Source organism: Oncorhynchus gorbuscha, linkage group LG13 (genome assembly GCF_021184085.1).
Source record: "Oncorhynchus gorbuscha isolate QuinsamMale2020 ecotype Even-year linkage group LG13, OgorEven_v1.0, whole genome shotgun sequence".
Classification (NCBI taxonomy): Eukaryota; Metazoa; Chordata; class Actinopteri; order Salmoniformes; family Salmonidae; genus Oncorhynchus; species Oncorhynchus gorbuscha.
Window position 1 is genome coordinate 76,697,232 of NC_060185.1, and position 144,179 is coordinate 76,841,410.

Genomic DNA, 144,179 nt, shown 5'->3' on the forward strand with positions numbered 1-144,179 from the left:
GATGGGTCTGGCCTGCTGTGTGTGTGTTCATCTCCAGTGCTTCATAACGGCAGTAAATTGGAGAGTTTTGTGGGATGACGGTGAGTGGAGGGGAGGTGGGATATAAAAGGCTAAGAGAATTTAAAGCTTTGGCAAGCTTTGTGCTAGGTAGTCAGTGTCTGTGTGAGTGCATGAGTGTGTTTGTTTTAGAGTTAATGAATACAATACATCGACAGTGCACTCACTGATTATTATGTCCTGTTAGGAAACCGATTAGCAACCCCATCTAAAATCCCACTCTGGCTCAATCTATGGAAGCGAGGATAAGCTTAAGCCTGTAACTTCTCAGAGTGTGAATTTAATGTGAAAAGTCAGGTAAGGGAATGGGGTGTTGTATGTATATGGCCAAGCAGACAGCTAGAATACCCACCAGGGCCCAGGACTAGCTACATGTAGCCTGAGACACTGTAGTCGTCCATACAAGCAGTTCAGCAGGTCACTCCAAATAAGACAAAAAGCCAAACTAAAAGGATTCGAAGAAACACCAGGAACACTATGCTGAGTAGGAAACACCAGGAACACTGTGCTGAGTAGGAAACACCAGGAACACTGTGCTGAGTAGGGTACACCAGGAACACTGTGCTGAGTAGGGTACACCAGGAACATTATGCTGGGTAGAGGAAAACCAGGAACACAATGCCAGGTAGGAAACATCAGGAACACTATGCTGGGTAGGAAACACCAGGAACACTATGCTAGGTAGGAAACACCAGGAACAATATGCTGAGTAGGAAACACCAGGAACACTGTGCTGACTAGGGTACACCAGGAACACTATGCTGAGTAGGAAACACTAGGAACACTGTGCTGAGTAGGAAACACCAGGAACACTATGCTGGGTAGGAAACACCAGGAACACTATGCTGGGTAGGAAACACCAGGAACTCTATTCTGGGTAGGAAATACCAGGAACACTATGCTGGGTAGGAAACACCAGGAACACTATGCTGGGTAGGAAACACCAGGAACACTATGCTGGGTAGGAAACACCAGGAACACTATGCTGGGTAGGAAACACCAGGAACACTATGCTGGGTAGGGAACACCAGGAACACTATGCTGGGAAGGGAACACCAGGAAAGCTATGCTGGGTAAGAAACACCAGGAACACTATGCTGGGTAGGAAACACCAGGAACACTATGCTGGGTAGGAAACACCAGGAACACTATACTGGGTAGGAAACACCAGGAACACTATGCTGGGTAGGAAACACCAGGAACACTATGCCGGGTAGGATAACCAGGAACACTATGCTGGGTAGGATAACCAGGAACACTATGCTGGGTAGGAAACACCAGGAACACTATGCTGGGTAGGAAACACCATGAACACTATGCTGGGTAAGAAACACCGGGAACACTATGCTGGGTAGGAAACACCAGGAACACTATGCTGTGTAGGAAACACCAGGAACACTATGCTGGGTAGGGAACACCAGGAACACTATGCTGGGTAAGAAACACCAGGAACACTATGCTGGGTAGGAAACACCAGGAACACTATGCTGCGTAGGAAACACCAGGAACACTATGCTGGGTAGGAAACACCAGGAACACTATGCTGGGTAAGTAACACCAGGAACACTATGCTGAGTAAGAAACACCAGGAACACTATGCTGGGTAAGAAACACCAGGAACACTATGCTGAGTAAGAAACACCAGGAACACTATGCTGAGTAAGAAACACCAGGAACACTATGCTGAGTAAGAAACACCAGGAACACTATGCTGAGTAAGAAACACCAGGAACACTATGCTGGGTAAGAAACACCAGGAACACTATGCTGGGTAGGAAACACCAGGAACACTATGCTGAGTAAGAAACACCAGGAACACTATGCTGGGTAGGAAACACCAGGAACACTATGCTGAGTAAGAAACACCAGGAACACTATGCTGGGTAGGAAACACCAGGAACACTATGCTGAGTAAGAAACACCAGGAACACTATGCTGGGTAGGAAACACCAGGAACACTATGCTGGGTAAGAAACACCAGGAACACTATGCTGAGTAAGAAACACCAGGAACACTATGCTGGGTAGTAAACACCAGGAACACTATGCTGGGTAAGAAACACCAGGAACACTATGCTGGGTAAGAAACACCAGGAACACTATGCTGGGTAAGAAACACCAGGAACACTAGGTACAGTGCCTTCAGAAAGTATTCACACCCCTTAACTTATTCCACATTTTGTTGTGTTACAGCCTGAATTAAACATTTATTAAATATATTTATTTCCGCATCCATCTACACCTAATTCTCCAGAATGTCAAAGTGAAAATGTTTTGACATTTTTGGAAATGTATTGAAAATGAATTACAGAAATATGTCACACACCTGGCCATTTAGGCTCTTTGTGGATGGGATGTGTATAGTGTCTTACAACTAAAATATCTATATACCTACCACTGTAGGCTATATTGAATGAGGTCTAATCTATGATTGATGACAAAGCCCATCACCTGTCACACGACACCTGCTCCAATGGTTTCCCTTCTCTATTTTATCAGAATGGCTTGATAGATGGCTGTGAGCATTTAATCACTATAATCTTACCTTAATTAGATCCATCTTTAGCAGCCAGTAAAGGAGTTTGCTGACTGTAGATGTCATGTTTGTCATTTATTATCATGTCTTGTCCCTGTGCTCCCCATTCTATTCGTTTCCCTCTGCTGGTCTTATTAGGTTCTTTCCCTCTTTCTATCCCTCTCTCTCCCCCTCCCTCTCTCACTCTCTCGCTCTCTCTTCTCTCTATCGTTCCGTTCCTGCTCCCAGCTGTTCCTATTCCCCTAATCATCATTTAGTCTTCCCACACCTGTTCCCGATCCTTTCCCCTGATTGGAGTCCCTATTTATTCCTTTGTGTTCCGTTCCTGTCCTGTCGGTTCCTTGTTTAGAATTCACCGTGCTGTGATTGTGTATCGCCCTGTCCTGTCGTGTTTTTTGCCTTCATCAGATGCTGCGTGTGAGCAGGTGTCTCTGTCAACTACGGCCTGCGCCTACCCGAAGCGACCTGCAGTCTGTGGCCGCTTCTCCTGTTATTCCCCTCTACAGACTAGAGGATTTCTGTTATTCCCTGTTTGGACATTTCCTGTTAAGGATTCAGGATTTGTCGTTTTCTGTTTGGACTTGAATAAACTCTGTTTCTGTTAAGTCGCTTTTGGGTCCTCTTTCACCTGCATGACAGAAGGAACCGACCAAGGAATGGACCCAGCGACTTCAGACGCTCGTTACACTGCCGTCGAGATCCAAGGAGCCATGCTCGGCAGACACGAGCAGGAATTGTCTGCTGCTCGCCATGCCGTGGAGAACCTGGCCGCTCAGGTTTCCGACCTCTCTGGACAGTTCCAGAGTCTACGTCTCGTGCCACCTGTTACTTCCTGGCCTGCCGAGCCTCCAGAACCTAGGGTTAATAACCCACCTTGCTACTCCGGGCAGCCCACTGAGTGCCGCTCCTTTCTCACGCAGTGTGAGATTGTGTTCTCTCTCCAACCCAACACATACTCTAGAGAGAGAGCTCGGGTTGCTTACGTCATTTCACTCCTTACTGGCCGGGCTCGAGAATGGGGCACAGCTATCTGGGAGGCAAGGGCTGATTGCTCTAACAAGTTCCAGAACTTTAAAGAGGAGATGATTCGGGTTTTTGACCGTTCAGTTTTTGGTGGGGAGGCTTCTAGGGCCCTGGCTTCCTTATGCCAAGGTGAACGGTCCATAACGGATTATTCTATTGAGTTTCGCACTCTTGCTGCCTCTAGTGAGTGGAACGAGCCGGCGCTGCTCGCTCGTTTTCTGGAGGGACTCCACGCAGTGGTTAAGGATGAGATTCTCTCCCGGGAGGTTCCTTCAGATGTGGACTCTTTGATTGCTCTCGCCATCCGCATAGAACGACGGGTAGATCTTCGTCACCGGGCTCGTGGAAGAGAGCTCGCATCAACGGTGTTTCCCTGCTCCGCATCGCAACCATCTCCCTCCTCTGGCTTTGAGACTGAGCCCATGCAGCTGGGAGGGATTCGCATCTCGACTAAGGAGAGGGAACGGAGGATCACCAACCGCCTGTGCCTCTATTGCGGAGTTGCTGGACATTTTGTTAATTCATGTCCAGTAAAGCCAGAGCTCATCTGTAAGCGGAGGGCTACAGGTGAGCGCAACTACTCAAGTCTCTCCATCAAAATCCTGTACTACTTTGTCGGTCCATCTACGCTGGACCGGTTCGGGTGCTACATGTAGTGCCTTGATAGACTCTGGGGCTGAGGGTTGTTTCATGGACGAAGCATGGGTTCGGAAACATGACATTCCTTTCAGAGAGTTAGAGAAGCCTACGCCCATGTTCGCCTTAGATGGTAGTCATCTTCCCAGTATCAGATTTGAGACACTACCTTTAACCCTCACAGTATCTGGTAACCACAGTGAGACTATTTCTTTTTTGATTTTCCGTTCACCGTTTACACCTGTTGTTTTGGGTCATCCCTGGCTAGTATGTCATAATCCTTCTATTAATTGGTCTAGTAATTCTATCCTATCCTGGAACGTTTCTTGTCATGTGAAGTGTTTAATGTCTGCCATCCCTCCCGTTTCTTCTGTCCCTACTTCTCAGGAGGAACCTGGCGATTTGACAGGAGTGCCGGAGGAATATCATGATCTGCGCACGGTCTTCAGTCGGTCCCGAGCCAACTCCCTTCCTCCTCACCGGTCGTATGATTGTAGTATTGATCTCCTTCCGGGGACCACTCCTCCTCGAGGTAGACTATACTCTCTGTCGGCTCCCGAACGTAAGGCTCTCGAGGATTATTTGTCTGTGTCTCTTGACGCCGGTACCATAGTGCCTTCTTCCTCTCCGGCCGGGGCGGGGTTCTTTTTGTTAAGAAGAAGGACGGTACTCTGCGCCCTGCGTGATTATCGAGGGCTGAATGACATAACGGTTAAGAATCGTTATCCGCTTCCCCTTATGTCATCAGCCTTCGAGATTCTGCAGGGAGCCAGGTGCTTTACTAAGTTGGACCTTCGTAACGCTTACCATCTCGTGCGCATCAGAGAGGGGGACGAGTGGAAAACGGCGTTTAACACTCCGTTAGGGCATTTTGAGTACCGGGTTCTGCCGTTCGGTCTCGCCAATGCGCCAGCTGTTTTTCAGGCATTAGTTAATGATGTTCTGAGAGACATGCTGAACATCTTTGTTTTTGTCTATCTTGACGATATCCTGATTTTTTCTCCGTCACTCGAGATTCATGTTCAGCACGTTCGACGTGTTCTACAGCGCCTTTTAGAGAATTGTCTCTACGTAAAGGCTGAGAAGTGCTCTTTTCATGTCTCCTCCGTTACTTTTCTCGGTTCCGTTATTTCCGCTGAAGGCATTGAGATGGATTCCGCTAAGGTCCAAGCTGTCAGTGATTGGCCCGTTCCAAGGTCACGTGTCGAGTTGCAGCGCTTTTTAGGTTTCGCTAATTTCTATCGGCGTTTCATTCGTAATTTCGGTCAAGTTGCTGCCCCTCTCACAGCTCTTACTTCTGTCAAGACGTGTTTTAAGTGGTCCGGTTCCGCCCAGGGAGCTTTTGATCTTCTAAAAGAACGTTTTACGTCCGCTCCTATCCTCGTTACTCCTGACGTCACTAGACAATTCATTGTCGAGGTTGACGCTTCAGAGGTAGGCGTGGGAGCCATTCTATCCCAGCGCTTCCAGTCTGACGATAAGGTTCATCCTTGCGCTTATTTTTCTCATCGCCTGTCGCCATCTGAGCGCAACTATGATGTGGGTAACCGTGAACTGCTCGCCATCCGCTTAGCCCTAGGCGAATGGCGACAGTGGTTGGAGGGGGCGACCGTTCCTTTTGTCGTTTGGACAGACCATAAGAACCTTGAGTACATCCGTTCTGCCAAACGACTTAATGCCCGTCAAGCTCGTTGGGCGTTGTTTTTCGCTCGTTTCGAGTTTGTGATTTCTTACCGTCTGGGTAGCAAGAACACCAAGCCTGATGCCTTATCCCGTCTGTTTAGTTCTTCTGTGGCTTCTACTGATCCCGAGGGGATTCTTCCTTATGGGCGTGTTGTCGGGTTAACAGTCTGGGGAATTGAAAGACAGGTTAAGCAAGCACTCACGCACACTGCGTCGCCGCGCGCTTGTCCTAGTAACCTCCTTTTCGTTCCTGTTTCCACTCGTCTGGCTGTTCTTCAGTGGGCTCACTCTGCCAAGTTAGCTGGTCATCCCGGTGTTCGAGGCACTCTTGCGTCTATTCGCCAGCGCTTTTGGTGGCCGACTCAGGAGCGTGACACGCGCCGTTTCGTGGCTGCTTGTTCGGACTGCGCGCAGACCAAGTCGGGTAACTCTCCTCCTGCCGGTCGTCTCAGACCGCTCCCCATTCCTTCTCGACCATGGTCTCACATCGCCTTAGACTTCATTACCGGTCTGCCTTTGTCTGCGGGGAAGACTGTGATTCTTACGGTTGTCGATAGGTTCTCTAAGGCGGCACATTTCATTCCCCTCGCTAAACTTCCTTCCGCTAAGGAGACGGCACAAATCATTATTGAGAATGTATTCAGAATTCATGGCCTCCCGTTAGACGCCGTTTCAGACAGAGGCCCGCAATTCACGTCACAGTTTTGGAGGGAGTTCTGTCGTTTGATTGGTGCGTCCGTCAGTCTCTCTTCCGGGTTTCATCCCCAGTCTAACGGTCAAGCAGAGAGGGCCAATCAGACGATTGGTCGCATACTACGCAGCCTTTCTTTCAGAAACCCTGCGTCTTGGGCAGAACAGCTCCCCTGGGCAGAATACGCTCACAATTCGCTTCCTTCGTCTGCTACCGGGTTATCTCCGTTTCAGAGTAGTCTGGGTTACCAGCCTCCTCTGTTCTCATCCCAGCTTGCCGAGTCCAGCGTTCCCTCCGCTCAGCGTTTGTCCAACGTTGTGAGCGCACCTGGAGGAGGGTGAGGTCTGCTCTTTGCCGTTACAGGGCACAGACGGTGAGAGCCGCCAATAAACGCAGGATTAAGAGTCCAAGGTATTGTTGCGGCCAGAGAGTGTGGCTTTCCACTCGCAACCTTCCTCTTACGACAGCTTCTCGTAAGTTGACTCCGCGGTTCATTGGTCCGTTCCGTGTCTCCCAGGTCGTCAATCCTGTCGCTGTGCGACTGCTTCTTCCGCGACATCTTCGTCGCGTCCATCCTGTCTTCCATGTCTCCTGTGTTAAGCCCTTTCTTCGCACCCCGTTCGTCTTCTTCCCTCCCCCTCCCGTCCTTGTCGAGAGCGCACCTATTTACAAGGTACATAAGATCATGGACATGCGTTCTCGGGGACGGGGTCACCAATACTTAGTGGATTGGGAGGGTTACGGTCCTGAGGAGAGGAGTTGGGTTCCGTCTCGGGACGTGCTGGACCGTTCACTCATCGATGATTTCCTCCGTTGCCGCCAGGATTCCTCCTCGAGTGCGCCAGGAGGCGCTCGGTGAGTGGGGGGGTACTGTCATGTTTGTCATTTATTATCATGTCTTGTCCCTGTGCTCCCCATTCTATTCGTTTCCCTCTGCTGGTCTTATTAGGTTCTTTCCCTCTTTCTATCCCTCTCTCTCCCCCCCTCTCTCACTCTCTCGCTCTCTCTTCTCTCTATCGTTCCGTTCCTGCTCCCAGCTGTTCCTATTCCCCTAATCATCATTTAGTCTTCCCACACCTGTTCCCGATCCTTTCCCCTGATTGGAGTCCCTATTTATTCCTTTGTGTTCCGTTCCTGTCCTGTCGGTTCCTTGTTTAGAATTCACCGTGCTGTGATTGTGTATCGCCCTGTCCTGTCGTGTTTTTTGCCTTCATCAGATGCTGCGTGTGAGCAGGTGTCTCTGTCAACTACGGCCTGCGCCTACCCGGAGCGACCTGCAGTCTGTGGCCGCTTCTCCTGTTATTCCCCTCTACAGACTAGAGGATTTCTGTTATTCCCTGTTTGGACATTTCCTGTTAAGGATTCAGGATTTGTCGTTTTCTGTTTGGACTTGAATAAACTCTGTTTCTGTTAAGTCGCTTTTGGGTCCTCTTTCACCTGCATGACAGTAGACAGGGAGGTCTCTGATCTTCTACATTTACATGTATATTTTAGTAATTTAGCAGACGCTCTTATCCAGAGTGATTTACTGGAGCAATTAGGATAATGAGTCTTCCAGAATTAAGACACCTGAATGCTAATGAAGAGAAGTGCTTCTCCTAGCACCAAAAAATGACCTTCCATGTCCAGGATATCTCTAGGATGTAGGTTCAATTCTCACATGTTTTTTATTTTACTCCTGATGACATTTATTAAAGATTGAAATATTTCCCCCTGTTTCAATTCATGATTGTTTACTGAATGTGATCAAGGGTCTTGTAACCCAACTCCACATTACATGTCTTTCCTTACTTTTCCTCCATGGCACCTGCAGTGTGTTTAGTGTCAGTATGTTAGTACTCATCTGATGGGGTGTTCCGTATCTCCTATTTGAGAAGTCTCAGCTCCTGGATGTCTGGTTTAAAAACATTTGTGTGAGCCTTCAGCCAGCGTACCCAAAGTATTATTCAATGTTTTTACCTGGGCTCATAAAATGCATTTTCAATTTGGGTCCCCACTCTGATGCTAAGATGACAGATGCTTCAATATCCTGAGAGGGTTGCAAACAAGGCTGAATGTAGCTCGAGGTCACACAACAGCATCACATTCACAACAGATATAGATAACCATCATTATAGGACAGTGTGTGTGTGTATGTGTGTGTGTGTGTGTGTGTGTGTGTGTGTGTGTGTGTGTGTGTGTGTGTGTGTGTGTGTGTGTGTGTGTGTGTGTGTGTGTGTGTGTGTGTGTGTGTGTGTGTGTGTGTGTGTGTGTGTGTGTGTGTGTGTGTGTGTGTGTGTGTGTGTGTGTGTGTGTGTGTGTGTGTGTGTGTGTGTGTGTGTGTGTCTGTGTTTCTCTCTCTGCGTCACATCATTTATGCTGCGGCCTGACACAATGATACCTGAATAGCAAGCAGCATCCTTTATGTCTGAGTTGTGGAGGGAAACATGTCATTAAGATCAAGGCGTCTTGTCAAGCCTCTTAGCGTGTCTCAGATATTTTCCATAAAGCACAAGCCAGGTGTGTGTTATACAGTGTGTCTGACATTGTTTCTGACATTCCGTACTTCTGTACTTTGGATGATGAGCCTCCTCTTTCCTTGAGTTATTGTAGTCGCCCGAGTGTAGAAAGGGCTCGAGAAATAGAGAAAGAGTTGTTGAACGTTTATAGCTATGATATCGAGCTTTTGAAAGTATTATTCAGAGAACTAGGGTGGAAGGGGGTGACTTACTGTAATTAGTCGGGTGTCCAGGTTGTCCACCATGACTCCTCCTGGGAGTACAGGGTGTCCACTATGGCTCCTCTTGGGAGTACAGGGTGTCCACCATGACTCCTCCTGGGAGAAGAGGGTGTTCACCATGACTCCTCTTGGGAGTACAGGGTGTCCACCATGACTCCTCTTGGGAGTACAGGGTGTCCACCATGACTCCTCTTGGGAGTACAGGGTGTCCACCATGACTCCTCTTGGGAGTACAGGGTGTCCACCATGACTCCTCTTGGGAGTACAGGGTGTCCACCATGACTCCTCTTGGGAGTACAGGGTGTCCACCATGACTCCTCTTGGGAGTACAGGGTGTCCACCATGGCTTCTCCTGGGATTACAGGGTGTTCACCATGGCTTCTTCTGGGAGTACAGGGTGTCCACTATGGCTCCTCTTGGGAGGACAGGGTGTCCACCATGGCTCCTCTTGGGAGTACAGGGTGTCCACCATGACTCCCCTTGGGAGTACAGGGTGTCCACTATGACTCCTCTTGGGAGTACAGGGTGTCCACCATGGCTTCTCCTGGGATTACAGGGTGTTCACCATGGCTTCTCCTGGGAGTACAGGGTGTCCACTATGGCTCCTCTTGGGAGGACAGGGTGTCCACCATGGCTCCTCTTGGGAGTACAGGGTGTCCACCATGACTCCTCTTGGGAGTACAGGGTGTCCACTATGGCTCCTCTTGGGAGGACAGGGTGTCCACCATGGCTCCACTTGGGATTACAGGGTGTCCACCATGACTCCTCTTGGGAGAAGAGGGTGTTCACCATGGTTTCTCCTGGGAGTACAGGGTGTCCACCATGGCTTATCCTGGGAGTAGAGGGTGTCCATGGCTCTCCACCTCACCCTCTTCTATGAGAGGACTTTGCCTCTTGCCAGGAAATCCCCAACGTTTTGTATTTTGGTATTTCTATTTCATCTTTATTTAACCAGGTAGGCCAGTTGAGAACAAGTTCTCATTTACAACTGCGACCTGGCCAAGATAAAGCAAAGAAGTGAGACACAAATACAACACAGGGTTACACATGGAATAAACAAAAGTACAGTCAATAACACATTAGAAAAAGTCTATATACAGTGTGTGCAAATGAGGTAAGATTAGGGAGGTAAGGCAATAAATAGGCCGTAGTGGCGAAGTAATTACAATTTAGCAATTTAACACTGGAGTGCTAGATGTGCAGAAGATGAATGTGCAAGTAGAGATACTGAGGTGCAAAGGAGCATAAAAAGAATAATAACAATATGGGGATGAGGTAGTTGGATGGGCTATTTACAGGTGGGCTATGTACAGGTGCAATGATCTGTATGCTGCTCTGACAGGTGATGCTTAAAGTTAATGAGGGAGATATCAGTGATTATTGCAATTCCTTCCAGTCATTGACAGCAGAGAACTGGAAGGAAAGACGGCCAAAAGAGGAATTGACTTTGGGGGTGACCAGTGAAATATACCTGCTGGAGCGCGTGCTACGAGTGGGTGCTGATATAGTAACCAATGAGCTGAGATAAAGTGGGGCTTTACCTAGCAAAGACTTATAGATGACCTAGAGCCAGTGGGTTTGGCAACGAATATGAAGCGAGGGCCAGTCAACGAGAGCATACAGGTCACAGTGGTGGGTGGTATATGGCGCTTTGTTGACAAAACAGATGGCACTGTGATAGACTACATCCAATTTGCTGAGTAGTGTTGGAGGCTATTTTGTAAATGACATCGCCGTAGTCAAGGCTCGGTAGGATGGTAAATTTTACGAGGGTATGTTTGGCAGCATGAGTGAAGGATGCTTTGTTTTGCGAAATAGGAATCCAATTCTAGATTTAATTTTGGATTGGAGATGCTTAATGTGAGTCTGGAAGGAGAGTTTACAGTCTAACCAGACACCTAGGTATTTGTAGTTGTCCACACATTCTAAGTCAGAACCATCCAGAGTAGTAATGCTAGACGGGCGGGCAGGTGCAGGCAGCAATCAGTTGAAGAGCATGCATTTAGTTTTACTTGCATTTAAGAGCAATCAGACAAGGCAGTCATTTGAGAAACCAATGCTGTTGAGTCTGCCGATAAGCATGTGGTGATTGACAGAGTTGAAAGCCTTGGCCAGGTCGATGAATACGGCTGCACAGTATTGTCTTTTATCGATGGCGGTTATGATATCGTTTAGGGCCTTGAGCGTGGCTGAAGTGCACCCATGACCAGCTCGGAAACCAGATTGCATAGCGGAGAAGGTACGGTGTGATTCGAAATGGTCGGTGATCTGTTCGTTAACTTGGCTGTCGAAGACCTTAGAAAGGCAGGGTAGGATGGATATAGGTCGGTAACAGTTGGGGTCTAGAGTGTCTCACCCTTTGAAGAGGGGGATGACCGCGCCAGCTTTCCATTCTTTGGGGATCTCAGACGATACAAAAGAGAGGTTGAACAGGCTAGTAATAGGGGTTGCAACAATGGCGGCAGTTCATTTTAGAAAGAGAGATTCCAGATTGTCTAGCCCAGCTGATTTGTCGGGGTCCAGATTTTGCAGCTCTTTCAGAACATCAGCTATCTGGATTTGGGTGAAGGAGAAATGGGGGAGGATTGGGAAAGTTGCTGTGGGGATGCAGAGCTGTTGACCAGGGTAGGGGTAGCCAGGTGGAAAGCACGGCCAGCCGTAGAAAAATGCTTATTGAAATTCTCAATTATCGTGGATTTATCGGTGGTGACCGTGTTTCCTATCCTCAGTGCAGTGGACAGCTGGGAGGAGGTGCTCTTATTCTCCATGGACTTTACAATGTCCCAGAACTTTTTGGAGTTTGTGCTACAGGAAACAAATTTCTGTTTGAAAAAGCTAGCCTTTGCTTTCCTAACTGCCTGTGTATATTGGTTCCTAACTTCCCTGAAAAATGAACCGAGGGCTATATCTGTTCCTGGTTCTAAATTTTTGGAATGGGGCATGCTTGTTTAAGATTGTGAGGAAAGCACTTTTAAAGAATAACCACGCATCCTCTACTGACGGAATGAGATCAATGTCCTTCCAGGATACCAGGGCCAGGCTGATTAGAAAGGCCTGCTCACTGAAGTATTTTAGGGGGCATTTGACAGTGATGAGGGGTGGTCGTTTGACCGCAGACCCATTACGTACGCAGGCAATGAAGTAGTGATTGCTGAGATCCTGGTTGAAGACAGCAGAGGTGTATTTAGAGGGCAGGTTGGTCAGGATGATATCTTTGAGGGTGCCTGTGTTTACGGATTTGGGGTTGTACCTGCTGGGTTCATTGATAATTTGTATTAGATTGAGGGCATCTAGCTTAGATTGTAGGACGGCCAGGGTGTTAAGCATGTCCCAGTTTAGGTCACCTAACAGTACAAGTCCTGGAGATAGATGGGGGTAAATAAATTCACACATGGTATCCAGGGCACAGCTGGGGGCTGAAGGTGGTCTTTTACAAGTGGCAACAGTGAGAGACTTGTTTCTGGAAAAGTGGATTTTTAAAAAGTAGTAGAAGCTTGAATTGTTTGGGCACAGACCTGGATAGTATGACAGAACTCTGCAGGCTATCTCTGCAGTAGATTGCAACTCCGCCCCCTTTGGCAGTTCTATCTTTTCGGAAAATGTTATAGACAGGTGATGGAAATTTCAGTATTTTTGGTGGCCTTCCTAAGCCAGGATTCAGACACAGCTAGGACATCTGGGTTGACAGAGTGTGCAAAAGCAGTGAATAAAACAAACTTAGGGAGGAGGCTTCTAATGTTAACATGCATGAAACCAAGGCTTTTACGGTTACAGAAGTCGACAAATGAGAGCGCCTGGGGAATGGGAATGGAGCACGGTGCTAGAGGGCCTGGATTAACCTCTACATCACCAGAGGAACAGGGGAGGAGTAGGATAAGGGCATGGCTAAAGGCTATAAGAACTGATCGTCTTGTGCGTTTGGAACAGAGAGTAAAAGGAGCAGGTTTCTGGGCGCGGAAGAATAGATTCAAGGCATAATGTACAAACAAGGGCATGGTAAGATGTGAATACAGTGGAGGTAAACCTAGGTATTGAGTGACGATGAGAGAGGTTTTGTCTCTAGAGACACCATTGAAACCAGGTTAGGTCACCGCTGGTGTGGGAGGTGGAACAAAAGGGCTAGCTGAGGCATATTGAGCAGGGCTGGAGGCTCTACAGTGAAATAAGACAATAATCACTAACCAAAACAGCCATGGACAAGGCATATTGACAATAGGGAGAGGCATGCGTAGCCGAGTGATCATAGGGTCCAGTGAGTAGCCAGGCTAGCAGAAGGGCATTTAGCGGACGTCGTGGCGGAAGAGTCTGTTGAAGCCCCCTCGGACGGTTTCTTCGGCAGACCAGCCGCAATGGATCGGTATGGCTCTGTGTAGGCAGTAAAAGGGTCCAGGCCACATTGCAAAATTGGTATTATAGCCCAAGAAATTAGCTGATGGACCTCTTCAGCTAACCGGGAGGTGTGCCTAGCTCAAGGCTAGCTCCAGGCTAACTGGTGCTTGCTTCAGGACAGAGACTTTAGCCAGGAGTTGCCACTCGGATAGCAGCTAGCTAGCTGCGATGATCCGGTGTAAAGGTTCAGAGCTTGCGATAGGAATCCGAAGATGTGGGGATGTGGTAGAGAAGAAAAAAAACTGTCTGATATGCTCTAGAGGGGGACATCACAATGGAGGAGCCTGTTGAAACCCCTTCGGCCTGTTTACGTCGGTAGACCAGTTGCGATGGAACGGAGGGGCTCCGTGTTGGCAGTAAAAGGGGTCCAGGCAAATTGGCAAAATAGGTATTGTATCCCAAGAAGTGGCTGATGGAACTCTTCAGCTAGCTGGGAGATGGGCCTAGCACGAGGCTAGCTCCAGGCTAACTGGTGCTTGCATCGGGACAGAGACGTTAGCCAGGAGTAGCCAGTCGGATAGCAGCTAGCTAGCTGTGATGATCCAGGTGAAAAGGTTCAGAGCTTGCAGTAGGAATCTGGAGTTGTGGTAGAGAAAAAGCAATCCGATATGCTCTGGGTTGAATCGCGCTGTGCATACTGGCAGGAGTTGTCCGGGCTGAGGTTAGCTGATGACTGCTAGCAGTGGCTAACTGACTACTAGCTAGTAGCTAGTCAGCTGGCTAGCATCTGTTGGGGGTTGGGGGTTCCGGTTCTAAAATGTAGAAAATAGCAGATCCATACCATGTTGGGTGAGGCGGGTTGCAGGAGAGTATGTTGAAATTGAAATAAAAAAATAATAAAAATAGATACAAAATATATACGAAGAAAAAATATATATATACATGGGTCACCACAAGACAAAGACAAAGACGTCTGACTGCTACGCCATCTTGGAAGTATAAGGAGTGAAAGAAAGTGGAGTCTGGTTGTTTTTTTGCTTTCTCTGCTTTATTTTCCCTTGTGGGTTTTAGTCCAGTGCTTGTCTTGTTTGATGTCTTTCCTGAGTGTGTCCCATCCATTACGCTGCTGATTGCCTCCCATTGTATTTTCTTCCACAGGCCATGGTTTAGTTTTGTCACCAAATCCTCAGAATGTAATATGTGGAGTTGTTGATGAAGACATGTAGTTTATTGATTAGGGGTGTCATGTTTGTCATTTATTATCATGTCTTGTCCCTGTGCTCCCCATTCTATTCGTTTCCCTCTGCTGGTCTTGTTAGGTTCTTTCCCTCTTTCTATCCCTCTCTCTCCCCCTCCCTCTCTCACTCTCTCGCTCTCTCTTCTCTCTATCGTTCCGTTCCTGCTCCCAGCTGTTCCTATTCCCCTAATCATCATTTAGTCTTCCCACACCTGTTCCCGATCCCTTCCCCTGATTAGAGTCCCTATTTATTCCTTTGTGTTCCGTTCCTGTCCCGTCGGTTCCTTGTTTAGTATTCACCGTGCTGTGATTGTGTTTCGCCCTGTCCTGTCGTGTTTTTTGCCTTCATCAGATGCTGCGTGTGAGCAGGTGTCTCTGTCAACTACGGCCTGCGCCTACCCGAAGCGACCTGCAGTCTGTGGCCGCTTCTCTTGTTATTCCCCTCTACAGACTAGAGGATTTCTGTGATTCCCTGTTTGGACTTGAATAAACTCTGTTTCTGTTAAGTCGCTTTTGGGTCCTCTATCACCTGCATGACAGAAGGAACCGACCAAGGAATGGACCCAGCGACTTCAGACGCTCGTTACACTGCCGTCAAGATCCAAGGAGCCATGCTCGGCAGACACGAGCAGGAATTGTCTGCTGCTCGCCATGCCGTGGAGAACCTGGCCGCTCAGGTTTCCGACCTCTCTGGACAGTTCCAGAGTCTACGTCTCGTGCCACCTGTTACTTCCTGGCCTGCCGAGCCTCCAGAACCTAGGGTTAATAACCCACCTTGCTACTCCGGGCAGCCCACTGAGTGCCGCTCCTTTCTCACGCAGTGTGAGATTGTGTTCTCTCTCCAACCCAACACATACTCTAGAGAGAGAGCTCGGGTTGCTTACGTCATTTCACTCCTTACTGGCCGGGCTCGAGAATGGGGCACAGCTATCTGGGAGGCAAGGGCTGATTGCTCTAACAAGTTCCAGAACTTTAAAGAGGAGATGATTCGGGTTTTTGACCGTTCAGTTTTTGGTAGGGAGGCTTCTAGGGCCCTGGCTTCCTTATGCCAAGGTGAACGGTCCATAACGGATTATTCTATTGAGTTTCGCACTCTTGCTGCCTCTAGTGAGTGGAACGAGCCGGCGCTGCTCGCTCGTTTTCTGGAGGGGCTCCACGCAGTGGTTAAGGATGAGATTCTCTCCCGGGAGGTTCCTTCAGATGTGGACTCTTTGATTGCTCTCGCCATCCGCATAGAACGACGGGTAGATCTTCGTCACCGGGCTCGTGGAAGAGAGCTCGCATCAACGGTGTTTCCCTGCTCCGCATCGCAACCATCTCCCTCCTCTGGCTTTGAGACTGAGCCCATGCAGCTGGGAGGGATTCGCATCTCGACTAAGGAGAGGGAACGGAGGATCACCAACCGCCTGTGCCTCTATTGCGGAGTTGCTGGACATTTTGTTAATTCATGTCCAGTAAGAGGCCAGAGCCCATCAGTAAGCGGAGGGCTACTGGTGAGCGCTACTACTCAGGTCTCTTCATCTAGATCTTGTACTACTATGTCGGTCCATCTACGCTGGACCGGTTCGGGTGCTACATGCAGTGCCTTGATTGACTCTGGGGCTGAGGGTTGTTTCATGGACGAAGCATGGGTTCGGAAACATAACATTCCTTTCAGACCGTTAGACAAGCCTACGCCCATGTTTGCCTTAGATGGTAGTCATCTTCCCAGTATCAAATTTGAGACACTACCTTTAACTCTCACAGTATCTGGTAACCACAGTGAGACTATTTCTTTTTTGATTTTCCGTTCACCGTTTACACCTGTTGTTTTGGGTCATCCCTGGCTAGTATGTCATAATCCTTCTATTAATTGGTCTAGTAATTCTATCCTATCCTGGAACGTTTCTTGTCATGTGAAGTGTTTAATGTCTGCCATCCCTCCCGTTTCTTCTGTCCCTACTTCTCAGGAGGAACCTGGCGATTTGACAGGAGTGCCGGAGGAATATCATGATCTGCGCACGGTCTTCAGTCGGTCCCGAGCCAACTCCCTTCCTCCTCACCGGTCGTATGATTGTAGTATTGATCTCCTTCCGGGGACCACTCCTCCTCGAGGTAGACTATACTCTCTGTCGGCTCCCGAACGTAAGGCTCTCGAGGATTATTTGTCTGTGTCTCTTGACGCCGGTACCATAGTGCCTTCTTCTTCTCCGGCTGGGGCGGGGTTCTTTTTTGTTAAGAAGAAGGACGGTACTCTGCGCCCCTGCGTGGATTATCGAGGGCTGAATGACATAACGGTTAAGAATCGTTATCCGCTTCCCCTTATGTCATCAGCCTTCGAGATTCTGCAGGGAGCCAGGTGCTTTACTAAGTTGGACCTTCGTAACGCTTACCATCTCGTGCGCATCAGAGAGGGGGACGAGTGGAAAACGGCGTTTAACACCCCGTTAGGGCATTTTGAGTACCGGGTTCTGCCGTTTGGTCTCGCCAATGCGCCAGCTGTTTTTCAGGCATTAGTTAATGATGTTCTGAGAGACATGCTGAACATCTTTGTTTTTGTCTATCTTGACGATATCCTGATTTTTTCTCCGTCACTCGAGATTCATGTTCAGCACGTTCGACGTGTTCTACAGCGCCTTTTAGAGAATTGTCTCTACGTAAAGGCTGAGAAGTGCTCTTTTCATGTCTCCTCCGTTACTTTTCTCGGTTCCGTTATTTCCGCTGAAGGCATTCAGATGGATTCCGCTAAGGTCCAAGCTGTCAGTGATTGGCCCGTTCCAAAGTCACGTGTCGAGTTGCAGCGCTTTTTAGGTTTCGCTAATTTCTATCGGCGTTTCATTCGTAATTTCGGTCAAGTTGCTGCCCCTCTCACAGCTCTTACTTCTGTCAAGACGTGTTTTAAGTGGTCCGGTTCCGCCCAGGGAGCTTTTGATCTTCTAAAAGAACGTTTTACGTCCGCTCCTATCCTCGTTACTCCTGACGTCACTAGACAATTCATTGTCGAGGTTGACGCTTCAGAGGTAGGCGTGGGAGCCATTCTATCCCAGCGCTTCCAGTCTGACGATAAGGTTCATCCTTGCGCTTATTTTTCTCATCGCCTGTCGCCATCTGAGCGCAACTATGATGTGGGTAACCGTGAACTGCTCGCCATCCGCTTAGCCCTAGGCGAATGGCGACAGTGGTTGGAGGGGGCGACCGTTCCTTTTGTCGTTTGGACAGACCATAAGAACCTTGAGTACATCCGTTCTGCCAAACGACTTAATGCCCGTCAAGCTCGTTGGGCGTTGTTTTTCGCTCGTTTCGAGTTTGTGATTTCTTACCGTCCGGGTAGCAGGAACACCAAGCCTGATGCCTTATCCCGTCTGTTTAGTTCTTCTGTGGCTTCTACTGATCCCGAGGGATTCTTCCTTATGGGCGTGTTGTCGGGTTAACAGTCTGGGGAATTGAAAGACAGGTTAAGCAAGCACTCACGCACACTGCGTCGCCGCGCGCTTGTCCTAGTAACCTCCTTTTCGTTCCTGTTTCCACTCGTCTGGCTGTTCTTCAGTGGGCTCACTCTGCCAAGTTAGCTGGTCATCCCGGTGTTCGAGGCACTCTTGCGTCTATTCGCCAGCGCTTTTGGTGGCCGACTCAGGAGCGTGACACGCGCCGTTTCGTGGCTGCTTGTTCGGACTGCGCGCAGACTAAGTCGGGTAACTCTCCTCCTGCCGGTCGTCTCAGACCGCTCCCCATTCCTTCTCAACCATGGTCTCACATCGCCTTAGACTTCATTACCGGTCTGCCTTTGTCTGCGGGGAAGACTGTGAGAGCCGCCAATAAACGCAGGATTAAGAGTCCAAGGTATTGTTGCGGCCAGAGAGTGTGGCTTTCCACTGCAACCTTCCTCTTACGACAGCTTCTCGTAAGTTGACTCCGCGGTTCATTGGTCCGTTCCGTGTCTCCCAGGTCGTCAATCCTGTCGCTGTGCGACTGCTTCTTCCGCGACATCTTCGTCGCGTCCATCCTGTCTTCCATGTCTCCTGTGTTAAGCCCTTTCTTCGCACCCCGTTCGTCTTCCCTCCCCCCTCCCGTCCTTGTCGAGAGCGCACCTATTTACAAGGTACATAAGATCATGGACATGCGTTCTCGGGGACAGGGTTCACCAATACTTAGTGGATTGGGAGGGTTACGGTCCTGAGGAGAGGAGTTGGGTTCCGTCTCGGGACGTGCTGGACCGTTCACTCATCGATGATTTCCTCCGTTGCCGCCAGGATTCCTCCTCGAGTGCGCCAGGAGGCGCTCGGTGAGTGGGGGGGTACTGTCATGTTTGTCATTTATTATCATGTCTTGTCCCTGTGCTCCCCATTCTATTCGTTTCCCTCTGCTGGTCTTGTTAGGTTCTTTCCCTCTTTCTATCCCTCTCTCTCCCCCTCCCTCTCTCACTCTCTCGCTCTCTCTTCTCTCTATCGTTCCGTTCCTGCTCCCAGCTGTTCCTATTCCCCTAATCATCATTTAGTCTTCCCACACCTGTTCCCGATCCCTTCCCCTGATTAGAGTCCCTATTTATTCCTTTGTGTTCCGTTCCTGTCCCGTCGGTTCCTTGTTTAGTATTCACCGTGCTGTGATTGTGTTTCGCCCTGTCCTGTCGTGTTTTTTGCCTTCATCAGATGCTGCGTGTGAGCAGGTGTCTCTGTCAACTACGGCCTGCGCCTACCCGAAGCGACCTGCAGTCTGTGGCCGCTTCTCTTGTTATTCCCCTCTACAGACTAGAGGATTTCTGTGATTCCCTGTTTGGACTTGAATAAACTCTGTTTCTGTTAAGTCGCTTTTGGGTCCTCTATCACCTGCATGACAAGGGGTTGTGTGGATTTCCATGTTTTGCAGATACTGTATAAATAACTGAGTTTACATTTGTGTTGAAGTTCTGAAAGTGGCTAAATAGTATCAGGAAATCTTTTATAACATATTTATGTAAGAAGTGAGACAGGATTTCCCTTAAAAAACACAATTTAGAATGAAACAAGATAACCATCATGTAGAAATATGACCTCGTAGAGAATGTCACTGTATGTTAGGACTTTACAAACGTCATTTGTTTTCCGTGTCATACCTCATAAGAATTTTTGGTTCATAGGTCTTATCAAATTCTCAAATTGGTAGTGATAGTTCTAGACAATGATTAATCTCTCTCTGTGTGTGTGTGTGTGTCTCTCAGTATGGCACAGGCCAGGGGCTCTGAACACACGTCCCTTCTCTCTTTCCCTCACAGCCTTGTCAGCGATGTCATGGCTGCCAATCCAAATGCCTCTCTCCTGCATCAGAGCGGTGGGATATCACTCATCAGCATCAACGTGTTTTGGCAGACAGACTTCTTGCAAGAGACCCAGGTCACAGCAGGAAAAAGGGAGGAGGAGTGGAGAGAGGCGATGGATTGGTGGAGTAGAAGAGAGCTAAAATGAAGGGATGGAGTGGTGAAGAGGTGGAGGAGAGGGATGGAGGAGTGGAGGGAGGGATGGAGGAGTGGAGAGATGGAGGGTAGAGGGATGAGGAGTGGAGAAGTGGAGTAGAGGGATGGAGGGAAGGGTAGAGGGATGATGAGTGGAGAGTTGGAGTAGAGGGATGTAGAGGTGGAGGGGTGAAGGAAAGGGAGGAGGGGTAGAGGGATGGAGGAGTGGAGAGGTGGAATAGAGAGGTGGAGGAAAGGGATGGAGGGGTGGAGGGGTGGAGGGGTGGAGTGGTAGAGGGATGAGGAGTAGGGAGGTGGAGTAGAGAGGTGGAGGAAAGGGATGGAGAGGTGGAGTGGTAGAGGGATGAGGAGTAGGGAGGTGGAGTAGAGAGGTGGAGGAAAGGGATGGAGAGGTGGAGTGGTAGAGGGATGGAGGAGTGGAGAGGTGGAAGAAAGTGTTGGAGGAGTGGAGAGATAGAGGACAGGGTGGGAAGTGTAGAGGGATCGAGGAGTGGAGAAGTGGAGTAGAGGGATGGAGGGAAGGGATGGATGGAGGGTAGAGGGATGATGAGTGGAGAGTTGGAGTAGAGGGATGTAGAGGTGGAGGGGTGAAGGAAAGGGAGGAGGGGTAGAGGGATGGAGGAGTGGAGAGGTGGAATAGAGAGGTGGAGGAAAGGGATGGAGGGGTGGAGGGGTGGAGGAGTGGAGGGGTGGAGTGGTAGAGGGATGAGGAGTAGGGAGGTGGAGTAGAGAGGTGGAGGAAAGGGATGGAGTGGTGGAGTGGTAGAGGGATGGAGGAGTGGAGAGGTGGAAGAAAGTGTTGGAGGAGTGGAGAGATAGAGGACAGGGTTGGAAGTGTAGAGGGATGGAGGAGTGGAGAGGTGGAGTAGAGAGGTGGAGGAAAGGGATGAGGGGTAGAGGGATGGAGGAGAGGAGTGATAGAGGGGTAGAGAGGCTAATGGACTCCTGACAGGGCAGGATTATTGGAAAGTGGAGGTGGGTGACGACCTTCCACTAGGTGGGAGATCTATAGCCACGTGACCTCTTCATCTCCAGTCTTTAATTAAGCATGATTTAATCTACAGTACATATATGTGGTCCATCTTAGCTATATGCATGAATTTGCCAACTTAAAATAATTATGTAAAGCCTATTCATAGTACATACATTAGGCTACACAATTAGAGTGAGCTACTCATGAAAGTAAACTGTTTTGACCAACAGTTTAGTAACAATGGTAATTGTATTTCCTAGAATGTCAACCCTTCAAGAGGAATGGTTATGGTTACGGTTAGTAAAAGCCATGTCCCATACTACTCATTCACTTAGTATAAATATTCTACAACTTGTAAAGTTTTGGTCCCATGTTTCATAAACTGAAGTAAAAATACCAGAAATGTTCCATATGCATAAAAAGCTTATTTCTCCCCTTTAGTGAGCATTTCTCCTTTGCCAAGATAATCCATCCACTGTTTGGTCGGGCCAATTTAGGTAGTATGTACATGAATGTATAGTTAAAGTGACTATGCATATAAAATAAACAAAGAGTAGCAGCAGCGTAAAAGAGGGGTTGGGGGAGGCACACAATGCAAATAGTCCGGGTAACCATTTGGTTACCTGTTCAGGATGGCTTGGGGGTAAAAACTGTTGAGAAGCCTTTTTGTCCTAGACTTGGTACTCCGGTACCGCTTGCCATGCGGTAGTAGAGAGAACAGTCCATGACTGGGGTGGCTGGGGTCTTTGACAATTTTTAGGGCCTTCCTCTCACACCGCCTGGTGTAGAGGTCCTGGATGGCAGGCAGCTTAGCCCCAGTGATGTACTGGGCCGTATGCACTACCCTCTGTAGTGCCTTGCGGTCAGAGGCCGAGCAATTGCCGTACAGGGCAGTGATGGAACCAGTCAGGATGCTCTCGATGTTGCAGCTGTATAATCTTTTGAGGATCTCAGGACCCATGCCAAATCTTTTTAGTTTCCTGAGGGGGAATAGGCTTTGTCGTGCCATCTTCATGACTGTCTTGGTGTGTTTGGACCAATCTAGTTTGTTGTTGATGTGGACACCAAGGAATTTGAAGCTCTCAACATGCTCCACTACAGCCCAGTCGATGAGAATGGGGACGTGCTCGGTGCTCCATTTCCTCTAGTCCACAATCATCTCCTTAGTCTTGGTTACGTTGAGGGACAGGTCTCGGACCTCCTCCCTATAGACTGTCTCGCCATTGTCGGTGATCAGGCCGACCAGCAAACTTAATGATGGTGTTGGAGTCGTGCCTGGCCATGCAGTCGTGGGTGAACAGGGAGTACAGGAGTGGACTGAGCACGCACCCCTGGGGAGCTCCAGTGTTGAGGATCAGCAAGGCAGATGTGTTGCTATCTACACCCACCACCTGGGGGTGGCCTGTCAGGAAGTCCAGGATCCAGGTGCAGAGGGAAATGTTTAGTCCCAGGATCCTTAGCTTGGTGATGAGCTTTGAGGGTACTATGGTGTTGAACGTTGAGCTGTAGACAATGAACAGCATTCTCACATAGGTATTCCTTCTGTCCAGGTGGGAAAGGGCAGTGTGGAGTGCAATAGAGATTGCATCATCTGTGGATTAGTTTGGGTGGTATGCAAATTGGAGTAGGTCTAGGGTTTCTGGGATAATGGTGTTGATGTGAGTCATTATCAGCCTTTCAAAGCACTTCATGGCTACGGACGTGACTGCTACGGGTCTGTAGTCACTTAGGCAGGTTGCCTTTGTGTTCTTGGGCACAGGGACTATAGTGGTCTGCTTGAAGCATGTTGGTATTACAGACTCAATCAGGGACATATTGAAAATGTCAGTGAAGACACCTGCCAGTTGGTCAGAACATGCCCAGAGCACATGTCCTGGTAATCCGTCTGGCCCTGCAGCCTTGTGTATGTTGACCGGTTTAAAGGTCTTACTCACGTCGGCTACAGAGACCGTGATCACACAGTCGTCCAGAATGGCTGATGCTCTCATGCATGCCTCAGTGTTGCTTGCCTCGAGGCGAGCATAGAACTGATTTAGCTCATCTGGTAGGCTCGTGTCACTGGGCAGCTCGCGGCTGTGCTTCCCTTTGTAGTCTGTAATAGTTTGCAAGCCCTGCCACATCCGATGGACGTCGGAGCCGGTGTAGTATGATTCAATCTTTGCCCTGTATTGATGCTTTGCCTGTTTGATGGTTCGTCTCAGGGCATAGCGGGATTTCTTGTAAGCTTCTGGGTTAGAGTCCCGCACCTGGAAAGCGGCATCTCTACCCTTTAGCTCAGTGCGAATGTTGCCTGTAATCCATGGCTTCTGGTTAGGGTATGTACATACAGCCACTGTGGGGACGATGTCGTCAATGCACTTATTGATAAAGCCAGTGACTGATGTGGTGTATTCCTCAATGTCATCGGAAGAATCCCGGAACATGTTCCAGTCTGTGATAGCAAAGCAGTCCTGTAGCTTAGCATCTGCTTCATCTGACCATTTGACCAGAGTTACTGGTGCTTCCTGCTTTCATTTTTGATTGTAAGCAGGAATCAGGAGGATAGAGTTGTGGTCGGATTTACCAAATGGAGGGCGAGGGAGACCTTTGTATGCGTCTCTGTGTGTGGAGTACAGGTGATCTAGCATTTTGTCCTTCTGGTTGCACATTTAACATGTTGATAGAGATTTGGTAGAACTGATTTTTGTTTCCCTGCATTAAAGTCTCCAGCCACTAGGAGCGCCGCCTCTGGGTGAGTGGTTCCCTGTTTTCTTATTTCCTTATACAGCTGACTGAGTGCGGTCTTAGTGCCAGCATCTGTCTGTGGTGGTAAATAAACAGCCACGAAAAGTATAGCTGAGAACTCTCTAGGCAAGTAGTGTAGCCTGCAGTTCATCACAATATACTCTACTTCAGACGAGCAAAATCTAGAGACTTCCTTAGATTTCGTGCACCAGCTGTTGTTTACAAATATGCACAGACCGCTTCCCCTCATCTTACCGGAGTGTGCTGTTGTATCCTGCCAGTGCAGCGTGTATCCCAATGATGTCCCGTTGGTAGGATATTCGTGATCGTACCTCGTCTAGTTTATTGTCCAATGATTGCACGTTGGCGAGTAATATTGACGGTAACGGCAGCTTTCCCTGTTGCCTGCTGTGGGTCTGGACGAGGCATCCAGCTCTTCATCCTCTGAGTCGCTTCCTTTTGCGAACAATTGGGATGTCTGCCCTGTGGGGTCTTTGGAGAATAGCGTGTGAGTCCTGCTTGTTGTTGTTGTTGTTGTTGAAGAAAACTTCATCTAATCCGAGGTGAGTGACTGCTGTCCTGATATCCAGAAGCTCTTTTCTTCCGTAAGATACGGTTGCAGAAACATTATGTACAAAATAATGTACAAATATCGCGAAAACCCCCCCACATAATAGCACAATTGGTTAGGAGACCTTAAAAAGGCGGCCATCTCCTCCGACGTCATTTGGTATGTGCGGGCTTTTAAGCTACGGACAACAAACACAACTACATTAAATCGATGGGAATTTGAATGAACAGATACCGTAACGGGATCCTGAGGCCGACTGTCGGGCTATTCATCCATCGCTGTCACTTTGTGTTTCAGCACCATGTTGCAAGGATCTGTGCACACTTCCTGGAAGCTGAAAATATCCCTGTTCTTCCATGGCCTGCATACTCACCACACATGTCAACCATTGAGCATGTTTGGGATGCTCTGGATCGACATGTACAACAGCATGTTCCAGTTCCAGCCAATATCTATCAATTTCGCACACCCCATCTACAGACCACAATCAACCAGCCCGATGCAAAGGAAATGTGTCACGCTGCATGAGGCAAATGGTGGTCACACTAGATACTGACTGGTTTTCTAATCCTCTCCACTACCTTTTTTTTGTTAAGGTATCTGTGACCAACAGATGCATATCTGTATTCCCAGTCAAGTGAAATCCATAGATTAGGGCCTAATGAAAGTATTTAAATTGACTGATTTCCTTATGAGAACCGTAACTAAGTAAAATCTTTGAAATTGTTGCATGTTGCATTTATATTTTTGTTCAGTATATATATATACGTATATATATATATATATATATACACTGTCGCCAGTTTGTGTTCATCTGTTTCACACCATCTATGCCTTCCTGCCTTTATTGCAGGTCATTGAGGGATACCATTGAATTTGAACTCAATTTTTATCCACCGTGACCTAACTGCGATCTCGGCACACTGACTCAGTCATAATAAACATTCTAAAACATGGTTGTCAAACATGGCTGTTTGTTGAACGTGGTTATTAGTGTGGACAGGATGAGGCTATACAACTTTGCTGCACTGATCCAACACTTACACAAGCTGCATCGCAAATGGCACCCTATTCCATATGGCCCATGGTCAACCAAGGTATCATCATGCTGTATGGTTGTGTGCAAGGACACAATGGGTGATTTAAAATGCGTATAGCTGCGATCCAGAAACAGCGAACCATTCATCAGCAACATCAGCATTTCTCATGCTGTTTTTACATTGGGTAATTACACTATCGATCGACCTGATAACATCAAGCAGTACATTATTTCCATAAAACCTCATCAACTATAGATGGTCTTTAAATTAAATTCATTATGAGGTGATGGGAGAGACTATTTAGTGCTGGTAGTCTTTAAGATTTTTAACTCGTTGTGCTCTTTTCTTAATGAAAGTTATTTTTCAAAGCTTGTGTCTGAGCTTGTGAGGCACCTTCCTGTGTGTGGAAGCACAGGCTTGCATTCATCAGGTGAGCAGTATCAGGGATGCTTTCATTAGCCACCAAACGGACGAAAACTGACTGAGAAAAATGGAGGGACTACCTGGACTTTCCAATAAGAAATGGTCATTTTCGTTTTCCGTTGCAAAATATTTTGCTACAGTGTTCCCTCATGAACGTGACCCAGATGTGCCTCTGCATAACATAAAGAGAGTGCAGAGGGAGTAGGCACAAGCCTGTCATCTAAAATTGACAGGACAATCACACACGTTGACAAGACAATTGGAAAAATATGACTGAAGAACTAAAGCAATCGACAGGGTATGAGGCTATTAACTGCATAAGCCACAGAGATGATGCTTGTCTGTTGCTCTCACCTCTTTGCCATAAGGATACAAAAGGAGTGTCTGGAGACATCTAGTGGCCAACGTGAAGCATGTTTCCAGAATTCATTGCACTAATGCCACAGGTGTAGTAGGATGAGGAAAGGCCCTTTGCATTGTCAATACATACAAATATTACTTATGTTCTCCTACTACTACTTTGTGATCTTGAGCTGATGACTATCAACAGAGATGTTTAAAAAACACTGTCTGAAGATAGTGAGTTCTGCAGACAAGAGACAAACAGGGGAGAGCAGTACGATCGGGTTCAAGTTCACTTTTGCATGAATAGACTGTTCTCACTGCTTCCGCACGGCAAGCGGTAACGGTGCATCAAGTCTGACACGAACAGGCTCTGAACAGCTTCTATTCCCAAGGCATAAGACTGCTAAATTGCTAACCGAATGGCTACACAGACAGTGTAGCCTTGTATTTAATTATTGCGCTGTCTATATGCACACTCACAGGACTCTACACAAACACACACACTGACACTCCATCACACACAAACATTTATACTGACTCTACATACAAGTATACACTCACACTATCATCATTTATGCTGCTGCTGTGTTGTATATCCTAGTCACCTTACCGCTATACATATGTACTTCCGTCACTGCAGTATCCCTGCCCATTTTAAATATGATACTGACCATGTATATAGCTTCTGACTTACCTGTGTTTAAAAAATATATATATTTTTTGCTGTTCTAACTTGTATTTTTGTTAGTTCTACATCGATATAACGGCATTGTTGGGTCTGGAGCTGGAAATAAAGGCATTTCACTGTACTTGTGCACGTGACATTAAAATTTGAAACTTGAATTAATGATAGATTATTCCTTCATGTATTAATCTTTCCATGGATCAATGATTCAAAGAGCCATGTGCCCATTAATCAACACAATTTTTTGTCCACTGTCAGTAAACAGACATGTACAGAAAAAGCATAGCCACGTTTGTTGCAAGATATGTTTCAGAGTGATCTGTTAGCATTAGACTCCATGGAGGGCTGTAGCATTAGACTCCAGGGAGGGCTGTAGCAGTATAATTCAGGGAGGGCTGTAGCAGTATAATCCAGGGAGTGCTGTAGCAGTATAATCCAGGGAGAGCTGTAGCATTAGACTCCAGGGAGGGCTGTAGCATTAGACTCCAGGGAGTGCTGTAGCAGTAGACTCCAGGGAGGACTGTAGCATTAGACTCCAGGGAGGGCTGTAGCATTAGACTCCAGGGAGGGCTGTAGCAGTATAATCCAGGGAGGGCTGTAGCAGTAGACTCCAGGGAGGACTGTAGCATTAGACTCCAGGGAGGGCTGTAGCATTAGACTCCAGGGAGGGCTGTAGCATTAGACTCCAGGGAGGGCTGTAGCATTAGACTCCAGCGAGGACTGTAGCAGTAGACTCCAGGGAGGACTATAGCAGTAGACTCCAGTGAGGGCTGTAGCATTAGACTCCAGGGAGGGCTGTAGCATTAGACTCCAGGGAGGGCTGTAGCATTAGACTCCAGGGAGGGCTGTAGCATTAGACTCCAGGGAGGACTGTAGCATTAGACTCCAGGGAGAGCTGTAGCATTAGACTCCAGGGAGGGCTGTAGCATTAGACTCCAGGGAGGGCTGTAGCATTAGACTACAGGGAGGGCTGTAGCATTAGACTCCAGGGAGGACTGTAGCATTAGACTCCAGGGAGGGCTGTAGCATTAGACTCCAGGGAGAGCTGTAGCATTAGACTCCAGGGAGGGCTATAGCAGTAGACTCCAGGGAGGGCTGTAGCATTAGACTCCAGGGAGGGCTGTAGCATTAGACTCCAGTGAGGACTGTAGCATTAGACTCCAGGGAGGGCTATAGCATTAGACTCCAGGGAGGACTGTAGCATTAGACTCCAGGGAGGGCTGTAGCATTAGACTCCAGGGAGGACTGTAGCATTAGACTCCAGGGAGGGCTATAGCATTAGACTCCAGGGAGGGCTGTAGCAGTATAATCCAGGGAGGGCTGTAGCAGTAGACTCCAGGGAGGACTGTAGCATTAGACTCCAGGGAGGGCTGTAGCAGTAGACTCCAGGGAGGACTGTAGCATTAGACTCCAGGGAGGACTGTAGCATTAGACTCCAGGGAGGACTGTAGCATTAGACTCCAGCAAGGGCTGTAGCATTAGACTCCAGGGAGGGCTGTAGCATTAGACTCCAGGGAGGGGTGTAGCATTAGACTCCAGGGAAGGCTGTAGCAGTAGACTTTATAATTTTTTAAATTTCACCTTTATTTAACCAGGTAGGCCAGTTGAGAACAAGTTCTCATTTACAACTGCGACCTGGCCAAGATAAAGCAAAGCAGTGAGACACAAACTACAACACAGAGTTACACATGGAATAAACAAACGTACAGTCAATAACACAATAGAAAAAGTCTATATACAGTATGTACAAATGAGGTAAGATTGGGGAGGTAAGGCAATAAATAGGCCGTAGTGGTGAAGTAATTACAATTTAGCAATTAAACACTGGAGTGATAGATGTGCAGAAGATGAATGTGCAAGTAGAGGTACTGGGGTGCAAAGGAGCAAAAAATAATAATAACAATATGGCGATTAAGTAGTTGGAAGGGCTATTTACAGGTGGGCTATGTATTGGTGCAATGATCTGTAAGCTGCTCTGACAGCTGGTGCTTAAAGCTAGTGAGGGAGATATGTGTCTCCAGCTTCAGTGATTTTTGCAGTTCAATCCAGACATTGGCAGCAGAGAACTGGAAGGAAAGACGGCCAAAGGGGAATTGTCTTTGGGGGTGACCAGTGAGATATAGCTGCTGGAGCTCGTGCTACGGGTGGGTGCTGCTATGGTGACCAGTGAGTTGAGATAAGGCGGGGCTTTACCTAGCAAAGACTTGTAGATGACCTGGAGCCAGTGGGTTTGGCGACAAGTATGAAGCGAGGGTCAGTCAATGAGAGCATACAGGTCACAGTGGTGGGTAGTATATGGTGCTTTGGTGACAAAATAGATGGCACTGTGATAGACTGCATCCAATTTGTTGAGTAGAGTATTGGAGGCTATTTTGTAAATGACATTGCCGAAGTCGAGGATCAGTAGGATGGTCAATTCTACGAGGGTATGTTTGGCAGCATGAGTGAAGGATGCTTTGTTGCGAAATAGGAAGCCAATTCTAGATTTAATTTGGGATTGGAGATGCTTAATGTGAGTCTGGAAGGAGAGTTTAGAGTCTAACCAGACACCTAGGTATTTGTAGTTGCCCACATATTCTAAGTCAGAACCGTCCAGAGTTGTGATGCTGGACGGGCGGGTGGGCAGGTGCGCACAGCAATCGGTTGAAGAGCATGCATTTAGTTTTACTTGCATTTAAAAGCAGTTGGAGGCCAAGGAAGGAGAGTTGTATGACATTGAAGCTCGTCTGGAGGTTAGTTAACTCAGTGTCCAAAGAAGGGCCAGAAAAATTCAGAATGGTGTTGTCTGCGTAGAGGTGGATGAAAGAATCACCAGCAGCAAAAGTGACATCATTGATGTATACAGAGAATAGAGTCGGCCCGAGAATTGAACCCTGTGGCACCCCCATAGAGACTGCCAGAGGTTCGGACAACAGGCCCTCCGATTTGACACACTGAACTATATCAGAGAAGTAGTTGGTGGACGCAGACTCCATGCAGGGCTGTATCTGTCGACTCCATTTGAGGGCTGTAGCAGTAGACTCCATGGAGGGCTGTAGCATTAGACTCCATGGAGGGCTGCAGCTGTAGACTGCATAGAGGGCTGTAGCAGTAGACTCCTGGGAGGGCTGTAGCAGTAGTCAAAAGTTCGGACACACCTACTCATTCAAGGGTTTTTCTTTATTCTAACTATTTTCTACATTGTAGAATAATAGTGAAGACATCAAAGCTATAACAACACATATATAATCATGCAGTAACCAAAGAATTGTTAAACAAATATATATATAAATATATTTTATATTATATATTCCTCAATGTAGCCAACCTTTGCCTTGATGAAAGTTTTGCACAATCTTGCATTCTCTGAACCAGCTTCACCTGGAATGCTTTTCCAACCGTCTTAAAGGAGTTCCCACATGTGCTGTGTCATGACGTTGGCCTGGGGGGTAGGTTTATGACAGTCATAAATACCTCTTCCCCCCCCTTTTTCCTCTCTCTACCCTACAGATGTTACATTTGAAAAACCCTTGGTTAACATAGAGATTCTGGGAACATCAGAAGGTGGGGGGAAATGAACTATATTCTGGTAATCAGACCAGATTGGTACTTAATGAATATGATGTCAGTTCGGTTGTCATCTGAGACATTCTCATCAATGATAAGATGACATAAACTCTACAGTGGAAAGTCTACACATCAGAGTTATCGGATTCACATGGAATTGTTGTTCAATTTAAATGTTTGAATATGAAATTATTCGTGATGGGATGAAATGTGATTTTAGCTTCTAAAATGTGAGATTTAGATTTTCATAAGATAGGGCTCTGCTCAATCAATGGCCCGGCCCTGTGAAGGGACATGGGCTATAAAACTTATCGAACACCCCCTCCTCTCCCTTCCTATATAAGCCCTTAACGATAATATAACCTCCTGTTCCGAGGACGTGAGGACGATGGTCCTATGTCAGAATGGTTCAGATAATAACTACAGAACGAAGCCAACATCAGCGTGAGCTTTGGTTGCGAATGGTATGAACTTTGAACTCTTATTCAGTACAGAAGTGATACCTCCTAGCCATTGAGTTAGCAATAGCAGATGCAAACGCAGGTTAGGAAGGAAGAGACAGAGTATCCCGTCTACCACACAACGACGACGTTACTACAACGTATCCAAATGACAACCAGAGACATTCTTCAAAGGACTCAGTTGGGCAACACGGCCTTCCATCTACCACCAACCTACCGAAGCGCAGCACAGAGTAAATTTTTTGCATTTTCTTTTTCCAAATGGGCGGTAATCTAGAATGCATAAGATACTGTATTTACGATAGCACAGCTTCGGCCTTTGTTCCTCAGTCTTCCCGCTCCTTCACTCAAACCCAGACCCTTTTCTTTTGCGTAACAAGCTGTCATATCTGTTCTGCCCGCTAGGGACGTTTTCCTTTATGATGTAATTTGTAATCAAGTTATGATTTAATTATATGTATGTGTAATTCTGTGTGATTAGTTAGGTATTTAGTAAATAAATGATTAAACCCAATTTTGTATTGCTGATTCAACTTGTTAGCCAGGGTTCGTGCAGATAACTAAGAATTTACAACTTTCAGATGAGACTGAATTAAGATGACGATTAATATTGACTGCTATTGATGTAAAATATTACTAGGTCTTTAAGAGTTCATTTGGAAGATAACAGCTCTATAAATATTATTTTGTGGTGCCCGACTCTCTAGTTAATTACATTTACATGATTAGCTCAATCAGGTAATATTAATTAAGGAGAAATTATTTTATAGAATAGCATGTCATATCACATATCGCATAGCCAAAGACACGACAGCTGCTTTTCCTTCACTCTCAACACTCCATCACTCTCCTTCTTGTGGTCCTTCTGTAGCTCAGTTGGTAGAGCATGGCGCTTGTAATGCCAGGGTAGTGGGTTCGATCCCCCGGGACCACCCATACGTAGAATGTATGCACACACGACTGTAAGTCGCTTTGGATAAAAGCGACTGCTAAATGGCATATATTATTATTATTAAATAGCCATTACACAGCTTGAAGGTGTGTTGGGTCATTGTCCCTTTTGAAAAACAAATGATAGTCCCACTAAGCACAAACCAGATGGGATGGTGTATTACTGCAGAGTGCTGTGGTAGCCATGCTTGTTAAGCATGCCTTGAATTCTAAATAAATCACAGACAATATCACCAGCAAAGCACGCCCACACATGGGGTGGAATGACACATGCGGAGATCATGTGTTCACCTACTCTGTGTCTCACAAAGACACGTTTGGAACCAAAAATCTCAGATTTGGAATCATCAAACCAAATGACAGATTTCCACCAGTCTAATGTCCATTGCTCGTGTTTCTTGGCCCAAGGAAGTCTCTTCTTATTATTGGTGTCCTTTAGTAGTGGTTAATTTGCAGCAATTGACCATGAAGGCCTGATTCACACAGTCTCCTCTGAACAGTTGATATTGAGATGTGTCTGTTACTTGAACTCTGTGAAGCATTTATGTGGGCTGCAATTTCTGAGGCTGGTAACTCTAATGAACTTATCCTCTGCAGCAGAGGTAACTCTGGGTATTCCTTTCCTGTGGCAGTCATCATGAGAGCTAGTTTCATCATAGCGCTTGATGGTTTTTGCAACTGCACTTGAAGAAACTTTCAACGTTTTTCAAATTTTCCAGATTGACTGACCTTCATGTCTTAAAGTAATGACGGACCTGGTCTTTTACCAATTAGGGCTATCTTCTGTATACCCCTATATTCCGCCCTACCTTGTCACAACACAGCTGATCGATTCAAATGCATTAAGAAGGAAATATATTAACTTTTAACAAGGCACAACTGTTAACTGAAATTCATTCCAGGTGACGCTAGGTAGAGGATGCCTGGTTGCTCTTCAAAAGTGCTTTCCTCTCCATCTTAAATAAGCATGCCCCATTCAAAAAATGTAGAACTAAAAACAGATATAGCCCTTGGTTCACTCCAGACATGACTGTCCTTTACCAGCACAAAAACATCCTGTGGCGTTCTGCATTAGCATCGAATAGCCCCCGCGATATGCAACTCTTCAGGGAAGTCAGGAACCAATATAGTCAGTCAGTTAGGAAAGCTAAGGCTAACTTTTTCTAACAGAAATTTGCATCCTGTAGCACTAATTCCAAAAAGTTCTGGGACACTGTAAAGTCCATGGAGAATAAGAGCACCTCCTCCCAGCTGCCCACTGCACTGAGGAAAGGAAACACTGTCACCGCAGATAAATCTACGATGATCTATAATTTCAATAACCATTTTACCACGTCTGGCCATGCTTTCCACCTGGCTACCCCTACCCTGGCCGACATCTCAGCACCCCCTGCAGCATCTCCCCCCCCGCTTCTCTTTCACCCAAATCCAAACAACTGATGTTCTGAAAGAGCTGCAAAGTATGGATCGCTACAAATCAGCTGGGCTAGACAATCTGGACCCTCTCTTTCTAAAATTATCTGCCGAAATTTTTGCAACCCCTATGCAGAGGAAGATTGAAGAGGGCCTCAAAAGAGTCCGGACAACAGAAGTTTTGTGTTTTGAACTTCTCAGTGGAGCACCCTTCAAAGGAGTCATCTCAAGGGTGATGACGGGTGTTCAGGTTCAATACCTGAAGAGAATTCCTGGTGTGGGTGGTGCCCGGTGTCCTAACCTCTGGGTGAATGGAGAAGAATAAGAAAGTCTGTTGGTGCTGTTGTTTTTTGATAAAGAGCAAATACCTACGCATGTGAAGCTTGGTTATGTAAGATACTCCGTAGGAACTTTCGTCCCCAAACTACTGCAGTGTAAGAATTGTGAAGGATTTTGCCATGTTTCAAGTGTGTGCAGACGAACAGCGTATACTGAAGAATGGTGATGTAGAAGGATGACAGTGATGTAATTGTGGTGAGGATCATGATTCTGAGTTTCTGGAGTGCCCTGTAAGTGTGAAGTAGATTGAGGTGACAAAAGTTAGTGGTCAATCGAATCTCATATGCGATTTTAAAATAATTGAGAAAACAAGTGAAGCTAGTGAAGACATTGCAGTGGATACACCACAGCCTGTAGTAAATGTTTGCTGCCAGACAAAAGATACCCTGTGTGTGAAAAAGATGGATTTTGTTGCGTTCATTGCCACAGTTATAAATTGTACAGCACAAGTCTCAAAGAGGTCTAAGAAACAGGACATTATTGTAGCTGCGGCAGAAAACATTTTGGGAATTTTACTCTGACGACTTGCAAGAGGTACTGCCACCGGAAGACCAGCCCTCCCAGGTTCCCCTTGAGCCTGTGTAGGGATCAGATCTGTTTTCTTTTTTTAACAGGAAAGTTGTTTGATTTAGTTTATTTTATACATTTCTTGGTCATTTTTTGATAGTTTGTTCAGTTTTTTGGGGGAATCCTGTTTCCATCCCGCATAGTAGGTAGTGGGATGCACATTATTAAACATTCAATTATGTGATCGCCAATATTCCATAGAAGATGGGATTGACAGGAAATCAGTTGAGAGATGGATGGAATAGCCTAGCCTCCACACCTGGCAAGGTTCTTTTGGCAGACCTATTTGTGTTTTCATATTGGTATAATATTTGTCACAATCAAATTAACATAATATAACCTGCTTGGGCTGGCCGACCCAGGAGTCGAGACAGAGCTCACACCGCCTGGAACCCGGTAAGTAGCCTATCTACACTATTCCAACTTCAGAGGGTATATTAGTGGTCAGTGGTTCTGATAAAGAATGTCATTTGCGTTGCTGAGCAGTGCCCAGGAAATAAATACATCAAATTGTTAGATGCTATAGCACCCTGGGACTCCCTAAAAACACACCGCTTTGATACAGGTGACTCTTCGTAGATGGTTAGGAGAGAATTTGCTAACCTTAACCTAATTCTCCCAACCTGCTGCGTAAGTTATCCAAACCTATTACGAAAAAGTTGGAAGTGGCTTGTTTTTAAGGAATCCAATACCACCTCGACAACGAATCAAAAGCAAACATGGATGTCAATTTTTGCACATGCTCTGTTCTACTTCCGGTCTGCGGCAGAATTGATCCCGTATTGCATGGCTGATTAGCTAGGACAAACAGGTGTGAAACAGAAAGGTGTGCACACAGGAAGAAAGGAGTGAAGTTGAAGAAGTAATGGTAGTAGGAGTAGAGACACAAGATGATGTTCCTTGTCAGAGGGATCCTGACGTGCTGCAGGTTAAGAAGGTGGACTTTCTAGCATGTATTACTTTGGTTAACTGCACAGAGCAAATGAAGAAGAAATTGAGAAAATAGGCAACGTTGTGAGTGCGGCTGAGCGTTTTTTGTGACTCAGGAACTTTTCTCCAGAAGTCTTACAAGGAATCCTGTCGATGAATGCTCCGTCCTCACAGGCACCTGATCCTGTGTAGGGACGTGATTTGAACTGTGACTGAAGGAGTGGGATGTTTTATTTATTTGAGTATTTAGTATTTTCCCCCTTCCCGCAATGAAATGTATTATTTTTGTTTTGTTTCAAAAATGTTGGTCCGCTTCCATGCTAAAAACATACCTACATACCAGTTAGGCAGCCCTCGGACCCACAGGTTCATCAGTAGGCGGGACAGTTAGATTTGTATTGAACTGTGATCAAATTGAAGTCGATGTGCAGATTGATACTGTGACACAGAGATCAATCGTATTTTGGTCAGCATACCTTCACAATTTGTCTTGCTGTTAGCAATACGTCAAAACAATTCTAACCTATCATTAGGCAATTACAAAATTGCCTGAATACTCTCTGATCTACAGTAGTTGCCTATATGACGTAATATGAAGTTAATTAGAATTGATTGTCCTTATGTATAGTGCGTATTGTCATGTGTACATACAGTTAATTCGGAAAGTATTCAGACCCCTTGACCTTAACCTCATTTTGATACATTAGCCTTAATTCTAAAATGGATAAAGAAAAAAGTATCCTCATCTACACACAATACTCCATAATGATAAAGCAAAGGTTTTTCAAATTTTTTGCAAAACTATATATTTTTTTACAGAAATGTAACATTTACATATAGTACCAGTCAAACCTTGGACACCTATCAGGACACAAGGCATGATGCAGACACATGAGGCAGATGGTTGGAGTCTTAGATGTGTATTGATCCAAAAAGGAGTAGAGCGACATCATTGATATATACAAAGAAAAGAGTCGGCCCAAGAATTGAGCCCTGTTTGAGGACCCCCATAGAGACTGCCAGAGGTCCGGACAACAGGCCCTCCGATTTGAAACACTGAACGCTATCTGAGAAGTAGTTGGTGAACCAGGCGAGGCAGTCATTTGAGAATCCAAGGCTATTGAGTCTGCCGATAAGAATGGGTGATTGACAGAGTCGAAAGCCTTGGCCAGGTCGATGATGACGGCGGCACAGAAATGTATTTTATCGATGGAGGTTATGATATCGTTTAGGACCTTGAGCGTGGCTGAGGTGCACCCATGACCAGCTCGCAAACCAGATTGCATAGTGGAGAAGGTACGGTGGGATTCGAAATGGTCGGTGTTCTGTTTATTAACTTGGCTTTCGAAGAGTGTCTCCCCCTTTGAAGATGGGGGGGATGACCGCAGCAGCTTTCCAATCTTTGTGGATCTCAGACGATATAAAAGAGATGATGAACAGGCTAGATAGAGGGGAGGCCCTCTGCAATCTTCCTCTGCTTTTCAGAAATGCATTTAATCAAAATAAGATCATTCCGAGTCACTCTGACTCCACTTTTCCAAACGCATACTTCACCATTTACAACACCTCAAGCGGGTGTCCCACATTTGCATCCTTACTCAACAAACGAATCCCAACAAGAAGTGATTCAGTATCATTCACACACTTATCCTCCACTCCAATTTTAGTGGAGGATACGTCCTCTGCCCTCTCTCTCTCCCCTGTCCTCTGTGACCCAGAAACCTGTAGGTGGTCGAGTGGTCGAGGAGAGTATGGCCTTTTCTCAACTGGATTTGCTCAACTCCTGTGTACTCTCCCCTCCGTTATCTCCTAACCAACTTTTTGAAAAAGGTCAAAAGTAATCGATGAGAGAAGATGAGAAGTGGATTAAAATGCGCTTGTCTGAAATTAGGCCATTTTTTTCATCTGGGCAAAAGCATGTCCTCCGTCCTCTCTCCTCTGTCCTCCATGACCCGGAAACTGGTGGTCGAGTGGTCGAGGAGTGTGTCAATTGGTTAATAGGTAAACGAAAGACGGTCTTCCCCTCTGCCACACCCCCTTTGAATCAGATGTTGTATTGTCAGTTAAGAAAAGCACGCACACATTTAAAAACAATATGCTACTTATCCTTTTATCGATAAAATGTCTTGCACAACTAACTTAATTAAAAAAGATATATGTTTTACACATTTATTTTGGGATCCACCCCTGTAAAGGTTACCATATGCTTCCCGGTCGAAACAGTTTGCACATATATTTATGACAAAAATGTGTGACGTTTTGGTTTGTCTTGTGTTTGGCAACGTTCTGCAGTTTTTATTCCGGCTATTTGCGCACAGGACATCATTTTATTGAGACTTGTCGAAATTCAGTAGCCGAAGTCTCACGCCCCTTCATTGTGATTGGTCAACAGTAGGGATTCTTCAATTAAGTGTTTGTTGTCATTCAACAACAGACAACTAGTTTTCATGCACAGCTAGATGTAAAATAAGGCCTCCTCTGTAAAAACTTCACAAATAATTACACATTTCTTGAGTTGTCTGAGATTAATATAGACTATTTTGAGGAAGTGTACTTATCATGGCGCCGGAGAAGATGGCTGATGTTTTACGTGCTCCTAACCGAATGTGTTTTTGTTAGTTTTTTTGCTTTGTTTGTAACTTGTTTTTTTAACTTATTCTGTACATAATGTTGCTGCTACCGTCTCTAATGACCGAAAATTGCTTCTGGACATCAGAACAGCGATTACTCACCACAAACTGGCAGAAGCTTTTGTTTCCTTTAACAAATCTTACGAGCCCGACATGAAGGACATACTGCTTTCCCAGGAACAAGCCCAAATCCCCATCATTTGCGTGAAGAGAAGATGGAGAAAAAGAGGACGGAGGTCGGGCTGCATTCTGAGAATTCGAAGGCGATCCCCACCCACTGCCTTCCATTATACTATCTAACATGCAATCATTGGACAATAAAATCAACGACCAACGAGGAAGATTAAACTACCAACTGGACATTAAAAACTGCAATATCTTATGCTTCACGGAGTCGTGGCTGAACGACAACATTATCAACATACAGCTGACTGGTTATATGCTGCATCGGCAGGATAGAACAGTGGCGTCTGATAAGACAAGGGGGGCGGAATATGTATATTTGTAAACAACAGCTGGTGCACGATATGTAAGGATGTCTCGAGATTTTTCTCCCCTGAGGTAGAGTATCTCATGATAAGCTGTAGACCACACTAACTACCTAGAGAGTTTTCATCTGCATTTTTGTAGCTGTCTACATACCACCACAGACCGATGCTGCACTAAGACCACACTCAATGAGCTGTATTCCGCCATAAGCAAACAGAAAAATGTTCATCCAGAGGCGGCACTCCTAGTGGCCGGGGACTTTAATGCAAGGAAACTTAAATCTGTTTTACTACATTTCTATCAGCATGTTAAATGTGCAACCGGAGGGAAAAAAAAACTCTCGACCATCTTTACTCCACACACAGAGACGCCTACAAAGTTCTCCCTTGCCGGAAGCACAGTGACTCGGTCAATGACAAAGTGCATCGATGATGTCGTCCCCACAGTGACCGTACGCACATACCTCAACCAGAGGCCATGGATTACAGGCAACATCCTGACTGAGCTATAGGCTAGAGCTGCCACTTTTTAAGGAGCGGGACTCTAACCTGGAAGCTTATAAGAAATTGCGATATGCCCTCCGATGAACCATCAAACAGGCAAAGGGTCAATACAGGACTAAGATCGAATCCGAATCGTACTACACCGGCTTCGACACTTGTCGGATGTGGCAAGGCTTGCAAACCATTACAGACGACAAAGGGATGCACAGCCGAGAGCTGCCCAGTGACTAAGCCAGATGAGCTAAAGTACCTCTATGCTCGCTTTGAGGCAAATAACACTGAAACATGCATGAGAGCACCATCTGTTCCGGAAGACTGTGTGATCACGCTCTCCGCAGACTATGTGAGTAAGACCTTTAAATAGGTCAACATTCCCAAGGTCGCAGGGCCAGACGGATTACTAGGACGTGTACTGCAAGTATGTGATGACTAACTGGCTAGTGCCTTCACTGACATTTTCAACCTCTCCCTGTCCGAGTCTGTAACACCATCACATTTTAAGCAGACCACCATAGTCCCTGTGCCGAAGATCACTAAGGTAACCTGCCTAAATGACTACCGACCCGTAGCACTCATGTTTGTAACCATGACGTGCTTTGGAAGGCTGGTCATGGCTCACATCAACACCATTATCCCAGAAAACCTAGACCCACTCCAATTTGCATTCCGCCCAAACAGATCAACAGATGATGCAAAATCTATTGCACTCCACACGGCCCTTTCCCGCCTGGACAAAAGGAACACCTACATGAGAATGCTATTCATTGACTACAGCTCAACATTCAACACCATAGTGCCTTCAAAGCTCATCAATAAGCTAAGGACCCTGGGACTAAACACCTCCCTCTGCAACCGGATACTGGACTTCCTGATGCCCCGCCCCCAGGGGGTAAGGGTAGGCAACAACACATCCACCACACTGATCCTCAACACATGGACCCCTCAGGGGTGCGTGCTCCCTGTTCACTCATGACTGCACAGCCAGGCACGACTCCATCACCATCATTAAGTTTGCCACAACAGTGGTAGACCTGATCACCGACAATGACGAGAAAGCCTATAGGGAGGAGGTCAGAGACCTGGTCATGTGGTCCAGGACAACAACCTCTCCCTCAACGTGATCAAGACAAAGGAGATGATTGTGGACTACAGGAAAAGGAGGATCTAGTACGCCCCCATTCTCATCGACAGGGCTATAGGGTAGCAGGTTGAGAGCTTCAAGTTCCTTGGTGTCCACATCACCAACAATCTAACATGGTCCAAGCACACCAAGACAGTCGTGAAGAGGGCATGACAAAACCTATTCCCCGCAGGATACTAAAAATATTTGACATGGGTCCTCAGATCCTCAAAAGGTTCTACAGCTGCACCATCGAGAGCATCCTGGCTGGTTGCATCACTGCCTGGTATGCCAACTGCTCGGCCTCCGACCGCAAGGCACTACAGGGGGTTGTGCGTACGGCCCAGTACATCACTGGAGCCAAGCTTCCTGCCATCCAGGACCTCTATTCCAGGCGGTGTCAGAGGAAGGCCCTAAAAATTGTCAAAGACTCCAGCCACCTTAGTCATTGACTGTGCTCTCTGCTACCGCACGGCAAGCGATACCGGAGCCCCAAGTCTAGGTCCAAGAGGTTTCTAAACAGCTTCTACCCCAAAGCCATAAGACTCTTGAACATCTAATCAAATGGCTACCCAGATTATTTGCATTGCCCCCACCCCCTCTTTTACACCGCTGCTACTCTCTCTTGTTATCATCTATGCATAGTCACTTTAATAACTCTACCTACATGTGCATATTACCTCAATTACCTCAACTAACCGGTGCCCCCGCACATTGACTCTGTACCGTTACCCGCTGTTTATAGTCTCGCTATTGTTCTGTAGCTCAGTTGGTAGAGCATGGCGCTTGTAAGGCCAGGGTAGTGGGTTCGATTCTCGGGACCACCCATACGTAGAATGTATGCACACATGACTGTAAGTTGCTTTGGATAAAAGCGTCTGCTAAATGGCATATATTATTATATTATATATTATTTTATTGCTGCTCTTTAATTACTTGTTCCTTTTATTTCTTATTCTTAATCAGATTTTTTAAACTGCACTGTTGGTTATAGGGGCTTGTAAGTTAATATTTCACTGTAAGGTCTACACGTTTTGTATTTGGTGCATGTGACGAATACAATTTGATTAGATTTGATTTGTTGCTATGCCGTTTCAAGAGGCACAAACAGTTATATTGCTGTATTTTGGAGAAGAAGCTTCTCATTTCATTTGAGCGCATTTTCTGCCACAATCACTCTTCTCACTGCCTCTCTTCGATTACCTTTGACCTTTTTCAAAAGGAGGCAAGAGAGGATGGAGGAGAGGATGCAGTTAAGCAAAACTTATTGAGAAAAGAACTGAGTTGTTTGTTTTCTGAATTGTCATGATTATATCTAACCACTAGGTGGAGGCACCTGACACAGCCACACAATACTCGCTTTTAGACAAATTACCACCACTCAAGAGTTCGAAACGGGAAACCCACATCCTCAGATCCCAGTCTCACACCCACATACATAGTTAGAGACAGTACAATGGTACATCCAAGGGTGAAAGGTTCTACCTGGAACTTAAAAGGTCTCTCCTACAGGGACAGTCGAAGAACCTGTTGGTTCTAGGTTGTCTAAAGTGTAGCCTTTGATGACATCATTGTTGTTACAAGGCTCTACCCAATTAAGCATTATTACAGCCTGCTGTATCTGGTCTCAGCTATTAACTGATTAGAAACTCAGAAATTATGTAAGTCTATAAATGGTTATCAACCCCTGTCCCTGGGACTCTTTATTAGAGACATAGAGATAACAGATTATCAAACAATGAGACAATTCTTATATTTCCAGTTAAATAAAAGAACATTGGAACATCAAACATTTGCCGAGGATGTCAGGGACATGAATGCTATCAGTTGTTGACAGTTGTTATGAATTCACGAGACTTTGTTAATGGCTACATCCTGCTCTGCATCTCTTCTGTGTGTGGGCAATAACTTACGTAAGTGTCATTGATGTGGAAAAGTGAGCAAACAGGGGAACAAACATGGGTATTTGAATTTCTGTCTTTAGAACATCTGGTTTTATAATGGAGGTTTATATAACTGGAAGGATATCTTGGCATTCTATGTGATTCTGCATGTTCAAATGACAGGTTAAGGGATTCACCATGAAAATCATGTGCAACGCTATCAATAATCAACATTTATCATTGATATAGTTTTTTTTGTGCTAATTGTCATTCAGTTATCAGAAATACAATTATTTAACATACAAAGAACCTACATGGCATAACCTACAGTATTCCAGATTATGTTTTATATAAATCAAATTGGTTTGGTTTTCAATTCATATTAATCCCTGATTTTACCTCACTGTTTAGAGAGGGTAAAGCATTCTAAAAGCCTACATCCTGACATCCCAAGTGACATTATGATTCAGAAAACAACTGTGAATGATGATATCGAATTAAACAATAAACTCAAGTTTAAAACTACTCATCGATGGTAGCCTCTGACAAGTCATAAATTGTCTGATTGAAATAGACAGAATCCCTGGTGGTGATGGTGTAGACAGAATGGTTCCCGCTCTGCTTGTTTACTACCTCCTGTCCAGCCCTTCCAGAGGATCTGCCAAACCCCCTCCCTTCTCTGACTCCTCTAGTTCCTTTACGACCCTCTCCTCCTCACTGGAGGTCCTGCTGATGCTCTTTAAGCATGGGTTATGCCCTGCACAGTGGATCTCCTTATGTTCTGATAGAATTTGCTAATTTGCCTAAATTGTGAAAATGGGTACTTTAAACCAATACTGGTCAATACTAATTTCCCCCTATTTGATGACATGTAATACGACTTTTCCATAGACTCATTTTATTATGAAGGATATAGATTTTCTACCGATGCTTTTCTGTTCAGGAGTAGGCTAACATCTGTGTGCTTTGTTCTCTATGGAGAATGCATATTACAGACACAATTATGTTCTTTTTTTTTGACAATGATAATAGAGACTCTAGCCTAGACTAGAACACAATAGAATAGAACACAGTAAAATAAAACACAGAATATAACACAATAGAATAGAACACAACAGAACACGGTCAACTAAAACACAATAGAATAGATCACAGTAGAATAGAACACAATAGAATAGAACACAGTAAAATAAAACACAGAATATAACACAATAGAATAGAACACAACAGAATAGAACACTGTCAACTAAGACACAATAGAATAGATCACAGTAGAATAGAACACAGTAGAACAGAACACACTCTAAAAGGCCACTCTAAAATGTGCAGTTTTGTCACACAACACAATGTTACAGATGTCTCAAGTTTTGAAGGAGCGTGCAATTGGCATGCTGACTGCAGGAATGTCCACCAGAGCTGTTGCCAGAGAATGTAATGTTCATTTCTCTATCATAAGTCGACTCCAACATTGTTTTAGAGAATTTGGCAGTATATCCAACTGGCCTTACAACCGCAGACCACGTGTACGGCATAGCGTCAGCGACGGTTTTGCAGATGTCAACGTTGTGAACAGAGTGCCCCATGGTGGCGGTGGGGTTATGGTATGGGCAGGCATAAGCTACGGACAACGAATCCAATTGCATTTTATCATGACAATTTGATTGCACAGAGATACTGTGACGAGATCCTGAGGCCCATTGTGGTGCCAATCATCCGCCGCCATCACCTCATGTTTCAGCATTATAATGCACGGCCCCATGTCGCAAGGATCGGTACACATTTCCTGGAAGCTAAAAATGTCCCAGTTCTTCCATGGCCTGCATACTCTCCAGACATGTCACCCATTGATCATGTATGGGATGGTCTGGATCGACGCCTACGACCTTTTTTTAAGGTATCTGTGACAAACAGATGCATATCTCTATTCCCAGCCATGTGAAATCCATAGATTACGGACTAATTTATTTATTTAAATTGACTGATTTCCTTATATGAACTGTAACTCAGTAAAATCTTTGAAATGATTGTGTTTATATTTTTGATTGGTAGCGTAATATCCCAATGTTTCAAATAGAGAACACCATCTCCTTTGTTCCTTGCTTTCTGTACTGCCCCTTTAAAATAAGACATTTTAATCTAGGCGTGTTTCCTGCACCCATTGATTAGAAACGAGACAAACTCGCATCGCGTCTTGCGGGAAATCAAAACCAACACACCTTATTTAGGCAACGATTATTTAAAAAAAAAAGTGTTATTATGTCTTACTGAATAGACTAATATCAACATAAACCAAGCAATGACTGTCATGTGCGCGCATGTATTATCAGTTTTATGGATGTCACTCGGTCAAGGTCCACGCTCCTGATGCGAGTAGCAAGACTGGATTTCTTTCCTTTGGGCCAAAAAGATCTGACTCAAACAAATTCCGTTATTAAAGGGGATAATTTAAGATACTGATTACTGTTCTACTCTAGAATGGAAGCCCTCTGGCACTGGAAGGAGGTGGACGCACTGAAACGAGGAGAACTTTGATTGCCGAAAATATGGATAGATGCATGGATTTGTTAAAATGAATGACACGAACGACATGTGCTTCTCAATCATGTCATTTCAGAACAACTAACGTGGAGTGTTTATAGGAATACGCATATTTGTGAGCTGAATCGCCCGTATAAACGGCGAAGGAAAAAAACATCTCACGGATATTTCCTGTCACAGGGAAATGTACTTTACTGTATAATTTTCGTTTTGAAAGTCAAGTAAATATTGTAATTTACATACAGTGGCCTATAAACATTATATGTCACTATAGCTTACTGAGTGTGATCGAAAACTGTCAGTATGTCGGCGGTAATGATGACACGGAAGGTACGAAAATGGGAAAAGCTCCCAGGGAAAAACACTTTCTGCTGTGATGGACGCGTAATGATGGCCCGGCAGAAAGGCGTCTTCTATCTAACCTTATTTCTCATCGTTGGCACCTGCTCCTTGTTCTTCGCATTCGAGTAAGTAGATCTGTTTATCCATTGTTTATTTGGGCGATGATCAAACAACCAAGCAAGCTGTCAAAATAATTCGGCCGTGTTTTCTCAATAAATTCTGAACAAATCAATGTCCCATGACGTTTCCTTAGGTGTGTAAAATGTTTTCTAGGATGAAGTACTTTTAGGGCCGCAAGTCCGATGAAACTAATAACATGTAGTAGGGCCTAAAAATAGCCTTTATTTACCCTGTACTAAGCTATGCATTAAGTGATGAGGCATATAAAATATTGAAGAAAAATTCTCCCCACAAAAATCGTTGCCTGAGTGGTATCAGACAGAAACCATTATTGATTAATATCTAGTCTTGCATATTTAATTCCCTTACTGTCCAGTGAAAGGGGCCCTTGCTAAACATTAAGCATTGCCTTTCAGAACATAATAATAAAACATCAACCTAGCTTTACAGTCTGGTCTCAGACGATGCAACATAGTAAGTGTAAATCCGTAACACTCAAATTAGTATTATACGTTTAGGAGGGCTACATATGACAGAAGTTGGTTGTGGTGGATTAAAATCGAGGTAACAAAGGTTGCGTGTTTGAATCTCATCATGGACAACTTTAGCATTTTAGCTAAATACCAATTTTTCAACTACTTGCTACTTTGCAACTACTAGCATGTTAGCTAACCCTTCCCCTAACGGTAACCATATAACCTAACCTGTATTGGACTTGGCAGGTGGAGCTAGCTGGCCAGGTGTTTTACAACTGAGGTTTCAGAGTGAAACCGTAGCCCCCCAGAAACAGACTGGCCAAAGAGCAGTTCGGGCAATGCCTTGTCAGTGTGCCTGTCTAAATATTTTGTTTGTTTGTTGCAGATTTATCATGAATTAATTTTAAAAAATGGGGGGCCTCAAGGAAAAGTGTTCCAGTGTTCAGGCTGATGACTAGTTTTGCCCTATGAATACAAAATGTAATGCATGATACTCTAACAGCTGGAATCAAGTTTTACCAAGTAATTCTACTGGACAGGGACCGTCACTGCTAGGCTTCTTGGCCTAATGTAATCATCCAGTGGACTGCTGAGGAGCTACAGCAGTGGCTGCATACTGTAGCTCCCTGGGGCCTCTGGCCTTACAGTAAATGTGCAGCCCTTTCCATCTCTGTGTGCGCTCAATGGGAGTCTGGGTCGTGTTCATTAGGCACCAAATGTAAGAAAACGGACTGAAGCATGGGGGGCTATATCTGGACTCGTCCAATCAATAACGCTCAATTTAATTTTACGTTATTGAAACATTTTGGCATAATGAACAGAACATGTTCTCTGAATCTCCAGAGGGAACTGTTGTCTTGCCCCGGGGCCAGAGTGGAGACTGATATTGCTGATCCCACTAGTTTAGCGCCTGAGGTTGGACCAGGCCCAATGGTAACTAATGGCCAGATCGCCGTTAGCACACTACGTTCGTATTACAGTTGCCCCATAATTATCTCTCATGGGGAGGCCTGAATATTAACATAGAGATTGAGCTGGGGAACAGGGGCTGTAATTCAAAACTCTCCATTACGGAGCAATTTGAGCCATATCAGATCTAGCCCCTTGACAGGCTAATGACAATTTGCTGAAGAAAGAGGCACAGTGGTTTTCATGCTTTTCAGGAGGCATGTTTGAGAGAGTAGCTCACTACCACTAACCAACATCTAGTCACTCGTCTATCGGAAACTGAAGTGAGATCTGGAATCTTTCACTTCCACTATACTATATCTCAAAAAAATATTAAATGTCCCAACACAGTGGTTCCCAAACTGTTTATAGTCCCGTACCCCTACAAACATTTAACCTCCAGCTGCATACCCCCTCTAGCACCAGGGTCAGCACACTCTCAAATGTCGTTTTTTGCCATCATTGTTCGCCTGCCACACACACACTATACAATACATTTACAACTTAAGAACGAGTGTAAGTTCGTCACAACCCGGCTCGTGGGAAGTGAGAAGGAGGGAGTTCTTATACGTAGGACCAGGGCACAATTAATAATAATCAATAATTTGACTCTTTATTTAACCATCTTACATCTTATAAAACCTTATTTGTTCATTGACAATTTTGAATTACTCACCACAGGTTAATGAAGAGAGTGCTGGAAAGGATGCACATAACTCTGCAATGTTGGGTTGTATTGGAGAGAGTCTCAGTCTTAAATCATTCTGTGCCTCTTTTAGTTTTCATGGTAGTGAGGGCCGATAATCTACTCTCACATAGGTATGTGTTTGCAAAGGTCATCAGTGTCTTAACAGTGCAATTTGCCAAGGCAGGATACTGAGCACAGCCCAATCCAGAAATCTGGCAGTGGCTTCTGATTAAATAAAAATTTCACAGAACCGCTTGTTGCAATTTCAATGAGGCTCTCTTGTTCAGATATCGGTAAAAGGGATAATGAATCCAGTTGTTTGTCATCTGTTATATCACATTTGACATTGTCTGTAAGCTTGAGTTCATTTGCACACAAAAAAATCATACAATGATAGAAACACCTGTGTTGTCCTTGTTGATGCGGACAGAGAAGAGCTCCAACTTCTTAATCATAGCCTCAATTTTGTCCTGCATATTGAATATAATTGCGAAGACTCCATGTAATCCTGGATGCAGATCATTCAGGCGAGAAAAAGCATCACCCAGATAGGCCAGTTGTGTGAGAAACATCATGCAAGCAGTCAGACAAGTGAAAATTATGGCCAGTAAAGAACTTTAACTCGTCTCTCAATTAAAAAAACAAAAACAACTGTGTCAATACTTTGCCCCTTGATAACCAGCACAATTCAGTATGTTGTAAAAGCATTAAATGGTCGCTGTCCATATCATTGCATAATGAAGAAAATACACAAGTTAAGGGGCCTTGTTTTAACAAAGTTAACAATGTTCACTGTAGTGTCCAAAACCTATTTCAAGTTGTCAGGCATTTCCTTTGCAGCAAGAGACTTGGTGGATGCTGCAGTTTACCCAAGTGGTGTCGGGAGCAACTGTTTGCACGCGCGTTACCACTCCACAATGTCTCCCTGTCATGGCTTTTGCGCCATCAATACAGATACCAACACATCTTGACCACCAAAGTCCATTTAATTTCACAAAGTTGTCCTGTACTTTAAAAATATCCTCTCATGCTGTCCTGGTTTGCAGAAGAGGATGTCTTCCTTAATTGACCCTTCATAAACGTAACGGACATACAGTATTCCAGGAGCTGTGCCAGGCCCGCCACGTCTGTTGACTCATCCAGCTGTAATGAAAATAATTCACTGGCTTGTATGCGAAGCAGTGATTGTTTCAAAACATCTTCTGCCATGTCACTGATGTGTCGTAAAACAGTGCTGTTTGGTGAAGACATATCCGCAGCAGCAGGAATAATTAAGTCCTCCACAATAGTATGGGGCTTGCCTGGCCTAGCCACACGGTAGCTCACCATATAAGACACTTCTGGTATCTGTTGTTTTTATACATGTCTTACTACTCGAAAGTCGTCTTAATTCTCGCTCAAACTCCTTCGGCTTATTTTTCAAAATGTCATTTTCTAAATTTCTACGCAATTGTGAAGGTTTCATCGAGTTGTGAAGGTTTCATCGAGTTGTGAAGGTTTCATCGAGTTGTGAAGGTTTCATCGAGTTGTGAAGGTTTCATCGAGTTGTGAGCAAAAAGTACTTTCTTTCAAAAATAATTCGTAAAAATCCAAATAACTTCACAGATCTTCATTGTAAAGGTTTTAAACACTGTTTCCCATGCTTGTTCAGTTAACCATAAACAATTAATGAACATGCACCTGTGGAACGGTCGTTAAGACACTAACAGCTTACAGACGGAAGGCAATTAAGGTTACAGTTATGAAAACCTAGGACACCATGGGTGATGGTCGGATTCGTGTTTATTGTCGAAGGAATGAGCATTATACCGAGGCCTGTACTCTGGAGCGGGATCGATTTTGGAGGTGGAAGGTCTGTCATGGTCTGGGTTGGTGTCACAGCATCATCGGACTGAGCTTGATGTCATTGCAGGCAATATCAACACTGCGTAACAAGGAGACATCCTCCTCCGTCATGTGGTACCCTTCCTGCAGGCTCATCCTGACAAGTCCCTCCAGCATGTCAATGCCACCAGCCATACTGCTCGTTCTGTGAGTGATTCCCTGCAAGACAGGAATGTCAGTGGTCTGCCATGGCCAGCGAAGAGCCCGGCTCTCAGTCCCATTGTGCTCGTCTGGGACCTGTTGGATCGGCGGGTGAGAGCTAGGGCCATTCCCCCCAGAAATGTCTGGGAACTTGCAGGTGCCTTGGTGGAAGAGTGGGGGAACACCCACAGCAAGAACTGGCTAATCTGGTGCAGTCCACGAGGAGGGGATGCACTGCAGTACTTAATGCAGCTGGTGGCTACACCAGATACTGACTGTTACTTTTGATTTTGACCCAGATGTCCGTCGAACTTGGTCCATGTCCCTGTCTGTTCAGAGCTTTCTCGGGTAAGGGGGCAGTAGCTCTTTGGCTGCATCAGCTTCACAACTGTGTGTCCATGCGAGCTGGGCTAACAACAAATGTAGAATTACTGATGCTAGCATTGGATGTGATCATTGACGCAGAACATCTTGTTTCGTCAACAGGTGCAGGTGTACTGTTGGTAGTAGCAGTATTACCAGTAGAGATGGTATGTGTCTCTGTGGATGCGGGGCTACATTTTATTTAACCATTTATACATTTTCGAGCAAATGGAATGAGCAGCAGCTATGGTTTGGCTACATACGGACCGTTAGTGGAATTCCCATACATACGGACCGTTAGTGGAATTCCCATACGTACGGACTGCTAGTGGAATTCCCATACGTACGGACTGTTAGTGGGATTCCCATACATACGGACCGTTAGTGGGATTCCCATACATACGGACCGTTAGTGGGATTCCCATACATACGGACCGTTAGTGGGATTCCCATACATACGGACCGTTAGTGGGATTCCCATACATACGGACCGTTAGTGGGATTCCCATACATACGGACCGTTAGTGGGATTCCCATACATACGGACCGTTAGTGGGATTCCCATACATACGGACCGTTAGTGGGATTCCCATACATGCGGACCGTTAGAGGAATTATTTGACTAGGCTACCTGTATTTGACATTGTTATTTCGCCGAACACTAGATGGTTTAATTTTATTTTTGGCAGTGAAACATGGCTACTCACGTTGGAAAATATAAATGTATTGATTGAAAATGTGGAGGTGAATCACATTTCTACGTGCCGTACCCGCTGGGGGGTACGCGCAATGGGAATACCTGTCCTAACACATAGATGTCTGCACATAAAATCTGCACGTAAAAAGAGAGACATCTATATAGACAGGACTTCTCCAATTCCCATGGATCTGGCCTTGTCCCATGAGCTCTTTGGACTGTATGTACAGTACCAGTCAAAAGTTTGGACACCTACTCATTCAAGGGTTTTTCTCTATTAAAAAATATATATTTTTGACATTGTAGAATAGTGAAGACATCAACTGTGAAATAACACTCACGGAATCATGTAGTAACCAAAAAAGTGTTCAACTATATTTGTTTATATTTGAGATTCTTCAAAGTAGCTACCCTTTGTCTTGATTATAGCTTTGCACACTCTTGACATTCTCTCACCCAGCTTCATGAGGTAGTCAACTGGAATGCATTTAAATGAATAGGTGTACATTGTTAAAAGTTAATTTGTTGAATTTCTTTCCTTAATCTTTCCAGTTTTGCTGTGACAAGGTAGGGGTGGTATAAAGAAGATAGCCCTATTGGTAAATGACCAAGTCCATATTATGACAAGAACAGCTCAAATAAGCAAACTGACATAATAGTCCATCATTACTTTAAGACATGAAGGTCAGTCAATCTTGAACATTTCAAGAACTTCAAGAAGTTTCTTCAAGTACGGTCGCAAAAAACATCAAGCACTATGACAAAACAAGCTCTCATGAGGATCGCCACAGTAAAGGAATACCTAGAGTTACCTCTGCTGCAGAGGACAAGTTCATTAGAGTTAACTGCACCTCAGATTGCAGCCCAAATAATGCGTCATAGGGTTCAAGTAACAGAAACATCTCAACCTCAACTGTTCAGAGGAAACTGCGTGAATCAGGCCTTCATGGTCGAATTGCTGCAAATAAACCACTACTTAAAGGACACCAACGAGAAGAAGAGACTAGCTTAGGCCTAGAAACACGAGCAATGGACATTAGACTGGTGGAAATCTGTCCTTTTGATCTGATGAGTCCAATTTGGAGATTTTTGTTCCTACCGCCATGTCTTTGAGACGCAGAGTAGGTGAACGGATGATCTCTGCACGTGTGGTTCCTACCGTGAAGGAGGTGGGGTGCTTTGCTGGTGACACTGTTGGTGATTTATTTAGAATTCAAGGCACACTTAACCAGCATGGCTACCACAGCATTCTGCAGCAATACACCATCCCATCTGGTTTGTGCTTAGTGGGACTATCATTTGTTTTTCAACAGGACAATGACCCAACACGAATCCAGACGGTAAAGGCTAAAGGAGGAGAGTGATGGAGTGCTGCATCAGATGACCTGGCCTCCACAATCACCTGACTTCAACCCAATTGAGATGGTTTAGGATGAGTTGGACCGCAGAGTGAAGAAAAAGCAGCGAACACGTGCTCCAAATATGTGGGAACTCCTTCAAGACAGTTGGAAAAGCATTCCAGGTGAAGCTGGTTGAGATATTGCTAAGTGTGCAGAGCTGTCATCAAGGCAAAGGGCGGCTACTTTGAAGAATCTCAAATATAAAATACATTTTGATTTGTATAACACTTTTTATTGCTTACTACATGATTCCATAAGTGTTATTTTATAGTTTTGATGTCTTCACTATTCTACTATGTAGAAAATAGTAAAAAATAAAGATAAACCCTTGAATGAGTAGGTGTGTCAACTTTTGACTGGTACTGTATGTCCATTATGGACTGTATGGCATGACAATAGGAGTTGGCTACAGCACATGGAGTTATGGAATGAGGTTGCCCTGGATCATCTATGGGACAGATTCTGCAGCTGAACACGGAGGGTCTGTGATTATCTGTTGTATCTGGCGACAGTTTGACATTTAGCAAGAATGTTACAAATATTGTACACTCAACTACTAGTCTTATGTGAGTAAGGAAACAATGATGGAAACCACTTTTGATGTCTGCTTTCATGGTTTACACCAATAGGATACTGGTCAGGATAATCATCGCTGGTGTAGCCTCCTCTTTACTAGTTTATGATTTTTCAACGCCGATACCGATTTATTGGAGGACCATTATTTTTATTATTTTTTTTGTATATATTAAAAAAACCTATTTATCAATTTGTAACAATGACAGTTACAACAATACTTAATGAACACTTATTTTAACTTAATACATCAATAAAATCAATTTAGCCTCAAATAAATAATGAAATGTGTTCAATTTGGTTTAAATAATGCAAAAACAAAGTGTTGGAGAAGAAAGTAAAAGTGCAATATGTGCCATATAAGAAAGCTAACATTTTAAGTTCCTTGCTCAGAACATGAGAACATATGAAAGCTGGTGGTTCCTTTTAACATGAGTCTTCAATATTCCCAGGTAAGAAGTTTTTTTAGGTTGTACTTATAGGAATTATAGGACTATTTCTCTCTATACCATTTGTATTTCATTAACCTTTGACTATTGGATGTTCTTATAGGCACTTTAGTAATGCCAGTGTAACAGTATAGCTTCTGTCCCTCTCCTCGCTTGAACCAGGAACACAACGAAAACAGCCACCCTCGAAGTAGCGTTACCCATCGCTCCACAAAAGCTGCGGCCATTGCAGAGCAAGGGGAACAACAACTCCAAGTCTCAGAGCGAGTGACGTTTGAAATGCTATTAGCTCGCACCCCGCTAACTAGCTAGCCAGTTCACATCGGTTACACGAGCCTAATCTCGGGAGGTGATAGGCTTGAAGTCATAAACAGCAGAGCTGCTGGCAAAACGCACTAAAGTGCTGTTTGAATGAATGCTTACGAGTCTGCTGCTGCCTACCATTGCAGTCAGACTGCTCGATCAAATCATAGACTTAGTTATAACATGAAAACACACAGAAAAATGAGCCTTAGGTCATTAATATGGTCAAATCCGGAAACTATTTTTTATTTATTTTACCTTTATTTAACTAGGTGTAATAGATGTGAAACGGCTAGCTTAGTTAGCGGTGGTGCGCGCTAAATAGCGGTTCAATCGGTGACGTCACTTGCTCTGAGACCTTGAAGTAGTGGTTCCCCTTGCTCTGCAGGGGCTGTGGCTTTTGTGGAGCGATGGGAAACGATGCTTCGTGGGTGACTGTTTTTGATGTGTGCAGAGGGTCCCTGGTTCGCGCCCGGGTATGGGCGAGGGGACGGTTTAAAGTTATACTGTTACATAGGCAAGTCAGTTAAGAACAAATTCTTATTTTCAATGACAGCCTAGGAACAGTGGGTTAACTGCCTGTTCAGGGGCAGAACAACAGATTTGTACCTTGTCAGCTCAGGGGTTTGAACTTGCAACCTTCTGGTTACTAGTCCAACGCTCTAACCATTTGGCTACCCTGCCACCCCAACTATCATCTCGAAAACAAGACGTTTATTCTTTCAATGAAATACGTTCCGTATTTTATCTAACGGGTGGCATCTATAAGTCAAAATATTCCTGTTACATTGCACAACCTTCAATGTTATGTCATAATTACATAAAATTCTGGCAAATTAGGCAGCCCAAACTGTTGCATATACACTGACTGCGTGCAATGAACGCAAGAGAAGTGACACTTTCACCTGGTTAATATTGCCTGCTGACCTGGATTTCTTTTGGCTAAATATGCAGGTTTAAAACTTCTGTGTATTGATTTTCAGAAAGGCATCGATGTTTATGGTTAGGTGCACATTGGAGCAACGATACGCACCGCATCGATTATATACAACGCAGGACAAGCTAGATAAACTAGTAATAGCATCAACCATGTGTAGTTAACTAGTGATTATGATTGATTGTTTTTTTTAAAGATCAGTTAATGCTGGCTAACAACTTACACAAATGCAGTAATTCAAGGTAACAGGCAGTATCCTCGTGGAGTGCAATGAGAGGCAGGTGGTTAGAGCGTTGGACTAGTTAACTGTAAGGTTGCAAGATTGAATCCCCCGAGCTGACAAGGTGAAAATCTGTCGTTCTGCCCCTGAACAAAGCAGTCAACCCACCGTTCCTAGGCCGTCATTGAAAATAAGAATGTGTTCTTAACTGACTTGCCTAGTTAAATAAAAGTGTTGAATATATTTTTTAAATCGGCCATATCTGTGTCCAAAAATACCGATTTATGAGAACTTGAAATCAGCCCTAATTAATCAGCCATTCCGTTTAATCGGTCGACCTCTACTCTTTACACTGAATATATGTAGTTGTTTTCAGAGGGGAGACAGATCTAACCATGGGTTCGTTCTTTAGGCACCAAACTAAAGAAAACCCATCAATCTGAGTGCAACTGAGCGGTCCTATCTGAGCTTGGCCAAGAACAAAGGCTCGTGTTCATTTTCCATTTTCGTTTGCACACTGTTCTGCTTTATGTACCCTAACAAATCACAGCCCAGTTCTGACAGCTCAAGGTCAACAACTTTAGAGGAATCCTACGATTACATTACTCTAGGAGATCCAGCTTAGTTCTCCTCCCACTAATTATATTGATGTTTGTCTGTGAAGATCCAACACACACATCTTCTTTGGAAATCAATTCACTGCATTAGGGCCAGGTTCCTTTCATGTTACTTTTTGGATTAAAAAGTAGCAACAGGGCATAGATTGGAGGACAGAGAGGCAGTGTCCTCCTGAGCAGGCTGGACCCAGTCCAAGAACAACCAACCAACTAGGTTAACCTCTACTTATCACCAACCATCAGCAGTCTAGTGAGGGAGGCTCCCCCTGAAGAGTAGCTCCCCTACAAATGAGCAACACCTACACAGAACAGATGAAACGAATTGTAGGATGAAGCGATCTCCATGCTTTTGTTCCTTGTTCCAGCATTGATTCGTACAATAGGATTGTGTGGTCTTTGTATGTTTTGCAACAAACAGAAATGAGCATTTCTTATTGGTCCAGGTCCCTAATTTTCTGTGTTTTTTTCCTTCTGTTTGATGCTAAATGAACAGGCTCAGGCTTTGATAGTAATTTGGCTCTGAACGGAAGCCCTGGCTGCTGCTGTACAAGTCCTCATGGGGGTGGCTAGTCTAGCAGAGAGGCCCTTGACTTCTCCCGGTCAGATCCCTCAAATATTGTGTGTGTGTGTGTGTGTGTGTGGCTCGGGAGGGGGAGAGATTGCACTGCCAAGTGCTGACCTTAGTGTGACTCTGGCCAGAGGATATCTAGTAACAGACCCGAGGTCCCCCCGGGTATCCATCTTCCCTGTGTGTGTGTGTGTGTGTGTGTGTGTGTGTGTGTGTGTGTGTGTGTGTGTGTGTGTGTGTGTGTGTGTGTGTGTGTGTCAAAATCAGCTAATTAAATGAGTGTTTTATGATTGAACAGGTAAAGGTAGTCACTCCCCGGTTGTCTGTTTTCTTCTTAATTTTGATGTCTAATGAACACAGCCCAGTCAGTGTCCTGATTTCATATTCAGAACAACTGTATCTATTTCCAATTATCATAAAGTAGTCTTTCTTCCCTAAAAATATTTAAGGTTTTGTTTATAGGGAGGGTGAATTTCAGTGAAATGATCCTGTTCATATCTGTACTTCAAGTCCAGGAGGTGAGCTAGGGGGAGAGACTTTACATGTTTTTCACCTCCATCCAAGTGCTTTGAAATGGAAGACTCATGCCACCATTCTCCCAAGAGATGTCTGTTGTCATCTCTATAAAGGACTCAGGTGTGCGGTACTGCCTCATAGGCACTCTGGCAGCATTTTGGGTCTTACGGTTTCGGTCCCTTCTCAATTAGTAGATATTAATCTACTGGGCCCTGGTCAGAAGTAGTGCACTATAGGGGAAAGGGTGCCATTTGGAACACAGCTGTTGTATTGCAGTGGCTTGTTGTGTCCTTATTGATTCTCCACACTACTATGTTCCTCTCTGTCAGAGGTCACTGGTGTGGTATTTCATGTAATCACATCGTTGTGATCTGATTTATTAATGAATCTCTTTGTTCTGCTCCACTGTTACAACTTTTTGTTGCTGATGCAACTTGTTTCTGAACATTAATATCAGACGGTTTTCAATTCCAACTCGTTTATTTGATTGTCCTTAAGTTGAGTAACCAATTGTAGTGTTTTTTAAATATATTTTTATATATATTGATGTCACTAAACTGCACCCTTACTGTAGGTTGGGGTTTCTTTCTTATTGTTCAAAGGGCAATGTCCAGACTGCACTTTTAGTCTTGTGGCCATACTTGGTCTCAAGCCAATATGTCATGAAGACAACCGGGCACAAACCTTTGTAAGTTCAGATAAGAGATTTATGTCTAGAACAAACATGACATGTAGAATAAGGAATCGCATACTACCTGCAGAACATGCCCCAGTTGTTGCTGAGATGACTGTGGCTTAGAGATCACTAGGGACTCTGGTCAGAATATACAGCGGTGAATATTCTGGAACTCTTTCCTGGGTCAGAGAACTGTTTACTGTGTGGGTGTGAGAGAGAAGGCTTACAAAAGAGAGAGGTTACACAGCAGGCCTACTGCAGATCTGCTAGCGCAGCAGTATAGTACATAATTCACTTCTGCTTTCCAACAGACAGCTAGCGCCGGTGTTATGTATTCATAAAGGCTTGGTATGAGATACTCAGTGAAGGCAAATGTCAGGAGTGGCAGAGCTAAGGCATGACATATTCCTTGGTTCAACTTTTTTTTAAGGCTGCAACGTCTCCACCTTAGAGGCCTCTCCTCTTCTCCAGTCTTGAAATACATGATCGGCCGGTTTCCCAGACACAGATTAAGCCTAGTCCTGGGCTAAAAAGCAGGAAATTGGGCAGATAAATCTCAAACTGAGAATTGCTCCCAATGTCATGGACAACTACAGTTGAGGGGAACCAAAAAATATTATTTCCTAGTTCTTGTTACTTAACAAGTCCTGTACCTATCCTCTTATCAGTGTTGAGTGTGAAGTTAAATGGTTTAAAGTCTAGATTAGAGAGCACTCAATCAAATGTCTCTCCCCCTCCAGTGGTTAAAATTTAACAGTAAAGTGTTTACTCTGCATCTGTTACCTATTATAATTCATACCAGGTAGAGCCAGTGGTTGATATGTTAGCTCTGCTTTCAATGTATTCAGAGAACTGGCTGTTACAAGCCTCATGTGTTAGGAAAGTGTGTGACAAATTGTACAGGTTCTATGGCATGCGGGTTGGGCTCAAGGCCCAATTTTAAAGGGATAGTTTAGAGAAATTACATGTTTTGATTTCTTAAAGGATTTTTTTTTTGCTCAATGACTTGGTTTGATGTTATTTTGAGATGACTTGAGGGCATAAATATAGCTTACTTTGGGGAGCCTTTCTCACCGACGACAACGGGGGAGAGAAAGTACAAACAAGGGAATATATGACAACATATTAAAGGCCCAGTGCAGTCAAATGAGATTTCCTGTTTTTTCTATACACTTCCACACTGAGGTTGGAATAGTATTGCTAAATTGTGAAAATTAGGATAATGCTGATTTTTAAGTGTAAGATCTGTTTGAAAAGACTGCCTGTTTTGGAGGGATGTAGTTGTGGCCTGCCTTGTGATATCACCAGGTGGTAAATTAGGTTGTGTCTACAGTTACATGCGACTTCGGCTATCAGAACACAAAGCTTGCAACGAAAACACTGGTCTAGACCCACAAGTTGCTTTGTGGTCTGATTTGTGTTCAGATCTGTCTGACCACTTCAGGAGGTGGTCAGGGATGCATTGTGTGGAGATTTCTCCTCAATCTGGATTCTACCAGAACTCCATTATCAGAATACTAAAGCTGCATGAACTGTCAGGTCCAGAGTCATCCTTAGTTAATAGACCAATAATAGTTCCAAACCCCTCGGCCAATAACAGCTAGTTTTCAGTTTTCCCCTCCCCCACCCAGACCACTCCCAGACAGTCCTAGCAAAATTCTTGCTTGAGAAATTGCTATTTTTGTTTCTTTTTTACCACGTTTTCAATTTTAAAAAACCACAGTAAGGTGCTTAATTATAACCCAGCCAAGGATTTGATGTTGAGATAAAAATGGCTACATTGATCATATTGAGAGATTATCAAAGGCAAATAATACTGAACACAGAATCTGACAATGAGTGTTGAGTCTGAATGTGATTAATTACGCTGTTGATGAAAACTGAAACAGCAAAATGAAAAGAGCCATGCTTAAATTTGACTGGTTTATCGCATTGTTTTATATATTTTTTAAATATAGCTCAGTCCATCTGCCTCAGGGCTTAATCTAGTGGAAATGTATATTGATTGGATGGATCTCTGCTCCTTTTAATTTTTCCATTAGTGTTGAAAAGGTAGCCTGTTCCCAGATCTGTTTGTGCCATCTTTCCAACTCCTATGGTCATTGTCAAGCAAAGGAGTTGGACACAGCCCAAACGGATGTGGAACCAGACTATTAAATAGGTACTGGGTGGAAACTTATGGCACCTGTATGCAGACTTACCTGTCTAATCTACATAGTGCATTTTGCCCCAATAAATTCAAACTAATAAATCAATAATAATAAGTAAATCTCCATAATTTGAAAGGAACAGGTAGACTTTGTCACCCTGTGTTTTGTTGACTCATTCTTGTACACTGTAGCTACACCCCTCCCTCTTATCGAACATTTTCACTATGAGTGTTTGAGTCAGCATAAAATGGCACCCAAACAAAAGGAGGAAATTAAACATTTTTAAATGGGAACTGAATATGACAGAACCAGCCTAACCAGTCAGTGTCTGGGGCTTCCATCATAAACGTGCCTTGTGCATGGGTACCAGACTGAGTTCGGAGAAAGTTTGTTTTTCACCAAAACGCATTTTCTTGGATTGATTATGTTTGGGATTTTGTAGGAAGATCCACCATCTTTATACATCAGGATCCACAAAAAATCTGGTGTTTTTTTAAATAATTACCATTTGCATAATCAAACCCATATCCTGTTACACTGTGAAATACACTCAAGACTCATCAACCTGTCCAACATGGCCATTGGCTTGTACTGTATGACCAGATCTGGTAATACTTTCCCATTTGGTCTTCACAAGGAATTATATGCATCATGTATAGCTCATAAGGCGTAATACATGTGCTTATGCATTATGAAGGTGCTCATAGGACATGTTATCATAATACATCTCTCCACATGGGGAGCAGTACATTATAATGCATCATGCACAGCTTATATGGCATTACAAATGTGATTATTATGAAGAGGGAAGTGTTATATATTAGTACCAGTCAAGATTGGACACACCTACTCATTCAATGGCTTTTCTTTATTTTCACTACTTTCTAATTTGTAGATTTATAGTGAAGACATCAAAACTATGAAATAACACATGGAATCGTGTAGTAATGAAACAATTGTTCAATCAAAATATATTTGAGATTATTCAAAGTAGCCACCCTCAACCAGCTTCACCTGGAATACTTTTCCGAAAGTCTTGAAGGAGTTCCCACATACTGAGCACTTGTTGGCAGCTTTTCCTTCACTCTGTGGTCCAACTCATCGTAAACCATTTCAATTTGGTTGAGTTCAGGTGATTATGGAGGCCAGGTCATCTGATGCAGCACTCCATCATTTTCCTTCTTGGTTTAATTGCCCTTACACAGCCTGGAGGGGTGTTGGGTCATTGTCTTGTTGAAAAACAAATGATGGGATGGTGTATCACTGCAGAATGCTGTGGTAGCCATGCTGGTTAAGTGTGCCTTGAGTTCTACATAACTGACAGTGTCACCAAGAAAGCACCATCACAACACCACCTCCATGCTTCACTGTGGAAACCACACATACGTAGATCATCTTTTCACCTACTCTGTCTCACAAAGGCATGGCGGTTGGAACCAAAAATCTCATTTGGAATCGTCAGTCAAAAAGGACCGATTTTCCACCGGTCAAATGTCCATTGCTTGTGTTTCTTGGCCCAAGCAAGTCTCTCTTATTCTTATTGTTGTCCTCTAGTGATGGTTTCTTTGCAGCAATTTGACCATGAAGGCCTGATTCATGCAGTCTCCTCTGAACTGTTGATGTGTCTGTTACTTGAACTCTGAAGCATTTATTTCGTCTGCAATTTCTGAGGCTATTATCCTCTGCAGCAGAGGTAACTCTGGTCTCTTCCTGTGGCGCTCCTCATGAGAGCCAGTTTTTCATCATAGCACATGATGGTTTTTGCGACTGCACTTGAAGAAGCTTGAAATCTTCAGAATTGACTGACCTTCATGTCTTGAAGTAATGATGCTGCTGTTTCTCTTTGCTTATTTGAGATGTTCTTGCCATAATATGGAGTTGGGTCTTTCACCAAATAGGGGTGGTATACAGAAGATAGCCCTATCTTGTCACAACACAACTGATGTACAATGTAGAATATAGTAACAATGAAGACAAACCCTTAAATTAGTAATTGTCAACTTTTGACTGGTACTATAGATATATATTCTTACATTGTGGATGTGTGATCTCTCCACACGGGGAAGAAGGAGAGCAGCTTCTCTATTAATAGCTCAATGCAGTGGCCTGTGGTGCTTGCCAATCTGCCGCAGCACTTTACAGAATGCCTTTTCCACCATGACAGGAAAAGGGGCTTTTTTTTGTGGGGCGTCCTGGCTGCAGAGTGGCGTCCTGGCTGCAGAGTGGCGTCCTGGCTGCAGAGTGGCGTCCTGGCTGCAGAGTGGCGTCCTGGCTGCAGAGTGGCGTCCTGGCTGCAGAGTGGCGTCCTGGCTGCAGAGTGGCGTCCTGAGTCTATTGGCAGTTTTACAGTTTAGGCGTGCCAATTGGACTCGTGTTAATACTGCTCCTCCCCCCTCTGGAGGGTGAGAACGTTTAGAAGTGTAAACATGGTCTCCGGCTGTTGTTGATTCTTGGGCCATGGCTGCAGTGTGTGTGAAGCCCTAGGGAAGGGTTGCAGACCAAACTGTTTTAACTGCATGCTGCGTCAGTAAACAACTTCTGAACACCGTTCTACAAGGACGTGTAGAGGCTTGTTTCTCAGTGCCGACTGTTTGTGCAGTGCTTTCGTTGACAATTAGGGTATTCTAATAGTCTCATGTGTAAGACGAGGGCTTCTTCAACCTCTGGTGTAGTTATCTTCTCAGCCGTATTATTGTGCTGCCACAGATTTGCTCCTGTGCCATGTAAATACATATTTTTAAAAAATCAGATATTGAGTGTGTTTTGATGTGAAATTGAAGACAAGAAATTCAAATGTTCCACTCACAATTCATGAGGATTTGCATCATCATAACTAAACAGAATAATCACATGGTACTGTAACTACCCTGCTTTATCTTAATGTTTCACGAGTCAATCACATAATCAAATGTATTTATATAGCCCTTCTTACATCAGCTGATATCTCAAAGTGCTGTACAGAAACCCAGCCTAAAACCCCAAACAGCAAGCAATGCAGGTGTAGAAGCACGGTGGCTAGGAAAAACTCCCTAGACAGGCCAAAATCTAGGAAGAAACCTAGAGAGGAACCAGGCTATGAGTGGTGGCCAGTCCGCTTCTGGCTGTACCGGGTGGAGATTATAACAGAACATGGCCAAGATGTTCAAATGTTCATAAATGTCCAGCATGGTCAAATAATAATAATCATCACAGTAGTTGTCGAGGGTGCAGCAAGTCAGCACCTCAGGAGTAAATGTCAGTTGGCTTTTCATAGCCGATCATTAAGAGTATCTCTACCGCTCCTGCTGTCTCTAGAGAGTTGAAAACAGCAGGTCTGGGACAGGTAGCGCGTCCAGTGAACAGGTCAGGGTTCCATAGCCGCAGGCAGAACAGTTGAAACTGGAGCAGCAGCATGGCCAGGTGGACTGGGGACATGGTCCTAGGGCTCAGGTCCTCCGAGAGAAAGAAAGAGAAAATTAAAGAGAGCATACTTAAATTCACACAGGACACCGGGTAAGACAGGATAAGTACTACAGATGTAACAGACTGACCCTAGCCCCCCGACACAAACTACTGCAGCATAAATACTGGAGGCTGAGACAGGAGGGGTCAGGAGACATTATAATCACTCACTATGGAGTATTCAGTCAACATTGAGAGAGTTGTGTGGTGCTGGAATATTATTAATCTATGGTCCTCTTGTAACATCTGCAGGTGCCCATACCTGGCAATCCACCTGTCCCCTGCCATCCCGGTCTTCGCTATCCTCCTCTTCTTTTTCGTCATGGCCATGCTGCTGAGGACCAGCTTTAGTGACCCGGGCGTGTTGCCGCGCGCACTCCCCGAGGAGGCCACCTTCATCGAGATGGAGATCGGTGAGAAAGTTTACCCTACCTGTGTTATCATCCTTCCATTGGCCCAGTATAGAAACAACCCCTAGGCCATATCCCATATATACACTGAACAAAAAATATAAACGTGACATGTGAAATGTTGATCCCATGTTTCATGAGCTGAAATAAACGATCCCAGAAGTGTTACACACACACACACACACACACACACACACACACACACACACACACACACACACACACACACACACACACACACACAATTATCAACAACAACAAAAAGTTTGTGGCATATCAAGAAGCTAATAAAACAGCATAATAATTGAACAGGTGCACCTTGTGCTGGGGATAATAAAAGGCTATTCTAAAATGTGCAGTTCTGTCACACAACACAATGCTGCTGATGTCTCAAGTTTTGAGAAAGCATGAAATTGGCATGCTGACTGCAGGAATGTCCACCAGAGCTGTTGCCAGATAATTTAATTCCCATTTCTCTACCATAAGCTGCCGCCAACTTAATTTTAGAGAATTTAGCAGTACATCCAACCGGCATCACAACCGCAGACCATGTGTAACCATGCCAGCCCAGGAACACCACATCTGGCTTGTTCACCTGCGGTATGGTCTGAGACTAGCCACCGGAAAGCTGATGAAACTGTGGGTTTCAATTTCTGCACAAATTGCAAGAAACCGTCTCAGTGAAGCTTATTTATGTGCTCGTCGCCCTCACCAGGGTCTTGACCTGACCACAGCAAATGCTCACCTTTTGATGCCCACTGGCACACTGCTGTGAGTCCCGGTTTCAACTGTACCGTGCAGATGGCAGTGTCAATATTGGTGTCAATGTTGTGAACAGAGTGCACCATGGTGGGTTTATGGTATGGGCAGGCATAAGCTACAATTGCATTATATCAATGGCAATTTGAATGACAATGATCCTGGGGCCCATTGTCGTGCCATTCATCTGCCACCATCACATCATGTTTCAGCATGTTAATGCACATCCCCATCTCGCAAGGATCTGTACAGATTTACTGGAATCTGATTGGTTTTCTGATCCATGTCCCTACCTTTAAAATAAAATGCATGCATGCATACATACATACATACATACATACATACATACATACATACATACATACATACATACATACATACATACATACATACATACATACATACATACATTACATTCATTCATTCATTCATTCATTCATTCATTCATTACCAGTCAAAATTTGGACACCTACAATTTCAATTCTGTATACATCTGGCCCTTTAGATACTGTGTTAACAAACCACTGCCGTGACGTTGTATTAGTTAATGTGATGACTGTTGCTCATCGAATGATTACATGTTTCTAATTACATGATTAACTGAATCAAGCAATTATTAACCTGGGGCACCATGGGAAAACTCGTTTTTATTGAGTTTCTATTTCCCAAATTAACTCAGAATATCGATTTTACAACAGCCGCTAATTAACCAGTTGCCTCTGAACAATCTCGTTTTGAACGTCTTATCGCCCGTGAATCTGCACGGACCCGGGTCCCACTAATGAATTCGTATCACACCAATCTCAATTGAATATTTATTTACTAAAAAGCTAAAATGATGATAAAAGATACACATAGACAAAACACATTATAGGGTATTGATTAGAACTTAGTATAACGGGCCAACACACCATGGCGCGTGTTACCCACAATGGGAATTTCAAAAGAGAGAGAAAGAAAGTACACAAGAATATACATTTGGGTGAATTTGTCAGCTATGCTATTCTAACCCTAGCCTTGCCCAAACTGCCCCTCTTATGGGTCAGAATATGATGATGTAATTACGTGGGGACGATATCCGGGGATTCTCTGCGTGGACCATTCCGTTGTTCGATGACTCACTTCTCCTGCGCACCTCCCTGCTTGTCCTCACCCCTTTCTCTGGAAGGGGTCTTCTGAGGACAGATAGCTCACAGCATAGGAATGAAACCCTTCAGATACCACGATTCGATGGGAGATGGAGGCTAGGTGGTTTGACTTGAATTCACCCGCTGAGACACAGCTACTCATCCGTAGCTTGGGTAGAAAATGATTTCTTTGTCCTCAAGCTTTCGTTGCGTTCTGGGTTGGTTGACTTTTTCAGACCCTGCTGCAGCTGGGGTCACGTAGCCCTGTTGTAAATTCTATACTCACAGGTTTTATACCCTTGGGTCAGAAGTGGGCGTAGCCGCCTTTAGGGCAATTCTCTGGGCGTACCAAGTTAATGAGGCAAGGCCTAGGTTTTTCTCAAATCCAATTTTAGACAACTAACTTCACCTTTCATCTTCCCCAAAACATTCTCTTTGATTTGGATATTTTCCATTCAACGTAGAATGTATAAACATCAAACATATACTAGGAAAACCCTTCACATTACAATATTTTCGTAATAACGTCATCTATTAACCTTTAATAACAGAACAAAAATGACATACATTTTCATAGTCCATCTATCGTCATGACCACCATTGTGGCTGACGGAAACCATTGTTCCAAAGTCCCTTTATTTCATGTTTAATGTTCTGAGGCTGGTTCTCCGTAGTAACAGGACAAAGGAATTTGTCTGTGGCCTGAGATTTACCAGGGCCGTAAGGGGCCATAAACCCCCTCGCATCTTCAGACCCCTAGATCTCTCCTCCTCTGTTGGAGTTGAGAGATAATCTGTAGGGTTGTGGTCTCCTGTAACCTGACCTGATCAAGACAGTCATGACACCACCAAACAAGCTTCAATGCCATACAACACTCCCTCCTTGGCCTCCAACTGCTCTTAAATGCTAGTAAAACTAAATGCATGCTCTTCAACCGATCACTACCCGCCCGCCCGACTGCATCACTACTCTGGGTGGTTCTGACTTATGTGGACAACTATAAATACCTAGCTGTCTGCGTTAGACTGTAAACTCTCCTTCCAGACTCACATTAAGCATCTCCAATCCAAATATAAATCTATTTCGCAACAAAGCCTCCTTCACCCATGCTGCCAAACACCCTTGTAAAACTGACTATCCTACCGATCCTTGACTTCGGTGATGTCATTTACAAAATAGCCTCCAACACTCTACTCAGCAAACTGGATGCAGTCTATCACAGTGCCATCCGTTTTGTCACCAATGCCCCATTAACTACCCACCGCTGCGACATGTCTGCTCTCGTTGGCTGGTCCTTGCTACATATTCGTTGCCAAACCCACCGGCTCCAGATCATCTATAAGTCTTTGCTAGGTAAAGCGCCACCTTATCTCAGCTTACTGAACACCGTAGCAACACCCACCCATAGGACGTGCTCCAGCAGGTATATTTCACTGGTCATTTCCAAACCCTACCTTGGACGCCTTTCCTTCCAGTTCTCTGATGCTAATGACTGAAACGAATTGCAAAAATCACTGAAGTTGGAGACTTATATCTCCCTCACAGAGTAGCTTACCGATTGCTGTACACAGCCCATCTGTAAATAGCCCATCCAACCACCTACCTCATCCCCATATTTGTTTTTGTTTTTCTGCTTTTTGCACACCAGTATTTCTACTTGCATATCCTCATCTGCACATGTATCACTCCAGTGTAAATTGCTAAATTGTAATTACTTCACCACTATTGGCCTATTTATTGCCTTACCTCATTTCATTTGCTCACACTGAATACAGATTTTTCTATTGTGTTATGACTGTACATCTGTTTATCCCATCTGTTTTTGTCGCACTGCTTTGCTTTATCTTGTTGCAGTTGTAAATGAGAACCTGTTCTCAACTGGCCTACCTGGTTAAATAAAGGTGTTCTCAACTAGCCTACCTGGTTGAATAAAGGTGTTCTCAACTAGCCTACCTGGTTAAATAAAGGTGTTCTCAACTAGCATATCTGGTTGAATAAAGGTGTTCTCAACTGGCCTACCTGGTTAAATAAAGGTGAAAAAAAGGGGTTTCTTTATTTGTACTATTTTCTACATTGTATAATAATAGTGAAGACATCAAAACTATGAAATAACACATGCAATCAAGTATTAAACAAATATTCTATATTTGAGTTTTCAAAGTAGCCACCCTTTGCCTTGATGACAGCTTTGCACACTCTTTGCTTTCTCTCAACCAGCTTCATGAGGTAGTCATCTGGAATGCGTTTAAATTAGCAGGTGTACCTTTTTTAATTTGTGGAATTTCATTCCTTAATGCGTTTGAGCCAATCACTTGTGTTGTGACAGGGTCGGTCTAACTCCATATTATGGCAAGAACCGCTCAAATAAGCAAAGAGAAACAACAGTCCAATACTTCAAGAAAAGTTCAGTCAATTTGGAAAATTTCAAGAACTTTGAAAGGTTCTTCAAGTGCTGTTGCAAAAACCATCAAGCGCTATGATGAAACTGGCTCTGAGGACCGCCACAGGAATGGAAGACCCAGAGTTACCACTGCTGCAGAGGATACGTTAATTAGTTACTAGACTCAGAAATTGCAGACCAAATAAATGCTTCACAGAGTTCAAGTAACTGACACATCTCAACATCAACTGTAAAGGCCTTCTTGGTTGAATTGCTGCGAAGAAACCACTACTAAAGGACACCAATAAGAAGAAGAAACTTGCTTGGGCCAAGAAACACAAGCAATGGACATTCGAGTGGAAATCTTTCCTTTTTGTCTAATGAGTCCTAATTGACAGATTCTTTTGGGGTTCCAACCACTGACTTTGTGATGCAAAGTAAGTCAACTTATGATCTCTGCACGTGTAGTTCCCACCATGAAGCATGGAGGAGATGTGATGGTGTAGGGGTGCTTTGCTTGTGACACTGCTGGTGATTTATTTAGATTTCAAGGCACACTTAAGAAGCCATACCACAGCATTCTGCAGCGATATACCATCTCATCTGGTTTGCGCTTAGTGGGAACATTTTGTTTTTTAAGAGGACAATGACCCAAAACACACCTCCAGACTGTGTAAAGACTATTTGACAAAGGAGAGTGATTGTGCTGCATCAGATGACCTGGCCTCCACAATGACCAGACCTTAACCCCCATTTGCATAGTTTGGAATGAGTTGGACCGCAGAGTGAAGGAAAAGCAGCCAATAAGTGCTCAGCATATGTGGGAACTTTTTCAAGCCTGTTGGAATAGCATTCCTCATGATGCTGGTTGAGAGAATGCCAAACCAAGTGTGTGCAAAGCTGTCACCAAGGCAAAGGGTGGCTACTTTGAAGAACCTCAAATCTCAAAAATACATTTGGGTTACTACATGATTCCATATGTGTTATTTAATAGTTTTGATGTCTTCACTATTCTACACTGTTGAACAAATAAAGAAAAACCTTGAATGAGTTGGTGTCCCAACTTTTGACTAGTACTGTATATCTATGACCAACAGATGCGTATCTGTATTCCCAGTCATGTGAAATGCATAGAATAGGGCCTAATGAATTGTTTTCAATTGACAGTTCATATAAGGAAATCAAACTCAGTAAAATCTTAGAAATTGGTTGCATTTTTTTGTTCAGTGTATTTGTAGATTTGGCACCCAAACTGAATCAATGTAATGTGACATTTTCTGTAGCTCTGAAAAACTCTAAAATTCTAAGGTAAGCAATATTGTGAGCGTTCCATCTAGCCTATCAGAGGGCAAGGTAGAGCTACTGTCATGCTGCTCAGGCCTATCTAATCCTCTCCGATGTACATGAAGTGCCTAAGGGGTAGGGGCAAGCGAAGTCTCTTCCGGATGTGGGGCCTAGGAGGACTGTGGCAAGTGAAGTGTAAAGCATTTTAGAGTCATCAATACTGCAGCAGACGTGTGTCAAGCAGCAGTGTGGAGACCAGAGCCCCCTGCCTGTTGGTTAATTCATGTTTGTTATGCTTTATGCCACTAAAGTTTAGCTAATCATCCATGTTGTTCAGAGCTTATCCCCTAGTCAAACCCCTGCATTGTTACCAACTTTTTCTGCAATTTGAGGTGTACTGTTCCGAGCCTTGATGACGTCTGAATTGATCAATTTGGCCCTCCATGCCGTTCTCATTACCTAGACAACATTAGTATGCATTCATTATTATGACGGCACAACCAAATAGGAGGGTTTTGCAAACGTGTCCTTCCTATGTTCCCACGTATAAGCTTGCCAGATGTGGCTCTTAATGAACATGTACATTGCCGCACTTATAATGGCCTTTGTTTTTGATAACCTGACCACTCCCTAGTGGACTATCCACTCTTTTAGCCAGACTCTCTTTCCTGTCCATCTCTTGAGGGAAAAGCCTGTCTGCTCTGCAGTAGCCCTGCCACAGCCCAACCCTTTCTCCCTCTCTCTCTAGCTGTTCAATGTGCAGGGAAGATTCACAGTGCCCTTCATGCATCCCCCATATGGTCGAGAGGCTTGGGTGGGGGACTCGTCAGAGTTCCTCTACAGATGAGCGGTCTGGAAATGATTTGCCTATCCTGCAGGTGGTCCACTGAGAGTGCCTTTGCTGGCAGTGCTCCTTTTTTTTGTCACGGCTCTGACTCAAGCCTTCCAGTCAGAATGCATAGAGATGCTAATGGATATAGCTTGTTGGACTGATTTGCTTCCTTTGATGGCTCTGACTCAGGCCTTCCAGTGAGACAACAGTGAACCATGCTAAAGGCTATTGCATATTAGGATAACATGTGAATTGTTATTGCCTGTTCGGCTAATGGCTATTTAGCTAACATGCTATTGGGCTAACATATTAATGGGATGTAGGGATTTTGTCGAACAATGGCCGTAATGGCATTACTTAGAACAGCAAGGCCGTTCAGTTTGTGTGACATGACCTTGTTTAGTATTTTGAGTCACAGATTGCATTTGGTATTCTGCAGCAGAATCCTGCCCTCAACCTATTTTGCTCTCAAACTCGTCTTCCTCATTGTACACTAGTCTCAAAAAATCTGACCCTAGGCAACAGTGACTTGGATCTGTGTTCAATTATATACTTTTTTGGAGGAAATGCGTCACTGCCTACAGTACATCACTAGTTTATCCGCTTGAATAAAATACAAAATAGTATCTAGCAAGTTGGAGATCAGAGGTTATTTTTAATGAGTGCATTTCGCAAGTGACTCATTTGCATCAACTACCTTAACTAAAACCACTGCAAAGGTTTTGCCTGCAAACTTTGATTTTGAATCGTGACGTTCTAGCATGCCTGCCTCGTTTTATTGGTAGAGTCGCCAGAATGGTTTTCATCTTGCCTTTACATCCCCAAAATGTCTTGAATGTGCCATCATCTGGCCAGTGTGGCAATCTGTGGGGTCTGTGATGGTGTGTTAATGGGAGACAGGCAGGTGCAGATGTGTAGGCTCTAGAACCCAGGCTGCCCGGCATATTGATGAAGGCTCAGCTGTGGTGCTCTGACACTTAGACCCGTTAGTAGCTGGCTCCTGGAGGACAACTTATCGGATGAGAACCTATCCTCCTGGCATATATAATGGGCCGACCAGGACCAGCTCTTCACAAAGGACCGCATGTATGGTCTCATTCACCTCTGGAGTCCTACCGTAATTAATTAACAAAGCAATGGTTTTAAGTGGAAAGTGGTTTGATATAACTTACTGTGATTCGACATTGTGATTTGTTAAAAAGCCTGGTGTTTCTTTAAACATGTTTTGCAGCATTTGATGAAGCCATTTGACCACCGTCTTGTGTCCTGTACATTACACTTTGCTGATTTGTCCTGTACATGGTGTTGATTTGTACATTTTTCATCAAAGGTGGTAGCAAGATCCTCTTAAAAAATGTATTCTGCTTTCTTGCAGAGCCTCTTGTTCAATCATACAAAGACGTTGGGGGTGGTATGGCCTCTATGCTTTTAGAGCAAACTGTGTAAATGTTTGATTTGGTTCCAGTTGTGATGTCTCTCCACCTATCCTAGTATTCATTCCCCCTGGCGGTATTCAGTAATGTTATTTGAATAATTAAAATATAAGTGATTTACACTACATGCAGTTGAAGTCGGAAGTTTACATACACCTTAACCAAGTACATTTAAACTCAGTTTTTCACAATTCCTGACATTTAATCCTAGTAATAATGTCCTGTCTTAGGTCAGTTAGGATCACCACTTTATTTTAAGAATGTGAAATGTCAGAATAACAGTAGAGGAATGGTTTTTCAGCTTTTATTTATTTCATCACATTCCCAGTTGGTCAGAAGTTTACATACAATCAGTTAGTATTTGGTAGCATTGCCTTTTTTAAATGGTTTAACTTGGATCAAACGTTTCAGATAGCCTTCCACAAGCTTCCCACAATAGGTTAGGTGAATTTTGGCCCATTTCTCCTGACAGAGCTGGTGTAACTGAGTCAGTCGCACACGCTTTTTCAGTTCTGCCCATGAATTTTCTATGGGATTGAGGTCAGGGCTTTGTGATGGCCACTCCATTACCTTGACTTTGTTGTCCTTAAGCCATTTTGCCACAACTTTGGAAGTATGCTTGGAGTCATTGCAAACCGTAGTCTGTTTTTTTATGGCTGTTTTGGAGCAGTGACTTCTTCCTTGCTGAGCGGCCTTTCAGGTTATGTCGATATAGGACTCGTTTTTACTGTGGATATAAACACTTTTGTACCTGTTTCCTCCAGCATCTTCACAAGGTTGTTGTTCTGTGATTGATTTGCACTTTTCGCACCACAGTACGTTCATCTCTAGGAGACAGAAGGCTTCTCCTTCCTGAGCTGTATGACGGCTGCGTGGTCCCATGGTGTTTTAATACTTGCATACTATTGTTTGTACAGATGAACGTGGTACCTTCAGGCTTTTGGAAATTGCTCCCAAGAATGAACCAGACTTGTGTATGTCTACAATTATTTGATTTCTTTTGAATTTTCCATGATGTCAAGCAAAGAGCCACCGAGTTTGAAGGTAGTCCTTGAAATACATCCACAGGTGCACCTCCAATTGACTCAAATGATATCAATTAGCCTATCTATTTGTCAGTTTCTTCTGAAACTCGTCAGTCTATTCTTGTTCTAAGAAATGAAGGCTATTACATGGCTTTTTTTCTGGCCACTCTTCTGTAAAACCCAGCTCTGTGGAGTGTACGGCTTAGTGGTCCTACGGACAGATACCCCAATCTCCGCTGTGGAGCTTTACAGCTCCTTCAGGGTTATCTTTGTTATGCCTCTGATTAATGCCCACCTTGCCTGGTCTGTGAGTTTTGGTGAGTGGCCCTCTCTTGGCAGGTTTGTTGTGGTGCCATATTCTTTCAAAATAATATATAAGGGATTTAACGGTGCTCTGTGGGATGTTCAAAGTTTTGTATATATTTTTATAACCCAACCCTGATCTGTACTTCCCAACAACTTTAACTTTGTCCCTGACCGGTTTGAAGAGTGCCTTGGTCTTCATGGTACTGCTTGCTTAGTGGTGCCCCTTGCTTAGTGGTATTGCAGACTCTGGAGCCTTTCAGAACAGGTGTACGGTCATGGCCAAATGTTTTGAATGACACAAATATACATTTTTGTTTGTATGATGGCAATTTGCATATACTCCAGAATGTTATGAAGAGTGATCAGATGAATTGCAATTAATTTCAAAGTCCCTCCTTTAAAATGCAAATGAACTGAATCCCCCAAAAACATTTCCACTGCATTTCAGCACTGCCACAAAAGATCAGCTGACATGTCATAAGGTGAATGCACCAATTTGTAAGTCGCTCTGGATAAGAGCGTCTGCTAAATGATGTAAATGTAAATGTAAATGTCAGTGATTCTCTCGTCAACACAAGTGTGAGTGTTGACAAAGACTAGGCTGGAGATCACTCTCATGTTGATTGAGTTTGAATAATAGACTGGAAGCTTCAGAAGGAGGGTGGTGCTTGGAATCATTGTTCTTCCTCTGTCAACCATGGTTACCTGCAAGGAAACATGTGCCGTCATCATTGCTTTGCAGGAAAAGGGCTTCACAGGCAAGGATATTGCTGCCAGTAAGATTGCACCTAAATCAACCATTTATCAGATCATCAAGAACTTCAAGGAGAGTGGTTCAATTTTTGTGAAGAAGGCTTCAGGGCGCCCAAGAAAGTCCAGCAACCCCCAGGACCGTCTCCTAAAGTTGATTCAGCTGCGGGATCAGGGCACCTACAGTACAGAGCTTGCTCAGGAATGGCAGCAGGCAGGTGTGAGTGCATCTGTATGCACAGTGAGGTGAAGACTTTTGGAGGATGGCCTGGTGTCAAGAAGGGCAGAAAAGAAGCCACTTCTCTCCAGGAAAAACATCAGGGACAGACTGATATTCTGCAAAAGGTACAGGGATTGGACTGCTGAGGACAGGGGTAAAGTCATTTTCTCTGAATCCCCTTTCCGATTGTTTGGGGCATCCGGAGAAGACGAGGTGCGTGCTACCATCAGTTCTGTGTCATGCCAACAGTAAAGCATCCTGAGACCATTCATGTATGGGGTTGCTTCTCAGCCAAGGGAGTGGGCTCACTCACAATTCTTCCTAAGAACACAACCATGAATAAAGAATGGTACCAACACATCCTCCGAGAACGACTTCTCCCAACCATCCAGGAACAGTTTGGTGACGAACAATGCCTTTTCCAGCATGATGGAGCACCTTCCCATAAGGCAAAAGTGATAACTAAGTGGCTCAGGGAACAATCATCTATATTTTGGGTCCATGGCCAGGAAACTCCCCAAACCCTAATCCCATTAAGAATTTGTGGTCAATCCTCAAGAGGCGGGTGGACAAACAAAAACTCACAAATTCTGACAAACTCCAAGCATTGATTATGCAAGAATGGACTGCCATCAGTGAGGATGTGGCCCAGAAGTTAATTGACAGCATGCCAGGGCGGATTGCAGAGGTCTTGAAAAAGAAGGGTCAACACTGCAAATATTGACTCTTTGCATCAACTTCATGTAATTGTCAATTAAAGCCTTTGACACATGAAATGCTTGTAATTATACTTCAGTATTTCATAGTAACATCTGACAAAAAATCTAAAGACACTGAAGCAGCAAACTTTGTGGAAATTAATGTTTGTGTCATTCTCAAAACTTTTGGCCACGACTGTGTGTATATACTGAGATCATGTGACACTTAGATTGCACACAGGTGGACATTATTTAACTAATAACGTGACTTCTGAAGCTAATTGGTTGCACCAGATCTTATTTAGGGGCTTCATAGCAAAGGGGGTAAATACATATGCACGCACCACTTTTCCGTTAATTGTTTTAGAATATTTTGACAAGTTTTTTAAAAATCACTTCACCAATGTGGACTGTTTATGTCCATTACGTCATATCCAAATAAAAATCCAATTAAATTACAAGTTGTAATGCAACAAAATAGGAAAAACATCAAGGGGGATGAATACTTCTGCAAGGCATTGTAGCACGTGAAAATCATCTCTCATCGGTTGCAACACTCACTACCAAGTTCCAAACTGCCTCTGGCAGCAATGTCAGCACAAGAACCGTTTGCCGGGAAACTCATGAAATGGGTTTCCGTGGCCGAGTAGCCACACACAAGCTTAAAAGATCACCATGCGCAATTTGCTGGTGTGGTGTAATGCTCGCCGCCAGTGGACTCTGGAGCAGTGGAAACATGTTCTCTGGAATGATGAATCCCACTTCATCATCTTGCAGTCAGACGGCCGAATCTGGGTTTGGCAGATGCCAGGATAATGCTACCTGCCCCAATGCTTAGTGCCAACTACAAAGTTTGGAGGAGGAATAATGGTCTGGGGCTGTTTTTCATGGTCCGGGATAGTCCCCTTAGTTCCAGTGAAGGGTAATCTTAACGCTGACTATGACATTCTAGACAATTCTGTGTTTCCAACTTTGTGGCAACAGTTGGGGAAGGCCCTTTTCCTGTTTCATTATGACAATGCCCCCGTGCATATTCAAGGTCCATACAGAAATGCTTTGTCGATCGGTGTGGAAGAACTTGACTGGCCTGCACAGAGCCCTGACCTCAAACACACCAAACACCTTATGGATGAATTGGAACACCGACTGCGAGCCAGGCCTAATCGCCCAACATCAGTGCTTGACCTCACTAATGCTCTTGTGGCTGAATGGAAGCAAGTCCCCACAGCAATTTTTCCAACATCTAATGGAAAGCCTTCCCAGAAGAGTGGAGGCTGTTATAGCAGCAAAGGGGGGACCAACACCATATTAATGACAATGATTTTGAAATGAGATGGTCGACAAGCAGGTGTCCACATTCTTTTGTACATCTAGTGTTTGTAAAACAGGACTATATACTAGAGGTCGACCGATTTTTAATTAGGGACGATTTTTCAAGTTTTCATAACAATCGGTAATCAGCATTTTTGGACACCTATTATGGCCGATTACATTGCACTCCACGAGGAGACTGCGTGGCAGGCTTGACTACCTTTTTACGCTAGTGCAGCAAGGAGCCAAGGTACGTTGCTAGCTAGCATTTCATTTTATCTTATAAAAAAACAATCAATCTTAAAATAATCAGTAGTTAACTATACATGGTTGATATTAATAGTTTATCTAGCTTGTCCTGAGTTGCATATAATCGATGTGGTACCTGTTAATTTCTCATCGAATCACAGCCTACTTCGCCAAATGGGTGATGATTTAACAAGCGCAATCGCGAAAAAAGCACTGTCGTTGCACCAATGTGTAGCTAACCATAAACATCAATGCCTTTCTTAATCAATACACATGTATATATTTTTAAACCTGCATATTTAGTTAATATTGCCTGCTAACATGAATTTATTTTAATGATGGAAATTGTGTCACTTCTTTTGCGTTCTGTGCAAGCAGAGTCAGGGTATAATGCAGCAGTTTGGGCTGCCTGGCTCGTAGCAAACTGTGTGAAGACCATTTCTTCCTAACAAAGACCGTAATTAATTTGTTGGAATTGTACATAATTATGACATAACGTTGAAGGTTGTGCAATGTTACCCCAATATTTAGACTTGGATGCCACCCGTTCGGTAAAATAGGGAACGGTTCCGTATTTCACTGAAAGAATAAACGTTTTGTTTTCGAAATGATAGTTTCTGGATTTTACCATATTAATGACCTAAGGCGATTTTATTTTTAAATCGGTATCAGCTTTTTTTGGTCCTCCAATAATTGGTAACAATGTTGAAAAAATCATAATCGGTCGACCTCTACTATATACCCTGACACAGCACGACACATCGTCCCAGGTCCAGGCTAATAAATAACAATAACATCATGATTTAAAAAATATTTTTAATAAATGTAATTCACTGACATTCTTAAGGTTCAACTATTCTGGTGTGTGTACTTCCAAAGCCCTTCATCTTTATCAGCCTGTGTGGATTAACTCACAGCTTTACTGTGTAGATATTCAACACAATAGGAACCTTGATTTCCACCGGCTTTGAATACAATTCTTTGAAGTGAAGCTGGCAACGGGCAGTGCAAGATTCTCATTACATACCTTCTACTATATATTTGTCTAGTTGAGGCACTGTGGGTCAATTTAAAAGAAAAATGTATCCTTTAGTTTAGTCTGGTATATTTAGTCGACTGAAAATGTGTACTGTACAAAAATATAAACACAACATGTAAAGTGTTGGTCCATGTTTTATGAGCTGAAATAAAATATCCCAGAAATGTTCTATATGCACAAAAGCTAATTTCTCTCTAATTTTGTGCACAAATCTGTTTACATCCCTGTTCGTGGGCATTTCTCCTTTGCCAAGATAATTAATCCACCTGACCGGTGTGGCATATCAAGAAGCTGATTAAACTGCATGATCATTACACAGGTGCAACTTGTGCTGGGGACAATAAAAGGCCACTCTAAAATGTGCAGTATTGTCACAACACAATGCCACAGATGTCTGTGTGTAATTGGCGTGCTGACTGCAGGAATGTCCACCAGAGCTTTTGCCAGAGAAATGAATGCTCCTTTCTCTACCATAAGCCGCCTCAAGATGTTTGGCAGTATGCCTAACCGGCCTCACTACCACAGACCACGTGTAACCATGCCAGCCCAGGACCTCCACATCTAGCTTCTTCACCTGCGGGATAGTCTGAGACCAGCCGATGAAACTGTGGTTTTGCATGACTTAAGAATTTCTGCACAAACTGTCAAACCGTCTCCGTGAAGCTCATCTGCATGCAAATATTCCCCTTCGATGGCCACTGGTATGCTGGAGAAGTGTGCTCTTCACGGATGAATCCTGGTTTCAACTCTACCTAACCTCCATGTTTCAGCATGATAATAATGCACAGCCCCATGTCTCAAGGATCTGTACACAATTCCTGGAAGCTGAAAATGTTCTAGTTCTTCTATGGCCTGCATACTCAAAAGACGTCACCCATTGAGCCCGTTTGGGATGCTCTGGATCGACGTGTACGACAGCGTGTTCCAATATCCAGCAACTTCGCATAGCCATTGAAGAGGAGTGGGACAACATTCCACAGGCCCCAATCAAGTCTGATCAACTTGATGCGAAGGAGATGTTGCGCTGCATGAGGAAATGTTGGTCACACCACAGATACTGACTGGTTTTCAAATCCATGGTGACCAAATTATGCATGTCTGTACTCCAAAATCCATAGGGTCTAATGAATTTATTTCAATTGACTGATTTCCTTTTGAACTGTAACTCAGTAAAATATTTTGAAATTGTTGCATTTATGTTTTTGTTCAGTGTAATTTCCCTGTGGTCTGTGACTCCTAAATGTGACCAACCTTGTTTAAAACATGACTGAATAAAAATTATCATTATTCCTGGTTAAAATACAATTTATACCAAGAGTAGGCTAAACCTGTTTGTGAAACTTGCATTACACAGTATGATAATGACTAGATTGTTAACTGAGTGTAAACCAAAATGGGCACCTTTTGTTGATGTCTCCTTTCCCTCTGTTTTTCACAGAGGCGACCAATGGGAACGTCCCGGCTGGGCAGCGGCCTCCACCTCGGATCCGCAATGTCCAAATCAATGGGCAGATTGTCAAACTGAAGTACTGCTACACCTGCAAGATCTTCCGACCACCTCGTGCCTCACACTGCAGTATATGTGACAACTGCGTGGGTAAGGGAGAGCACTCTTCTCCTCCTGCTCTCTTCAGTTTTTAATTCATTTTGTTATCATAGAAGAATTCACTCTGACACTGGGTATTGTATTGGGGACTAGCTTTTCCTTTATCAGTGGGTGAAGGACACATTCTACAGAAGTTTTTAAATGTTTGCTCAAGACTTGACCTTGCCTACATTGATTTGTCAATGTTGTTAAAACCACACACAGGGCAGTTCCATGTAAAACACCTTACTTCCAGATAATAACCACGCCCACTAGTTGTATTCAAAATGTGATTGGATTCTTTTTTTACAAAAATAAATCAGTGAAATACAACACAGACTTGATTGCATTGAGGAAGAAGTAGTGTATTTTTGTTTCGTCTTGCTCCTGGGCAAAGCTGTATGTACATCAAACCCTCTCCCTTCCTTGATTGTATAGAGCCCTTAGTGCAGAGTATCCTGTAAGGAGACAGGCTGCTGTGTCATGATGGGGGGGTGTGACCCAGACAGACTGTAGCAGGTGCACTGGCCCCACACAGACGGCCCTGTGTTCTAACCATGACTGTGCATAGAGGCACACACTGATCCTCCACAGTCTTCTCTATCCTCGCTCTGTACTTGTGGGCGCGGGCGTGCGTGCCATTATATGATTTAGTAGTCTATCTACACGAGGCTCATATAACGTATATCTGATGGTTCTTCCTCATTGTTATTATGCTCCAATGCAGAAGTCTTCCCACCTGCATGCTGTCATAATTTATTTAAATAATGTTGTGAAACTATCCAGGGTGTGCTTGTTATCTGCCACAGGGAGAACCGTTTGAAGCCAGATGTTTTGCCTCGGAAGCTATCTGACCCAGCATTGACTCTGGTAATAATGAGATGGGGGTCACTATATTCAGACCAGAGGGAATTATGAGGAAACGGCTCCTATTGCTTGTAATAACCGTGCGCTCGTCTTTGAGGGTTAGTGACCTTTTGTAGCAGAGGACATTTGGATAATGGCTGCTTTACCTTTGTTGAACAGGTTGTTGTCAGAATTAGTTGTCAATGTCTACCTAGCTAGACGCGTGGAAGGCAATGTGATGCCAATATGTTGGTCTGCCAAATTCATTACTGGTCTATGTGTGTGTGTCTCTCTCTTTGTTATAGCCTGCAGTTTACTCTTTGTTAGTCAAATGTCTTGTACTATCTTTGATACATTAAACCAGCAGAACTTTGGGGGAGGGTCTATCCTATGCACTCATTGGCATCTCCAAGTTAAATTGAACTAAGTTAGTTTTTTTGTGTCTCTGATGGAGTGGCGTTTTGATCCCATGTCCCCAGAACCTCTTCCCATCGGTCTTTAACCTCATCCACCTCAGCCTTTAACCTCATCCCCCTCTTCTCTACAGATCGCTTTGACCATCACTGTCCCTGGGTGGGCAACTGTGTGGGCAAGAGGAACTACCGTTACTTCTACCTGTTCACCCTGTCCCTGTCTCTGCTCACCATCTACATCTTCACCTTCAATATCGTACACGTGGTGATGCGTGAGTATTCTCCTGGAGCTACAGGGAGGTGTGTGTGTGTGTGTGTGTGTGTGTGTGTGTGTGTGTGTGTGTGTGTGTGTGTGTGTGTGTGTGTGTGTGTGTGTGTGTGTGTGTGTGTGTGTGTGTGTGTGTGTGTGTGTGTGTGTGTGTGTGTGTGTGTGTGTGTGTGTGTGTGTGTGTGTGTGTGTGTGTGTGTGTGTGTGAGGCTTGGCACGCCGGAATGTTACTGTTGTGTCACAGCCAAGACCAGAGCAGCTTTTGATATTCTAAGGTAGGTCCAGGTCAGTTTCGGACCATGACAGATTCCAAGACATGGTGTTTACTGATTGGTGGATAGGAAATGCACAGGTTTGCAGGAAGCTGTCACCTATTGATAGTTGAGGGAATGTAACCAAACTGGATGGGGCTTGTCAAGTGAGTGATGTGGGCTAAATATGGTGATGAAACCGAGACCTAGTTCAGCTGAGGCTTGACTAAAGCGTGAAGTGACATGCAACGCTAACTGCCTGGATGACACACACTCTCTTTTGTGTTCCTATATGGGCCTTTTACAGACAGCAGGAGGCAGGGAAGAGCATAGAGCATTTAAAGTTAGAATAATTAGCTCCGGGCTTCTGAGCTTAATTCAAGCCTCAGTCAGCGTGCTGTCGATGTTGTCCCTAATTTGTATTAATCATTTCTTTTTTTAATGGTGGAGTGGAGTGAGTGAGAGGGGAATATTTAAGTGCATGTCTTAGAGCGTATTAGATGTGTGTGGTGTGTTTGAGAGCTTGAGTGTATCACAGAAACCCTCTTAACTATGTACACGTCTCTACAGGCTCGGTGAACTCCGGGTTTGTGAAGACACTACAGGACACACCTGGGACATATCCTTTAAGTTCTACAAAGTTTGGCGTCACTTAGAAATGTCCTTGTTTTTGAAAGAAAAGCACAAAAAAAGTTAATTTAAAATAACATCAAATTGATCAGAAATACAGTGTAGCTTCCTCCACCGTAGCTTCCTCCTTAGGGCCACCGTAGCTTCCCCTTTGGGCCACCATAGCTTCTCCCTTAGGGCCACTAAAAGAAACGAAGATAATTATTAATAATACAGAATTTAGTTTGAGTCAAATTGAGTTATAAGCTGAATCGTCACTGGGGCATGGAATGTCAAAAGACCTAATAAATCATTAGTGATTGCAGTAATGTCATGAAAGACCTATCCTTGACCTGTGGACTTTGAGAGCTTGTAGTATAGTATCTGTGCTGTTGTTTCCTTAACCTGATCCCACTGTGCTGGAAGTGCTGGTGTGCTTCTTCACCTTGTGGTCAGTGGTGGGACTGACAGGCTTCCATACTTACCTGATCTCCCTCAACCAGACCACCAATGAGGACGTGAGTATCTATATTCTCTACCATTCTCTATATTATGTCTCAATAGTTTAAACTAGCGTCCTCTATCTATCACTGGTGATTTAAAGAATGGAGATATGGAAAGGGAGGACATTTTAGATTGACACAGCTGGTCATCTTGGAAATATTAGACCTAGGGCAGCAGCACTAGGTCAGGGAATCATGATGGATTATCTTGATCAATTAGATTTAACAATAATAATTATTATTCTGTGGAGTGTACTTTTCAGACAGACAACTCTTCCAACAAATCACAAGTTTGGGTAGACGGGGCTTGCTCATTAAAAACTCTTACCATAGCCAGTAGGCAGACCTGCCCAGAATGTTGCGATATAAAACCAAAGTTTGCAGGCAAAACCTTTGCAGTGGTTTCAGTGAAGGTGATTGATACAAACTAGCCACTTGTGAAACTCACTCTCTTGCTAGTTACTATTTTGTGTCCGGGGGATGTTTACGCTAGGGCAACAAGTGGATAAGGCAATGTTGTAAGAAAGCCGGATGTCTCCACTCTGCCCTTTCCTCTCTGCCAAACCACGTTTAAGTACAGGCGGGTATGCTGGAACATTGGTGCATTGTGGGAGGCAAGCCGTCTCTCTAGAGACACTACACAGCTGGACACATGAGTAAAACGTTTTTACATAACCACAGATCTGGGTTCAGATGAACCCTTCCCCTAGTACATAACCATAAGGAGCTGTAATAAGATCGAACCCTGTGTCAGTTGTTAGGATCTTCTTCACTCCAGGGTACGGTTAATGCTAAAAGGGGAGTGCTAACATGGCGGGGCTTCATTTGGCTGGAAAGATACACACTTAGGGTGGGTAGTGTAAACATTACAGTTATATCACCTGTCACCTAGGCAACCACACACCCTTTTTGTGCTTTGCAGTCTTATTTGGCACTAAAAGGCTGGAATCAATCAAATCCGTCATAGCAATGTTTACTTTATATGACCATTGCGTATGAACGGTGATGCAGGAGTGACTGAAGTTTGATACCTGGCACTCTTAGATACTCAAATCCGTGGGTATTACATAAACAAAACCATTAAAAAAATAATAATAATTTAAAAACCTTTTGAATATTGAGGCGTTTGTCAGTGTCGCTACCGCCTCCCCTTGTCCTCACTCCCAGCTGACCTTGTGTTGGTGTGGCGGGAGGATTCTGCTCTGCAGTAGTGTCCTGTGTATGCAGCCGTACAGTGCCTTCGGAAAGTATTCAGACCCCTTGACTTTTTCCACATTTTTGTTACAAAATAGTTTTTCCCTCATCAATCTAGACACAGTAGCCTATAATGACAAAGCAAAAACGGGTTAGACATTTTTGCAAATTTATTATATATATTTTTTTAACTGATCACATTTACATGAGTATTCAGACCCTCTCATCAAGTGTGCTTGGGCATGACACTACAAGCTTGGCACACCTGTATTTGAGTTTATTCCAATCTTCTCTGCAGAACCTCTCAAGCTCTGTCAGGTTGGACGGGGAATGTTGCTGCAAAACTATTTTCAGGTCTTTCCAGAGATGTATGGTTGGGTTCAAGTCCGGGCTCTGGCTGGGTCATTCAAGGACATTCAGAGACTTTTCCCCGAAGCACGTCCTGAGCGCTCTGGAGCAGGTTTTCATCAAGGATCTCTCTGTACTTCGCTTCATTAATCGTTGCCTCGATCCTGACTGTCTCCCAGTCCCTGCCGATGAAAAACATCCCCACAGCATGATTCTGCCACCACCATGCTTCACCTTAGGGATGGTGTCAGGTTTCCTCCAGATGTGATGCTTGGTATTCAAGCCAAAGAGTGCAATCTTGGTTTCATCATACCAGAGAATCTTTGTTTCTCATGGTCTGAGTCTTTGTGTGCCTTTTTGGCAAACTCCAAGCGGGCTGTCGTGCCTTTTACTGAGGAGTGGCTTCTGTTTGGCCACTCTACCACTGGTGGAGTGTTGCAGAGATGGTTGTCCTTCTGGAAGGTTCTCCCATCTCCACAGAGCAACTCTTAAGCTCTGTCAGAGTGACCATCGGGTTCTTGCTCACCTCCCTGACCAAGGCCCTTCTCCCCCGATTGCTCAGTTTGGCCATGCGGTCAGCTCTTGGAATATTCTTGGTGGTTCCAAACTTCTTCCATTTAAGAATGATGGAGGCCACTGTGTTCTTGAGGGCCTTCAAAGTTGCATTTTTTTGTACCCTTCCCCAGATCTGTGCCTCGACACAATCCTGTCTCGGAGCTCTATGGACAATTATTTTGGTGTCATGGCTTGGTTTTTGCTTTGACATAAACTGTCAACTGTGGGACCTTTTCTATAGACAGGTGTGCCTTTCCAAATCATGTCCAATCAATTGCATTTACAGCAGGTGGACTCCAAGTTAGAAACATCTCAAGGATGATCAATGGAAACAGGGCACACCCGAGCTCAATTTTGAGTCTCATAGCAAAGGGTCTTAATACTTATGTAAATAAGATATTTCAGTTTTTATTTTTAATACATTTGCAAACATCTGTCTAAAAACCTGTTTTTGCTTTGACATTATGGGCTATTGTGTGTATATTGCTGAGGATTTTTATTTAATACATTTTAGAATATGGCTGTAACAACAAAATGTGGAAAAGTCAAATGGTCTGAATATTTTCCGAAGGGACTGTATGTCTGTATCCAAGTCTCTCCCAGATGTGCTGGCAAGAGGCAGAGATGGCAGCAGTAGTACCTGTTGAGAGCTGCAGAGCTCTTTCTCTACTTTAATGTTTGTATTATTCCTCTTCTTTCTCCCCCTGCGCGCTGCCAACCATATTTTTACTGGTATTGAGCATTGTGAGCAAAATGAGCCACTGTCACTTTGGTAGCAACACAGCACCGTGGCTGTCAGCCCGCCTTGTCTGTCATCAGGCTAATAATAGACATATCAATACCTGCAGGACCTTGGCCCGCAGCCAAACGTGTGTCGTAATGTGACTATCATTAATGCGATGACATGCTATTTATCGAACTGTAATTATTACGTGATGAATTTAATCATGTAACAATCAACTCATTAGTAACCTGGGGTACCATGGAAAAAGTTTGTTTGAGTTACCGTTTACCGAATTAACTCAAGAATAGATGAGAATATCTCCATCATAGCAGTCAATCATTTGCTCATATCAATCTTATTCTGAACATCGCATAATCCATTAAATCTGCACAAACCCTAGTCTACATGACTCAGCGATAGACAAATTGGCTTAGTTAGTAAATAAATAATTAACTAAATAATCACACTTAATTACATAAACACACCCACGATAGATTATACATTGATTACTAACAATGCAATAAAAAGTCCCTAGTGGACTAACCCGGTATGACGGCTGGTTACACAATGAAAGGGGTGGGGAGAGAAGGAGAGACAAAGAAATTCAACGGTCGTACAAACAGTTGAATAATACGCGCATCAAACATGGATATTTAGCACCCTAACAACCGCTCATTTGTATTTAGAAATGCAATGTACGTATTTTTCACTTGTATGTCTTTGTCGTCTCTCTGAAATCACCTGATCCGTCTGTGACGAATAGTTCGACGGTGTCTGTTTGTGTAAGTCTCTGGTTGTCCACCAGAGGTCACCATGTCCTTAGTAGTTGTAGTAGTAGCTTTCTTTGTTCTGGAAGTGTTCGTTAAACTGGATACATCAGACAGTCCAATGGTCCTTTGATAGGGAAATGTGCTTCTTTTCTAGTCTTCGGTCGAGTTTCCTTGTCTACGTTACATGCTGAGCTGCAGGTGATGCATGTCTAGTCTTCTCTGAGTTTGAGGGTCTTACCATTTTCTGGTCTTGATGTTTTTTTTTTACATTTTGTAAAGTGTGGACCAAACCCTCACGTTCTATTGCCTCAATGGTTGATTATTCAGAGTACAGCTAGAACCACTCTACACATCGGCAGCAACCCGGCATGTTTTGGTCCTTTATAAGCACTCTGGCAAAAGGGGTGTATCATCCTTTTGACATAATGCCTGTGCTCATGTGGGTGTGGTTACTGAATGGGTAAAACTTTTTATATAACATTTATCTCATTTAGAAGGCAAAAATCACATTTCCTCTTCACAAAAGTTTAGCAATTCTGACATACACGTTGTGAAAGCTCTTAAAGTTACAATGTTTTCGTTAAACCATCTTTAATGACCTCACAAATGATACGACATAATCATTGTTTGCATCCCCACCGACAATTTTCTTTATATTAGGAATAATGTTTCATTATCCACTTTTGAATGTTGAAGTTATTTTGGCAAGAGTCTATACAACTCAGACATTCCATTATTGGAGAGGCAGAGGGAGAAAGTTAGAAACCATTTACGACTGGTCGTTAAGTCATAAAACCGACCCAACTTCAGGTCTCTCTCGGTAAGAGTGTTTGCATCTGGCTGAAGCAGGGTTGGGCTAGATTCCATTCCAATTCAGTAGATTCCAGAACTGAAATTCCAATTTCCTCATTTAAAAAGAAAGATTTAGACTTGGATTGAAATGGAATTGACCCTAGGTGGAATAGATGACACTAAATGTGTACCTTGCTATATGTGTCTCTACTGTATTTTTTTAAATGGGGGACTGTATTTTGTGTTAAACAGATCAAAGGCTCGTGGTCTGGAAAGAACCGGGTGCAGAACCCCTACAGCCACAAGAACATCATCAATAACTGCTGTGAAGTGCTGTGTGGGCCTGCATACCCCAGGTACTGTACTGTGCTGTAGGACCACTAGTGCTGTGTGGGCCTGCATACCCCAGGCACTGTACTGTGCTGTAGGACCACTAGTGCTGTGTGGGCCTGCATACCCCCAGGTACTGTACTGTGCTGTAGGACCACTAGTGCTGTGTGGGCCTGCATACCCCAGGTACTGTACTGTGCTGTAGGACCACTAGTGCTGTGTGGGCCTGTATACTCCAGGCACTGTACTGTGCTGTAGGACCACTAGTGCTGTGTGGGCCTGCATACCCCAGGTACTGTACTGTGCTGTAGGACCACTAGTGCTGTGTGGGCCTGCATATCCCAGGCACTGTACTGTGCTGTAGGACCACTAGTGCTGTGTGGGCCTGCATACCCCAGGTACTGTACTGTGCTGTAGGACCACTAGTGCTGTGTGGGCCTGCATACCCCAGGCACTGTACTGTGCTGTAGGACCACTAGTGCTGTGTGGGCCTGCATACCCCAGGTACTGTACTGTGCTGTAGGACCACTAGTGCTGTGTGGGCCTGCATACCCCAGGTACTGTACTGTGCTGTAGGACCACTAGTGCTGTGTGGGCCTGCATACCCCAGGTACTGTACTGTAGGACCTCTAGTTCTGTGTGGGCCTGCATACCCCAGGTACTGTACTGTGCTGTAGGACCACTAGTGCTGTGTGGGCCTGCATACCCCAGGTACTGTACTGTGCTGTAGGACCACTAGTGCTGTGTGGGCCTGCATACCCCAGGTACTGTGCTGTAGGACCACTAGTGCTGTGTGCGCCTGCATACCCCAGGTACTGTATTGTAGGACCACTAGTGCTGTGTGGGCCTGCATACCCCAGGTACTGTACTGTGTTGTAGGACCACTAGTGCTGTGTGCGCCTGCATACCCCAGGTGCTGTGCTGTCGGACCACTAGTGCTGTGTGGGCCTGCATATGTCAGTTACTGTGCTGCAGGACCTCTAGTGCTGTGTGGGCCTGCATATGTTAGTTACTGTGCTGCAGGACCACTAGTGCTGTGTGGGCCTGCATATGTCAGTTACTGTGCTGCAGGACCTCTAGTGCTGTGTGGGCCTGCATACCCCAGGTACTGTGCTGTAGGACCACTAGTGCTGTGTGCGCCTGCATACCCCAGGTACTGTATTGTAGGACCACTAGTGCTGTGTGGGCCTGCATACCCCAGGTACTGTACTGTGTTGTAGGACCACTAGTGCTGTGTGCGCCTGCATACCCCAGGTGCTGTGCTGTCGGACCACTAGTGCTGTGTGGGCCTGCATATGTCAGTTACTGTGCTGCAGGACCTGTAGTGCTGTGTGGGCCTGCATATGTTAGTTACTGTGCTGCAGGACCACTAGTGCTGTGTGGGCCTGCATATGTCAGTTACTGTGCTGCAGGACCTCTAGTGCTGTGTGGGCCTGCATATGTCAGTTACTGTGCTGCAGGACCTCTAGTGCTGTGTGGGCCTGCATATGTCAGTTACTGTGCTGCAGGACCATTAGTGCTGTGTGGGCCTGCATATGTCAGTTACTGTGCTGCAGGACCTCTAGTGCTGTGTGGGCCTGCATATGTCAGTTACTGTGCTGCAGGACCACTAGTGCTGTGTGGGCCTGCATACCCCAGGTACTGTACTGTAGGACCCCTAGTGCTGTGTGGGCCTGCATACCCCAGGTACTGTACTGTAGGACCACTAGTGCTGTGTGGGCCTGCATATGTCAGTTACTGTGCTGCAGGACCTTTAGTGCTGTGTGGGCCTGCATATGTCAGTTACTGTGCTGCAGGACCACTAGTGCTGTGTGGGCCTGCATATGTCAGTTACTGTGCTGCAGGACCTCTAGTGCTGTGTGGGCCTGCATATGTCAGTTACTGTGCTGCAGGACCTCTAGTGCTGTGTGGGCCTGCATATGTCAGTTACTGTGCTGCAGGACCTCTAGTGCTGTGTGGGCCTGCATATGTCAGTTACTGTGCTGCAGGACCACTAGTGCTGTGTGGGCCTGCATACCCCAGGTACTGTACTGTAGGACCCCTAGTGCTGTGTGGGCCTGCATACCCCAGGTACTGTACTGTAGGACCACTAGTGCTGTGTGGGCCTGCATATGTCAGTTACTGTGCTGCAGGACCTTTAGTGCTGTGTGGGCCTGCATATGTCAGTTACTGTGCTGCAGGACCACTAGTGCTGTGTGGGCCTGCATATGTCAGTTACTGTGCTGCAGGACCTCTAGTGCTGTGTGGGCCTGCATATGTCAGTTACTGTGCTGCAGGACCTCTAGTGCTGTGTGGGCCTGCATATGTCAGTTACTGTGCTGCAGGACCTCTAGTGCTGTGTGGGCCTGCATATGTCAGTTACTGTGCTGCAGGACCTCTAGTGCTGTGTGGGCCTGCATATGTCAGTTACTGTCCTGCAGGACCTCTAGTGCTGTGTGGGCCTGCATATGTCAGTTACTGTGCTGCAGGACCACTAGTGCTGTGTGGGCCTGCATACCCCAGGTACTGTACTGTAGGACCCCTAGTGCTGTGTGGGCCTGCATACCCCAGGTACTGTACTGTAGGACCACTAGTGCTGTGTGGGCCTGCATATGTCAGTTACTGTGCTGCAGGACCTTTAGTGCTGTGTGGGCCTGCATATGTCAGTTACTGTGCTGCAGGACCACTAGTGCTGTGTGGGCCTGCATATGTCAGTTACTGTGCTGCAGGACCTCTAGTGCTGTGTGGGCCTGCATATGTCAGTTACTGTGCTGCAGGACCTTTAGTGCTGTGTGGGCCTGCATATGTCAGTTACTGTGCTGCAGGACCTCTAGTGCTGTGTGGGCCTGCATATGTCAGTTACTGTGCTGCAGGACCACTAGTGCTGTGTGGGCCTGCATATGTCAGTTACTGTGCTGCAGGACCTCTAGTGCTGTGTGGGCCTGCATATGTCAGTTACTGTGCTGCAGGACCTTTAGTGCTGTGTGGGCCTGCATATGTCAGTTACTGTGCTGCAGGACCTCTAGTGCTGTGTGGGCCTGCATATGTCAGTTACTGTGCTGCAGGACCTTTAGTGCTGTGTGGGCCTGCATATGTCAGTTACTGTGCTGCAGGACCACTAGTGCTGTGTGGGCCTGCATACCCCAGGTACTGTACTGTAGGACCCCTAGTGCTGTGTGGGCCTGCATACCCCAGGTACTGTACTGTAGGACCACTAGTGCTGTGTGGGCCTGCATATGTCAGTTACTGTGCTGCAGGACCTTTAGTGCTGTGTGGGCCTGCATATGTCAGTTACTGTGCTGCAGGACCACTAGTGCTGTGTGGGCCTGCATATGTCAGTTACTGTGCTGCAGGACCTCTAGTGCTGTGTGGGCCTGCATATGTCAGACTGTGCTGCAGGACCTTTAGTGCTGTGTGGGCCTGCATATGTCAGTTACTGTGCTGCAGGACCTCTAGTGCTGTGTGGGCCTGCATATGTCAGTTACTGTGCTGGGACCTGCTGTGTGGGCCTGCATATGTCAGTTACTGTGCTGCAGGACCTCTAGTGCTGTGTGGGCCTGCATACTGTGCTGCAGGACCTTTAGTGCTGTGTGGGCCTGCATATGTCAGTTACTGTGCTGCAGGACCTCTAGTGCTGTGTGGGCCTGCATATGTCAGTTACTGTGCTGCAGGACCACTAGTGCTGTGTGGGCCTGCATATGTCAGTTACTGTGCTGCAGGACCTCTAGTGCTGTGTGGGCCTGCATATGTCAGTTACTGTGCTGCAGGACCTTTAGTGCTGTGTGGGCCTGCATATGTCAGTTACTGTGCTGCAGGACCTCTCTAGTGCTGTGTGGCCTGCATATGTCTAGTGCTGTGTGGGCCTGCATATGTCAGTTACTGTGCTGCAGGACCTTTAGTGCTGTGTGGGCCTGCATATGTCAGTTACTGTGCTGCAGGACCTTTAGTGCTGTGTTGGCCTGCATATGTCAGTTACTGTGCTGCAGGACCTCTAGTGCTGTGTGGGCCTGCATATGTCAGTTACTGTCCTGCAGGACCTCTAGTGCTGTGTGGGCCTGCGCTGTAGGACGTCTAGCTGCCTTGTCTCTGCTCAGAGGTTGAACTAGTGTGGAAAATACTCTGCTTCTGTGTTCTTCTCATGGTCTCTTTTTTCTCTCTTGCTAACTTGTCTCTGTAATATTCTTCTTCTCTGTAGCCACCCTCTGTCGTCCTCTTCTGACCCTCACCCATCCCTCCCTAGTTTCTCTTTTTATTCCCCTCATACCGTAGCCTCTCTTCATCCTCCTCCCTCCCTCCCTTGTCTCTATCTCGTTCTCTCTCTCCCTCTCCTCTCTGTTTCGGTAGTGAATAGGGTGGTGTTGATGACTGATTTGTCTGTCTTCCCTTGGCAGTGTCTTGGACAGAAGAGGGCTGATGCGGGATGATTTGTCTGTTCCCACATCCGCTGCCGAGCCTGCCACCAACAGCAATCCAGTGCCACAGACCACAGTAAGCACACACACACACACTAACTTACTGTGTCTGGCACTAAAATCGTTCCAGCTTGCCAGACACAAAGCATAGTACAGTGAGCGTGCATAAAATATAGCCTAAATCAATAGAGTGAGAGGGACGAGAGAAGGAAAACAAAGGTGTACAGGGAGAACAATGTACTGTAGAGCAGAAACTGTTTTCCTTTTTTATAGAGATAGTATTAAAGTACTCAGCGGCTCAGTGTTCTGTAGCCATTTTCTGCCTCTGTACAGATGCCATTTTGCACCTTGCAATGTCTGCAGTTGCCATTCCGTGCCTATGTATAGCTTATCTACTGTTGCACCTCACTATGTCTAGCTATTTTGTGCCTCGCTTTGTGTCTGTATATTTCTACTGGTGCAATGTCTTGCCTTTTCACTTGCCCTGAATTCTAATACAGGCCAGCTATCAATAGTTCCTGGTCTTTGGTTACTATTAGAATCTTCTTATGGTGCCATGTTCCCTCTGCAGAAAACTACAGCTCCACTCATCCCCAACGAGCACACCCCTGACGACGCCAAGCCCAGCATGGCAGACTCTGCCAGCGCTCATGCAGAGAAAAGAAGCCCCTCCCCCAGGGAGGAGAAGCTGCCCACTCTACCCAAATCCTCGCCGACTCCCACCAAAGTCCCGCCCTTGGCCTCACCTGAAACTGACGCGGAGGCCTCAATTATTGCCAAGGATAAGGCACTCTAGCTGCATGGCGGGGTTATTTCCTTGCCCCTCCCACAGTCAGTCACAACCTTTCCCTAAAGCGCTCTGTCTGGACCTGTGAGGGAGACACTTTAATCAGCTGCTATATGAGTGAGAAGCATCTGCCTGTAATGAGTGGAGAATAACTGCAAGGCTCTGACTCCCTGCTCATTCCACCAGATATGCAGAGTTGGTGCCCCCACCAAACCTGCATCCCCCCTAAGTTAGTGACTGCAGGACTGCTTGATTGACATTTACACTCCAGGAGGATGGTAGCTCGGCACCTTTCTCCTCCCCCTGAACATTGCATGGAAAAACACAGATAATGGGGAAACTAGGAACTGTGAACCCATTGGATGCAGATGACTGTATATCCTGGGTAGTGTTCGGCTGAAGGGGTCCTAAAATACCCAGGCGCCTCTGGATTGTGGCTACCAGTGGACTCTGATTGTTAATGCTACTGTTTCTCTGTCTTTTGTTTTATAGCTGTGATGATTTTTTTTTTATGTGAAGAAGCCAGTTCTAAAATACTTAGCATTGCAAAATATCTGACAAATACACTTATTGTAAAGCCTCTAACACATCCACACTATTAGTCTGTTCTCAGAACCACACCGATCAGGCCCCTATGCAATCCATGGGAAGCTGGGCAGTTGGCACAACATTAGGATGATGAGGAAATCAGGACTGACAGCTAGTTTAGGGTGTTGAACAGTAAAACATGGCAGAGAAAGGAAACACTAACCATCGTTTATGGTTGAGGTACAGAGGCAAACATTTTGTCTCTTCAGTAAGTGATTCTAATGAACATCTCTAGAAATGTTGAGATTAAGGTGCCACCTTGGCTACTATCCTTCCATTTGTCACACACACACACACACACACACACACACACACACACACACACACACACACACACACACACACACACACACACACACACCAGGGTTGGGTCCGTCATTATAAATTCAGTCAATTCAGAGGATAAACTGAAAGGGGAAGAAAAGGTTGAATGATCTTCTGAAATGGCAGGCTGTTTCCAGGGGTACCATCAGAGTTCCTGTATCTAGCATTAGAAGCAGCCACTTTAGTATGTCCCAGAGGGAGGGGGGGGTGTCATTGTTGGGGGCATTTTCATTTCAATTCAGTCCATTCAGAAAGTAAAATAAAATTCCTTTAGTGGTCCTTCTGTAGCTCAGTTGGTAGAGCATGGCGCTTGTAACGCCAGGGTAGTGGGTTCGATCCCCGGGACCACCCATACGTAGAATATATGCACACATGACTGTAAGTCGCTTTGGATAAAAGCGTCTGCTAAATGGCATATATATATATATTAAGTTTGAAAGAAATCTGAGGAATTTCCGTTGACCCTCTGAATTGACTTTATTTATAATTACACCCCCAACTTGTGTGTGTGAGAGAGACAAGGCCTGATTGCTGTTGACACTAGTTACAGTGCCTTATCAAAAAGCTGCGCTGTCACATGCAACTATAACTAAGATGGTCTAGCTACAGAGACCCTTAGACTCCAGGTCGAGCTACAGAGACCCTTAGACTCCAGTTCATGGCTCAGCACTCCAAATCGTACATGCCAACTGTAAATAACGTCCCTTTTTATACAGTTACAAATGAGACTTAGAGACAGCAGAGAATGAAGTAAAGCCATTGTTTAAATGTAAATAATATATGTAGGTGTTGAGAACTATTTGGTCTATTGCTGATGAAAAGGGAAGATTGAGAGAAGAGAACCGGGTCGTCTCTGTTTTTGAGTGTATGTGGCCAGTGTTAGATTTTTGCCTGTGAATGAACATCCACCCTGCTTCTTGCAAGTCATGCAACTTGTGCATTTTTCCTCTTAGCTTCCACTGTCAACTGGGTGCCCTTGTTCCTTATCATCCACCTATTGCTGAGGACAGCTTTCATTATCTCCATTCCTCTTCCTCTCTGTGTTTCCCAGGGAAGATATTCAGTACACCAGCCATCTGTGGCAGGCTCATTATCAAACTGGAAATGTGAGACGGCAGCTGCTTTCTCTCTTCTCTTTCTCATCTGTTCATTTCACACCAAACGGAGCAGAGGATTGAGGGTTTGTGGGAGTCGGGCAAGGTGTGTGAGAATTTCAGCTGCTTTTCAACTAGGCTAGGATTCACGAATGACGGTCAGTGACAATTGGGGGATATGTTAAACTGCTATTGGTTGACAATGGAGAGAGTTTGTATTACTCATTGTGTTGTATGTAAGGCAGAGTAATTGTGCTGTATACTTATATAGAAACTCCAGTTAACAATGTTGAGTCTTTCAGCCATCTGATCGGCCCAAGATGATCATTTATACATCAATAGAATAATACTTTAGTAATCTGATTTAATTCATATAAAGGATTGCAGCGCTACTGTATATGGCCAAGCAGTATGTTTAAACTTCTGTTAATTTGATTTGATTTCACAAATCTAATCCGTTCCAGTGTATTTGAATTAGGAATGTGAGTAGGGGAGTTACTAGTTGTTACAATTTACACTCAATAACATTACAACAGTAACCCAGACTCTATCCTGATTTGAACTATAAGTAAACACAACCATCTAGGCCCTTGCAGTGTTTTTATCACTATTTTAATTGTGCTCAGAAGGTGTAGGGTGAGGTTTCCCTAGATGCAGATCTTGATTCAGAATTTGGCTTACTAATGGTTAAGGTTAGGATTATGGGAAGGTAAGCTGATCCTAAATCTGTACCTAGGGGAGATTTCACCCCAGAGCTGCCGATAATGTAAGCTGCCTTTTTGAAACAGACAACAAAGGGATGTTTTAATCAAAAAGTGGGAAAGATTATTTTCTGAATTTCTATGTATGCAATTGTGAGAAGGCCTTTCAGGAAATGTCTTCTATTGTAATCATTTTTTTCCCCCAAAACCTTTTTCCATCTTTTGGAGCAGTTCTTAGGCTTTACCCTCAAACCAATCTTCCTATCAATTGAAGTTGAAAGAGTTTTTGTCCCTGAATAGTTTTCGGGTTCTGGACAGTTGTAAAGATCCGCTCTCGATAGATAATTCCCGGCTGTATTGCTTCAATGGAGAGTGTGACTGTACTTGTGATTAACTAATGACAAGAGGAATGTTCATGTGAAAGTTTAAGCCGTTTGAAGGCTACTTGAACGGATCGGACCATTTTACTACATGCTCTATATATCTCTATGGGTATATAGTAATATTACATCAAATGACCTGAGACGTTTGGAATTGTTTATCTCAATGTTGAGTAAACGTTTGGATGTATGATTTGGATTTATGTTACATGTGCACTACGAGGGTCTCCGATCAGAAGGCTCCGATCTAGATATGACAGTACATAATGCATACAGTACAGATACAATCCCACTGATGGAATTATATTTATGTTCACTTTGTTTAGTAATAGCACTGTGATTATTTATATTTCATGATATTTCCCTCACTTTTTACATGATTGATTGGCGTATCTGGTAATTAAATTATATTGTCTTATTAATAATGTTGTCTCTGAATAATTGCATGGAAAGGATGTTTCAAGCAGAGAAAAATCTGTCAAATAATTTGCATACAGGGAGGGGCCAGAATCTGTTCACAATCCAGACTCAGTGGAAGGGACACATTTAAATACCATGTTTAGAAGCAGAAAACGTAGAACAGCTAGTAATTTTTCAGGACCCTGTCTTTCAAAGATAATTTGTAAGAATCCAAATAACTTCAGATCTTCATTGTAAAGGGTTTAAACACTGTTTTCCATGCTTGTTCAATGAACCATAAACAATAAATTAACATGCACCTGTGGAACAGTCGTTAAGACACTAACAGCTTACAGACGGTAGGCAATTAAGGTCACAGTTATGAAAATGTAGGACACTAAATGGGCCTTTCTACTGACTCTGAAAAACACCAAAAGAAAGATGCCCAGGGTCCCTGCTCATCTGCGTAAATGTGCCTTAGGCATGCTGCAAGCAGGCATGAGGACTGCAGATGTGGCCAGGGAAATAAATTGCAATGTCCGTACTGTGAGATGCATAAGACAGGGAGACAGGACGGACAGCTGACGGTACTCGCAGTGGCAGACCACGTGTAACAACACCTACACAGGATTGGTACATCGGACATCACACCTGTGGGACAGGTACAGGATGGCAACAACTGGATTTAAAATGGCACTGGAAGAAATGGCAGTAGTTTTACGGGCACCCAACCAATTGTGCTATTATGTGTTTTTTTTGTACATAATGTTTCTGCAACCGTATCTTACGGCAAAAAAAGAGCTTCTGTATATCAGGACAGCGATCACTCACCTCGGATTAGACAAAGAGCTTCTGTATATGAGGACAGCGATCACTCACCTCGGATTAGACAAAGAGCTTCTGTATATCAGGACAGAGATCACTCACCTCGGATTAGACAAAGAGCTTCTGTATATCAGGACAGCGATCACTCACCTCGGATTAGACAAAGAGCTTCTGTATATCAGGACAGCAATCACTCACCTCGGATTAGACAAAGAGCTCCTGTATATCAGGACAGCGATCACTCACCTCTTTTTTTTCTTCAAGCAGGATGCAGTGGACATTACTTGAACACCCGACAAGGCCAACATCCCAGTTATTTGCAAGAGGAAGAGACGCAGGTACAGAGGACACAGAGCGGGGTGCCTCGTAAACATCTGCAGAAAGCGAGTGGGAAAGCAGCTGTTACCGTCAATATTACTCTCCAACATGCAATCATTGGACAATATATTAGACTAAGTACGATCACGAATATCCTACCAACGGGACATCAAAAACTGTATCTTGTGTTTCACGGAATCGTGGCTGAATGATGACATGGATATTCAGCTTGCAGGATATAAGATAGAACAGCACAATCCGGTAAGATAAAGACCTTTACTCCACACACACACATGCGTACAAATCTTGCCCTCCATTTGGTAAATCCGACCACAATTCTATCATCCTGATTCCTGCTTACAGGCAAAAATTAAAGCAGGAAGCATCAGTGACTTGGTCTATAAAAAAGTGGTCAAATCAAGCAGATGCTAAACTACAGGACTGTTTTGCTATCACAGACTGGAACATGTTCCGGGATTCCTCTGATGACATTGAGTACACCACATCAGTCACTGGCTTTATCAATAAGTGCATTGAGGACGTCGTCCCCACAGTGACTGCACGTACATACCCCAACCAGAAGCCATGGATTACAGGCAACAGTCGCACTGAGCTAAAGGGTAAAGATGCCGCTTTCAAGGTGCAGGACTTTACGCCGGAAGCTTATAAGAAAACCTGCTATGCCCTCCGATGAACCATCAAATAGGCAAAGCGTCAATACAGGGCTAAGATTGATTCGTACAACACCGGCTCTGACGCTCTTCTTATGTGGCAGGGCTTGCAAACTATTACACACTACAAAGGGAAGCACAGCTGTGAGCTGCCCAGTGACACAAGCCTACCAGACAAGCTAAACCACTTCTATACTTGCTTCGAGGCAAGCAACACTGAGGCATGCATGAGCACATCAGATGTTCCAGACGACTGTCATCATGCTCTCCGTAGCCAAAGTGAGTAAAACCTTTAAACAGGTCAGCATTCACAAGGCTGCGGGGCCAGATGGATTACCAGGACATGTGCTCCGGGCATGTGCTGACCAACTAGCAGGTGTCTTTACTGACATTTTCAACATGTCCCTGATTGAGTCTGTCATACCAACATGTATCAAGTAGACCACCATAGTCCCTGTGCCCAAGAACACAAAGGCAATCTGCCTACAGACCCGTAGCATTCACGTCCGTAGCCATGAAGTGATTTGAAAGGCTGGTAATGGCTGACATCAACAACATTATCCCAGAAACCCTAGACCCACTCCAATTTGCATACGGCCGAAACAGATCCACATATGATGCAATCTCTATTGCACTCCACACTGCCCTTTCCCACCTGGACGAAAGGAACACCTATGTGAGGATGCTATTCATTGACTATAGCTCAACATTCAACACCATAGTGCCTTCAAAGCTCATCAATAAGCTAAGGATCCTGGGACTAAACGCCTCCCCCTGCAACTGGATCCTGGACTTCATGACGGGCCGCCCCCAGGTGGTAAGGGTAGGTAGCAACATCTGCCACGCTGATCCTCAACACTGGAGCCCCTCAGGGGTGCATCCTCGGTCCCCTCCTGTACTCCCTTTTCACCTACGACTCCATGGCTTTTCACCTACGACAACGAAGAGACAGCCTCCATGGCCAGTAACCAAGAATATGGAGATGATTGTGGACTACAGGAAAAGGAGGACCGACCACGCCCCCATTCTCATCGAGGGCTGTAGTTCCTTGGTGTCCACATCAACAACAAACTAGAATGGTCCAAACACACCAAGACAGTCGTGAAGATGGCACGACAAAGCCTATTCCCCCTCAGGAAACTAAAGATTTGGCATGGATCCTCAAAAGTTTCTACAGCTGCAACATCGAGTGCATCCTGACTGGTTGCATCACGGCCTCTGATCGCAAAGCCCTACGAAGTGGTCTTCACTGACGAGTCGTGGTTTTGTCTCACCAGAGGTGATGGTCGGATTCACGTTTAACGTTGAAGGAATGAGTACTACACCAAGGCCTGTACTCTGGAGCGGGATCGAATCGGAGTTGGGAGGGTCCGTCATGGTCTGAGGCGGTGTGTCACAGCGTCATCAGACTGAGCTTGTTGTCATTGCAGGAAATCTCAACGTTATGCATTACAGGGAAGACCTCCTCCTCCCTCATGTCAGGATGACCCTGCAGGAAGGGTACCACATGACCCTCCAGAATGACAATGCCACCAGCCATACTGCTCGTTCTGTGCGTGATTTCCGGCAAGACAGGAATGTCAGTTTTCTGCCATGGCCAACGAAGAGTTCGGATTTCAATCCCATTGAGCACGTCTGGGACCTATTGAATCGGAGGGTGAGGGCTAGGGCCATTCCCCCAGAAATGTCCGGGAACTTGCAGGTGCCTTGGTGGAAGAGTGGGGTAACATCTCACAGCAAGAACTGGCACATCTGGTGAAGTCCATGAGGAAGAGATGCACTGCAGTACTTAACGCAGCTGGTGGCCACACCATTACATTACATTTACATTACATTTAAGTCATTTAGCAGACGCTCTTATCCAGAGCGACTTACAAATTGGTGCATTCACCTTATGACATCCATATACTGACTGTTACTTTTGATTTTGACCCCTCCCCCCTTTTTTTCTGGGACACATTATTCCATTTCTGTTCGTCACATGTCTGTGGAATTTGTTCAGTTTATGTCTCCGTTGTTGAATCTTGTTATGTTCGTACAAATATGTGTTAAGTTACACATGTTACGTTTGCTGAAAATAAACGCAGTTGACAGTGAGAGGACGTGTCTTTTTTTGCTGGGTGTATATGTACAGTACCAGTCAAATGTTTGGACACACCTTCTCAACGGTTATTCTTTATTTTCTACATTTTAGAATAGTGAAGACATCAAAACTATGAAATAACACATGGAATCATGTAGTAACCAAAAATGTGTTAAAGAAATGAAAATATATTTGAGATTCTTTAAATAGCCACCATTTGTCTTGATGACAGCTTTGCGCACACTTGGCATTCTCTCAACCAGCTTCATGAGGTAGTCACCTGGAATGCATTTCACCCTCACCCAAGGAGGTGAGGGTAGGCAAGATCTCCAACCCGCTGATCCTCAACACTGGGGCCCCACAAGGGTGCGTTCTGAGCCCTCTCCTGTTCTCCCTGTTCACCCACGACTGCGTGGCCACGCACATCTCCAACTCAATCATCAAGTTTGCGGACGGCACACAGTGGTAGGCTTGATTACCAACAACGACGAGACTGCCTACAGGGAGGAGGTGAGGGCCCTCGGAGTGTGGTGTCAGGAAAATGACCTCACACTCAACGTCAACAAAACTAAGGAGATGATTGTGGACTTCAGGAAACAGCAGAGGGAACACACCCCTATCCACATCGATGGAACAGCAGTGGAGAGGGTAGTAAGTTTTAAGTTCCTCGGCGTACACATCACAGACAAACTGAATTGGTCCACCTACACAGACAGCATCGTGAAGAATGCGCAGCAGCGCCTCTTCAACCTCAGGAGGCTGAAGAAATTTGGCTTGTCACCAAAAGCACTCACAAACTTCTACAAATGCACAATCAAGAGCATCCTGTCGGGCTGTATCACCGTCTGGTATGGCAACTGCTCCGCCCACAACCGTAAGGCTCTCCAGAGGGTAGTGAGGTCTACACAACACATCACCGGGGGCAAACTACCTGCCCTCCAGGACACCTACACCAGCCGATGTCACAGGAAGGCCATAAAAATCATCAAGGACCACAACCACCCGAGCCACTGCTTGTTCACCCCGCTATCATCCAGAAGGCGAGGTCAGTACAGATGCATCAAAGCTGGGACCGAGAGACAGAAGCTGTTTTTCAGTCTCAGGGCCATCAGACTGTTAAACAGCCACCACTAACATTGAGTGGCTGCTGCCAACACACTGACTCAACTCCAGCCACTTTAATAATGGGAATTGATGGGAAATGATGTAAAATATATCATGCTACCCAATATGTTTACATACCCTACATTATTCATCTCATATGTATACGTACATACTGTACTCTATCATCTACTGCATCTTTATGTAATATATGTATCACTAGCCACTAACTATGCCACTTTGTTTACATACTCATCTCATATGTATATACTGTACTCAATATCTACTGTATCTTGCCTATGCTGCGCTGTACCATCACTCATTCATACATCTTTATGTACATATTCTTCATCCCCTTACACTTGTGTCTATAAGATAGTAGTTTTGGAATTGTTAGCTAGATTACTTGTTGGTTATTACTGCATTGTCGGAACTAGAAGCACAAGCCTTTTGCTACGCTCGCATTAACATCTGCTAACCATGTGTATGTGACAAATAACATTTGATTTGATTTGTTTGATAAATTCACCTCTGAAGGTGAAATGTGTACTTACATTATGAAATCTTGCTCTGATTTATCATCCAAAGGGTCCCAGGGATAACATGAAGTGTCGTTTTGTTCGTTAAAATCATTTTTCATATCCTAAAAAGGTCTGTATAGCATGCACGGTCAATTTTTGTATTTCCACTCGTTCAATTTGCAAAGAAAGGAATCTGTGAAAATGTAACCCTAAATGTTTCAACCAGCCAAATTCACGTTCGTATGATTTCCTCAGAGATTCTAGAACGTTACCAGACTTCTATATCATTAGGGGTGTAGTATATCCCATAGGACACCATATTTGGTCAGAGAGCTACACCTTCAAGGCACGCCGACTTTGTCAAATAAGCACCAATCGGGGCCAAATAAAGCTAGCTAGATAGCCACTGAGAAATGAGGCAACCCTGTATATGTTGTAAAATGTAGCTACTAACCTTGTACGACAGCATGCATTTTCCTTTTGGACAAAACTTATAGGGCTACTAATACTGGAAAAGCTAAATCAAAGTCCAAGTATAAAGATTTGACAATATTCTTGCAGAAAAATGTAATATGAATGCAAATGTACCTTTCACTATTTGCACATATCTACCTGGGTGACTTCACACTAAATGTCATGTAGCTTGCTCATACTTCAAGTTATCCGTCTGAAACGTTGCACATAAACTGCTGCCATCTTGTGGACACCATCGGAACTCCAACCGGAGTGATGGCTGGAACTGGGACCTTTCTCTTGCATTTCAAAGATGGTAGAAAAAGAACGGTTTGTGTTATATTCTCCTGCATCCAATTCACATTTCCACAACCTTCAAAGTGTTTCCTTTCAAATGGTACCAAGAATATGCATATCCTTGCTTCAGGGCCTGAGCTACAGGCAGTTAGATTTGGGTATGTCATTTAGGTGAAAATTGAAAAAAAGGGGGCTATCCTTAAGAAGTTTTAACAAAAGAGCAATGACCACTTCAATAGAATGTCACTGCAACAACTGTTTATAGATGTAGCTGGTAAATTCACTCTGGCCATCTTCTCCAATTTCAGAGCACTCTCCTCTGTCTGCCAGAGTGCAGAGGAACTGACTAATTTACAAACGCTCAACACCTGTTGAGTATGGCCAGTGTCAGTAAATGTTGGCAAAAAAGTGTCAATTGTTGCCAGCAGTACAGTTGCGGTCACCATCGATCTGCATAGCATCAAAAACAGCCTAACCAGCTCTGCTAGGGCAAATAAAATGGTCAGTGAGCTGTTCTCTCATTTGTGTCTGGAAGTAGCTAGCAAGCTAGCTAAAGTTATCCAGTTGGCTTCGGTGCTTGATTGTTGTTAGGACAGAAGGCTCGGCTCAAACCTTAGAGATGGGTGGGGCTAAAGCTTAAGAGGTTGTGAATGATGCTGAATGGGTGGAGACAAAGAAGAGCTCTCCAGTACGTACCAAAACATTCAAAAGTGAGGTTACAAGCATATCAAAATTAGCAGAATTATTTTGCCATTGTTCCTCAAATGCAGTGTATGATATACATTTTGTAGCCCTGCGTCTCTACTTTTATCCAATGTAAAAAACACAATTTCAATTTTTGCTACCTAAGATCAGAACAAGGCGGTCGGTCACAGATAGTCTTTTACCAAATATGGCTATCTTCTGTATACCAACCATACCTTGTCACAACACAACTGATTGGCTCAAACACATTAAGACATGTAGCTAGGTAAACGATTAACCATAATCCCAACTCCTGACGTTACCAACCTTCAATGTTAGCTAGCTAACATTAAGCTATAACTAGCAAAGCAAATGGCTCTGAGATACGAATAATAAGATTTGACCTGGTGACATATGCTGCGTTTAGACAAGCAGACTGATTCTGATATGTTACCACTAATTGGTCTTTTGACCAATCAGATCAGCTCTAAAAAAGATCTGTGATTGGTCAAAAATATAAATTTAATGTAAAAAAATATTGGTCTGGTTGTCTAAACGTTGCCCTTGTGTGTCACAAATGGCATTTAACACCCTCAACCCTACCTCCAACCTTCTTCCCTGACCCCCCACACTACCTCACTTACCCTCCAACCTTCCTCCCTGACCCCCCACACAACCTCCAATCTACACCCACCCTCAACCCATTCCTCCACACTACCAACCTTCCCTTCCCTCCAACCTTCCTCCCTGACCCCCACACTACCTCAACCTACATCCCTCCTACCTCCCTCCAACCTTCCTCCAACCTACTCCATCCCTCCAACCTTTCCTCCCTACTACTACATCCCTCCAATCTTCCTCCCTGACCCTCCACACTACCTCCAACCTACCTCCCTCCGACCCTCCCCACTACCTCCAACCTACATCCCTCCTACCTCCCTCCCTACTACATCCCTCCAACCTTCCTCCCCGACCCTCCCCACTACCTCCCTCCCTACTACATCCCTCCAACCTTCCTCCCTGACCCTCCCTACTACCTCCAACCTACATCCATCTTACCTCCCTCCCTACTGCATCCCTCCAACCTTCCCCCTACTACTACATCCCTCCAACCTTCCTCCCTGACCCTCCCTACTACCTCCAACCTACATCCCTCTTACCTCCCTCCCTACTACATCCCTCCAACCTTCCTCCCTACTACTACATCCCTCCAATCTTCCTCCCTGACCCTCCACACTACCTCCAACCTACATCCCTCCTACCTCCCTCCCTACTACTACATCCCTCCAATCTTCCTCCCTGACCCTCCCCACTACCTCCCAGTGAGCCTTGTCTTTACTGGACTCAACCCATTGACCTGACACTAAGCTCTGCCCACTAAGCTTTTGTCCAACTCCGGACTATTTTCAAAGGTTGTCAAAGAAGATCTGCTCACAATCAATTATATGAATCATCTTCACCGGTCTAAAAATTTGAGCACAATCAGAACGTGGATAAAATCAGGACACATGTTGGCACCAGGTATAAACGGCACTATTAACAGTGCTCTCTGTGTGCAGTGGTAGGGTTCTGTCCTATAGTGTCTCTTGTGTAATGCCCAGGTTAATTGACTATAAACTGAATACAGAAAAGTCTACCTAACAACTATGACAGACAATACAGATGTTAACACAAGATTTTTAACTAGGCAAGTCAATTAATAACAAGTCAATTAAGAACAAATTCTTATTTACAATGATGACCTACGCTGGGCCAGTTGTGCGCCGCCCTATGGGACTCCCAATCATGGCTGGTTGTGATACAGCCTGGATTCGAACCAGGGTGTCTGTAGTGACGCCTCTAGCACTGAGATGTAGTGTCTTAGACCGCTGTGCCACTCGGTAGCCCTTTAGCTTTGGTGGTGTCAAATGTGTAAAAGTCCACATATATTCATGGTTTTATTTCAGTTTATTTCCCAAATAACAGATGAAAAAAAACATTACACATCAACACAATTAAAATGTTAAAAATGAACAGAGCTTGACAGAATAAAGGATTTTTTTTAAAGTTACAGAAAATGTATATTTCCTACCTATCCGTTGATGGGAATATGAAATACGTGACCATATCAGGTCAGAAACACATTGAAGAATATCACAATTTGTATGTCCTCACTAAGGTCTTTAATATCCATGTCAGAACTAATAGTAGCCTGGAAAGATGACAAGGCGGCTCTGAGTTGATACAAAATCCACTCAGGCCTGCTCAAATGACATGGTATCAGTGAAAAGGATGACACTTGCACAATCAATTCGTATTTACAGTTTGACCACACCAAGCTTTCAAAAGTCTTGTATTCTTCCAAAACATTTCCAATAGTTACTGGTGAAGCTCCGGCTGCTGCCTTGTGACCTTTGTTTTAAAAGTGTTCAGGCCACAAATGAAAAGACACTCCCTCTCAATATATATGGCTTAATCCTGACTATCACTCTATCCTGATAGTTTGAATCAATCAACCAATTGTCGTTGGCTTTTGATAAAATGTCCATCAGTACAGTCAACCAACCAACCAAGGCTCATCAATTCCAGAGCCTCTCTTCAGTATTCAGGTGACCACTACATCCACTGTAAGCTCCTGCAGTTGCTCCTCAACAGAACTCAGCTGACCCTCTTCAACCTGGTGCTGCTCTGGCTCCCGGTTAGACTTCTGCTCTGTACCTGGCTCTCCCTCTGGTTCATGGCGCCCTTTCTCCAGGTTTTCTGTGCTCTCGAAGCAGCCCGAGTCCCTGGGTACATCACCCTTCTCCTCAACGCTACTTACCTCCTCCTCTGGCTCAGACTCATCATCCGCTGAGAGGGACAAAGACAGACAACCATCACCTCAAGTGTTGGTACAAATGCCATTTTCAGTATGTGCCTCTAACGTTTTGACTTGACTTTTAAATTGCCTTTAAGTGCAGTGTGGTTCGTTTGAATCCTGGCCATAATGTATGTCATTAGAACAGGGAAGCATGTCGGAGCTGCTAGCCCCTCAGGCTAAGGGCCAACCAAGTGGTTATGTTCCAAGCAGAGGAAACAGCTAGAGAAAGGTGTTTAAATGAGGGCTAATGATCTGGCTGGAGGAAAGAGAGCTTCCATATCAAAAGTGTTTCTGAGGGCCAAATGGGGTTTCCTACAGGCTAATGAGCACAACCAGAAAATGTGAGCGGAATGTTGTACCATTACTGTACAGTGAGCCTCATAAGCTAATTAGCGAACAGTTTTCCCAGAAAGGAGAGAAAGCTGGTGATAGCACTGTACAGAGAAAAGAGTACACTTCTAGGCCTTGCTGAACATGTCCTGCATTACATTACATCTTGAAGTACCACATAAGAGGCTATGAGGGAGGCTCCCAAGTAGAAGGTCAAATTGACTGTATATACAAATAAATATATGCAATTTGCTGATTGATTTCAAGTACATTATTGCATCGACTAGCTGCAGTAAATAATGGTATCTGTGTGTGGTGGGCCTCCTGTCGGTGTGTTTATGTGTGATCATAATGTGATCATGGGCCTCCTATAGTGCGAGTACGTTGTTATATGGAATGGATAGTGGACCTACATTCACGCAGCAGCTCAGTAGCAGTCAGGATCTTTGTACGTTGTTCGGCATCTGTGATGTTGAGCTCATTGAGGTGGGACTCCTTCAGTCCGCTAAAGTCCTCCAGGCTCTGGAAGCCATGCATAGACAGCAAAGAGCCCAGCTCCTGAACGACAGGGAGAAGCATCACATTAGCATTAGCATTACACAAAATCCAAAAAGAAAGGTTAATTGACAGGGAATTATGAGTGCTTCGAATTAATTGCAATTATATGAGATATGTGGTCAGGTATTTATCCAATTTCACTGAGGTCTTTATACAGCTCTCAGTGTTTAAACTCTTCCCAACTCAACTGATCCAAGTTAGTAATGATTGCGTTCTATAAGCCACCTGTCTATTTTAATCTCTGAGATTAAGATATGATTGTCTTACGATGAGACCGATCCTCTCCAGAACTTCCTCCAGGGTCTGGGGCTTGTCTTTGGCCATGGATCGGCGGTTCTTGCCGGAGCACCTCTTCCTCATGGGCGGTGTGGTCTCGTCCGGTAGGATGTTGACGTAGATGAACTTAAAGGTGCCCACCTTGTTGTTGAGCTTCCCCGTCCATGTGCCCACCGGGTCTTTCTCAATTATCTGGATGATGTCACCTTTCTGCAGGAGAAACAGTGAATGATGACTACCTCCATCCAAACACGATCTGCATTCCAGTTACATAAACAGTGAATGATGACTACCTCCATCCAAACACGATCTGCAGTTACATAAACAGTGAATGATGACTACCTCCATCCAAACACAATCTGCAGTTACATAAACAGTGAATGATAACTACCTCCATCCAAACACAATCTGCAGTTACATAAACAGTGAATGATAACTACCTCCATCCAAACATGATCTGCAGTTACATAAACAGTGAATGATGACTACCTCCATCCAAACATAATCTGCAGTTACATAAACAGTGAATGATGACTACCTCCATCCAAACACAATCTGCAGTTACATAAACAGTGAATGATGACTACCTCCATCCAAACACGATCTGCATTCCAGTTACATAAACAGTGAATGATGACTACCTCCATCCAAACACGATCTGCAGTTACATAAACAGTGAATGATGACTACCTCCATCCAAACATGATCTGCAGTTACATAAACAGTGAATGATGACTACCTCCATCCAAACACGATCTGCAGTTACATAAACAGTGAATGATGACTACCTCCATCCAAACACGATCTGCATTCCAAACACGATCTGTTACATAAACAATGAATGATGACTACCTCCATCCAAACACGATCTGCATTCCAGTTACATAAACAGTGAATGATGACTACCTCCATCCAAACATGATCTGCATTCCAGTTACATAAACAGTGAATGATAACTACCTCCATCCAAACACGATCTGCATTCCAGTTACATAAACAGTGAATGATGACTACCTCCATCCAAACACGATCTGCATTCCAGTTACATAAACAGTGAATGATGACTACCTCCATCCAAACACGATCTGCATTCCAGTTACATAAACAATGAATGATGACTACCCAAACACGATCTGCATCCAAATAAACAGTGAATGATGACTACCTCCATCTGATCTGCATTCCAGTTACATAAACAGTGAATGATGACTACCTCCATCCAAACATGATCTGCATTCCAGTTACATAAACAGTGAATGATGACTACCTCCATCCAAACACGATCTGCATTCCAGTTACATAAACAGTGAATGATGACTACCTCCATCCAAACATAAACAGATCTGCATTCCAGTTACATAAACAGTGAATGATGACTACCTCCATCCAAACACGATCTGCATTCCAGTTACATAAACAGTGAATGATGACTACCTCCATCCAAACACGATCTGCAGTTACATAAACAGTGAATGATGACTATAAAACACGATCTGAATTACATAAACAGAATGATGACTACCTCCATCCAAACACGATCTGCATTCCAGTTACATAAACAGTGAATGATGACTACCTCCATCCAAACATGATCTGCATTCCAGTTACATAAACAGTGAATGATAACTACCTCCATCCAAACATGATCTGCATTCCAGTTACATGAACAGTGAATGATGACTACCTCCATCCAAACACGATCTGCATTCCAGTTACATAAACAGTGAATGATGACTACCTCCATCCAAACACGATCTGCATTCCAGTTACATAAACAGTGAATGATGACTACCTCCATCCAAACACGATCTGCATTCCAGTTACATAAACAATGAATGATGACTACCTCCATCCAAACACGATCTGCATTCCAGTTACATAAACAGTGAATGATGACTACCTCCATCCAAACATGATCTGCATTCCAGTTACATAAACAGTGAATGATAACTACCTCCATCCAAACATGATCTGCAGTTACATAAACAGTGAATGATGACTACCTCCAAACACAATCCAAAACAGTGATCTGCATTCCAGTTACATAAACAGTGAATGATGACTACCTCCATCCAAACACAATCTGCAGTTACATAAACAGTGAATGATGACTACCTCCATCCAAACACAATCTGCATTCCAGTTACATAAAGAGTGAATGATGACTACCTCCATCCAAACACGATCTGCATTCCAGTTACATAAACAGTGAATGATGACTACCTCCATCCAAACATGATCTGCAGTTACATAAACAGTGAATGATGACTACCTCCATCCAAACACGATCTGCATTCCAGTTACATAAACAGTGAATGATGACTACCTCCATCCAAACACGATCTGCATTCCAGTTACATAAACAGTGAATGATGACTACCTCCATCCAAACACAATCTGCAGTTACATAAACAGTGAATGATGACTACCTCCATCCAAACACGATCTGCATTCCAGTTACATAAACAGTGAATGATGACTACCTCCATCCAAACACGATCTGCATTCCAGTTACATAAACAATGAATGATGACTACCTCCATCCAAACATGATCTGCATTCCAGTTACATAAACTGTGAATGATGACTACATCCATCCAAACATGATCTGCAGTTACATAAACAGTGAATGATGACTACCTCCATCCAAACATGATCTGCATTCCAGTTACATAAACAGTGAATGATGACTACCTCCATCCAAACACAATCTGCAGTTACATAAACAGTGAATGATGACTACCTCCATCCAAACACAATCTGCATTCCAGTTACATAAAGAGTGAATGATGACTACCTCCATCCAAACACGATCTGCATTCCAGTTACATAAACAGTGAATGATGACTACCTCCATCCAAACATGATCTGCAGTTACATAAACAGTGAATGATGACTACCTCCATCCAAACACGATCTGCATTCCAGTTACATAAACAGTGAATGATGACTACCTCCATCCAAACATGATCTGCAGTTACATAAACAGTGAATGATGACTACCTCCATCCAAACATGATCTGCATTCCAGTTACATAAACAGTGAATGATGACTACCTCCATCCAAACACAATCTGCATTCCAGTTACATAAACAGTGAATGAAGTCTACCTCCATCCAAACATGATCTGCATTCCAGTTACATAAACAGTGAATGATAACTACCTCCATCCAAACACGATCTGCATTCCAGTTACATGAACAGTGAATGATGACTACCTCCATCCAAACACGATCTGCATTCCAGTTACATAAACAGTGAATGATGACTACCTCCATCCAAACACGATCTGCATTCCAGTTACATAAACAGTGAATGATGACTACCTCCATCCAAACACGATCTGCATTCCAGTTACATAAACAGTGAATGATGACTACCTCCATCCAAACACGATCTGCATTCCAGTTACATAAACAGTGAATGATGACTACCTCCATCCAAACACGATCTGCATTCCAGTTACATAAACAGTGAATGATGACTACCTCCATCCAAACACGATCTGCATTCCAGTTACATAAACAATGAATGATGACTACCTCCATCCAAACACGATCTGCATTCCAGTTACATAAACAGTGAATGATGACTACCTCCATCCAAACACGATCTGCAGTTACATAAACAGTGAATGATGACTACCTCCATCCAAACATGATCTGCATTCCAGTTACATAAACAGTGAATGATGACTACCTCCATCCAAACACGATCTGCATTCCAGTTACATAAACAGTGAATGATGACTACCTCCATCCAAACATGATCTGCAGTTACATAAACAGTGAATGATGACTACCTCCATCCAAACACAATCTGCATTCCAGTTACATAAACAGTGAATGATGACTACCTCCATCCAAACACGATCTGCATTCCAGTTACATAAACAGTGAATGATGACTACCTCCATCCAAACATGATCTGCAGTTACATAAACAGTGAATGATGACTACCTCCATCCAAACATGATCTGGCACGACTCCAACACCATCATTAAGTTTGCAGACGACAACAGTGGTAGGCCTGATCACCGACAATGACGAGACAGCCTATAGGGAGGAGGTCAGAGACCTGGCCGGGTGGTGCCAGAATAACAACCTATCCCTCAAGGTAACCAAGACTAAGGAGATGATTGTGGACTGGAGGACCGAGCACACCCCCATTCTCATCGACAGGGCTGTAGTGGAGCAGGTTGAGAACTTCAAGTTCCTTGGTGTCCACATCAATAACAAACTAGAATGGTCCAGACACACCAAGACAGTCCATTCCCCCTCAGGAAACTAAAAGGATTTGGCATGGATCCTCAAAAGGCTCTACAGCTGCAACATTGAGAGCATCCTGACTGGTTGCATCACGGCCTTTGACCGCAAAGCCCTACAGAGGGTAGTGCGTACGGGGCCCAGTACATCACAGAGGCTAAGCTGCCTGCCATCCAGGACCTCAACACCAGGTGGTGTCAGAGGAAGGCCCTAAAAATTGTCAAAGACCCCAGTCATAGACTGTTCTCTCTACTACTGCATGGCAAGCGGTACCAGAGTGCCAAGTCTTGGACAAAAAGGCTTCTCAACAGTTTTTACCCCCAAGCCAGAAAACGCCTGAACAGGTAATCAAATGGCTATTTGCATTATGTGCCTCCCCCCAACCCCTCTTTTTACGCTGCTGCTACTCTCTGTTTTTCATATATGCACAGTCACTTTAACTATACATACTACCTCAATTGGACCGACCAACCAGTGCTCCCGCACATTGGCTAACCGGGCTATCTGCATAGTGTCCCACCCACCAACACCCTCTTTTACACTACTGCTACTCTGTTCATCATATATACATAGTCACTTTAACCATAACTACATGTACATACTACCTCAACCAGCCTGACTAACCGGTGTCTGTATGTAGCCTCGTTACTTTTACAGCCTGTTGTTTTATTTCTTTACTTACCTATTGTTCACCTAATACCTTTTTTGCACTGTTGGTTAGAGCCTTTAAGTCAGCATTTCACTGTAAGGTCTACACTTGTTGTATTCAGTGACCATGACAAATAAACTTTGATTTGATTTGAGTTACATGCTATAAGATCACATACATTTGTGCTATATGTCACTCTATACTTCACTGAGCTACTCTAATACTACTGTAATTGTACCCTACAAAGGGCAATGTCATTGGGATATTTTTTAGAACAGAGGAAAGAGTGCCTCCTACTGACCCTCCAACACCACTTCCAGCTGCATCTGGTCTCCCATCCAGGGACCGACCAGGACCAACCCTGCTTTGCTTCAGAAGCAAGCCAGCAGTGGGATGCAGGGTGGTTTGCTGCTGGCAATACTACAGTAATTGTACACTTCACTGAGCTACTATAATACTACTGTAATTGTATTCTTCACTGAGCTACTGTAATTATGTGATATGTCTAATCTGATCAGCGCTCAGTAAGATTGGCTCCTGCAGAGAGTCAGCCATGGATAATGATTAAGGAACCATTATTTTATTTCACAATCTGTTAACAAGTTCCCTAGGGAGGGTCTTACTCGGTAGTCTGCCTGAACCAGTATAAATGCTGAGTGTTCCTTCAGTCTGGTTAAACTAGTATAAATGCGGAGGCAGACTTAAATCTGGTTAAACCAGTCTACTTACTTGGAGCTTGAGGGACTCAATGTCGTAGGGGCTGGGGATGAAGTCTGTGTGGACGCGGGCGCGACCACAGAAGGGGCCTGTGTAGGGAGGACTGGACTCCTCCAGCCTCATGCTGTCTCTCTGGCTGTAGCCACTGTCTAGGCTCTGGCGGTCCCCACCTGCAGCACACATAGACAGACAATCGCAGGCATTGTCAGCTTATCTAACAGCCTTATAGTCCCATGAAGGGTTTCCCTGAAAATAAGAAGCTGAACTATACTCAAAACTTTTAGCCATACCATTCCAATATTCCCAAGCTTGTGGCTGTGCCATGATTTGTAATGTGAGCGCCCAGCAACCCTGGACATGTCTATGATTAAAATTCATATCTACTATGGGCTTCTGGTTTGAATGTAGTGGGGGTTAGCTTTATGTACTTGACTTGTTAGACAGGTTCAGTAAAATATATTTTTGTTTACACCCAGAGAGCTGGCGGGCGAGGGGGCTGTAGATGGTGTCCTCTGAGCCTGTGGAGCACACGGAGGTCCTATTGCCTGCTGTCAGGTCTGGCATCCAGTCTGTGGTGGGGGACGGGGAGCCCTCCTCGCCACTTTCCCCCTGTACATAGAGGATATTGATTAGTGTTCAACAACAGACAGTGCATTCAGGTCAACATTTGCCCTAACCACAGACATACTGTATATTCATTATACAATATACATATATTTTGTTATATATATACACACACACACACACACACACACACACACACACACACACACACACACACACACACACACACACACACACACACACACACACACACACACACACACACACACACACACACACACACACACGGCCATAAAATTAGGCTGTAGTACATATACAGACAGCTTGACAACTGAGGGCCTTACATCAGAAAAGTCTCCAAAGTAGACTGTGCTGTAGTGTGGCCTCATATGGTAGAACATCTTGAAGCTGTGAAAGTCTGAACCTTTTTAGGTGCTGTTTGAATGTGACCACTAGGGGGAGACATTGCCAACCTTTTGAAAATGTTCAGGAAAAGAGGTAGTGGCACATATACCGTGCGAAGTCAGAAGTTTACATAGAGTTTAGCCAAGTACATTTAAACTCAGTTTTTCACAATTCCTGACATTTAATCCTAGTAAAAATGTCCTGTCTTAGGTCAGTTAGGATCACCACTTTATTTTAAGAATGTGAAATGTCAGAATAACAGTAGAGAATGGTATTTCAGCTTCTACTTCTTTCATCACATTCCCAGTGGGTCAGAAGTTTACATACACTCAACTAGTATTTGGTAGCATTGCCTTTAAATTGTTTAACTTGGGTCAAATGTTTTGGGTAGCCTTCCACAAGCTTCCCACAATAAGTTGGGTGAATTTTGGCCCATTGCTCCTGACAGAGCTGTTGTAACTGGGTCAGGTTTGTAGACCTCCTTGCTCACACTCTTTTTCAGTTCTGCCCAAACATTTTCTATGGGGTTGAGGCTTTGTGATGACCACTCCAATACCTTGACTTTGTTGTCCTTAAGCCGTTTTGCCACAACTTAGGAAGTATGCTTGGGGTCATTGTCCATTTGGGAGACCCATTTGCGACCAAGCTATAACTTTGTGACTGATGTCTTGAGATGTTGCTTCAATATATCCATATTTTTCCTTCCTCATGATGCCATATGTTTGTGAAGTGCACCAGTCACTCCTGCAGCAAAGCACCCTCACTACATGATGCTGCCCTGCACCCCCGTGCTTCACAGTTGGGATGGTGTTCTTTTGCTTGCAAGCCTCACCCTTTTGCCTCCAAACATAATGATGGTCATTATGGTCAAACAGTTCTATTTTGGTTTAATTAGAGGACCAGAGGACATTTCTACAAAAAGTAAGATATTTGTCCCCATGTGTAGTTGCAAACCGTAGTCTGGCTTTTTTTATGGCGGTTTTGGAGCTGTGGCTTCTTCCTTGCTGAGCAGCCTTTCATGTTATGTGGATATAGGACTCGTTTTACTGTGGATGTAGATACTTTTGTACTTGTTTCCTCCAGCATCTTCACAAGGTCCTTTGCTGTTGTTCTGCGATTGATTTTCACTTTTTGCACCAAAATACATTCATCTCTAGGAGACAGAACGCGTCTCCTTCCTGAGCGGAATGATGGCTGTGTGGTCCCGTGGGGTTTATACTTGAGTAGTATTGTTTGTACAGATGAACGTGGTACCTTCAGGCATTTAGAAATTGTTCCCAAGGATGAACCAGTCTTGTGGAGGTCTACAAAAAAAAATGCTGAGGTCTTGATTGATTTCTTTTGATTTTCCCATGATGTCAAGCAAAGAGGCACTGAGTTTGAACGTAGGCATTGAATACATCCACAGGTACACCTCCAATTGACTCAAATTATGTCACTTAGCCTATCAGAAGCTTCTAAAGCCATGACATCATTTTCTGGAATTTTCAAAGCTGTTTAAAGGCACAATCAACTTAGTGTATGTAAACTTCTGACCCACTGGAATTGTGATAAAGTGAATTAGAAGTAAAATAATCTGTCTGTAAAAAATTGTTGGAAAAATTACTTGTGTCATGCACAAAGTAGATGACCTAACCGACTTGCCAAAACTATAGTTTGTTAACAAGACATTTGTGGAGTGGTGGGAAAATTAGTTTTAATGACTCCAACCTAAGTGTATGTAAACTTCCAACTTCAACTGTGTGTGTGTATATATATATATATATATATATATATATATACACACACACAGTAAAACCCACAGTTCTTTGTGACATCGGCTGATGTTAAAAGGGCTTTATAAATCAATTTGATTGAAATTGGATTGATTATTATATATTATTATATATTATTATTATATATTATTATTATTATTATATTATTATATTATATATATGTAGATATATCCATGATCACTCAAATGAAGTGTGTCATTTTCAGGGTTAAACTAAATATCTATGCCTAAAATTGCGTTTTTTTATTTCACACATTTAAAACTATATTTGAATATAAATTAGTTGTGCAATCATACATTATGTTCATATTGACAATATAATTGTCATTTTTGTAGACAACAGTCAGTTATGATGATTTTTTGGGTAAGAAGACCTACCCACGATGTTAGGGTTGTGACTAGATTACTTTTCATAACAGGTGACCATTTTAGCTCACCCTAACCCTTTTCCTAACCTTAACCTAATTCTTGTAAACTACCACTTTAATTCTCCTAACCTGTTATGAAAAAGTAACTTCCGGTCATCGCTGTACTCCACCTACCTGATGTTAGCTTTGGAACCAAACCAGATGTACTACATTACCCATAATACATCACCCTACACTTACCCCCTCTGCCAGAGCCTTCTGTACCCTCTTGGAGGTTTTACGGGTCATGGTGCGTGAGATGACGTTACGCCACGACTTCTTCCCCTGCTTACTGCCACTCTTCACTGTCTCCTCCTCAGACACATCCTCCGGCACCTAGAGGGTTACTTTTGGTTACCATTTCAACATCTACTTAAGTTAATTTTTGTAAGGTGGGGGTGATGTGCACTGCTGTTATCTGTGTAGGATCACAAGAATTGTGAATTCTCTGACACAAATTAAGTGCACAGGGTCACCTAATCTAACTGTTTTTATTCACTAAAATTAAAGTTATCACAGTAACTTGGGTGGGGATGTCCTCTAGTGGTCCACACGCACTAGCAATTCTCTCACTCACACACACACACACACACACACACACACACACACACACACACACACACACACACACACACACACACACACACACACACACACACACACACACACACACACACACACACACAGCAATGTGTGACGTGAATCCGTGATTGGGACACTGTCGGTGAAAATGCTTCCAGTAAAGCTTGGCTGTGATGAAAGCTTGTGTGTGTCACTGGCAGCAGGCCAGAACATTTTGACCTGAAGGCGCTGTATTGGTGAGAGAACAGAACAGAGTAGAACAGAACAGAGCAGAGTAAAACAGAACAGAGCAGAGTAAAACATAGCAGAGTAAAATAGAACAGAGTAGAACAGAGCAGAGTCGAACAGAGCAGAGTCGAACAGAGCAGAGTCGAACAGAGCAGAGTCTAACAGAACAGAACAGAGTCGAACAGAGCAGAGTAAAACAGAGCAGAGCAGAGTAGAACAGAGCAGAGTAGAACAGAGCAGAGTCAGAACAGAGCAGAGTAGAACAGAGCAGAGTAGAACAGAGCAGAGCAGAGCAGAACAGAGGAGAGCAAAACAGAACAGAGCAGAACAGTGTAGAACAGAGCAGAACAGTGTAGAACAGAGCAGAACAGTGTAGAACAGAGCAGAACAGTGTAGAACAGAGCAGAAAATAACATAACAGAGCATGGTACAGTCAGCACCACAGAGAGTTAGACTAATTCCTCCTCACAGGGCTACAATCAGACAGTACGGCTGTGTAGTTAACACGGAAGCCTTCAGCCCCAACTTCAGCATAACAGACCACATGTGCTGTAAACAAATACTACAGATTTCTCACATACATAGAGCAAATAGAGACATACTCTCTCACGCTGGCATGCATTTGTACACACACACGAGCACAGGCACACAAACACATACCGTACACACACTATACATGCTTGTGCACAGAAAGATAGGACTGGAACAAAATAATCCCTAAACAAAATCATAGGAGCAGCACGTGGGTCGATAGCTCATAATTAAACCATGTCCCTCACAGTTAATGGAACCGATAGGTTCTGGAGATGTCATTAGCTGGAGTGAATGGATCCCACTGTGAAGAACCATAAGTTCCCTGCTTGACTTCACAGAGAACATCCTGCTTGTTTATTTCAGTCCCGTCTCTTGACGTTTACACACAATTCTAAGCTTCATCCTCTGTGAACTTCCTCTCCTTGTCGAATACTCCTTCTGAACTGCTGTCTCTGTCTTCCAGTCATACGGTTTGTAAAACTACAGTAGCAAAATAACAGTGCTGTCTATTTCAGTTTGATGCTATTGTCATCAATGTGAAAGTTAGGAAGTACAGAACTTGGCTATTGGTTGTTTGACAGGTCTTTGTTTTGGGCAATTTTGGGAAGCATAAACTGCAAACTTCCTTCATGGTTAAAGATTCAAACACTTACGTGAGTTTGCCCTTTGTGTTCATTAAATAGACAGTGTGCGGTGAATGTGGGTATGGATGAAAGCAGTATGTCCCCCGTCGAGGAACAACCACTTTTAGAAAACAGAGAGACTGAAACAAACTATGTATTTCCATAATCAATGGTTGGTATCAAACTGTTACATGATGGAACTATGATGTGTTTGACTGCTAATGGAAGACAACAGAGGCTTTTGTTTGTAACAGAGGTAGTTTGGTGAACCATGCTCGTGCGATGAATAACCTTGTCTGAGCCCTGAAGAATTGCATTAGCTTCCCAAGGTCATGCCTAGGCTTTAGCTCCGCGCGCTGACACAGCGTAGTGGTGACCCGAATTCAAAACCAGTCAGTCACACTGTAAACTTACTGTGTAGTCCAAATTGAACTCCTTGTCCAGCACTACAGGCGACTTGGGCTTCATGAAGTCCTTGAAACTGCTGGACCTCTGCAGGGTGAGCTGTGGAGACAGAGAGAAATACACAAAGGACTCATGTAGAGGAGACCCAGAGAAATACACAGAGGACTCATGTAGAGGAGACCCAGAGAAATACACAGAGGACTCATGTAGAGGACCCCCAGAGAAACACACAGAGGACTCATGTAGAGGACCCCCAGAGAAACACACAGAGGACTCATGTAGAGGACCCCCAGAGAAACACACAGAGGACTCATGTAGAGGAGACCAGAGAAACACACAAAGGACTCATGTAGAGGAGACCAGAGAAACACACAGAGGACTCATGTAGAGGAGACCAGAGAAATACACAGAGGACTCATGTAGAGGAGACCAGAGAAACACGAGTCATAACAGAAGACCCTTTCAACATACAGGTCACGTCTTAAAGTCTGAAGCCTATAACATTTAATCAAAGATATTTAGGCACCCAGAGAGTTCTTCTAGTAAACTTCACAGAGACAGTTGGGATAAGAGGCAATGAGCCAGGAGAAGATAGGCATGATGTCTAAAATACAGAGCCAAAATGTCACTGTGACCTGGGTTACTGTCACCGCTCTCTGGGGGTTTAGGCCTTGTTGCCATTTAGGCCTGTGTTACAGTTTAGGCTTCTTTGGGGGTTTAGGCCTGGGTGACTGCTTAGGCCTACTGTTAACCACTTACAGTAATGACAATATTTTAAATATTTTACATTTTTGTAGCAACAACACAAACTCTGTATCATCAGGTTTCATTAAATGAGAACTTAAAAACCTTTCCTCTTATATTATGTAGAGCCTAGATCCAGCTAAATGTATCTGACCATTAGTCCTCAAAACATTTGAAACAGTTGTGTGCAGAGAGAGAGACAGACAAACGTCTAGTCTATTATTTGCGTCCTGAGATAACACCTATCACACTGATGTTTCACTATACCTGGTATCATGTCCTTATCTGTAGAGATTCACAGAATGCATCACTACATCAGACAGCCTTAGTCATAATGCTAGCTCGGCTGGTCATCATGGGATATGGAGTTATATATTACGGGATATGTAGAATGATCCACTGCTTACGCAGATATAAAGAGCCTAAACACAGATTGATAACATTATGGAATACTGTTCCCAAATGATCAAACAACCGTTATATGGCAAAGATAAAAGCTGAAGTCAGGTATATTGTGTTGGGGCCGAGTCTGTGTTGGAGCAGAGTCTGTGTTGGAGCCGAGGCTGTGTTGGAGCCGAGGCTGTGTTGGAGCCGAGGCTGTGTTGGAGCCGAGGCTGTGTTGGAGCCGAGGCTGTGTTGGAGCCTAGTCTGTGTTGGAGCCTAGTCTGTGTTGGAGCCTAGTCTGTGTTGGAGCCTAGTCTGTGTTGGAGCCTAGTCTGTGTTGGAGCCCAGTCTGTGTTGGAGCCTAGTCTGTGTTGGAGCCTAGTATGCTTTTATTTGCTCTATGCCTCTACCTCTAATCTCTCCAATGCATTTCAACAAACCTCTTCTTTTGCCTTGACATCTCTGATTCTACACTTCAGTTATGAATTTAAAATATTCCCAACTGTATACTCCAACTTGGAGTAATTACACATATGATTTGGTCTCAATTTGATACTGTACTTGTTGCTGTCTAACATTTTTCATTGTTGCAGTTCCCTATAGAGATAAGCAGCCATTACTTTCCACATGAGGCCATGGCCTATCTTCACCTCTCCTTCTTGCCCCTAGTTAAAACCCACAGGAAGTGGGTACATGTTGGCCAACTGTTGGCAGCTAATCGCTGTAGATGTCTAGACAGCCTTGGTGGCTGTGAGAAGACTACATACTAATCAAACCACTGAACCAAAGGAGGGGAACAACCACTCAGAGAAGAGAGTTTTAAGTTTAAAATGATAGGCATTAGTATAATCTAATATCCATTAGGTGATCTTGCTGAGGAGCAAATCATTTGCCTTCTCAGGCCTCAAAACACACTGAAGCCCATGTTTCAGGTACATTGACTCTACAGTGTCTTTGCTCCTGAGTCTATACAGTTGTCCTTTCTCATCCAGGGCTGATTATATTATATTACTATCGCATGTGGTGGTGAAGAGGAGCAATGGCATTAAGGTAATGAGGTGCGTTATAATGAAACCTGGATAGGAGCGTGGAACATGGGTTGCGGATGGAAAACAAGGGCACTGGTTAAGCGTAGGAGGTTAGCTGTTACCCAACCAAGCCAGTAGAGCTTTAGAGCATGAAGCCACGAAACTCTGACTCAAACTGAACTTAGCGTCTATGTCCAAGGCCAACAGCAATGAATCATACAGCAATATTAGAGAGGAACTAACGTGTTGTGCCGTGAGAAGCATTATTTCATGTTTTTAACACTGACAACCAAGGCTTCCATCTATTTCAGTTCTACGTTTTAGAATGTTTTTTCAGGTCACCACAAAGGTTTCTTCCTCTAAGCCTGTGTAGAACATCCTGTCAGTCTTTGCAGCCCATATAGGCAATAGGCTAAGAGGTGTATCTCAATGTTGGGGTTAGTCCAGTATAATGGGATGAACCAGATAAAGTAGCACTCTTCTAAATTACTCTCCACGCCGTGTTCATTCATCAGCAAGATAGAGCAACACAAAGTGTCCATCTTGTTCTATCCCATATTTTCACACAATGTACTTATTTCACTTGTTCACTTCTCATTTGGACAAATAAATAGGCCTATGCGTTTTTGATAGACATCGGAGTCCAAAGCCCTTTTTGCAGTGTGCATACAGCCCTTCTCCTCTTGTCATTGCACTTCGTATCATCATCACACACAGACAGACAACCCAAACCTCCTCACCTTCTTCTTCTGAACCTTCTCCAGCACCTGCTCCTTCTCTGAGGCGTTGGAAGGTTTTCGCCGTAACATTGTTCCTCCTGCAATTCTTTGTGGTCAATAGTGGAGAGACGGGTACCAATGCAGAATTCAGCGGCTCCTATCACTCTGTTGTCACTGCTAGAGGACAAAAAAGTAGAGACAAAAAGAGTGACTTCCTGTTTGACAGAGTGGAGCCAGAGACTGAGAGGAAGTCACATGACCACACAGGAAATGGAGAAGCAGACTTCTGTAGGCACTTTGCCAGAGAAACTCAACTTTGCTTGTATTTTTATTTTCTTTCTTTTTCTTTTCTGAATACCTTTCTGTCCTAGGATTTTTGGTTCTACACCGCTGGTGAAAGAGATGATTCATCTCTAGGTTCACAAAGAGTAATGGTTGATCTATTCAGAAAAAGTAATGGATCTAATCGAATTTCTCTAACATAGGGGATAATTAATATAAAACAGAGATTACCATTATTTCAAAAAACATTTTCTTGTAAAGATGCATGTCCCGTCGTGACAAAAATGCAGAACTAGTGATTGCCTTCCTCTCATGCTGATCTATATTTGCCTATTACAAAACAAGAACAAAATCCCATCTATCCGAGTGGGAGAAATGAATCATCTTCGCATGTTCTGCCAGTCACATTCTGTTAACAATCTCCCAAGAACACATCCCTGGGTCGCTCCTCTATTCAGTTCGCAGCAGAAGGTGACTGGAACGGGCTGCAAAAAACACTCAAACTGGACAGTTTTATCTCCATCAATACATTCAGAATAAATCATGGACACTCTTACTGACACTCATATCACATGTGCATATACTGTCATTTATACCGTCTAATGCACCTCGCCTATGTCGCTCGGCCATCGCTCATCCATATATTTATATGTACATATTCTCATTCGGTAGTTGTTGGGCAATTGTTAGATTACTTGTTAGATATGTGTGTATTAGGTAGTTGTTGAGAATTGTTAGATTACTTGTTAGATATTACTGCACTGTTGGAACTAGAAGCACAAGCATTTTGCTACACTCCCATGAACATCTGCTAACCTTGTGTATGTGACCAATAAAATCGTATTTTATTTTATTTGATCATCAATTAAATTGTGAGTTTTAATACTTGGTTGCAAATCATTTGCAGTCAATGACTGCCTGAAGTCTGGAACGCATAGACAACTCCAGATGCTGGGTTTCTTCCCTGGTGATGCTCTGCCAGGCCTTTACTGCAGCTGTCTTAAGTTCCTACTTGTTCTTGAGGCGTTTTGCCTTCAGCAAGTTAAATGCACACTCAATTGTATTCATGTCAGGTGATTGACTTGGCCATTGCAGAACATTCCACTTCTTTACCTTAAAAAGTATTGGGTTGCTTTCACAGTATGCATCGGGTCACTGTCCATCTGCACTGTGAAGGGCCGTCCAATGACTTTTGAAGCATTTGGCTGAACCTGAGCAGATAATATAGCCCTAAACACTTCAGAATTTATCCTGCTGCTTTGTCAGCAGTCACAGCATCAATGAATACCAGTTCCATTGGCAGCCATACATGCCCACTCCATAACACTACCTCCACCATGCTTTACAGATGAGGTGGTATGCTTTAGATCATGAGCAGTTTCTTCCCTTCTCCATACTCTTCTCTTCCCATCATTCTGGTACAAGTTGATCTTTGTCTAATCTGTCCATAGGATGTTGTTGCAGAACTGTAGACTTATTTAGATGTTTTTTGGCAAACTATAATCTGTTCTTCCTGTTTTTGAGGCTTACCAATGGTTTACATCTTGTGGTAAACCCTCTGTATTTCCTCTGGGGAAGTCTTCTCTTGATTGTTGACTCTGACACAGATACACCTAAACTCGCCCCTTTCAGGACCCCGTCTTTCAAAGATAATTTGTAAAAATCCAAATAACTTCACAGATCTTCATTGTAAAGGGTTTAAACACTGTTTTCCATGCTTGGTCAATGAACCATAAACAATTAATGAACATACACCTGTGGAACGGTCGTTAAGACTCTAACAGCTTACAGACGGTAGGCAATTCAGGTCGCAGTTATGAAAACTTAGGACACTAAATAGGCCTTTCTACTGACTCTGAAAAACACCAAAGGAAAGATGCCCAGGGTCCCTGCTCATCTGCGTAAACGTGCCTTAGTCATGCTGCGAGGAGGCATGAGGACTGCAGATGTGGCCAAGGCAATAAATTGCAATGTCTGTACTGTGAGACGTCTAAGACAGCACTACAGGGAGACAATACGGGCAGCTGATCATCCTCGCAGTGGCAGACCACGTGTAACAACACCTGCACAGGATCGGTACATCCGAACATCACTCCTGTGGGACAGGTACAACAACTGCCCCAGTTAGACCAGGAACACACAATCCCTCCATCAATGCTCAGACTGTCCGCAATAGGCTGAGAGAGGCTGGACTGAGGGCTTGTAGGCCTGTTGTAAAGCAGGTCCTCACTAGACATCACCAGCAACAACGTCGCCTATGGGCACAAACCCACCATCGATGGACCCGGCAGGACTAGCAAAAAATGCTCTTCACTGACGAGTTGCTGTTTTGTCTCACCAGGGGTGATGGTCGGATTCGCATGTATCGTCGAAGGAATGAGCGTTACAGAGGCCTGTACTCTTGTGCGGGATCCATTTGGAGGTGGAGCGTCCGTCGTGGTCTGGGGCGATGTGTCACAGCATCATCGGGCTGAGCTTGTTGTCATTGCAGGCAACCTCAACGCTGTGCGTTACAGGGAAGACATCCTCCTCCCTCATGTGGTACCCTTCTTGCAGCGTCATCCTGACAAGTCCCTCCAGCATGACAATGCCACCAGCCATACTGCTCGTTCTGTGCGTGATTTCCTGCAAGACAGGAATGTCAGTGGTCTGCCATGGCCAGCGAAGAGCCCGGATCTCAAACCCATTGTGCACGTCTGGTACCTGTTGGATCGGAGGGTGAGGGCAAGGGCCATTCCCACCAGAAATGTCTGGGAACTTGCAGGTGCCTTGGTGGAGTCCATAATCTGGTGCAGTCCATGAGGAGAAGCACTGCAATACTTAATGCAGCTGGTGGCCACACCAGATACTGACTGTTACTTTTGATTTTGATCTCACCCCTTTGTTCAGGGACACTTTATTCCATTTATGTTAGTCACATGTCTGTGGAACTTGTTCAGTTTATGTCTCAGTTGTTTAATTTTGTTATGTTCTTACAAATATTTACACATGTTAAGTTTGCTGAAAATAAACGCAGTTGACAGTGAGAGGACGTTTCTTTTATTGCTGAGTTTACCTCCTAGAGGGTGTTCTTGAACCGGCCAACTGTTGTGAAGGGGTTTTTCTTCACCAGGGATAGAATTCTTCTGGCATCTACCACAGTTGTTTTCCGTGGTCTTCCAGGCATTTTGGTATTCCTGAGCTCACCAGTGAGTTCTTTCTCTTAGTAAGAATGTAAAATAGTTGATTTGGCCACATAATGTTTTTGCCATCTCTCTGATGGGTATGTTTCAGCCTAATGATGGGTTGCATCACTGGCAGTGACAGCTCTTTGGACTTCATATTGAGGGTTAACAGAAACAGATTCCAAATGCAAATGCCACACTTGAAATTAACTCTAGACCTTTTGTCTGCTTACTTGTAAATTAATTTATTAAGTGATAATGCCGAGAAGCCGGTGTCTGTTGGATATATTGGCACGGGTGTTGTTAAAACCATGTCAACATATCTATCAGACACCGGCTTCGAGGACATTATCACTTTTATACCACAGGTTACCAACATAATCAAATACTGATCAACATATTTTCATTAAACATTTTATTTTGGTCCAGGAGTAACACCCTACCCTAACATACAGTACTGTCCAGGAGTAAAACCCTACCCTAACATACAGTACTGTCCAGGAGTAAAACCCTACCCTAACATAAAGTACTGTCCAGGAGTAAAACCCTACCCTAACATACAGTACTGTCCAGGAGTAAAACCCTACCCTAACATACAGTACTGTCCAGGAGTAAAACCCTACCCTAACATACAGTACTGTCCAGGAGTAAAACCCTACCCTAACATACAGTCCTGTCCAGAAGTAAAACCCTACCCTAACATACAGTACTGTCCAGGAGTAACACCCTACCCTAACATACAGTACTGTTCAGGAGTAAAACCCTACCCTAACATACAGTACTGTCCAGGAGTAAAACCCTACCCTAACATACAGTACTGTCCAGGAGTAAAACCCTACCCTAACTGTCCAGGAGTAAAACCCTACCCTAACATACAGTACTGTCCAGGAGTAAAACCCTACCCTAACATACAGTACTGTCCAGGAGTAAAACCCTACCCTAACATACAGTACTGTCCAGGAGTAAAACCCTACCCTAACATACAGTACTGTCCAGGAGTAACAAAACCCTACCCTAACATACAGTACTGTCCAGGAGTAAAACCCTACCCTAACATACAGTACTGTCCAGGAGTAAAACCCTACCCTAACATACAGTACTGTCCAGGAGTAAAACCCTACCCTAACATACAGTACTGTCCAGGAGTAAAACCCTACCCTAACATACAGTACTGTCCAGGAGTAAAACCTACCCTAACATACAGTACTGTCCAGGAGTAAACCCTACCCTAACATACAGTACTGTTCAGGAGTAACACCCTACCCTAACATACAGTACTGTTCCAGGAGTAAAACCCTACCCTAACATAAAGTACTGTCCAGGAGTAAAAAAACCCTACCCTAACATACAGTACTGTCCAGGAGTAAAACCCTACCCTAACATACAGTACTGTCCAGGAGTAACACCCTACCCTAACATACAGTACTGTTCAGGAGTAAACCCTACCCTAACATACAGTACTGTTCAGGAGTAAAACCCTACCCTAACATACAGTACTGTTCAGGAGTAACACCCTACCCTGACATACAGTACTGTTCAGGAGTTAAACCCCATTCTGTCTTGAAAGCTGCCACCCATTTTAACTCCTATTTACCACCATCATTAGAGTGTTGAAAGTGATATTCACTTGTTGGACAACACTTTTACAATGACTATATCTACCGTAATTAATTGGACAGTTTTGTCATCCCAATCTCTGGCCAGAAGAAGATGAGTAGTGTTGATATAGAGGTGCCAGTTGAGGTTGTGTTGATATATACATTTTTTTTGTCGTCATTTTATCAGACATTCTTATCCAGAGCAACTTAGAGTAGTGAGTGCAGACATGTTTTAGTACTGGTCCCACGTGGGAATCAAACCCTGGTGTTGAATGCACCATGCTCTACCAACTGAGCCACACAGGATAGAGGTGCTGGTTATGAGTTCCAGCACTGAGTCAGCTGTACAAATACACCCACAGTATTTCTGTCAAAGCAGACCTGAACCCTGGAAGTGAAAGCCTTCACGAGATGACACATCTAGAAACTGAAGCCGCTGGGCTGGTGCAAATCCCTGCCACAGCAGAATCACGCAGCCTGCTCGACCAGAAACACATCCATGTTGATTCTTGATGAGGTATACAATGAGACTGCTCTGTAAGGAGAGAGGTCTGTCAAATCATGGCCATCCATTTGAGTTGCAGGATCAGTTGTCCTTAACCACGGATACAGGGTTAGGTATTTTTTTATCCCATAATGGTTAAGGTTAGGACTGAAGGACAGGGTAATAAGGTCCTAAATCAATGTTCAAGGACATCTTCTTCCTTGATCCAATAACAACCTAAAAAACAACCGATGGAGGATAAAGAAAATGTGTATACATTTGCGTGTGTACCTTGCATGTTGGACAAAACAACCATTAGGATGCCTACCAAGTGGAATTAGACAAAACAGGAAGTCGACGTGTGTTACATGTAGCCTGTTAATTTGGGGGGTTGGTAATGTAGGCTGTTATTTTGGAGGGTTGGTAATGTAGGCTGTTATTTTGGAGGGTTGGTAATGTAGGCTGTTATTTTGGAAGGTTGGTGATGTAGCCTGTTATTTTGGAGGGTTGGTAAACCACATGACAAGAGAATGCCCCAGTTTCGTTTTCTCTTCATTCGAATGGAAGGTTGCCAAAATGTTTGTGTGTTTGTACAAAAGTTTGAGGAACAAAAGGATAAATAAACAATATTCAGCATAATATATACTGGTTTAATAGAAAGAACAAACAGTAGCTATTCAAGAGGATACACAGTATAACTATACTCTTCATTTTGGGACATGGGCACTATGTGACAGTTGAGACAGTACATTCACTATAACTATATTCAGTCCCTTTGCTCACACAGAGACAATGAGCTCATATTTTCAACATCAATTAGTCATTGCATTGTTCCTCTTTCTCCAGTGGCCTCTAGCAACAGACCCAACCACTTGAAACACAAGTTAATGGGATAGTGTAAGTCGCTCTGGATAAGAGCGTCTGCTAAATGACTTAAATGTAATGTAAATGTAGTGTCATCTAACAACAAAAATGGAAGCCCCTGAACAACAGAGCAAAGCAATCTTTCTCTTCTTGTGAAAACACTTTTTGCACATCAAAGAAAAGCATGCAACAGGGCGTCTCAGAAAACCCACATTCACAATTTCCTGCAGCTCTGACAGATCTGTTGTCATGCAATGGCCCCCGTCTCGCTGGCAGTAGTTCTTCACATGGCACAGCTAGACGAACCTCTCAGGCTTGGGGGTTACTCATATCAGACAGTGACAGTGGCTGCTTTGAGAGACACTGATTAACACTCAGCGTGTGATGATGAACCCCATTATCTGTCCCTTACAAAGTGCTAACAGGCACAGATTACACTACAACATTCCCCTTGTCATCATGGCCATCTTGTGCTATATTGAGTTTGTTTGGTTCAACTTTTTCTTCAGAAACAAAGTATGTTTGATGTGCAATCAAAGCAAACACAGAGAGTAAGTAGTGGACAACATGCTGATTAACAAATGGTAATCATAAGTATTAAAATTGTTCTTAATTAATAAACTACAAATCCATTTACACTGACTACAGGCAAGGAGACCTGCCATGAAAGCAGCTATCTCCACCTGCTTCCATGGCAGGCTCTTGTCCCCCGCCATTACCTCCTCCCAGGTCCAGGATGTCCTCCACTCCTCTTTCTCCCGGGTCCAAGATGTCCACTCCTTTTTAGCACGCTGCTTGGTCCTTTCTTGGTGGGTTGTTTTGTCACGGTCGTCATAATGAGGAGACCAAGGCGCAGTGTGGTAAGCAAACATAACTCTTTAATAAAAGAGAGAACACTGAACAGAACTAAACAAAACTAACCATGAAGCAATATGGCTAGTGCAGAACAGGCAACTAAACATAGAATAACAACCCACAAAAGACCAAGGAATATGGCTACTTAAATATGATCCCCAATCAGAGACAACGATAAACAACTGTCTCTGATTGGGAACATATTCAGTCCACTACATTTACCTAGACAATCCCAAAACCCCATAGATATACAAAAAACACTAAACAAGTCAAAAAACACACATATCACCCTCATCACACCCTGACCTAACCAAAATAATAAAGAAAACAATGATAACTAAGGTCAGGGCATGACAGTACCTGTACACAGTCAATGTCATGTATTGTCATGTTATGTCTTGTTCCTGTTCTTTCTCTTCACTTCGTTTCCCCCTGCTGGTCGTATTAGGTTACCTTCTCTCCCTTTCCTTCCCCCAGCTGTTCCTCATCTCCTCTAACTACCTCGTTTACTCTCTCCCACCTGTTCCCTTTTTTCCCTCTGATTAGGTCTCTATTTCTCTCTCTGTTTCTGCTTCTGTCTTTGTCAGATTCTCGTTTGCTTCACCCTTGTCCCGTCCTGTCGTAATCTGCCTCTTCATCAGATGCTACGTGTGATCAGGTACCTCTGTCCTCTACAACCCGCGCCTACCCGGAGAGACCAGCAGTCTGTTGCCGCTAACCCTGCTATTCTCCTCTACTGCTAGAAGGGGACTCTCCTGTATAGATCAGAGGACTATATGATTTATTTTGTCGCCCTCTCTGCGGGTTGTCTATTTTGTCTATCGATACATCTGAAGAGGATATATGTATTCCCTGTGTTTGGACATTAAATGACTCTGTTTCTGTTAAACCGCTTTTGGGTCCTCACTCACCTGCATAACAGAAGAATCTGACCAAGAATGGACCCAGCGACTTCGGATCCTCTTCACTCAGCCGTCGAGATCCAGGGAGCGATGCTAGGCAGACACGAGCAGGAATTGTCTGTTGCTCGACATGCCGTTGAGACCCTGGCCGCCCAAGTCTCCGACCTCTCGAAACATATTCACCATCTCCGCCTCGATCCACCGGCCACTTCCAGGGCTTCCGAGTCTCCGGAGCCCAGAATTAATAACCCGCCGTGTTACTCTGGGGAGCCCACTGAATGCCGCTCGTTCCTCACCCAGTGTGATATTGTGTTTTCTCTCCAGCCCAACACGTACTCCAGGGGCACAGCTCGTATCGCCTACGTCATATCTCTCCTTACTGGACGGGCTCGTGAGTGGGGCACGGTAATCTGGGAGGCGAGGGCTGAGTGTACTAACCAGTGTCAGAACTTTAAGGAGGAGATGATACGGGTTTTTGATCGTTCTGTTTTTGGGGAAGAAGCTTCCAGGGCCCTGTCTTCCCTATGTCAAGGTAATCGATCCATAACTGATTACTCTATAGAGTTTCGCACTCTTGCTGCCTCCAGTGACTGGAACGAGCCGGCTTTGCTCGCTCGTTTTCTGGAGGGTCTCCGCGCGGAGGTAAAGGATGAGATTCTCTCCCGGGAGGTTCCTTCCAGCGTGGATTCCTTGATTGAACTCGCTATTCGCATAGAACAACGGGTTGATCTTCGTCACCGAGCTCGTGAAAGGGAGCTCGCGTTATCCGTTGCCCCCCTCTCCGCATCACTACCATCTTCCTCCACTGGCTCGGGTGCTGAGCCTATGCAGCTGGGGGGTATTCACATCTCGACTAAGGAGAGGGAACGGAGAATCACCAACCGCCTCTGTCTCTATTGCGGTTCCGCTGGTCATTTTGTCACTTCATGTCCAGTAAAAGGCCAGAGCTCATCAGTAAGCGGAGGGCTACTGGTGAGCGCTACTACTCAGGTCTCTCCTTCAAGATCCTGTACTACCTTGTCGGTCCATCTACGCTGGACCGGTTCGGCAGCTTCCTGCAGTGCCTTGATAGACTCTGGGGCGGAGGGCTGTTTTATGGACGAAGCCTGGGCTCGGGAACATGACATTCCTCTCAGACGGTTAGGGGAGCCCACGGCCTTGTTCACCTTGGATGGTAGTCCTCTCCCCAGGATTCAGCGTGAAACGCTACCTTTAACCCTCACTGTCTCTGGTAATCATAGCGAAATCATTTCTTTTTAAATTTTTCGTTCACCTTTTACACCTGTTGTTTTGGGCCATCCCTGGCAAGTGTGTCATAATCCTTCTATTAATTGGTCTAGTAATTCTATCCTCTCCTGGAACGTCTCTTGTCATGTGAAGTGTTTAATGTCTGCTATCCCTCCTGTTTCCTCTGTCTCTTCTTCACAGGAGGAGCCTGGTGATTTGACAGGGGTGCCGGAGGAATATCACGATCTGCTCGCGGTGTTCAGTCGGTCCAGGGCCACCTCCCTTCCTCCTCACCGGTCGTATGATTGTAGTATTGATCTCCTTCCGGGTACCACTCCCCCCCCCCGGGGTAGACTATACTCTCTGTCGGCTCCCGAACGTAAGGCTCTCAAAGATTATTTATCTGTAGCTCTCGATGCCGGTACCGTAGTCCCCTCCTCCTCTCCCGCCGGAGCGAGGGGTTTTTTTGTTAAGAAAAAGGACGGGACACTGCGCCCCTGCGTGGATTATCGAGGGCTGAATGACATAACGGTTAAGAATCGTTATCCGCTTCCCCTTATGTCTTCAGCCTTCGAGATCCTGCAGGGAGCCAGGTTTTTCACTAAGTTGGACCTTCGTAACGCTTACCATCTCGTGCGCATCAGGGAGGGGGACGAGTGGAAAACGGCGTTTAACACTCCGTTAGGGCACTTTGAATACCGGGTTCTGATCGTTCGGCCTCGCTAACGCTCCAGCTGTCTTTCAGGCATTAGTGAATGATGTACTGAGAGACATGCTGAACATCTTTGTTTTCGTTTACCTTGACGATATCCTGATTTTTTTCACCGTCACTCCAGATTCATGTTCAGCACGTTCGACGTGTCCTCCAGCGCCTTTTAGAGAATTGTCTTTATGTGAAGGCTGAGAAGTGCTCTTTTCATGCCTCCTCCGTCACATTTCTCGGTTCTGTTATTTCCGCTGAAGGCATTAAGATGGATCCCGCTAAGGTCCAAGCTGTCAGCGATTGGCCCATCCCTAAGTCACGTGTCGAGCTGCAGCGCTTTCTCGGCTTCGCGAATTTCTATCGTCGTTTCATCCGTAATTTCGGTCAGGTGGCAGCTCCTCTCACAGCCCTTACTTCTGTCAAGACGTGCTTTAAGTGGTCCGTTTCTGCCCAGGGAGCTTTTGATCTCCTCAAGAAGCGTTTTACATCCGCACCTATCCTTGTTACGCCTGACGTCTCTAGACAGTTCATTGTCGAGGTTGACGCATCAGAGGTGGGCGTGGGAGCCATTCTTTCCCAGCGCTCCCCTTCTGACGACAAGGTCCACCCTTGCGCATATTTTTCTCATCGCCTGTCGCCGTCGGAACGTAACTATGATGTGGGAAACCGCGAACTGCTCGCCATCCGCTTAGCCCTAGGCGAATGGCAACAGTGGTTGGAGGGGGCGACCGTTCCTTTTGTCGTTTGGACTGACCATAGGAACCTTGAGTACATCCGTTCTACCAAACGACTTAATGCGCGTCAGGCTCGTTGGGCGTTGTTTTTCGCTCGTTTCGAGTTCGTTATTTCTTATCGTCCGGGCTCTAAGAACACCAAGCCTGAAGCTTTATCCCGTCTCTTCAGTTCTTCTGTAGCCTGCACCGACCCCGAGGGGATTCTCCCTGAGGGGCGTGTTGTCGGGTTGACTGTCTGGGGAATTGAGAGGCAGGTAAAGCAAGCACTCACTCACACTCCGTCGCCGCGCGCTTGTCCTAGGAACCTTCTTTTCGTTCCCGTTCCTACTCGTCTGGCCGTTCTTCAGTGGGCTCACTCTGCCAAGTTAGCCGGCCACCCCGGCGTTCGGGGTACGCTTGCTTCTATTCGCCAGCGTTTTTGGTGGCCCACTCAGGAGCGTGACACGCATCGTTTCGTGGCTGCTTGTTCAGACTGCGCGCAGACTAAGTCCGGTAACTCCCCTCCTGCCGGCCGTCTCAGACCGCTTTCCATTCCCTCTCGACCGTGGTCTCACATCGCCTTAGACTTTATTACCGGACTGCCTTCATCAGCGGGGAAGACTGTTATTCTAACGGTTGTCGATAGGTTCTCTAAGGCGGCTCATTTTATTCCCCTCGCTAAGCTTCCTTCTGCTAAAGAGACGGCACAAATCATCATTGAGAATGTTTTCAGAATTCATGGTCTTCCGTCAGACGCCGTTTTGGACAGGGGTCCGCAATTCACGTCTCAATTTTGGAGGGAGTTTTGCCGTTTGATTGGGGCTTCCGTCAGTCTCTCTTCCGGTTTTCACCCCCAGTCTAACGGTCAAGCAGAACGGGCCAATCAGACTATTGGTCGCATCTTACGCAGTCTTTCTTTTTGTAACCCTGCGTCTTGGGCAGAACAGCTCCCCTGGGCAGAATACGCTCACAACTCGCTTCCTTCGTCCGCGACCGGGCTATCTCCTTTTCAGTGTAGCCTCGGGTACCAGCCTCCTCTGTTCTCGTCCCAGCTCGCCGAGTCCAGCGTCCCCTCCGCTCAGGCTTTTGTCCAACGTTGTGAGCGCACCTGGAAGAGGGTCAGGTCTGCACTTTGCCGTTATAGGGCGCAGACTGTGAGAGCCGCTAATAAGCATAGGACTAAGAGTCCTAGATATTGTCGCGGTCAGAGAGTATGGCTCTCCACTCAAAACCTTCCCCTTAAGACAGCTTCTCGCAAGTTGACCCCGCGGTTCATTGGTCCGTTCCGTATTTCTCAGGTCATTAATCCTGTCGCAGTGCGACTTCTTCTTCCGCAACATCTTCGTCGCGTCCACCCGGTCTTCCATGTCTCCTGTGTTAAGCCCTTTCTTCACGCCCCCGTTCGTCTCCCCCCCCCCCATCCTTGTCGAGGACGCGCCTATCTACAGGGTCCGTAAGATTTTGGACATGCGTCCTCGGGACGTGCTGGACCGTTCGCTGATCGATGATTTCCTCCGTTGCCGCCAGGTTTCCTCCTCGAGTGCGCCAGGAGGCGCTCGGTGAGTGGGGGGGGTACTGTCATGTATTGTCATGTTATGTCTTGTTCCTGTTCTTTCTCTTCACTTCGTTTCCCCCGGCTGGTCGTATTAGGTTACCTTCTCTCCCTTTCCTTCCCCCAGCTGTTCCTCATCTCCTCTAACTACCTCGTTTACTCTCTCCCACCTGTTCCCTTTTTTCCCTCTGATTAGGTCTCTATTTCTCTCTCTGTTTCTGCTTCTGTCTTTGTCAGATTCTCGTTTGCTTCACCCTTGTCCCGTCCTGTGGTAATCTGCCTCTTCATCAGATGCTACGTGTGATCAGGTACCTCTGTCCTCTACAACCCGCGCCTACCCGGAGAGACCAGCAGTCTGTTGCCGCTAACCCTGCTATTCTCCTCTACTGCTAGAAGGGGACTCTCCTGTATAGATCAGAGGACTATATGATTTATTTTGTCGCCCTCTCTGCGGGTTGTCTATTTTGTCTATCGATACATCTGAAGAGGATATATGTATTCCCTGTGTTTGGACATTAAATGACTCTGTTTCTGTTAAACCGCTTTTGGGTCCTCACTCACCTGCATAACAGTCAATCTGTAAATAGCACACCTGACCCGAATAGCAAACCTCATCCCCATATTATTACTTACCCTCTTGCTCTTTTGCGCCCCCAGTATCTCTACTTGCACATCATCATCTGCACATCTATCACTCCAGTATTAATGCTAAATTGTAATTATTTTAGCCTCTAGGGCCTATTTATTTGCCTCCTCCCTACCCTTCTACATTTGCACACACTGTACATAGATTGTTATATTTTTATTTCCTTTTGTGTTATTGACTGTACGTTTGTTTATATGTAACTCTGTGTTGTTGCTTTGTCACAATTTAAAAAAATAATAATAATAATACATGCCACATTCCACGTCACATGTAACATACACAGAAGCAGTATTTCTGTAGGTCATATGTTTTTTACAGTAGAAATATGGTTTTTACAGTAGACATATGGTTTTTACAGTAGACATATGGTTTTTACAGTAGATGCATTACAAAGGGAAACATGGCTGAACATGCAGTTAACATTAGTAGATTACAGATTCGATTACATGTACAAAATGAAATTGCTCACTTTTTTTCTCTGAAACAAATAGAAAGTAATATCACTGCTGATGAAGTTAAAACATGGTTTCTCAGGAAAACTTGAAAGCTGCCTGTAAAACTCTGAGGGGGGTTTTCTGAGGAAATAATCTCAACCTGTAAATCTGAAAGTCTAATGTGTATTTACCCCACATGCTCTCATAGCTACTAGCTAGATGTCGCAGACAACTGAACCCTTCAATGTTTATTAACCTTCAGTCATTAGAGCTACAGGCCATAATATACAGTCCTAATAATGACCCAATGTGCATCACAGAGATTCTATCAAATTACACACACACAGTAATTCCACTGACCCAGTTTCCATGGACTCCTTTCTGACATTTTGCAATTGGGATTCTACATAATAAATAGTACTGAAATAAAGGAAATGAATTGAAATGAAATATGTACATCTGTAATGTGCATCATGTCAGTGTTATTGCAGATGTTCATTAAGCTGACACTAGCTGTGATGACAGGTGCAGAGGTTTTATCACGATTGATGATGATGTCTTGATGATATCTGCTGTCATTCGAGTAAGAAGACATCATGACAGAGGGTACAAGTAAAGTGTCACCACACCGTGTGTTTCTTACCTGTTGCGGCTATTGAGGGAGGTGTCAATCCCCTCCCTGTCACACGGGACTAATGACACGGTCTCAAAGGGGAGGTAATTATGGCCATACTGCAGGAGACAAATACAAAGGGCAGAAAGTCAATGATCGTCCGTCTTTGGCTGTGTTTCTCGCTGACTACATTGCAGACACTGCAGCCAGATCTTATAACATCTGGGCTCTTTACATCTGACAATTGACATCATATTATGTTAACGAAGCATACAGTATTTTCACAGCTTTAATACATTCCCATCATAGTTAAAAATGTATCAGTATTTAGCCACACACACGAGATACAATCTGCTCATGAAATAAAGATGTCCATTCTCTTCCTTTTCATGCAAGTCAAAATGGCAGTTCACAAATCTAAATAAACCTTATGGCATCAAGATGTTTGTTACAGATAAGGAATCAGGCTTTTACAACCATAAGAAACATGACATTGACATTGGTTTGCTCTTTTCTGACCAAATTAGGAACACTCTTATTAAAATGGTGCCATCTAGAACCTAAAATGATTATTTGACCGTCCCCATAGGAGAACCCTTTGAAGAACCCTTTTTGGTTCCAGGTAGAACACTTTTGGGTTCCATGTAAAACCTTTTCCAGACAGGGTATTACATGGAACCAAAAATAGTTCTACCTGGAAACAAAAAGGGTTCTCCTATGGGGACAGCCAAATAACCCTTTCGGAACCCTTTTTTCTAAGACTGTACTAAAGATGGTAGACCAAAAAGAAACAATGATGAATGTGTGTAATGCCATCATACACACATTTTCACGTCGTGGCAAGCCCTGTGTCCGTGGTTCAGGTCCACTTCCCACAATGCCTGGCGCCCCAGCAACTCCATGTTTACAGCCATTGATAAACAAAAGTGTTAACGTGCCCTGAGGGGTATACTATAGGGTTATATCCTTCCTGTTTGGCCCTGTCCGGGGGTGTCCTCAGATGGGGCCACAGTGTCTCCTGACCCCTCCTGTCTCAGCCTCCAGTATTTATGCTGCAGTAGTTTATGTGTCGGGGGGCTAGGGTCAGTTTGTTATATCTGGAGTACTTCTCCTGTCCTATTCGGTGTCCTGTGTGAATTTAAGTGTGCTCTCTCTAATTCAAATCAAATAAAATAAAATTTATTTATATAGCCCTTTGTACGTCAGCTGATATCTCAAAGTGCTGTACAGAAACCCAGCATAAAAGCCCAAACAGCAAGCAATGCAGGTGTAGAAGCACGGTGGCTAGGAAAAACTCCCTATGAAAGGCCAAAACCTAGGAAGAAACCTAGAGAGGAACCAGGCTATGTGGGGTGGCCAGTCCTCTTCTGGCTGTGCCAGGTGGAGATTATGTAGCTCAGTTGGTAGAGCATGGCGCTTGTAACGCCAGGGTAGTGGGTTCGATCCCCGGGACCACCCATACGTAGAATGTATGCACACATGACTGTAAGTCGCCTTGGATAAAAGTGTCTGCTAAATGGCATATATTATTATTATAACAGAACATGGCCAAGATGTTCAAATGTTCATAAATGACCAGCATGGTCCAATAATAATAAGGCAGAACAGTTGAAACTGGAGCAGCAGCACGGCCAGGTGGACTGGGGACAGCAAGGAGTCATCAAGTCAGGTAGTCCTGAGGCATGGTCCTAGGGCTCAGGTCCTCCGAGAGAGAGAAAGAAAGATAATAAAACTGTGAACTGCGTTACTCTGGACCCTGATCTCTCTTTTGAAGAACATATCAAGACCATTTCAAGGACAGCTTTTTTCCATCTATGTAACATTGCTAAAATCAGAAACTTTCTGTCCAAAAATGATGCAGAAAAATTAATCCATGCTTTTGTCACTTCTAGGTTAGACTACTGCAATGCTCTACTTTCCGGCTACCCGGATAAAGCACTAAATAATCTTCAGTTAGTGCTAAATACGGCTGCTAGAATCCTGACTAGAACCAAAAAATGTGATCATATTACTCCAGTGCTAGCCTCCCTACACTGGCTTCCTGTCAAAGCAAGGGCTGATTTCAGGGGCTGCAGTTGCTCATGGGTATGCATACCCACATCCATTATTATACACATTTTGCCATGGAGTGTAGAGAACTTTATGCAGTTTTAAAGCAAATTTCCAGCAATTCTACACATTTTCGATAGGGTACAGAGAAATGTTTGCAGTTTTCAATAGGATATCTGAGTGAGACTGACAAACAAAATCAATGGGGCCCCCCAGGCCAGTAATTCAACTATAACAAGTTTAGATAGCTGGTCTCTAAACTAATTTAGCAATCTGATTGCCTATCAGTGACTGACATAACAAGAGAAAATCTGCTGGTGCACAACTACATTTTGAAAATGCATCTTGTGTATTGTACTATTACAACTCTCAACAGTATTGAATTGATCCGAGGACCGCCAGTTGCCGATCCCTGCTTTAAAACATGTATTTTTCCTTCCTTTCTTGAAGTAATCACTGATTTAACACAACTGGATAGGTGACTGTGAAACTACATGTTTCCTCATATACCTTTCAATACAGTCATAACAGATCAAGATCCTAAAAGAAGGAAAAATGCATTTTCAAAGCGTTCATTGAACAGGTCCTCAGACAGACCCAAAGTGCTTAATGTAAAATAAATCACCTTGCTGGGGCACAAGTAGACAAAATAACGCCCTCTTGTGGTTGTATTGAATGTCACTCTAATTCTTTTACATATCCACCAGTAGTAACCCCTGATAGTGTGACGAGAATGAGCAGCTGTTTCTGAGCACTTGTACATTGCATTGCATTCACCTTCTGTCCCTGAGCAGAAGATGGTCCGAGAGATGCCAATATTTCCCATGAGCACACAAGTAACGGCCTCCTTTGGTGTGAGAGATATAGACAGGTGTTGATTAGAGACTTGGTTTGAAATTACTTGGTTTGAAATTATAGACATATGAAATACCTGTAGGCTCCATGAAAGGTATATGTACTGTATATAAAGCTGCTGAGACCCGTAGGGTCACCTTAACACATAGCTGTACCATCTGCATGTCAGTGGGGGTCCTTCAGTCAACAGTTTAAGTGATGTCAGTGGTCTCATCTCTATAGGTCACAAGAACACGATATCAAAGAACACAAGTCATTTGAATCAATATGGATAATAACTGAAAACTAATGTTTTCTTTCTAGGGCTATGGTTTATACTACACCCTCAGCTGTTCTCTACTCACAGATACTGGCCACCAGAGATATGGTTTATACTACACCCTCAGCTGTTCTCTACTCACAGATACTGGCCACCAGAGATATGGTTTATACTACACCCTCAGCTGTTCTCTACTCACAGATACTGGCCACCAGAGATATGGTTTATACTACACCCTCAGCTGTTCTCTACTCACAGATACTGGCCACCAGAGATATGGTTTATACTACACCCTCAGCTGTTCTCTACTCACAGATACTGGCCACCAGAGATATGGTTTATACTACACCCTCAGCTGTTCTCTACTCACAGATACTGGCCACCAGGGCTATGGTTTATACTACACCCTCAGCTGTTCTCTACTCACAGATACTGGCCACCAGAGATATGGTTTATACTACACCCTCAGCTGTTCTCTACTCACAGATACTGGCCACCAGGGCTATGGTTTATACTACACCCTCAGCTGTTCTCTACTCACAGATACTGGCCACCAGAGATATGGTTTATACTACACCCTCAGCTGTTCTCTACTCACAGATACTGGCCACCAGAGATATGGTTTATACTACACCCTCAGCTGTTCTCTACTCACAGATACTGGCCACCAGAGATATGGTTTATACTACACCCTCAGCTGTTCTCTACTCACAGATACTGGCCACCAGAGATATGGTTTATACTACACCCTCAGCTGTTCTCTACTCACAGATACTGGCCACCAGAGATATGGTTTATACTACACCCTCAGCTGTTCTCTACTTACAGATACTGGCCACCAGAGATATGGTTTATACTACACCCTCAGCTGTTCTCTACTCACAGATACTGGCCACCAGGGCTATGGTTTATACTACACCCTCAGCTGTTCTCTACTCACAGATACTGGCCACCAGGGCTATGGTTTATACTACACCCTCAGCTGTTCTCTACTCACAGATACTGGCCACCAGGGCTATGGTTTATAATACACCCTCAGCTGTTCTCTACTCACAGATACTTGCCACCAGAGATATGGTTTATACTACACCCTCAGCTGTTCTCTACTCACAGATACTGGCTACCAGGGCTATGGTTTATACTACACCCTCAGCTGTTCTCTACTCACAGATACTGGCCACCAGAGATATGGTTTATACTACACCCTCAGCTGTTCTCTACTCACAGATACTGGCCACCAGGGCTATGGTTTATACTACACCCTCAGCTGTTCTCTACTCACAGATACTGGCCACCAGAGATATGGTTTATACTACACCCTCAGCTGTTCTCTACTCACAGATACTGGCCACCAGAGATATGGTTTATACTACACCCTCAGCTGTTCTCTACTCACAGATACTGGCCACCAGGGCTATGGTTTATACTACACCCTCAGCTGTTCTCTACTCACAGATACTGGCCACCAGAGATATGGTTTATACTACACCCTCAGCTGTTCTCTACTCACAGATACTGGCCACCAGGGATATGGTTTATACTACACCCTCAGCTGTTCTCTACTCACAGATACTGGCCACCAGAGATATGGTTTATACTACACCCTCAGCTGTTCTCTACTCACAGATACTGGCCACCAGGGCTATGGTTTATAATACACCCTCAGCTGTTCTCTACTCACAGATACTGGCCACCAGAGATATGGTTTATACTACACCCTCAGCTGTTCTCTACTCACAGATACTGGCCACCAGAGATATGGTTTATACTACACCCTCAGCTGTTCTCTACTCACAGATACTGGCCACCAGGGCTATGGTTTATACTACACCCTCAGCTGTTCTCTACTCACAGATACTGGCCACCAGAGATATGGTTTATACTACACCCTCAGCTGTTCTCTACTCACAGATACTGGCCACCAGGGCTATGGTTTATACTACACCCTCAGCTGTTCTCTACTCACAGATACTGGCCACCAGGGCTATGGTTTATAATACACCCTCAGCTGTTCTCTACTCACAGATACTGGCCACCAGAGATATGGTTTATACTACACCCTCAGCTGTTCTCTACTCACAGATACTGGCCACCAGGGCTATGGTTTATACTACACCCTCAGCTGTTCTCTACTCACAGATACTGGCCACCAGAGATATGGTTTATACTACACCCTCAGCTGTTCTCTACTCACAGATACTGGCCACCAGGGCTATGGTTTATACTACACCCTCAGCTGTTCTCTACTCACAGATACTGGCCACCAGAGATATGGTTTATACTACACCCTCAGCTGTTCTCTACTCACAGATACTGGCCACCAGGATATGGTTTATACTACACCCTCAGCTGTTCTCTACTCACAGATACTGGCCACCAGGGCTATGGTTTATAATACACCCTCAGCTGTTCTCTACTCACAGATACTGGCCACCAGAGATATGGTTTATACTACACCCTCAGCTGTTCTCTACTCACAGATACTGGCAACCAGGGCTATGGTTTATACTACACCCTCAGCTGTTCTCTACTCACAGATACTGGCCACCAGAGATATGGTTTATACTACACCCTCAGCTGTTCTCTACTCACAGATACTGGCCACCAGGGCTATGGTTTATACTACACCCTCAGCTGTTCTCTACTCACAGATACTGGCCACCAGAGATATGGTTTATACTACACCCTCAGCTGTTCTCTACTCACAGATACTGGCCACCAGGGCTATGGTTTATACTACACCCTCAGCTGTTCTCTACTCACAGATACTGGCCACCAGAGATATGGTTTATACTACACCCTCAGCTGTTCTCTACTCACAGATGGCCACTGGCCTCTACCAGATACTGGCCACCAGAGATATGGTTTATACTACACCCTCAGCTGTTCTCTACTCACAGATACTGGCCACCAGAGATATGGTTAATACTACACCCTCAGCTGTTCTCTACTCACAGATACTGACCACCAGAGATATGGTTTATACTACACCTTCAGCTGTTCTCTACTCACAGATACTGGCCACCAGGGCTATGGTTTATAATACACCCTCAGCTGTTCTCTACTCACAGATACTGGCCACCAGAGATATGGTTTATACTACACCCTCAGCTGTTCTCTACTCACAGATACTGGCCACCAGGGCTATGGTTTATACTACACCCTCAGCTGTTCTCTACTCACAGATACTGGCCACCAGAGGTATGGTTTATACTACATCCTCAGCTGTTCTCTACTCACAGACACTGGCAACCAGGGCTATGGTTTATAATACACCCTCAGCTGTTCTCTACTCACAGATACTGGCCACCAGAGATATGGTTTATACTACACCCTCAGCTGTTCTCTACTCACAGATACTGGCCACCAGGGCTATGGTTTATAATACACCCTCAGCTGTTCTCTACTCACAGATACTGGCCACCAGGGCTATGGTTTATACTACACCCTCAGCTGTTCTCTACTCACAGATACTGGCCACCAGGGCTCTATGGTTTATAATACACCCTCAGCTGTTCTCTACTCACAGATACTGGCCACCAGAGTCCACCGTCTCATCAAGTCAGCTTTCTACTGGTTGCATTAGAAGGGCTATAATACAACATTTGTGACAAAACAATAGAGTTAGTGGTACTGTGAGGCAGATACTAAGTAACATTAGGAGACAAGGTGGAAAAGATAGTTACAGATACCTGTGGTGGGCCAGAGCAGCATTGGGCCCACTGGCAGATATGGTTTCAAAGCTTTGTGTGCCATCAGAGACTCTGGGTTCGCGCCCAGGCTCTGTCGTAACCGGCCGCGACCGGGAGGTCTGTGGGGCGACGCACAATTGGCCTAGCGTCGTCCTGGTTTCGGGAGGGCTTGGCCGGTAGGGTGTGGCGCCCGGCCCGCCACAGGTTGCCAGGTGCACGGTGTTTCCTCCGACACATTGGTGCGGCTGGCTTCCGGGTTGGATGTGCGCTGTGTTAAGAAGCAGTGCAGCTTGGTTGAGTTGTGTATCGGAGGACGCGTGACTTTCAACCTTCGTCTCTCCCGAGCCCACGATGAGACAAGATAGTAGCTACTAAAACAATTGGATACCACGAAATTGGGGAGAAAAAGGGGTAAAATAAAATAATAAAAAAAGAGAATGACAAACTCAGATTAGCCAACACAACGTGTCATTGGAACACAGGAGTGATGGTTGCTGATAATGGGCCTCTGTACACCTATGTAGATTTTCCGTAAAAAATCTGCCATTTCCAGCCACCATAGTAATTTACAACATTAACAATGTCTACACTGTATTTCTGATCAATTTGATGCTATTTTAATGGACAAAAAATATATATATTTCCAAAACAAGGACAATTTCTAAGTGACCCCAAACTTTTGAACGGTAGTGTACATGCAAACATTAGGCAATGAGTTGACGTAGACTAGCAAGAATTGGTCTGAGAATGGTCAATATCAAAGACGGATTAAATATCTCAGATATTTAATTAACATTGTAAAATGAATGGATTCACATGCAAGGCATAAAGCGTAAGTTACACGCATTAACAAGCATGACATGGCATTATTTCGAGCATATAATGTAAATCCTAAAGTTCATTTACAGGACAAAGCATGAACAAAGATATGATTATTCCATAGACTGGATACAGGATAACAGCGATTTGCTTATTCCAATTATAACATCGGAAACTTTGAACCCAAAGCCAACCACCACTGACCAATCAAACTAAACAAAGTTTACAGTGTAACCTGACCACCGAGGCCCAATCTTACACAGGGTGTCACAGCATCTAAGTGCTTGTGTGGGGGATGGAACCACTGTAAACGAGAGGACAATAAGACTTCTTTGAAATGAATTATACAGATACAAGTAACCACAGAGATCATACATACATATATATATATAGCTAGCATCAGATATCCTCAGTGAACAAGTTTCCGATATTATAATACTATAGTACCTCACTTCTGGTATCTATCACATTCAATAGTCAGTCCTCTGAATACTGTAACAGAGAGAAACATTTTGGACCCTGTCGTCCTACTACAGGTGTCAAAGAGCACAAATTAGGGACGAGCCGACATGTGTGCCCACATTGATAACTTTATGGGCTGCCTTAGGGATAGAGAAGAGGAAGGGGTCAAAGCCGATGTCGTCAGTGACCGTAATCTCTCGAATCAGCCAGTCAGTTGTACTGCTGACGAATGTTGTGGAACAAAAGCAACAATAGGACTGATCAGTACTTTATTCCCCACATTTCTTAATGATTTTAGAACATCAAGTATGACTGTTTAATTAATGAAGGGATTAGCGTGAAATCTGTCAGTTTTATGCAGATTAAACAACTTTTACAACTTTAAAATAGCTTCACTGATGAACATTGCTTGCTCTTTGGGGTTTTAGGCTGTAAAGCACTTTGTGACAACATCTGATGTTAAAAGGGCTTTATAAAATACATTTGGTTGATGCCTATCACTATGAGCTTTTTTTGTGTGTTTTCAGTGGAATTCCTCTTTCCACTCATAGTTTTGTTCAGCTAGAGATAGGGAATTGAAATGAGAGGAGGTAGACAAGAGAGCAACACAGGCTGCAGGTCTAGTCAACACAGTCTGTTGTTCTAGTCTAGTCAACAGTCTGCAGTTCTAGTCAACACAGTCCGCAATTCTAGTCAGGTCAATACAGTCTGCAATTCTAGTCGAAACAACAGTCTGCAATTCTAGTCAACACAGTCTGCTGTTCTAATCTAGTCAACACAGTCTGTGGTTCTAGTCTAATCAACAGTCTGCAGTTCTAGTCAACAGTCTGTAGTTCTAGTCAACACAGTCTGCTGTGCTCGTCTAGTCAACACAGTCTGCGGTTCGAGTCTAGTCAACACAGTCTGCGGTTCGAGTCTAGTCAACACAGTCCGGCGCAATTCTCACTGTCTGCAGTCTAGTCAACACAGTCCGCAATCAACACAGTCTGCAATTCTATTCTAGTCAACACAGTCCGCAATTCTAGTCGAGTCAACACTGTCTGCAATTCTAGTCAACACAGTCTGCAGTTCTAGTCTAGTCAACACAGTCTGCAATTCTAGTCGAGTCAACACAGTCTGCAATTCTATTCTCGTCAACACAGTCCGCAATTCTAGTCGAGTCAACACTGTCTGCAATTCTAGTCAACACAGTCTGCAGTTCTAGTCTAGTCAACACAGTCTGCAGTTCTAGTCTAGTCAACACAGTCTGCAATTCTAGTCGAGTCAACACAGTCTGCAATTCTAGTCTAGTCAACACAGTCTGCAATTCTAGTCTAGTCAACAGTCTGCAATTCTAGTCTAGTCAACACAGTCTGCAGTTCTAGTCGAGTCAACGCAGTCTGCAATTCTAGTCGAGTCAAAACAGTCTGCAATTCTTGTCGAGTCAACAAAGTCTGCTGTTCTAGTCTAGTCAACACAGTCTGTGGTTCTAGTCTAGTCAACACAGTCTGCAGATCTAGTCAATACAGTCTGCAGTTCTAGTCAACACAGTCTGCGGTTCTAGTCTAGTCAACACAGTCTGCGGTTCTAGTCTAGTCAACACACTCTGCAGTTATAGTCTAGTCAACACACTCTGCAGTTCTAGTCTAGTCAACACACTCTGCAGTTCTAGTCTAGTCAACACACTCTGCAGTTCTAGTCTAGTCAACACACTCTGCCGTTCTAGTCTAGTCAACACAGTCTGCCGTTCTAGTCTAGTCTACACAGTCTGCAGTTCTTGTCTTGTCAACACAGTCTGCGGTTCTAGTCGAGTCAATACAGTCTGCAATTCTAGTCAACACAGTCTGCAATTCTAGTCTTGTCAACACACTCTGCCAGTCTAGTCAACACACTCTGCAGTTTTAGTCTAGTCAACACACTCTGCCATTCTAGTCTAGTCAACAGTCTGTGGTTCAAGTCTAGTCATCGCACTCTGCTGTTCAAGTCAACACACTGCCTTTCTAGTCTAGTCAACACAGTCTGCAGTTCTAGTCTAGTCAACACAATCCAGTCTCACCTCTTCTCACCATCTCAGACTGTGTTGACCAGGTCTTGTCAACACAGTCTGCGGTTCTAGTCTACACAGTCTGCAGGTCTTGTCAACACAGTCTGCAGTTCTTGTCAACACAGTCTGCAGTTCTAGTCTAGTCAACACAATCCAGTCTCACCTCTTCTCACCATCTCTCTCCAGCTCACAGTTGTAGTCCATTTAGCGTTCAGCCTTGGCCCAGTAATGTCTGTCCAGAGGACTGTTGTTCTTGTCACCACTGCTGTGCCTGCTAGGGAGGGTTACATTACTGGCTGAGGAAGAGTTACATGTACTTTTTAATGCATAGGCTACTTACAGGACAGGTACATAACAGAGGGACTTACATTTTGTAATCATTGGAAGTGTTGTATCAATTCATTCACAGCATTTTCATAACAGCATCATATTAGTTTTACTCTTTGTAACACTGGTGTTTACCTCTGTGTTTATCGTAAGATGCCAGACACAGACTAATCTGGATGTCTGGCACATTCAAATATAAAATAAAATAGCCTCTTATTCTCAGGGGAGAGATTCTAACAGTACTCAGAATGATCCATTATTCTGCCTGAGCTCTAGTACAGAAATGGCTTTGATCATTTGTTCATGTCAGTCATTAGTCCAGGAATAGATCTCGCCATCAATCTGTCTATGGAAGCTCCCTGATTCAAATATCATCTGTCACTCATCAATGGCCCTTTTATGGTGGGGAGGGGTTAATAGTTGTGAGAATGAGAAGCAGTGAGGATGGAGGAGTGGAAGAGGGGAGTGGGGGACAGGGGTTGGTGGGGGGGTGGTAGGAGAGGACAGGGGAGTAGAGGAGGAGGTAGAGGAGGAAGAGGAGGAGGAGGGAGAGGACAGGAGGAAGAGGAGGAACGGGAGGTAGTGGGAGGAGGAGGTAGTGGGGAGGAGGAGGAATAAGGGAGAGAGGAGGAGGTAGGGGAGAGGAGGAGGTAGGGGAGAGGAGGAGGTAGGAGAGAGGATGAGGTTGTGGGGAGGAGGAGGAGGTTTGGGAGAGGAGCAGGATGAGGTAGGGAGGAGGTGGAGGAGGGGGGGGGGTAGGGGAGAAGAAAGATAAGAGATGATGTGGAACTGAGTAGTAAGGAGGTGAGATGAATGGGAAGGACTGATACTGAGCCACAGGAAGAGAGGAAGGGAGTGTGGTATTTTAGGATGGAGAGGAGGGGAAGTAAGTGAGGAGGGGAGAAAGGGAGAACAGAGGAAAGAGAGACACCCACCTGCAGAGCCTGTGAAGCATGTCATAAAGGCCATCTGTGCGTCACATGTACTCACTCTGTAGGAGATACACACTGTCAGCACCACA

General features: G+C 44.4%; 2 protein-coding genes across 2 annotated transcripts; one reads left to right on the forward strand and one right to left on the reverse strand.

Annotated features, from left to right (window-relative positions):
- Nucleotides 1–44,088: 44,088 nt before the first annotated feature.
- On the forward strand, nt 44,089–91,268 carry LOC123993534 (palmitoyltransferase ZDHHC9-like). Its single transcript, XM_046295789.1, has 9 exons — nt 44,089–44,933; nt 62,228–62,388; nt 77,237–77,395; nt 78,777–78,914; nt 79,732–79,780; nt 80,186–80,288; nt 84,909–85,012; nt 89,357–89,453; nt 89,949–91,268. The coding sequence occupies exons 1-9, from the start codon at nt 44,770–44,772 to the stop codon at nt 90,171–90,173; spliced, it is 1,200 nt and encodes a 399-aa protein (XP_046151745.1). The 5' UTR covers nt 44,089–44,769; the 3' UTR covers nt 90,174–91,268.
- Nucleotides 91,269–102,531: 11,263 nt separating this feature from the next.
- Nucleotides 102,532–118,837, reverse strand: LOC123993533 (SAM and SH3 domain-containing protein 3-like). The gene is made up of 8 exons (XM_046295788.1): nt 118,657–118,837; nt 115,770–115,859; nt 113,590–113,724; nt 110,709–110,847; nt 110,251–110,408; nt 104,598–104,816; nt 104,186–104,330; nt 102,532–103,432 (listed from the first exon to the last, which is right to left on the reverse strand). Exons 1-8 carry the CDS (start codon nt 118,723–118,725, stop codon nt 103,188–103,190), a joined length of 1,200 nt encoding a protein of 399 aa, XP_046151744.1. The 5' UTR covers nt 118,726–118,837; the 3' UTR covers nt 102,532–103,187.
- Nucleotides 118,838–144,179: the final 25,342 nt, after the last annotated feature.

Coding starts and splice junctions, on each gene's coding strand:
- LOC123993534 (XM_046295789.1), top strand. CDS start 44,770: ATGTCGGCGGTAATGATGACACGGAAGGTACGAAAATGGGAAAAGCTC. Junction 77,396..78,776: donor TATATGTGACAACTGCGTGG/GTAAGGGAGAGC, acceptor TCTTCTCTACAG/ATCGCTTTGACCATCACTGT. Junction 79,781..80,185: donor CTACAGGACACACCTGGGAC/ATATCCTTTAAG, acceptor ACCTGATCCCAC/TGTGCTGGAAGTGCTGGTGT.
- LOC123993533 (XM_046295788.1), bottom strand. CDS start 118,725: ATGTTACGGCGAAAACCTTCCAACGCCTCAGAGAAGGAGCAGGTGCTG. Junction 110,409..110,708: donor CGCCCGCCAGCTCTCTGGGT/GTAAACAAAAAT, acceptor TGTGTGCTGCAG/GTGGGGACCGCCAGAGCCTA. Junction 103,433..104,185: donor TACTGAGCTGCTGCGTGAAT/GTAGGTCCACTA, acceptor TGTCCCTCTCAG/CGGATGATGAGTCTGAGCCA.